This window comes from Artemia franciscana, chromosome 3, assembly GCF_032884065.1.
Source record: "Artemia franciscana chromosome 3, ASM3288406v1, whole genome shotgun sequence".
Taxonomy (NCBI): domain Eukaryota; kingdom Metazoa; phylum Arthropoda; class Branchiopoda; order Anostraca; family Artemiidae; genus Artemia; species Artemia franciscana.
In genome coordinates, this window is record NC_088865.1 from 50772919 (window position 1) to 50917097 (window position 144179).

A 144179-nucleotide genomic window follows, 5' to 3' on the forward strand; every position below is an offset into this window, starting at 1 on the left:
GGTTAAGTAGCTTAGTTGACTTGAAGCTAGTAGGCCTTCTAGAAACAAAATCCTGCTTTCTTTCCATCCCCTGTGCTTTAAAGTACCTAAAAAGGCTAGTATACATCAGCTTTCCGTTCGAACAAAGCCAACAAAAGCTAGATGGCATAGAAGATTTTTTTTTTTCAAAACTGGAGCCTGTTTCCCCTCTTCCAAGTTTTCTCCATACTCTTTGGTAAGATGGTAAAAGTCATTTCGTCTACTGCCTATACTACTAAACATGCATGTTTAAAAGTGAGAAAACTTGAAAAGTATAGTAGTCTAATGAAACAAGATGGCACTAGCCGATCTACTTCTGCGCTACAAAAATGCAGTCGCTTTTCATATTCAGTACAATACAATTTACCCAAAGCGCAAACACGGGTGTCACAGCTTTGTGTTGAGCAAGAGACTAAAAACCTTATGGGACGATAAGGCTTTCTGAACAACGCTTTGAAGAATCTTATCAGCAATGCAGGCCAAAGAGCCATCACTACCAAGGCCACATTCCACCCCTCCATGGGGAGGGGGTCTGAGCCCCCCCGCCCCCTGAAATGTTAGTGCAACTCGTAAAAACGTAACAAAAATGAAAATAAACGCATTTTTGATGCGGTTTCCGAAATTCTTTTCCCTAAAAACTTTTTATGAATTTGTGTTAAAAACTGCACTAAAAAAAAAAACCCTTTTAAGAAGTGAAAATACATGAAGCTTAGAAACTAACTTCAACTATCATAAAGAAACATCGTGAAAAAAAAAGAAAGAAAATAAGCCAATGTTTCTTGAGGCTGAAACGATCTTGTAGAGGTATGAAAACACATTCCCCAACAACTGAACCGTTTTCTTTATGTATGTATAACAGCAATAAAAACAAACAAATAACAAAGTTATAAAGAATAAATGAGCAATCAATATTACAAAATTATTTAACAGGACAAAATTTTGAGGCATATATAGAATGAGCAGAAACAACTGAAAAGATATAGAATGAGGAAAAAGAGAATGAAGAACAGGAAAAAGAGGATCAAGAGAGAAAGTAAAAGACAAGAAAAAAGAGAATGAAGTGAAGATTTAACATGGATGTCTCTTTCTATTGCCTCAAGTTCTAAAAATGAATAAATAACTGATAATTAAAACAATCATTTCAAAGTTACCTGTGTGATTAGATTAATGATATATATGTAATATACTGATACAAACATATATATATATATATATATATATATATATATATATATATATATATATATATATATATATATATATATATATATACATTCCTGTAGAGGAAGTAGATTGACTTATGGATCAACTTAAATGCCCAGTTTTTAGAAAGCTTTCTCAAGCAATATTTAGAAACATTTTCGATGTGTTAAAACTACACAACAGATACAGAGTCATCTCATAATTTACGGATACTTTAGGCTTTTACGCCGGATATAGGCTACTACTAGGTCAATTATCTTTATTGCATAAAAAAAACACGTGTAGTTTTATCCTTGTTTGGTTCTGCTTGTTCTTTTAGTTTTTTCTTTCGTATGCGCATCTAAGTAACATTAGTCTTTTTCTATAATACAGATTCTAGATATTAAAAATAGGCTATTAGGTTCGATGGAGAAACCAAACACTTCAAACAGGCAAAATATGATGCACAAAGTCGTAGAATGGTACACTAATATGTGAGGTCGCAAAAAATTTAACAAAAAATCTTCTTAGCATATTTATATGGTCAACAAAGATAAGACCATCCAAAAGACTCCAGTGGTGTAGGTAGCTTTTCCCCCGTTCCGTGGACGATGTAAGTTTTCGTACCAAAAGGGTATAAAAACCATTTATGTAGCTGTTACCCACAGATGCTGCGCCGGGGGCAAGTTTAACCCCTTTCCTTCCAACTACGCCACTGGAATGATAACTAATATTTTTAATTCTCAAAAGAGCTTTATGATATTTTCTTTGAATCTTTACACAGAATGTTATCATTTGTTAATCTGTGCAATTATGTGCCTTTCCACGGATTGCACTATAGTTTTGTACAAATTAAGTAAAGTGGATTCGTCCAAACATTAAAAATGACAAAAAGGTGAAAATTTTTAAAGTCAACAAGTTTAAGGGAAGCAAAACAACCGTGTTAAAAAAAAAAAATGGAAGCTGGCCCAAGGTGAATATTGACAAAACTACACGAGCATCTAACGTTTAAATCATCAATACCCCGCGTTAATATAAATTGAATCTTATATTAAAACTAGAGCTCTTTCTTGGCTGTTAACCAGAGCTATTAAAATTATTAATTTGCTTTCCCTAAAGTGGACAAAGCTGGGCAGTTTTACATTGGCAAAGTTCCAAGTTTAAAAGTAAATACATACTGCATCTTTTTCGATTCGTAGTTTTTCAGGGAAAAAGTAAGGAAGTAAATTTGGAGGAATCTAAGAGAACATCCCGAACACTTTTTGAAGACAGCGCAATTTGATCGAAATAGCTAAAAGACAGAAAACTTACAAGTCCCCGTAAAAATAAAATTTAAGGGACATAAAATTTGAATAATCACGAGATTTCAGAAGTGAGCCCAGTCCTTGCGCATCCTCCCTTGCGCACGTTTGTGTATGTATCCCTTCAAAGATTTCACCGTAATTTTGTATAAATTGAATAAGTGGTAGCTTTATCTCTTCAAATTCACAACTTTTTAACATCCAACTTCGCAAAAGTTTCTACTTAGTGAATTGGTCGACTTTTGAACAACTTGAACTGAAATACTGAACAACTGTGGGAAGGAAATCGTTTAGAAATAAGCAATTATTGTTGGTTGAAATTCCTCGGCCTTTTTTGCTTGATTTCCACCAAATCACAGGCACACCTACCATGAAAGCTTTAAGAAGTATGATAAGAGATAAAAATAATAATAAATAAAAAAAACAGCAAATTAGCAGTAAAAAGTTGCATGAAACTAGAAAATAAGCGGAAAAAAAAAACAAACAGAGAAACGGTTTTGTAGACAAAGATTACTCAACTCCAGGGCTCGTTTTGAGTACCTTAAGTCATGCTTCTGACGAGATCTCTGCTTTAAATACTTCTAAATCATGCGTTTAGAACATGGATGTGATATTGGAATTTTTGTTGGAATTTCTTGGTATTTGGAACTAAAAAAAGATAATGATAAAAAAAATATTCGGGGATGTTTTAGATTATGGCACCAATTCACGGAAATTATGTGCAGGGAGGGGGAATGTATTTTTCAAAATCTAGGGGTGGAGGTTTTTTTTACGAAAATGCCACGTAGTTTTTAATGAAAATATTAAGGAAGAGAATGCCCCCCCCCCCGATTGACACGATTAGTCTTGGAAGGTGAACAAAGTTAAACCTGAAACTTCAAATGTGGTAGGATTAAAGAGGAGGCTGACCTTACGCTCCTCCCATTCTATAAGGATTGTCGTCACACCAATTTTCGAAGACAAAACTCTTCTTAGGGGGCTCAAAACTCGACAAATTTTTGTGGGACAGGTAGGGAAAGACTTCGTAGTATTCGTCCGGACAAATATGTAACTCGTCTGGGACGAGTTTGTTGTAGTAATGATCTGAAACGCGACTTCATAAACGAATCTATTTATTTTCTATAATAACTATATATTAGCCATTCTAAGTCGTTCGAAGAATGTACAACACTAAGACATAACAAAATATTAAGGCAGCATATATCATAACGACTTAAATAGCTCAAATTTACATGGAGCGAGACAAAACAATAGGCATATAGTTCCGTTGGTTATCATGGAATGCATACTTGATCAATATAAAAATTCACAGCCAAACAAAGCATTTCTAATCAATCATCAAATGAAATGATTATGAATTCGACGATATTGACGAGATACTTCGCTCGGACAGGGATGTTTTTGATATGGTAGGTGATGGTGTGATGTCCAGATCAGCGGGTGTCAATAAAGGGATGGAAGAAGTAACATACGGAGCATAAAATCTGAAAAAGAAATTACAAGACTTAAATCAATTTTGCTACTGAAGGAAACACAAACAAGCGCTTTACCCATAAAACAGATGACATCAATCTCCCATACTATTTTTCTATTAAAAATCATCAAACCACTTGGAAGTAAGTGATTTTGATCAAATTTCTATCAATTAGTCCTCAAATACACAAAATTCGTGCTCAAATACACAGAACAAAATGAAAAAGTTATGACTTGTGAATTGGTTCCTTTACCAACAGCATCGAGGAAATATTTACGATTCCACTTTAGATTTTGCATTTTTTTTTTATAAATACAACACAAGGCTTTAGTAGTGCTTGAGTTCAGTCCACTGGCTCTACAACCTAAAAATCGATTAAATCCATCAAAAGAATCAAATCGACCAATTAATGACTTGATCGGAGTAAAAGGACCCAAGGATCCAAAAGGGCAGGGAGAAATTTATCTTGACTTATCAGTTCGGGTCTATTCTTTTTAGTTGGCTAAACTATCCAGTAACGTCTTCTCATACAAAATCATATAAGCATTAACGGTCACTTCATAGGGGATATCAACCTCAAGATATTCGCAGATGGCGGCATTCCTTCACTGTCCAGTACTTCTGATTTTGAAAGTGAGACAGAAAATTCAATTACGGTCTGCCCTGGACCATGGGATTCCAATAGATATTATCCTAATCGATCTATTTAAGGCCTTCGACCAAATAACCTTGCGGAAACTCATCCACTGCCTAGAAGTCTATGGAATTAAGGGACAGGTAAAAAATTGGCTCTCAGCATATTTGAATGATAGAAAAATAGCAGTCAAGGTTTCAGACACACTATCCGCATGGATAGATGCAACCAATGGCGTCCCACAAGGTAGTGTTCTCGGCCCAGTCTTGTTCGTCATGTACATAAACATTTGCATAAATACCATTTCCCAAACCGACTTCGGCCTGTTTGCAGACGATAAGAAGATCCTGGGAGAAGCTAGTGCATCATCACAAATCCAAAGCGATTTGAAAGCCCTGACAGAGAAGCTCGAAAAATGGCTGCTTTCACCAAATGCAGCAAAATGCTCTGTCGTCCATCTTGGCCGCCAAAATCCGAAGTACCCATACAAAATGAAAGGGAATTCTGAGCTTGTACCTCAAACCAGAAAAGCATATCAGCCTGGTTCTGCGAAAAGCATCAAATACTCTCTGGCTACTCACTCACTCCCTACGATACCTTGATATTCACTCAAAGATCTCAGCATGCACAAGCTACGTCAGGCCACAGCTTGAATACACCACTGTCATCTGGTCACCATATCTGAAAAAGGATATTGACAGAATAGAACGAGTCCAGAAACGCTTTGTAAAAGGACTTCAAGGATTCAGGAACCTTCCGTATGACGAAGCTCTAAGAAGGCTCATTCTCCATAAACTTGAGACATGAAGAAAGATTTTAGACTTAAAAAGCCTCTTCAAGACAGTTCACGAGAATTTTGGGACCGTAAAACACAAGCTTGTTCAAATAACTCCCCAAAGCAACACAAGATCGCACAGTCTGCAACTGGAGCCTCTGAAGATGAAGATTGCAAGATCTAATTCTTACCATCATTCGTTCATACCCCAGGTCATCAGGATCTGGAACAAACTGCAATTCCCAGTCGAAAAGATGAAATCACTGCAAGCCTTCTCCAATAAACATAAGCATACCATATTTCGAGACTTTCAACGTAGGACGACTTTAAATGGCAATCGTGCCGCATTCGATCCGCTCTTCGCCCTGCCATAACATTTTTCTTTTAATAAGATGTCAGTTATGTGGGAATTTCTTATTGAGAGGTGTGAGGAATAAAATTATTACTATTATTATTATTAGGCACCTTCAGCCCTAAATCATCTCTACGCATTCTGTATATGTTGGCTCCGGGCTTAAAGACTGATCTCAAGAGCTCTGGTTGTGGTTTAAGGGGATCTCTCCCATGCTAACGAGTATCCCAAGGTCAGTTCTCCTTGTTAGTAACTAAATACACTCAGGGTAACTAGGCAATGGCGGCCATCATTACACCCAAAAAGTTACTTAGCATTCACATTACGGTGATCAAAAGTATACACACAAATATTTCATAGTTCCCTAATAGCCAGTGCAAAAAAGAGAAAAAAAAGAGAACAATATATACATAGAAATAACGAACGAAATAATTAAAATTTCGTGAAACAAGCGAGGCAGCGCCTGGTAGGTTTTGAGCCCTCCCGCTTGAAAAAAAAATAACAACAACAAAGAATCACACAAAATACACTGGTTTTGGTTAATCAATGACAAAACAAAACCAAGTTCACTCATGATTCAGCCCCTTTCTCTCGAGTCAAATTTCGGATACAGAGCTAAAAAGAGACATGAATCCCCACTTGCTATGGGGAGGCTTATTTACTCCTTTCTCAGTTAATAAGAAAACCAAATTTCGTTTGAGACTTCCATATTTCAATAGCTTTTTCTTTATTATGTCATATCTTCTGATTATGTTCATAAGTTATTCTAAGGTCCTGAAGACAACGCCGACTTAACCATATAGTATATACATTTTCAAGAATCTGGTTCTAAATTTTAGCCTTTAAAATTTTTCCTTTCAAACATCTTCTGGGATCCATAGGTCTTAAGTTACAAGAGCCCTAAATGTGATTCCTCTCAACATGTTTGAAACCTGGGTTTCAACAGGTTTAAAAAAGTATTTTTCGGTCGAAGATTACTTTTTAGAGTGATCCACTCTCAAAGTTTTATGATTTTCGCCTAAGGATTTGTAATCAAATCTTCAACAGCCTATATAAGAATGCACCCAAGAAGTTGTTTCGTGAAGGGAGGAGGACGGAGTTTGGGGAAGAAAACATCATTAATAGCCAAGTTATGCAAAGATCTAAGATATTATAGACAGATGGATAGATTTCTTCAACTGCTCAAGAATAAATTTAACAATAAAAGCACAAATACAATTATGTATCCTATGCAAGACTCTTAAGGCCGAGAATACAGAGAAAAACGTAAAAATAACGATATTTTTGGCAACAACAACAGCTCCGAATGCCCCTCTACGCAAATGCTTGCCTATTTACAACCCCGACGATCATTTAAGACATAATAGATCTGCTTCCAATTCACTTAGCATTTAATAAACACTATATTTGATCCTGGGTTTGATGCACGCTAAATTTCCACGTTTATGTTTTGATGCAGGTTATGTTTGTATGTTTATATTTGATGCAAGATATATTTGCACGTTTTGTTTTGATGCAATTTATGTTTGCATGTTTATGTTTTGGTTCATGTTAAGTTTCTATGCTTATGTTTTGATGTATGTTATGTTTGTACGTTTATTTGTTTTGAGCACGTTATGTTTGCATGCCTATGCTTAATAAACGTCGTATTTGCATGTTTATACTTTGATGCACGCTATGTTTGTACGTTTATGTTTTGATACAAGTTATGTTTGCACGTTCATGCTTTGATGCACGCTATGTTTGCACGTTTATGTTTTGAAGCGAGTTATATTTGCACGTTTATTCACGTTATATTTGCAGGTTTATGTTTTGAGGCAAGGTATGTTTGCAGGCTTATGATGCTTTGATGCACTATGTTTGCACGTTTATGTTTTGATCCAAGTTATATTTGCACGTTCATGCTTTGATGCACGCTATGCTTGCACGTTTGTGTTTTGATGTAAGTAATGTTTGTATGTTTATATTTTGAGCGCGGTATCTTTGCATGTTCATGTTTTGATGCACGCTCTGTTTGCACGTATTTGTTTTGATGCACGTTTGATTCACGCTATACTTGATGCACGTCATGTAACTACTACTCGCTGTCTTTGGAAATAGGTTTTAAACCTCAAAAACCTAACAAATGCAGATACTAGGCCTTGGCCGAAGACAGCCGAATAGACAAGAACGTCCTTATTGAGTATTTTTAATCTCATGAAAAATACTGCCGAGTACCAGAACGCTATTCAAATTACTACTCCCGACATACCCTTTCAGTTACCCCTTTAAGTTGCTTATGCTGTCCTTGGAGTATGCTGATAGGGTATAATAGAATTTGAAAATAGAAAACCGCCTTACTGTTCCTGGTCTAGAAGCTCTGTTGCAAACTTCTCCTCCAACTTTTGTTTTCTTGGTATACAAGTTGATTTCCATTCTTTCAGTTCGGTTTGATATTGGTCATCAAGTTGACGAATTCGAGTTGTTTCATTTTCACTCAGTATCTTTCCTGTTGAAATAAGAATAAGATAATTTTTATCATAATAAATACAGTGACGCTTACTTAATTTACACTGTGTCTTTCAAGGGTTTCTGTTCTCATTTTCTTTAACTTTTTATTTAGGCAACATCGTATGGAACTAAGGATCATAAAAAATTTGGAGATGGCTCATTTGGTCAGGAATTTACCTTCATAATGGTCGTTTGACGGATCGGGTACAAACACCCATGGGAGGCTCGGCTTAGGGCCCTATATGATGAGAGGCTGAGAAGTCTCTCATCATGATGAGAGGCAAATAATAAGGCAGGAAATAAATGCTACTTTTTCCAGTTATTTTTACTTGGAAAACTTTCTTAAAACTAACAAGAGGTTGTTATTTTTATTGTTATTTTTAGTACTGTACAGGCTTATGCAATCTGTACTATTGTTCAAATAAAAAACAAAATCTATTTTTAGCAAACTTCTTTAAAAATGTATAAAAATGTGAGCGGATTAGGACATTACCAAAATTTTGGACTGATTGTCAAGACCTTACATAACGAATAGAACTTACACTTTGCTTTTGCTTTTCAATTTTATATCAAGTGCCTAAACAAAAGTTACACGAAATGCAAAAAGAAATTGACACTGCATAAAAACAAAATACATTCAACTTAAGATGTCAGTTTTTGAAATGCAAAAAAAAAAAATTCTACCAACACTATGAGGGCGAGATTTCAAAGAACTCACCCCTTTTAATCACTTCTGTTAACATCTTTTTTTTTGACGACTAGAACTCACCTCAGAATAGCCTTAGTCTTAAACAAATTATAATGGAACGTGACAATATCTTTTTTGTTCAACAAGGCTTAAATTTCGATAAAAAGACAAATGGAACCTTTGAATAATACATGCTCTGAATTATTATATTTATTGAAAATCGTCACATTTTCACAATATTAATTAATATTATAAAATCGTAACAAAAAGCCAGGAGGATAAAAACCACCATGCAGGTGAAGAAACTACTGGAATTATTCCAGGAGACATATAATATGGAGAAGTATGTGCAGCCAAACAACCCTTTGCCTTCAAGAAAAAGAGCAGGAATCACACAAAAAGCCTATGTCGTCTACTATAAATTAACACGTATATGAATACAACTAAAGACTTTCTCTTAAATAGAAATGACGTAATAGAATATAATACTTTTTGCAGCCTAATTCTAAGCAATTATTACTTATTTCCCTATTTAATAATGTAAAAAAAATTCGACATATCATAACAATGAAAAATAAAATAATCATTTTCTCACAGGTACAAAAGAAATAGCCATTCAGGGATTTCCAAACTCGCCAGTGTGTGATTCACAAAATTCATCGATTTCTAAGCGTGTGCGTTTGTATCATTTTCTTCCAAATTTCCAGCTAATTGTTACTTTTAATTGTATAGTGTTGTTAGGTTAAGCAGCAGTTTAAATTATAAAAAAATCCTTGGTGATTAAAACACCAAACGCATCCTTTTAATGACAATTTTGAAAAAATTAATGATTATGTTCATTAATAATAATCATTCATGTTAATCATTAATGATTAACATGTTAAATCATTATTAAATGTTAAATCATTATTAACATGTTAAATCGTTAAATCATTATTGTTGTATATTGAAATATAGTTAATATTGGTAAAATTAACGTAACCACTAAAATTAACGTAAAAAATTCGACTAAAAAAACGACTTTTTTTTTTACTAAAAAAAAGGCTACGGGTAGTGAGCATTTGAATTTTGCCCATAAATAATAAATATCCAATATATCACATATGTATCACATAATACGTATCACGTAAATATCACATATGTAATTAAGCTTTTCTTTCTTTTAACTTTGAACGATTTCTAAATGATACTTATAAAGGAAAAGTAGTTTGACTCAGCTTTATTTTGAAGTGTAAAAATACAGTTAAAGAAAATTTAGATCTTCTTTAACGAAGCCATATATCATATAAACTTTTTTTCTAGCATTTGGACTACGCTCAGTGAGGTATGGCGGCTTCTATATATTGAGGAATAAGGTTAATTAGTTCTTTCATTATTTTAAAGTGAAAAAATTGAAAAATTGGAGAAACATGATTTACGTATAGTATAGCGAGAAAGGTTTTCATTAAGCTGATTTTTTTTTCCAAACCAGGGGAATATGCTTGCTTTGTTTCAAATCCCCCCATCCCACTTGATAATTTTTGTATTTTGCAAAATAAATTATGTGCTTCCTCCAACGGATTTCCCTTGAGGTAGCATTCTTAGCTTTTAGCTCTTCAGACTGTCTACTGTATTTATATTTTTTCTTTTGTCATATCCTTCTCAAATTTCGCTCATGTAACTATTACTGTTACTGTTACATTCTCAAGTTTTCATTGTTGTGTCCTTTTACTTTTGTATCTTGATAAAAAGGAGGAGATTCAGAGCAACGCAATTACTAAAGCACAATGAATATGAATATTAACCACAAGGGAAGTAAATATGATTGGCTAAAAAGGAGGAAGGATTGGCCAAAAAGGGATGCTAAACAAAGTCCCCCCCCCCTAAAAAGTATCAAAACTATTTTGGTTGGAACTTCTTCCTACTAGGTAAAAATTTGACACATAACAACGTGTAAATGCAACCACACCTACAAAGCTGACATTGAATCGAATTCGTTTTATGACATAAAGTTAAGAAACAGTATAATTTTTGCTTTTTGCAAACACTATAGGTTTTTGCTTTTCAAATCTTTTTCCTTTCTTCGGAATTTAATGTCCTCTCCAAAATAAATTATATGCCTACCCCAGGCAATTCAAAAATAATTGGTGGTGGAAGGGGTTTAGGTCATTTTGTTTAAAATCTGCGAAAAATACTTACTTTTTTCATTTTGGAAATTCTCTTGATCCTTGAGAATGGCATCGTTGTTCGCTCGTAGCTCTTCCAACTGTCGTCTGTGTTTATTGTCTATCCGCATTTCTTCAGCTTTGTACCTAAAATTGGACAAAGATCGAATTAATTATAACCAATTTCTCATTAAATAGCATAAATAGTAATTAACATCAAGTTTAACCATTATAGTATATACTGCATATTCTTTATTATATCGCTAAAAAAGACAACCATACTGACTAGACATAATAAATGAAAAACAAAAAAGTTATTGTTCTCAGTTTTTTTTTGTTTTTTTGTTTTTTCGAAAACTATTGTTTGATTTTGGAAAACAAGCAGAAATCCCTGAACGGCGATGAGTCAGCCGTGGAGGCTTGTCTTCAAAAATACCCAAAAAAGGTATTTTCAAAACCAGGAAGAGAGGAATCTGACCTGACATAAAGAGGCAAAGAAGGGCCAACTTCTGTCATGACAGAAAACCCATGCCTACTGAGATAAAGAGAGGGCCGATACCAGGATCCGAAACCATTACTCCATAAAAGCAAAGAAAGAGCTGGATTTATGAGGACATAATACCCGAATTGCCAAGAGATACGAGATAGGCCGCTATGTAAAAGAGACCGGGCCCCAAAAGCCTGTGAAGCGGGTTTTCACAAGCATCACATTTTCATCACAAGCTTTGATTGGCCTACTCATATTTTAGAGTCCACATTAAAAATATCTATTTGAGATATAGAACTATCCTAGACATACGCTATGCAAATGGTTTGAATGTCATTGAAGTGCCAATTCTAGTGAACTGAGTGAATCTTTTGACGTTTAAGAGGGTTAAGGGTGCAAAATAGGTTTCAAGAGTAATTTTGAGAACACTAAATCTTTTAGACTAAAAGTGATTGAGGATGAAGATGTGAGGCCGGTAACGGAAAAATCGCTGAAGTGGATAGGTTCACTCTTACGTGAAAAATTATATTAATAAAGATGGCGCTGGTGGCGAAGATTAAAAAAAATTAATTTTTGCATCACATTTTTACTCAGGCAAAACTTCCTTATGCTTCAAATACAACTCTTTCTGTGAATTCAAATACGTAATCGTAATTTTTTTTTACTTACTTTTTACTCTGCTTAATAATAACCTAGCGTTTTCTTCTAATTTTGAATACTTTTTACTTCTTTCAATAAAATAAATTTCCATGCTTAGAAAAGTTCTACTTATGAGCCTTCCTATGCTGATTTTTTTTTCCTGTCTTAAATATCGAATATTCTATGAGAAATTTCTTATTAGCTTTTTAGAATTGTCTTATTTTATAAGTTGTTTTTATTGCTCAACTCTAGACGTGAACTCAGCTCTCATGAAGCTTGTGATATCACTTTTGTAATAAATTTTATCTTATACTAAAAGACAGGAACTTGATTTTATCCTAGAATTTTCACCTCTCAAAAATCAAAATCCTAATTTAGAAAACTGGTATAGCATTTTGTTCCACTGATTTTTTTATATTATACTCTTTTTCTCTCTCTGAAATTCTGTAAATGGAAAATTAAAGCGATCAAAGAAATTATTTACATTTTTATACATATTTTAACCCACAGATGACGCTGGTTTATGTTTCGTCAGGATCTCCATGATTTCAGTTTGAATTTATCTGTAACACAGTCAAAATCGTTTTGCGTTTAGAAATTCCTCAGAAAATTTCTCAACAACGACAAAGTATTCCATTATCAATTTCATGAATTTTGCCTAAAAATTTGTGTCCCGTTTGACCTTGCTAAACCAACAGCTCTAAAACTTAGTCAGACCATTAGAACCAACTCACCTATTACGTTCTTTCCTTTAGTAGATTACAAAAATTTTATGGGTGCTTCCATCTAGTATTTCAAAGTTGACATTTTAAAATTTCTCTTTACATTCAAATACATTTCTCAGGAATTTGTTATTTACTTAAACCGGGTCTAAACCAGATATAAGCTCAAACATTTTGTTCCTTTAGAAAGTTTCTGAGCCAATTTTTTGACAAAAATCTCCATATCAAAAATAGCATAAATTTTAAAAGATGAAAAGAACAGATTTAATAGGAGAGAAAAAAATTACCTTTTTCGTTCATTTTCCTGGAACTTTCGAAGCCGTTCTCGCTCAGTTTCTGGACTGTCAGCAGTCCCAAATACACTTATTCTCATGGATTCTCTAAAAGAAAAATAAAGAGATTCAGAATTCAGATTCGAATCAATTTAAACAAATCAGCAAACTAGCAATTCAGCCAACCTCTCAGCAGGTCCTGCTTTCCATGCAGCTTTTCTCTCAGCTTCCTGTGTAGCATGTTCCGCACACGTTGTGCAGAACAATTACTGAGAGCATGTGCGAATAAGTTGAAAGGCAAAACCTATAAGTGATGCTGAAAACAACTGAATCATTCAAAAGCCAATTTGATCATGTTTACTCCTAGAATTTTTATTCACTTGAATTTTCAGTCGGGGGTAATTTCTATATTAGTCGGAGGTAATGTCTATATTAGTCGAGGGTAATGTCTATATTAGTCGGGGGTAATGTCTTTATTAGTCGGGGATAATGTCTATATTAGTCGGGGGTAATGTCTGTTGTTTGAGGGTATCGTGAAATGAGTCATAAGGAATAAAGTCCTCAATATTGCAATTCTTAAGCAAAAGCGCAAATACAAAAATTGTAATATATTTTCATACTATGTCAGGCTATAATACTATAGAATAAATAATATATTATATAATATATTATTTTAATCCTACAATATTCTCAATTTTTTTATTTGTGAACATTTTTTTATTACCTGCTAGTATAAAACCCCAATTTACCTTTTTTTTCTTTTTCTTTCCTTTTTTTTTACAAATAAGCCTTATTAGTTAAAATATTTTGAACATACGGTTTCTCGTTTATTAGAATATAAGACCTTTTGCGTTTTGTGTAACACCGTTTTCCGTATTAAATGAATTTAATATTGTTCTTATTATTTCAAAACTAATATGGTGCTACCTCTATTTCAGACTCGTCGACGGCGTTGACCCGTCGGTTAAATATGACGGGGAAGTGCGCCAAAAATGGCGCAGGAGGAACTATTTATTATATTTTTATTCTATTACCTTTTAGGAAAACAAAATTGATAAGTGTCTATCCCAGGCCTGCAAAAAGGACAAAGAATTACTATTTTCTAATCCAACATTAACATAACCATCCTAACACATAAGGTAAGAAAAGTATATATTAGAAAAGGATATTCATTTCACTATTTTTATTTAAATTAATTTTTAGTACAAGTGAATCAATATTTCGACATAGGAATTGAAAAGACTTCTTAAATTTATCAAATGAAATTACTGTTTGCTAGATGAGCCATTCTAATCTCTGAAGATATTTTTATCTTCAAACAATTCCAGACAACCCAGAAAGTTCTTGGCCTTTTAAGTCAAACTGGGATAACCAACACGATATAAATGAAAATTAGGCACAGATGCAGGATTTATTTTCGGGGGGGGGGGGGTAGCAATGATATTTTTCAGTAGACGTTGAAGAAAACAAATTTTATTTGGTAACTTGAAAAAGTTACTCCAAGAAACTCAAAAAACTCACGATTTCAGAAGGGGTCCGGGACAGGAGGCCCAAAACGCATGCATCCCTGATTTAAACAGACATCAAACCTGCCATAAATCACACAGACTAGTTTATCCACTTTTTACTTTGTTTACTCCTATCTTACTTTTTTTTTATTACAATAGAGCCTTAGTCCTCTGACTACGTATTTATTTTTCCAAATTTTATCCACTGACCGCGTGTCCCGCGATTTACGCGTACAGTAGCTAAGAGTTTAATTCTACACAACCCGCGATTTGGACGTGTACCCAATTATTTATGTTTGTTACAATGCTATCACACGATTTTATGCTTGTAGTTGTAGACTGATATTATTTTTCAGTGTCTGGCTTTATGTCTGAATATTTTGGTGTTTAAAGCGATGTGTTTTGTTTTTCTGAATTATAAAAATTTGATGTTCCATAGTACAGGCCCTAACTCGTAAATAATATGGAGGAATCTGATGTTTTTGGATAAAATATGTCAGTTTTAGTCATTGTCCGAAAATTTTGAATAAAATGTGTCAAACTATTTTTGAAATAAATTCGGGTTTTCAAATAACTACTTAATCATTTGCAGAAAAATCGTAGAAGTCAAATATAATGTTAATTAAAAGGAATTTTGATAAATAAGTCAATACAATAATGTACTTAACAATTTACACAAATTCAAAAATACGTTTTTTACCAAATTTAAAAAAATAAATACGTGGTTTTGAAATGTAGCTGCTGCACGCTTAAATCGCGGGGTACACGGTCAGAGGGTTAAAACTGAAACACTATTTACTGGAACAACTTGAAACTTTTGTGTTCAAATAATCTGACCGCTTTCATCAATAAAAAATGTGGTTGGACTAAGCTCAATTTGATGCAAACTGATTAAGGCATTTACTGTCTAACCTAGAATAACTTTAAAAAAAGAATCTAGAATAAAAGGTGAACAAAAATAAGAAATCATAAAAAAAAAATCAAGTGAAATTAAAAAAAAGTTACCTAAACATTAATTCTCTAGCCTTCATTTCTGCTCGAATTCTCTTGGGTACTGCTCGTTTTTCAACCAGCTGTTGTTTAACTAGCTCCTCCTCCTTCCTTTGATTCATTCTTTTGATCTGATCAAGCTCTTTTTCATGACGAACTATCATCTAAATTAAAAATAAAAAAGAACTACAAATACAAAAATACACAGAACCAGAATTATCACGTATAGAAAGGCTTATGGTAAAAAAAAAAAATGATTGCTGCTTTAAAATTATACAATGAAAATCCAATGAGGTCATAGAAGACGTGGTTAATCAAATATATTCAAATCTTAAAATGGATAGAGAGATAGACAGGGATAAAGACGGGTTTATTAATATGAATAAACAAAACAAGCAAATGGCCCAAAGCAAAGCTTGTTTGGGCTTACAACCCTAATACACGCACAAATAAAAACAACACGAAAAAGGAGAAGAAAATAAAAAAGAAAAGAAAAGGAAAAGAAAAAAAGAAAAGAAAAGAAGAAGAAAAAGAATATTCAATTACACTGCATTTCGATCGATACAGGATTACCCTTCAAAAAAGACAAAAAGGACGAAACAAAAAGAAACTAAAACCACTTGACCAGTATCGCCTAAAACAAAACCAACATCTTGGCTCCACTTGAGGTTTACTCGGCTATCAAAACCATAAATATTCAGGCAAAATAGCTTTAATTCCCGCCGAAATTAACGAAAATTATCCATGTTTCTTAAAGTCGTAGGTAAACAATTCCATGCATGGGGTCATATATGCGGAACAGAAAATTGAGATCTACGGATAATAGCCAGCGGACGATGAAAATATATTAACATAAACAGGCTTCGATAAAAAGTAATAATTCCTGCTAAAGGCAAGATTTTGCAATCTATATACCTCTTTTGTACCGAGTCTTTAAAACCAACACCGCATAACACTCGAAGCGCTTATTCTGCAAAACTCTAATATGATAGAGATGAGATGGAAATTTACTACCCCGAACAGTACAACAATATAGCAAATACGGATAAATTAAGGAATAATGTAGTGTTATTTAAATATCTCTTGGGAGAATGTACTTCAACTTTATATTGGGCAACCTCTAACATTTTGGGCCGTACTAGCGGAGTGGTTGGCATATAAGACTCACAATCCTGTAAGGATTTCGGGTCCAAGGGTTGCTGATTATTTGACTTGGAACGAGGGTCTGCGGTGCGACTCTGTAAGCTCAGCCAAAGTCGACCCAGCCCCGAACGGGTACCTGGAAAAATCTAGGAGAAAGCTAAAACCAAATTCTTTTAATTCGGAGATGCAAGCAGTGTTTTCATGGAATATTAACCTAGACGAGGATTAACAAACTGCAATACAATCCCATAAAGGATATTCTTGTCATATTCTCTTACACCTAACTACTGGTCTTCAATCAAGAGCATCAGTAATTCTGAAGGACAAAAAAACGTTGTAGATCTGTAAAAATCTTAATAAAATTCACAGTTTTAAGAGGCATGTTGAACAGGCGACCCGGGTACTTTCAGGGAACCTGGGCATCCTGAGAAAACTAAGACATTATTTAATGCACCATATTCTTAGATCGTTGTATTTATCAATGATTCACCCATATATTCTTTACTGCTCTTCGATGTGGTTTGTAACATTCTCATCCAGAGAATTACATTTCAGGATAAAACGACTCGAGCACTGTATGTGAAAAGACCGACGCCAACTATATATTCAAAATTTTACCTGTCGCTGGAATTAGAGATTTTTACCCATTTTATTCATATGCCAACATCTAGAGGTCACTTGCCAAGTTGTTTTAGAAATATTTTTCAAATAAATACATATTTTCATTGTGACAACACTCGAGCGAAGAACAAGTTCCATGCTCCACTAGTGATAACGCACGAGTCTAAACATTACCGTGTCTACAGAGGTAATATTTTGCGGAATGAAGTGGAGAGTGAAGCTAACAATAATGGCGATTTGAATAAACTCAAGTATTGCTTAGAAGATAAAGTATATGATAAATATAGTTTTTAAATTGTAAAAATTTATGTTTAACGAAAATACATAAAGCAATGAACAGTTTTTCTGTAGCTTGGGAATTGGAGGGGAGGATGTTGGGGTTAAATAGTAAATATCAAACCTGTTGTCTTTTCATCAGAAATTCTTCCTTTTTCTGTCGTTTGATTAGCTGATGTCTGTCTTTCATGTGGCGTTCTTCAAGGTCCCATAATGTTGCCTCCCTTTGTCTGTAATAATATCAGATTTATGAATAGAAAACAAAAAGGAACACGCTGTTTTGTCACAATAATCCAAACATATTAAAAGATTTTTAAAGCCCATAAAGGGAGACTTAAGGACTAGAGAGATGCAGCGTTTTTTTCTTTTTAGCATACATGTACAAATGAAAAGCTAGTTTTTTTTATAGAAAAGAAGGCGTATTCTTGGCAAAATATATTAAATTCCTAGAAAATGGACACTTAACAAAAAAAAATCAATCAAGTTGTGCACTAAGTAACTCTACAAATATTACACTGGAATTCCAAAAACCGAGAAAATCTCTGAAACTAAAAGTCAGCCTAAAAACGCTTAAAATGAGCGGTAGCCCAGATAAAAAAAAAAGAAAAGCCTAATTCAAAAACTGTCACAAAAAAGGCCCGCATAATATAAATACGGCCACTTTTAGTTTGATAAAGGCTACGTTTGTCCAGCCCTTTAAACTAATTATGAGGAAAAATGAACACAATTATTTGTATGTTCAACTCGATTTAATATTTTGCTCCAATCAAAAGATACAGAAACAGAGTAAAAAAGAAGAAGGGAAAGCAAATAAAAAATACCTAAGTACTCTAGGTTTTGTTGGAGGAGGAGTCATAATTCAACAACTAGCTTATTATCTGAAAAAAGAAGTTACTCTTGCAGAACTTCAACAAACTAGCTGGGTCAAACATGGACATATTAAAACTCAAACCAAGATCAGTAACTCTGATGTAACGGACAGTTACGCTTTTCCACTTCTCCTGCAAATTTCCCGTTTAATTCCTGGTCTGACATGTTGAGAACCGAAATAAAATAATTGGATAATATCAACGCGGTTGCTCCGGAAAATGTATGGGACAACACTCCACAACACAACTGTGACCACGGCTGGAGGCTCATACGGAACCAGTTTTAGACTGATTGGAAACCAGTCTCATCTGGATTGCCCCGTGGGCGGGCCCCTACACTACCATGGTCACAAAAAAGTTGCATGCGCAATAGGTTAGCAATTCTAGTCTCAAAACAGTTGCCCCGTGGGTGCTGGGCCTAATCGAAATAATAATTGCTATCAAGGTCGTATTCGAGAATTTTTTGGGGGGAGGGGGGTACATTTTTATCATGAGGAGAAAAAATTATATATAAAATTAAGAAAAAATTGTTTATATGCCTTTTTATTTTTTCTATGATTCGGACAAAATTTCCGGGGGGGGGGGGGGTCAAACCCTGTACCCCCTAGATACAGCCCTGGTTACCATTCCTGAATCAGCTAAAAAACCAATTTTTTCTCACTAAACAGCTTTATTCACGCGTTTCGAATTATAGGTTACTCTGGGCTGTAGTTCGCTCTTTACAATATATACATATATATATATATATATATATATATATATATATATATATATATATATATATATATATATATATATATATATATATATATATATATATATATATATATATATATATATATATATATATATATATATATATATATATATATATATATATATATATATATATATATATGAAAATGAAGAGCAGACAAACGCGGTTAAAAAACATGCGACACCGAGCATGTGAGCAAGTCAAAAATGAAAATGAACAGCAAATACACACGCGGTTAGAAAAACAGCGGCAGCGTGTCAAAAATGAAAATGAAGAGCAGACAAACGCGGTTAAAAAACATGCGACACCGAGCATGTGAGCAAGTCAAAAATGAAAATGAAAAGCAAAGGCACACACGGTTAGAAGACGTGCGACATCAAACATGTGAGCGAGTTACTGAAAATTGAAATGGACAGCGAGAATCAGAACGTGTCAAAATTGGAAATAATAGAGATGATAGATGGGTTTAAGATTTTAACATGGATAAAGTCATCAAAGCCTACCATATCTTTGATCAAAAAACAAAGGTTCGGCGATATATATTTCATGATGACGAAACACAATCCGAGGTAAAACGGATTAAACGAATTAAAAATGATAGCGATGATTATCAGGTTTTGGATTTAGACATGGATAAGGTCATTAATGAGCGAGAAAGATTTATTCATTAAGCAGATATTAAATAAAAAATGGTTACTACCTCCCGTAAAAAGCAAAGCTTGTTCGAGGGGGAGATAGAGAAAACAAAATACATAAAAATAAAGAACACTGGGCCACCGACACCACTAATACCACCACACTCAACTATAAATATAGAAAAACATTATTATTTTACTTTTCCTCTGGGAACTACATATCATCCATAACTCCTACAATAAATAAAATAAACGAATGAATCAAAACTAATATTCTACAAAAAGCAGTTCCTTAGTGATTTTTCAAAATACAACCGAGTCTCCAGTACCCCTTCTTTTACTCGTCAAACTATTCCATTTCTGGGTACCTCTATATAAAACAAAAAAACATGAACGAGAAGAAATGCCTCTAGGTACACTTAAATCAACACTACCCCTTGTATCTCGTAAACGAACAAAAGACCTAACGCATAATAGATGACTAAAACAGCGTGGTTGAATATCCTGAAGTAATCCAAAAATAAACCACAATACATAAAATCCACGGAGGCCCGTAGCTGACAAAATTTTCAAGGTTGTGTAAAATTCCCGGACAGACTGACGAGGAGGAATCCCAACTAAATGCCTAAATATGTGCTTTTGTAGAACTCTTATTGGTTTAAGGACAGATAGAAAATTGGAGAGCCAAATACTTGAACAATAAAGTATATACGGGTGTATAAGAGAAAAATAAAGATGGCGGAAGGCAGATTTAGGAAAAAATGTTGGATTTTCTTCATTATAACTAGATTTCTTGTCAGAATTTTACTAGTTAAAGTTGGATGCTGCTTCAGAAATAAAGTTTCATCAATTAAAATCCCAAGGTATTTAAAAGAAACAGTTCGTTTTATCACTCCATTAGACGAATTTAATTCCTACATCCAAGGGTAAAGGTCCGGCGATCGTGATAAAATGACAAAACTAGACTTGTTTATATTTATCCTTAATTTGTTTACCCTCAGCCAGGTTACAATTTTATCAACTGATTCCCTCATTTGACTTCTCAAGCAGCTGTGCAGTCTTAGCTGTGGTAATAGCTGTTGCGTCATCAGCAAAAAGCAAAACTGTTTCATTAGTGGGGTTGACCGTTAGTTCATCTATCCTGTATCAAAATGATTTAGACAATTTGGTAAATCATTTATAAATATCAACAATAATATAGGACCAAGAACTGATCCTTGCGGAACACCTATTCCAACCAGTTTTTCTCCTGAAGAAGAATCATTTAGTTGAATATCCTGATAACAATTAATTTATTAAGAAGACGTTCATGGTTCACCATTTGAAAGCTTTTATCAGATCTAAAAAATGCAACACCTACTTTAAAACCTTTTTCTAATGCCTCATTGATAATAATGCTACGTACCTTCGAAAATCAAAAACCTGGACTAGATAATTCGTTGGAAGAAAAAAAAGCTTGTGTCCCATCACCTGAACAATTGAAAGAAACAAATGTTCAGCGATATGTCTTTCATAATGACAAAAGACTAGCCGAGGCAAAAGCTAAAAGTCCAATAAAAAAAAACACAATTTTACAAAGGCACTACTTCTAATTAAGGTCCATTTGGACATCATGACATCAAGAGAAGCTCGTCTGATTGTCCCTCTTCTTTTCCTTCATAGACCATAGACCCGTTGTCATTTCCAGATTTATTTCTTTGTTTTATACACAGTACTAGTTAGGCTATATAAGATGATCAATTGGAAAAATTACATTTTTCTGATGGAAGTAAAGGGAAAAGATGAACCTTCGCCCTTTACTTTTTGCTTTAATTTTTGCCTCGTATTTTGTAACATTTATCTGCTATATTGGTACAAATATACTGCCTCGTAATATTTTCCTAAATTTATAGAATTCGGAATAATTAGCACTTTACTGAAAACACAAAATTGACGCAGCAAAACGCGATTAGAAGCAGAAAATAAGAGTCGAGCAGAAAATAGGAGACTAATCCATAATGCTCTCAATAGACTTTCACTGGCAGCGGAATTAATTTTCAAACTTGGTACACAACTTTATACAATATTAAAACAGAAATAATTAAATTATCTAAACACAAGGAATAAATAAAATAATTTCTTAAAGACGGGATTCATTTTTGTGGCTCGCGGGATTGAGCCAGGAAACGCTTAGTCGTAAGTCTTAGTCTCATCCGCAAACGCCGTCACGAGGTATATAACAACTTGAATGTTCTAAGAGCTTGCTCACGACTTTTGCCAGAAAATAACAATGGCTTATCATATTGATTTATTGAAATTCTGAGATATTTATTGATGTATTAAACACATAAAATCGACAGAACGAAACACAATTAGGAGCAGAAAAAACAAGTACCCAGGTAAAAATAAAAGACAAATCTATAGGCCTCTTTATAGTGTTTCACCGGCAGTAGTATACGATTTTAATTCTTTCAAAGCTTCAAGTAAGATTGCTTTTTAGTAAAGCGTTAGTTTAAATAATTTTACAAATTTAAGGATATATTGCGAGTTTACAGTAAAGCGCTAGTTTTTAAGAATTCTATAGATTTCGAGAAATATTACGAGTTAGTTTAAGAATTTATATTTGTCGTGTCTTACTTGACCAGGTGTCTAAAAAAAAGACATAAGCCCGTAACTGAAAATTGTGATTTTAAAAACAAATTTAAACGAACGCATCCAAAATTTAGCCCTTGCACAGGTCAAAAAACAACTAGTTAAAGTATTGTAATATAACTTAAGAGAAACTTACCTGAGTAGAGCTTGCTTCTCAATGAGGAATCTTCGTTCTTTTTCAGCAACGTTTTTTCTATGCAATTCCGTTAATCTTGTAAGACAAGCATCATGATCCTCATGAAGACGATGAATGAATTGGTCTTCCTAAAAATTGTCCATTAAACAAGGGGTAACAAGTAGATCTAAGAGGTTTAAGGGGATTTAATACCTTAAAATCATTTTGCGAGATTCGGTGTCGGTTGACTCAGAGACAGACAGTCTAGGCAGAATAGACTAGATAAGACTACCCAAAGGCCCATTAGCGAATTCTCCCGGGGGACTAGCTAACATCGAGATACGAGCTGCTTGACAATTAAATTCGACAACAAAATTTTACGTCCTGCGTGTCGGTAAGGTTTTCAATCAAAGCGGGTAGCACTACAGGGAATTCCTACAACTGCCAAATTGATCAAACGATATTTCCTTTGAGCTGAGTTTTAGCGTTTTTGGGGTAGATATATTAGAACATTTTTAGAGATTATTTTTTTCCCGAAGTTTAAAAACAAAGCGGGTAGCACCACAGGGAATTCCTAAAACTGGCAAAGTGCTCAAACGATATTTAAAATAAAGTTCGAAATCTAAACTTAGAATTTCTTCCAATTTTTTAAAAATGACCCCTGAATCACAAAGGCCGTTTAATTAGAATAAATAGCTCTTTTGAATGTACTAAAAATACTTTAGCGTAAAGAGCAAGGTATTGACGAGGGGGAGAGCCCCTCATATACGTAATAACTTCTGTTCGTTTTAAGTTGTAATGTTGCTCCTTACTTTCAGTTGAAAAAACTTGTTCTTTTATTTAACTTCTGATCGTTGTTAAACAATGCTGGGGAAATTGGTGCACCCTTCATGGAAAATCATCTCCCACGTAACCCCCACCCTCACCAGAAAAATACTCCCTGAAAACGTCTGTAAACTTCCTAATAACCAACACTATATGAAAACAATGGACAAAGTTCATAACATGTAGCTGATCCCCCAGGGACTGTTGGGGATTGAGTCGTCCTCAGAGACATAGCTATTAGATTTTTCGACTTTGCTGAACAAAATGGCTATTTCAAAATTCGATCTGTTTACTTTGAGAAAAAATGAGCATGGAATTTGTCCTCCTTGTCCATTGCCTAGTTGTCCTCCAGTTTTTTGGGTCACTTAAAAAGGACACTAGAACTTTTATTCCCCGTTCAAATTAATTAATTTCCTCTCGCAGCATTCTAGTACTACTGGGCCAATACGATCACTCCTGATCGTATTTTTTTTTTATTGCGTCCCTTCTTTGTAGCTCCTTTTTGTATATCTACGATTAGCTTATACATAAAAAAAGCTAATGGAATCGTTTCCAAGGCTCTGATCCGTGGGTGGTATGCGCTCAAAGTTTTTTTTCAGGAGAAATACATCAAGAGATAAACTTCTTCTTGAGTTCAGAGGAGGGGGTATCAAATTACAAAAAAATATATTTTCATTTGTAATAAGAAATTATTATAAACAGATGGATATTTAGACCATGAGAGAAAGGGAGAGACAGGAGAGAGTGAGAGTGAGAGTGAGAGAGAGAGAGAGAGAGAGAGAGAGAGAGAGAGAGAGAGAGAGAGAGAGAGAGAGAGAGAGAGAGAGAGAGAGAGAGAGAGAGAGAGAGAGAGAGAGAGAGAGAGAAAGGGAGAGAGAGAGTGAGGGGGGAGGGAAACAAGGAATAGAACTTTACCCTTTCTGCATGTTCGATCTCCATCATTTCTTTCTTTTGCTGGAAAGACCTCTTTCTTTGATCCTTTGGCAGAAGTTCTGCTTCTTGTTTCGCAAGCTTAATCTCCTGCTTAATTCCTTCTCTGAACATCTTCAGCTCTTTTTCCTACAAAAAAAAGCAGAGTTAAGCCAGCTACCAAGTGGAGAATCCAAGCTGAGTTAAGGCAACTACCTCTTAATGAACATGCAAAATAAATAAAATAAGATGCAAAAGTAAATAAAAACTATTTTCTTCACCATTATTACTTCTTAACCATTGAATTTTACGAAAGGACTACCTTTTGTGGTAGTCCGAGCCGGGAACTGGTTATAATTGTGGCCGGGTACCGGTCATATTTGCAGCCTGGTACCGGTCATAATTTCGATCAAAGAAGTTCTAATAATATTGTTCCTATCAACCTCATTATCTAAAATGGATCTCACTGGCATTAATACTCCTCGTTTATTTTTTTCAACAATTTTGAACTTTAGCGAGGGTAACCCCCTTCCGGGAAGCTATGACGTTGCTAGACTCCAGGATGAGAATTTGAGAGAAACCTTCCACAAACAAACGAATGCTAAACTGGAGAGTTTAAAATTCCAAACACCAAAAACAAGAAGAAACAATAGGGAATTTAAAATTTGACAACGTAAAAGATGGAAGGCGTAATTTTAGAAAAATAATTTGTGAAGTCTCTGATGGTGTGTTAGGGATGAAAGCTAGGAACCCAGTTAGGAATATTAGTGAAAATGGTACAAGAGCTATCTGAGTGATAGACCATACGAAAATAAGAGAAATAAAAATTAAGTGGAGAAAGTATTAAAATATGAACTAAGAGTTGAGAAGTAGAGCCCCCGAGTATAATTGCCCAAGATCTGGAAGATGCAGCTAGACAGCAAATAGCAAAATATCATACTGGCATTTTAATAAACTGAGAGTCAATAAATTGAGAGTAGTGAAGCTCAACTTATACCAGTTAAAGAAAGGAACAGGGCCACAATTACTGATAGGAAAAAAGTTATAGAGGGATGGGTAGAACATTTTGAGAAAGTGTTAAGCCGGGATAGAGCTACAGGAAAAGAATTGAGGTATGAATATGATTTTTCAAACAGGGGAATTATATAGCAATCTTAACCCTAATCAAGCCTCTGTATAAGAAAGGTGAGTGTGGTAATTATAGAAGCATTAGCCTGGTTTCTGTAGGTAGCAAATTACTTAAGGAGCACAGCAAAGGTAATGGGAGAACACACAAACAAATGGGGAAGTAAAACTGCCCTGGAGTTACATTATGCTGATTTAATATTTAAGCATCCTATGTAAAAGTTTGAGAAAAATGAATGAACTTTTAGAAGTTTTACGAGTTCAGAGTGCTAGAATAAATTTGAAAATTAATGTTAAAAAAGACTAAGTCACTAAAGCTAGGAATAAGTGAAGATGAAAAGGTGACGATGTGTAACGAACAAATCGATAAAGTTGACAGCTCCACTTACCTTGGTAGTATTATTAGCAAAGAAGGTGGGAGCAGAGAAAACGTAGAATAGCCATGGTCCAGGGTGTTTTTCACAGTAAAAAAAAAGTTTGAAAGAATAGAAAGGTAACCAAGATTAGAATACTGAAAGCTACAGTGATGGCAGTGGTCAAGTATGGTTCTGAATCAAACACACTCAAAAAAACGCCGTAGGCTGTGCGAAAAGTGTGGTTCTATCCCCCTTTCTAGGCTATAATGATAGAACGGTTGATATAATGATAGAACTATGGCACGTTCTGCGAATGAAGGGTGACAAATTAACAAAGACTGTTTTTCTGGGCAACATTTTAGGGCAACAGGGCTAAATGAAAAGCAGAATGTCCTCGTTGGGTTGTGAGGATGTCGTAAAAAAATATTTAAGGGAAATGGGAACTTCCTGGGAGGGTGTAAAGAGGGAGACTTTGAGTAGATTATGATGAAGGAAGAGTGTGAGCTGCTGTGTTGGTCTTAGGCGGTTTGGTGCTGGAGTGAGTTGTTAGTAGTAGTATATCTTCAATATAACTTCGCCGAAATGATAATCTCACTTTTTACAATGAAATCCATACCTGATTAATCCTAATTTGCTTTGACTGAGCCTTGAGACTGGCTTCGTGAAGTTGTTCCTCTCTTTCCATCTGGGCCTTCTGAGCTTTCAACATGATATCCAACTCCAGGTCATAGTGCCGCAGAATTTGGTTTTTCTCTTGCTCAAACTTCTTTTCCTAAAATAGATTGATACTTAGTAAAATATGATAGCATAAAAACAAATTTATTAAAAGAGACTTAAATATGTTTTCATTGTTTCTTAAAATATCAATTAAAAAACTTTTCCAAAAAAAAATTTTTTCAAAAGAAATATAAAGAGCTAGTAGAATAATTTCATTGAAAATAATTATTTTCATATAATGGCAAAACAAAAGCGGAGCTTGCGAGGATGTGCTAAAACATAAAAAATAATAAAAAATAAAAAAAGAGTATTTTACTTTTTACCATTTGCCAAAACCAAGATAAAAATAAACAACAAAACACTACAATATAAAATATAAAACCCCAAAACAACACACACAAAAATACAGAAAAATTACCCACTGAAAATATAGTTAATCTGTTTCGAAAGCTCACCTACCAAGCAACTCCGCACGTAAATCAGATTTAAACTGGTTAAAATTACAATTTTCCTTAATATCCTCACCAAGTTTGTTCCAAAGCTTGTAAGCTCTATAAACATGAGAAAAAGAAGAGTATAATAAAACAAAGAAGAGCAGAAACCATTTGACCCAGGACGAACAAAAATAAGTATGAACAATCAGGTTAAAACTAAAGCAAACATAAATTGCCATAAAGAGGAGTAGGGGTAACACCCCTTCAAAAATAAGCGCATACGAATAAACGGTTAATATACACATTTACTTTAGCCTTCACAATATTATGTTAAATGTGCATCAACTATTATGCAAAGGAGGATCGTAATGTAGGTGGTGACCCTGCCTAAAGCACCAGGAATGCGTTTTAGGCCAAAATCTTGAAGCAAAAATTTGGTGTTTGTTCACAAATAATAGTCGATCTAAGTGAATCTCGATCAGTCAAACTATGCAAATTTCAATTTGCATAAAAGAACTACCTTTCTGGTTGTATATTCCAATTAGTGCTTAAACAAATATGTATCAATAGAATTCAATTTATATGCTATCCCGATGACAAGATAATTTTTGAATTTTTCAAAATAGGAAGAAGGACAGGATTCAGTTTATTGATTAGGATAATGCTTTTGATTTTTTTTTTTTTTTATAATAAGGGGCGTGGCGTCAATAAAGAAAGAGTTCAGTCTGCTAGGTGGGCAAATGATCACATAAATTTTCCCTTTTCTTTTCTTTTTTTTTTCAAAATAATGAAAAGGAGGATTCAGTTTATTGGCTTGGCAAATGATCACATAAATTTTACCATTTCTTTTTTTTTTCAAAATAAGGGCAACATTAAGAAGAAACAATGTTCAGTTTATTGGCTAGGGCAATGATTTGCCCTAGAGACAGAGACAGAGACAGAGAGAGAGAGGAGAGAGAGAGAGAGAGAGAGAGAGAGAGAGAGAGAGAGAGAGGAGAGAGAGAGAGAGAGAGAGAGAGAGAGAGAGAGGAGAGAGAGAGAGGAGAGAGAGAGAGAGAGAGAGAGAGAGAGAGAGAGAGAGCCTCTCTCTAAATTTTCCCCTTTTTGAATCCATTCGCTTGCTGAAAGACGAAGATGCAAATCAGCGCACTCTTTAGCTCTCTCTTCGAATACACTAATTCTTCATCCTTACAAATGGATTAATTCTCCTTCTCCCTAATGGAGCCGGATATGCGATCCAAGGGCTCCTATTGGAGCCCTTTCTTATGCGAAAAATTTTGCTGATTGTTTTTTTTCCCAAGTTGGCTCTATTTGGCATTATGAACCAGCTGATAATGAAAAAAAGAACAAATCTATTAAATCAGTAACATTTAGCATACAGCCTAGAGGTACATGCAGCCCAAATAGACAGCAGCGGGTGGGGCTATAACGTATTCACGAGGTTAGCGATATTTGGAGAGCCAGGAAAACATTTACGAGAGGGGGAGGCTAGGGTAGATAAAGCAGAGTTGAAGTTATAATCTGTAGAAGAAAACGTCTTCAATCTCCACTATACTTTTTGATTTCTTCAAACATAGGATTGTTAAAGTCTAGAAGCAAATATAAAATAAATTACATGACAGGATATACCCCCTAGACATTTAAGGAAAAGAGCCCCAGATACGTATAACTGTCAAAAAGCTCAACATAATTTTTCTATTTTACTTTCAATTTAGAGAATACATTTGCGATGACGTTATATAAACTAATTCCATTTCTTATTTGGCATTACTTATCAGTTTTAAGCTAACAATGAAATAATAATAATGCTAGCTGGCTTCATAGAGGACCGAAGAGGGCCCAAGGGAGAAGGGGCTTAACAGGTCTGAAACTTTTCCCACTGAAGTATTTTTCAAACTATTATACTGTTTCAAGATGCTCCTGCTATTGGGAAATCAACAGCATCTGAAATAATTCTGTATATTGACAGCATTATAAGTTGTGAAATGCCAAATATATTAACAAGTCAACCATGCACAAACTACTATCAAATGCACCGTAGCACAGTGCTACGGTGCTACGTCGTAGCACCGTCGCAGTAAATACACTCGAGAAAGTACAATAGAAAATGAGGAAGATGGGTCACATAGTGTAAATTTGGCTTCCCTTGTCATAGGCAGCACAATAGCGCTGCCTAAGTAAAGAACAATGTTGGCGCAAAGCGTTATTCATCTATTTATTTATTTTTTAGGATCAGGGCACTTCCTATAGAAGGAGTTGTCGAAAAGGGCTAAAAACCTTCGAAAGGGCTCATTCAATAGGAAATTGAAAGTTCGAATGCCCTTTTTAATAGTCAAAAGTGATTGAAGGACAGCCAACAACCCCCCCCCCCCCCCACGCTCGTCATTTCCCCAAACATATCCAATTAAAATTTTGAGATAGTGATTTTGTTAGGCAGTGTTGAAAAGTTCAGTAAATATGTCTTTGAGGATGACAACACCTCCCCCCCCCCACACAGGCATCGAGAAAAGATCTTTAACTTATACTATTTGCACATTATTAAGTCACCCATTATCAGGGCCAGTATTGTACTATTTACAAAGTTTTGGATACTATATAACTATCAGTTGAGCGGCTTTTCTATCACTATGGGCTCCTTTACGTGTATTACGGTATTATATACTATGTAGAATATGTATGCATTTACATGCACTGGAGTTAATTTATTTAATTATTAGAAAGCAAAGGCAAATGATAGAATAATAAAATAGTGTTATTCTATAACACTTTATTCAACAGTGTTATTCAACAGTTATTCAACACATTTTTTTAACAGTGTTATTCTATTATTCTATAATAGAATAGTACATTCTATTATTTGAAAGTAATATTTGGTTGAAATAACGTGCTTATTCTGCTGCTGTAAAATGAATGGGGTCACCTTTAGAATGGCGCAGTCCAAATAGAAAATCACCGTAATGGTTCCAAACTTCTACTATTTGAGATTGCCGAAAATTTTAATAGAAATAGATGTATATCTCTTGACAGGTTCCATACGTTACCAACCATCTCCATCAAATAACATTTTACTCTGATCTACTTGGATTCTAAGAGGCCCTTTCAGTTAAACACTATTACAGAATATTTGTACAATTCAATTGGTAACAAACTTACTTGCTGCGCCCTTAGAATTAGGGAGTGGGCTTCAAGGTCCTGCATTTGCTTTTGTTCGATTTTCTGTAGCATTTTAAACTCACGCAATTCCTGCTTTCTAAGAAAAAGCTCGTCGTGGACTTTTGTTCCAGCTTCGTCGGTATATATAACCTGGAATGAAAGGAAAACTTGTCACTAATCAATAAGTTATTACATAGTTATTATACAGGCATCATAGTTACTATAGACAATATTAATATATGCTAGCTACAGATTTCCAACGAAAAACAGATTTTCCCATAACACCGCGTCACTAGTCTAATGCAGCTCTTCCTTGATTTGCACCGCTCTACCCCACCACACATAATACAAGTTTTATTCCATGAACAACCCCAAGAGCTTTGCATACAACTAAGACTGCCTTCAACAAGCGAAAACACATGCTACAACTCTCAACTACTACTCCAAGTATCCTTACCATTCAACCCCACGTTTCCAAATTAAAAACTTTTAATGTATCTGGTCCATGTTTTAGCATCTAAATTTTTTATAGGCAAATTTTAATTTTAACTAGACCTACGTTGCTTGAGCAACGTGAAGTGTTGCGGCAACCTTTCTCCAGCTTCACCGAATAAAGTGTTGCGAGAGCAACACTTTGGTTTTGTTTCTTTGCTATCGGTTAAACCCTGAAGTTGTCACCCTATCGAAGCTTTTAAAACGTTATGTTCAAAGAAGAACGCGATCAGCAATCATATGATCCAAGGCTATTCCTCAGCGTTGAAAAAACAACAATAACAAAAGAATATCGAAAGAAGGGACTAAATTGACTTTGCAGCCAGTTTAACTTTATCCTTTTCAATCGTAGACATCGTGACGGATGAAAACTTGGAACAATATCTTATATAATCTAGTTGGTATTATAAAGCTATCCGTAACTTTTCAGGATTAAAATACCATAGGTGACACTAATTATTACAAACTACCTTATTGTTTTACGTTATCGTTTGTACCCGTTGCGTAAACACTTAATTCTAGGTTACAGTGAGTATGGGCAGGCTACACCAACTAGCAAAAGTTACAAACCCTCTTAACTGAAGATGATTGTAGCCTAACAACCGATTATTACTTACAAGTCCCCTGCATGTCTTACCCCTGGAACCAAATTGGTTTTACCATCAAATACACCGGAAACAAATAATAAGTACACCAACTAGCCAAAGTTGCAAACCCCTTATTGTCGAAGATAAATATGGTCTAACAGGCGCCTACTGCTTACAAGTCCCCTACATGTCTTAGCACTGGAACCAACTCGGTCTTAACATCAAATATACAGGAAACAAATAATAGGTACACCAAATACCAAAATTGGCAAACCCCTCACTGCCGAAGAGGATTATGAGCTAACAGCCGACCTTTCCTTACAAGTCCCCTCAAGTCTCACAAATGGTATCGGCTTATTTTTGGTTTTAGTGTGTACCCTACTACTGAAGTTGTTAACCCCTTGAAACTTTCAAACTAGTATATATCATGAAGGAATTTTTGTACCAAAAAATGGATGACATATACTTTGATCAGCTCATCAAAAGCTATCGATTGCCGTTGAAAAAAAAAATGCTATCTGTCTTAGTTCAAAAGTTGATTTTTTTTTTTTGCCGTAGACCAACTTTCTAACGTCACCACTTAGAAAGGAGCAAAGGATATGCTCCATTTTTTTAGCAATGACAGAACTTTTAAAGTTTAAGAGGTACATCTGATAACACTTCTCTACCTCAATCCCGAGTCCGAAAAAATAAATGATAAACCCAGCCAAAATCACGGCAGCACTTTCGGACCCGTGGGAAAATGCCGCTTTTTTGCGTCCGTAAATTTTTCTATTTATTACTCAAAGATGATATATTGGCTGTGGAGCCGAGTAACTGCCGCATATTTAGATTTTAGTCCATCTTCAATTTGAAAGTGGTGCCTGCCTGCTTGCCTGCTAGAACGGAGCTTTCCACTCGAAAGCAGAAACATGGTTTGATGAAACGAAAGCTTGGCTGCACAACTTCAGATACTCCTCTCTGACACAGGCTATATAACTCCACTTTACTTCGCACACCATAGGCTCTGGCTCGTGGACAAGCAAAAACCATCTTTTTTGGCCCCAGGCAAGAATTCTGCAGAGCTTTCCAAAATGTAATGCCATATTCATCAATCCGGCCTGAGGTCCACACTTTCCGTAAAAACCGCACAGGTTAGACCCTTACCAGTTTCCAGGAATAAGCCAACATCGGCGGCATAGGAAGAAAAAAAAAAAAAAAAAAAAAAAAAAAAAAAAAAACCGGGAAAAAACCAAAGTGTTGCTCTCGCAATCACAATTCTGAGTAGGGGACTAGGAGTTACCCAAAACCCTCAAATGCCTCGGCTTGTCTTTTTTTTTATAAGGAAATACATATCATCAAAACTTCGTTTCTCTTAATTTTTCAAATGGTGGGACAAAAAGTTTTTTTTATTCCAACGATTTATCATTTATAACACTTGTAGCTTTTGGTTTTGGGGGTGTTGTTTCTCTTGGTCTTATCACGTTTCATAGTTCAGGTGGTGGTTCCAAAGAATCATTTGACGGTCCAGGTTGTTGATCTTCACCCATTGTGAATTCATTTTGTTTGGCTTACTCTCTCGGTCTTATCACATTTGATAGTTAACATTGGCTGGCTTGTAATCGCGTGTCTTTGCTCATTTTCATGAAAATTACGATGCTGCTGTTCTTCTTACCACGTGTGTCTTAGGTCTTCATTTTCATTTTTACTCGCTCACATGCCTGGTGTCGCATGTCTAACTGCGACTGTCTTTGCTCTTCATTTTCATTTTTGACACGCTCTAATTTTTGTTTTCGCATATCTTCTACTCGCACGCGTCTTTGCTCTTCATTTTCATTTTTGAGACGTTTTGCTACTCACTGTTGCATATCTTTCAACTGTATTTGCCTTTCTTCTTCATTTGGGATTTTGATTACTCAAGACAATTTAGCAATACCTTTTGCTTTAGCTGCCCGTATTGGTGTTGTCGCAATTTATGGTCCATGTTGTCGATTTTCACCAATTGTGAATTTAATTTGTTCGGGCCGTTTTCTCAATCTTATCATATTGGATCGTTCAGGTATTTATCACTTAAAGGTCACTTTCAGAATCATCATTTAAAGTAACTAAAACTGCAAATTTTTGTTTTTTGGGCCTTCCTACAGACATTATATTATATAAATAGCTAACAATAAAAAAAAACAAGAGCTAAGAGCTCATATGGCACTTGTGACGAGGCCGGAAGAGCCAAGAGCTAATGAGGTATGAGCACTGACAAAATTGAAACTCAATCATGAGTTTCAATCATTGAAACTCTCTCATTGCTTTTGATACTCAACGATCTTACTTATGCTATGAGTGATATGACATAAAGAAAGGCTATAGATGATATCGTATTAGGAAACTTTTGTAAATACAAGCCGTCAGTGCAATAGAAGGAAACTTTTATGTTAGTACATGACGTCATTTGCAAAAACCGAAATTAAGGCTCTTGTTTTCAAACTTTTGACCTATCTAGATCGTTTTTTAGACGAGAATATCCCCAGAATAGCAATTTCCCCGAAAAAAACATGGAGCCGTTTTCGAGAAAAAATAAATACATAAATGTACAATATACAATTATTGCTTGTTTATAAAAATAGTAAGTTTTTTTTTCGGGTCACATTGGATTATAATTTAACAACAACTAATATCACAAACCTGAGATGTGGTAGTAGTCACAGCTACGCCATCTATTACAAATTTGCGTGTCCTCCGTCGAGTTTTTCTCAGTCGTCGCTTTTCTTCTTCGGCAGCTTGAGATGCATCGGATCCCTTTCTAACTGGAGGCTACAAACATAAAAAATTTTTTAAAGTCCAGTTTTAAATTAGGAGAGGAATAAAAAAAAAAGCAATGAAACACTATAGTGAGTTACTCTAAAAAAATAATAGGAAACTATTTTTCGACTTCCAACTACATATCAGATGTAAAGAGTACCTTGGGAGATAGAAAACTAAAGTTGAATATGATTAATTTTGTGTTTTAAAGCATTTGTTATGCGTAAGCTGTTTTGGTAAAAAAAAAAATTTAATACAAAATTTGTCGTTAGTTTTGACTATTTTTAGGAAATCACCAAAATTACAATTCTTTGGAAAAGCGTATCCTAGAAAAAAGTTTTTCAAAGAGCAGTAGTTTTCAGCTATATAAATTTTGTTCAGGCTGTCATTATAAGAGAAAGAAGAGAATAAAATTCGTGAGATTCAGAAATAATCTTTAGCTTTTCCAATTTTAAGTGGCCTCATTACTAAATGAAAACAAAATGAAATGCCATCGAAGAGCCATTTTTTGCTTAGAAAACCAAGTTTTTATTTTTAAAGTTTCTTAGTTTTAACGATTTTGGGACAGAAAAATACATTTTTAAAATACAGACATAATTACTAGTTTTTACACATTAAAATCTACCACCAAATCTAACAAACTGACTGAAAAATCTCCTGACTTCGGCTACACCACTTGCAAACTGACAGCTTATAAAATCTACAAAACGTTTAACAAACATCGAACGTAAAATCAGTTTGACCGTTCAAAATTTTTCAGCAGCCAACCAAACATCGAATTTAAAAATCGATTTGGTCAAGCCGTTTGACCTTTCTTTCTCTATATATTTGGCTTGTAAAATCTACAAACCTTTTAAAATTTTCCAGAAGCCAACCAAACATCAAATGTACAAATCAGTTTGGTCGAGCGATTTGACTTTTCTTTCTCGATATATTTGGCTTATAAATTCTACAAACTGTTTAAAATTTTTCAGCAGCCAACCAAACATCGAATGTAAAAATCGGTTTGGTCGTGCAGTTTGACTTTTCTTTCTCAATATATTTGGCTTATAAAATCTACAAACCGTTTAAAATTTTCCAGAAGCCAACCAAACATCGAATGTAAAAATCAGCTTGGTCGAGCGATTTGACTTTTCTTTCTCGATATATTTGGCTTATAAATTCTACAAACTATTTAAAACTTTCCAGCAGCCAACCAAACATCGAATGTAAAAATCGGTTTGGTCGTGCAGTTTGACTTTTCTTTCTCAATTTATTTGGCTTATAAAATCTACAAACCGTTTAAAATTTTCCAGAAGCCAACCAAACATTGAATGTAAAAAACAGTTTGGTCGAGCGATTTGACTTTTCTTTCTCGATATATTTGGCTTATAAATTCTAAAATCTGTTTAAAATTTTCCAGCAGCCAACCAAACATTGAATGTAAAAATCAGTTTGCTCGTGCAGTTTGACTTTTCTTTCTCGATATATTTGGCTTATCAATTCTACAAACTGTTTAAAATTTTCCAGCAGCCAACCAAACATTGAATGTAAAAATCAGTTTGGTCGTGCAGTTTGACTTTTCTTTCTCGATATATTTGGCTTATAAATTCTACGAACTGTTTAAAATTTTCCAGCAGCCAACCAAACATCGAATTTAAAAATCGATTTGGTCAAGCCGTTTGACCTTTCTTTCTCTATATATTTAGCTTGTAAAATCTACAAATCGTTTAAAATTTTCCAGAAGCCAACCAAACATCAAATGTAAAAATCAGTTTGGTCGAGCGATTTGACTTTTCTTTCTCGATATATTTGGCTTATAAATTCTACAAACTGTTTAAAATTTTTCAGCAGCCAACCAAACATCGAATATAAAAATCGGTTTGGTCGTGCAGTTTGACTTTTCTTTCTCAATATATTTGGCTTATAAAATCTACAAACCGTTTAAAATTTTCCAGAAGCCAACCAAACATCGAATGTAAAAATCAGTTTGGTCGAGCGATTTGACTTTTCTTTCTCGATATATTTGGCTTATAAATTCTACAAACTATTTAAAACTTTCCAGCAGCCAACCAAACATCGAATGTAAAAATCGGTTTGGTCGTGAAGTTTGACTTTTCTTTCTCAATTTACTTGGCTTATAAAATCTACAAACCGTTTAAAATTTTCCAGAAGCCAACCAAACATTGAATGTAAAAAACAGTTTGGTCGAGCGATTTGACTTTTCTTTCTCGATATATTTGGCTTATAAATTCTACAAACTGTTTAAAATTTTCCAGCAGCCAACCAAACATTGAATGTAAAAATCAGTTTGGTCGTGCAGTTTGACTTTTCTTTCTCGATATATTTGGCTTATCAATTCTACAAACTGTTTAAAATTTTCCAGCAGCCAACCAAACATTAAATGTAAAAATCAGTTTGGTCGTGCAGTTTGACTTTTCTTTCTCGATATATTTGGCTTATCAATTCTACAAACTGTTTAAAATTTTCCAGCAGCCAACCAAACATTGAATGTAAAAATCAGTTTGGTCGTGCAGTTTGACTTTTCTTTCTCGATATATTTGGCTTATCAATTCTACAAACTGTTTAAAATTTTCCAGCAGCCAACTAAATATCGAATGTAAAAATCGGTTTGGTCGTGCAGTTTAACTTTTCTTTCTCAATATATTTGGCTTATAAAATCTACAAACCGTAAAAAAATATTCCAGAAGCCAACCAAACATCGAATGTAAAAATCAGTTTGGTCGACCAGTTTGACTTTTCTTTCTCGATACATTTGGCGACCAATGGGCTTAATGAAATAACGTACTGGACGATATATATACATATACTAATAAGAAGTAGCGATAATGAACCGGTTTATAAACTGTTTCGTACAAAAATTAGCCTTCAACCTCAAAAGAGGAGGAACAGATCTCATTTTGCAAGCTACTTGGACAGAAGATTTCAATTGAAAACTTAAGACCTTTCTTCTACAAATTCAAAAGGCGATTCTTATAATTTATACTCTGGCTCAGTGATAAATTGAATATTCCAATTTAGCAAATATATCCATGACGGCATAAGGCATAACTCTTATCCTTAAATGCCAAAATCGTCTCTATTTATGATAGGCGCATGAGTCAGAAACGTTCTTTTGAAGGAAAATGTTTTTTAATGCTTCCCATTCCATTATTTTAGTATTTATACCACTAAGGTATAAAGATATATTCATATTACTAATGAAAAAAATTCAAGGAAAAGAAAGAAAGAAAAATAACAATAGCCTCGGGCGATCTAAAATTGGGAAACCATTTGAGGGGTTGCCCTGCAACTGCATTTTTTTTTCTGCAAAAAAGATAATAATTTTGTTTTTTCATAGTACAATTTTTTAGTTAGATATTGTTTTACCTCCAAGTCATTGAAATTCGCTTTTACATTCAACCCAATTATGAACTCACAACTTAAAGAAAATAAAAAATAAAAGAATGAAAACAAAAGAAAAAATTAGAATAAATATACAAAAAATTAAAAAAAAAAAACAGAAAAAAGAGTAAAACCATATGAGAGAAAGATGGGTTTATTAATATAAATAACACAACAAAACAAGCAAATGGCCCGAAGCAAAGCTTGTTTGGGCTTACAACCCCAATACACATACATAAAATAAAATAAAAGAATATACTTGTCGTTGTTCTGGTGTAAAAAGAGAGTCCTTACTCCGGAGTACAACATTTTCGTCTTCCCCTTGGTGCAAAGACAGTCGACTAGAGTCACTTCCCGCAGACAAACATGAGCTTATTTCGCCATCAGATCTTAAAATAAAAATGTTGATAGTCATTAACATGGAATCTTGAAATCACAAGACTTGAAATCCTTTGTCCGTGAGGACAGAGGTTCAAGTCCTAGTGTCACTGGTCATTTGGTTTGGAACGGGGTGAGAAGTGTGACTCTGTGAACTCAGCCAGAGTCAACCTTTCTCTAAATAGGAGGCTAAACAGGAAGGGTGTGCGAAAGTACAGAATGGCTGGCCCCCATTATACTTCCTGGCTGAAGGGCCATGAAACGGAGATCAGAACTGCCAGTAGAGACTGTAAAGACTAGAGTCGTTTTCTTCACCTTCTTTACCTTTCGAAGGGGTTTGATTGCTCTGAAATTTTTACACTGAAAATTTATCAAAGATAATTCTTTTTACGATAATAATCAAACATAGAAATTACATTAACACTTACTTAAAAATAACGAAAATTAACTATAGCAATATACTACTAAATAGACACAATTGCTATGAAGGACTCATAAATAAAGCAAATCAATTCTTCTTCTTTTTTCTTTTTTTTTGCGTAAAACATTCAATGATTACGCTGTTATTATCCATACGAACATAAGACGGTTTTGCAATAGATTAAAAAAGAAAAAGAAAATAAGAGAAAACAAGAGCTAAGAGCTCATATGGCACTTGTGACGAGGTCGGAAGAGCCGAGAGCTCATATGGTACGAGGTCGGAAGAGCCAAGAGCTCATTTGGACGAGGTCGGAAGAGCCGAGAGCTCATATGGTACGAGGTCGGAAGAGCCAAGAGCCAAGAGCTCATTTGGCACTTGTGAGAAGGTCAGAACCTAAAGTTAAACTTTATAGTACAAGATCCTTCTAAATATCAAATTTCATTAAGATCTGGTCACCCTTTCGTAAGTTACAAATACCTCAATTTTCAAAATTACCTCCCCCCTCCCAATTCCACCAAAGAGAGCAGATCCGGTCCAGTTATGTCAGTCACGTATCTTAGACAGGTTTCTATTCTTCCCATCCAGTTTCATCCTGATCTCACCGCTTTAAGTATTTTCTAAGACTTCCGGCCCCCCCAACTACCCCCCCCCCCCCCAATTACGTTTGATCCGGTTGAGATTTAAAATAAGATATCAGAGTTACGAGGTCCTTCTAAATATGAAGTTTCATGAAGATCCGATCACTCCTTCGTAAGTTAAAATACGTTATTTTTCTTATTTTTCAGAATTACCCCCCCCCCCCCGCAATTGAGCGGATCCGTTCCAATTATGTAAATTACGTATGCAAGACTTTTGCTTATTTTTCCAACCAAATTTCATCCCAATCCTTCCAATCTAAGCGTTTCCCATCATTTTAGGTCTCCCCACCCCAAACTTCCCCCAATGTCACCAGATCCGGTCAGGATTTAAAATAAGAGCTTTGAGCCACGATATCCTTCTAAAAATCAAATTTCATGAAGATCCAATCACCTGTTCGTAAGTTAAAAATACCTCATTTTTTCTAATTTTTCAGAATTAACCCCCCCCCCCAACTACCCAAAAGAGAGCGGATCCGTTCCGTTTATGTCAATCATCTATCTAGGACTTGTGTTTATTTTTCCCACCATGTTTCATCCCGATCCCTCCACTCTAAGTGTTTTCCAAGTTTTAGGTTTCCCCCTCCCAACTCCCCGCCCCCCATCACCAGATCCGGTCGGGATTTAAAATAAGAGCTCTAAGACACGCTATCCTTCTAAACATCAAATTCCATTGAGATCCGATCACCCGTTCGTAAGTTGAAAATACCTCATTTTTCTAATTTTTAAGACTTACTCCCCCCCCTCCCAACTACCCCAAAGAGGGCAAATAAGTTCCGATTATGTCAATCATGTATCTGGGACTTGCGCTTATTTTTCCCATCAAGTTTCATCCCGATCCCTCTACTCTAAGTGTTTTCCAAGATTTTAGGTTTCCCCCCTCCAACTCCCCCCAATGTCATCAGACCCAGTCGGGATTTAAAATAAGAGCTCTGAGACACAATATCATTCCAAACATCAAATTTCATTAAGATCAAATCACCCGCGCATAAGTTAAAAATACTTCATTTTTTCTATTTTTCCGAATTAACCGGCCCCTTCTCCCCCCCCCCCCGGATGGTCAAATCGGGAAAACGACTATTTCTAATTTAATCTGGTCCGGTCCCTGATACGCTTGCCAAATTTCATCGTCCTAGCTTACCTGGAAGTGCCTAAAGTAGCAAAACCGGGACTTTGGGTTTTCCCCCTCCAACTCCCCCCAATGTCATCAGATCCGGTCGGGATTAAAAATAAGAGCTCTAAGACACAATATCATTCCAAACATCAAATTTCATTAAGATCCAAATACCCACTGATAAGTTAAAAATACTTCATTTTTTCTATTTTTTGCGAATTAACCGGGCCCCCACTCCCCCCCAGATGGTCAAATCGGGAAAACGACTATTTCTAATTTAATTTGGTGCGGTCACTGATACGCTTGCCAAATTTCATCGTCCTAGCTTACCTGGAAGTGCCTAAAGTAGCAAAACCGGGACCGACAGACAGACCGACAGACCGACAGACAGACCGACAGAATTGGCGACTGCTATATGTCACTTGGATAATACCAAGTGCCATAAAAAACGTACATACAACAAAACAAATAAAACATATACTAGCCCTCAATCATTGCCAGGTAAAATAGGATTTAGAAATTGATCTGGGCGATCAAAAAATCATACACAATGCTGACATCCAGTCATCCAGCTGCTGCAAGTTTCAGCTAAAGCAGGGGGTTAAACCGAACCTTAAGTGGCGACCAGCTACGTATTACCTGACCATAAGGGGATTTCTAAGATATATTTTGCATACCTAAAATACTTAGACCAGATACCTTTTTTCGTCAGGTAACGTCAAGATGTTTTGAAAGAGCGAAGAGCACCGAATGCAGAAGAGCGAATAAGTTGTAGACTCTCGCTAGTATAGGCCTGTTGCATAGCGCTCTGAAGCAATTTTTCACAGCTTTTCACTAAGATGTGTAAACAACAGGCAACGTGGTGTTGACACTGGTACCAAATAGAACGCCAAATAATTAATATTTTCAGACGGGTATACAGTATACACATTGGACTAACCCACGCCACCCAAAAAAAGAGAGAAAATTCAAATTAAGTAAACTTAATACTTAATACACGTTTTGGGCGGCCTTTTTTAAGCATGTAATTTCCGCTAATGAGCTTCGTATTCACGAGCTTGCCGTCTAGTCTCACATTTAGTTTTCCGGGTATTATGCCAGTTACCATATATCTGAATGACATAGGGTTTGCACAAGGTAACACATCACAGGAAAACCCCATGACTCATAGATGACCCTTTTTAAATGCACCGCAAGTGCGGCTGCTTAAATCAGCTTATTTAGAAGCTTTTAGAGATGAGTCTTCAAGTTCATAGCCAAGCTAGGCAAGGAAAATTTTACAAGATTGTAGAGAGTGGAGAAATATGAAATAATGGATTAAGTATGGATAACAAGGGGGCAGAGATGATAGGAAATATTTTAAAGATCAACAAGTACATGTTTGGCAGCATGAAAGACGCCTTCTTGGTTCCCTGAAACTCTAGAGGGTGGAAAAAGACACGGAGTGAGGGGGCGTTCTTTTAAAGTAAGTTTAATACAGGATGAGTTAAAGTACATTACTTAATTGAGAGCGAATAGTTTACCGCTTGGGACAAGAACAAAATACTTAGGTATGAGGCAAGGGCGGGATGATCCTTACCTTACTAACCTATAAGTAGAGATAGAGATGGGACAATGGGTCATGATGACATAATGGGTGAATGTGAAAAATTGCGTGAGTTGAGAAAGGAAGTGTATGGAGAACGTAAACTTGATAAAATATGGCTGGCGAGCATGGTGAGGGATAAAAATTTTACAAATGTTGAATGATAAGGATGATTTCTCAGACTAGCAATGGACCTTAGGAATAGATTTTTGTAATCTGAATAATGTTTTGTTTACATAATTTGATCTAATTAGAATTGAATCTTCATTTTGCTGTGCTATGTTCCAGGGGTTTTCAGAGATATAAATTTTTGTTATTATTATTATATGCGATTATATATATATATATATATATATATATATATATATATATATATATATATATATATATATATATATATATAAACAGTAAAAAAAAACAAGAAAAGAAAACACTTACTTTGTAGATGTCCTTCTCACAAGACTTGATCGTGGCTTATTTTTATCACTGTCGAAAGAATCACTTCGAGAAGATGAAGACGGAATGTCCTGTCGACACTCATCCTTTGCAACACCGTTAACATTCTAGAAAAGGAGAGAAAATATTAATATAATTACACTCAAGTCCTTTATTTTTCCAAAGAATAAACACAAGATAAACAAAAACTGAAAAACTGGGTTGCGTCCACTCTTCTCTAAACTTGAAAAGATTTTTTTTTTTCTTTAGCCAAAGTTTCTTTTTTCCATGATTGAACTCCTTTTTTGCGATTAAAAAGATAAATGCCGATTAAAGATAAAAAGATAACAGTAAAATGCCGTTTCAAATTAAGGTGCTCGGTTGGTTTTTCATAGCATCAGAAACCTGAGCAACGCATCGCTTTTTTTCTCTTGCCAAAAAGCTTCCTATTTCCAGGAAAAGCAATTCCCAGTTACTTTTTAAGATTTAATCAAGGACACATCAAACCCCGCTCCCTTCAAAAGCAGATTGCTACCCATACCATGCTACCCTTTACCTTGTTTAGCCCTCCTCCACTTTGCACCAAAATGATGCCATTGCTACTACCCTATTTACTGTTAATGTCATTCAAAATATATCAACAAAATGTCCGTTGGGGTGCTCAGTTGATCTCTGAGAGCAATTAAAATTTAACAGTCATTTCGATTTGTTGATGGCTATGTTCTATAATCGAATGTCCATTTCAGATTGACTATTTAATTTTGACGATTTTAATTTTCTTAGAATTTTAGAAATTCTTTAAAATAAATCTTCAGAATCTTACATATTTTTGGGAGAGACATTATATGCTTGAACTTGCATGTTGTTAATAAAATTGTTATATGTACATATATATACAACTTTTCTGACCACTAATCACAGTAATCACGTATATTCCTGATCACATATTACGATCAATTCTTATTCATTTGAATCATTTATACAGTTGAGCCAGCTTCTAAACATGAAATAAGAAATATTTACTGGTATTAAAGTACAACTCAGTGACTTGGGAATTTGTCCATCAAATATTGTCATTGACCCTACATTTGCCCTTCATAAAATTTACATAGAATAAAAAAATTCTATGTAAGTTCTATTCTAAAATTCTCTTAAAAAAGAATTCTATGTACAAATTAGTGCTCTGGCCAAGAGAAGTGTTCAGGAGATGGGAATGTGGGACTCTAATGTCCCTCTCCAGAGGCATACAATATTGCAAACGAGTGTCTTGAATGCTACAAAAAAGGCTTTCATTTTGCAAATTTCACTAGTCTCTTTTGAATTGTGACTAATCAAATCTTCAGAAACTGATATTTACAATTTTGAAATGAATATTTGTGTTTTTATAATTTTGGTTCTTTTCTTTACTCAATTAGTTCGTATAAATTTAAGTGACAACTGCACCAAAATAGATATGCACCACCAAACAACGATGCAACACCCAAAATAATATGTTTAAGGTCAGATCTCCCCCCAAACCCCCAAATTTCGAGATTCACTCCTCAAAACTGTATTAATACGTTTTACTAAGCTTTTTGTTTAGTTGCAATACACTGTATTAAGACATCTCAGTCTGCAGGAATCTTAATCCAGTAAAAACCAGGCACCCATACATTTTTGAATCATGAACACATTTATTAGTCAACCAGGTTTTTCTGTGGGATTTAGAAAGTTTTATTAATAACAAGCTTTAATTTCCCACACACACACCCCCCCCCCTTCACCATGGGTTAGCCCCAATTCCGATCTTAACCATCAATGTGAACGGAATTTTTATACAATCCCACTCAAATCCAGGATATCTTACTAAACTCAGTAGTTCTAATTTACCTAGAACTCAATATAAATGAATCTAATCCAGGGGAATTTCCCTCAATTTATCGAGGGTAGAACTAGCTACAACTTTTATCTGTTTCGGTGCGAATAACAATAATAAAAAAAATATATAATATTAAAATAAATATTAAATGAAAATTATATAATAAAAAGAAACGGTCAATAACAACGTTTTAAACCTAACCGTTCTCGCCCAAAACGGTGTCCGTAAGGGCAGGGGTTCGAGTCCAGGTGTCACCGATTATTTTGTTTGGCCCAGTTCGAAATGGGTACTTGGAGAAATCTGAGGAAAAAACACATAAAGCCTCGGATGATTCGCATCCTTCCAGGTATTGCACTTTCGGCGGAAGGAATAGAATCAGGAGATCAATGCCTGCACTGTATAGACCAAAGGTCAGATTCAATTTTTTTTTTTTTTTTTATTGACTCAGGGTGCGCTCTAGAAGTCGACTATAATTATTGATAATTAATTATTCATTATTATTACATGTTAAAAAGTAATTTAATTTATAAACAATATGTATACATATAAGTTCGGAATGGGCTACAATGTCACCTCATTTTAAGTATTATAGGAACTTTAGCGGCTAAATTTGTTTGCATCTACTATTTTAGGCTGGACATAGTAACAAATTAATATCGATTCATTAATGTTACTGGAACACGCTCTCAGCGTATTGTAATGGCAGTACTAACATTATACTCTCCAACTAAAACTTGAAATCCCCTAAAAATAAAAACTCTTAATCGAAAAACTCAACCGAGGCTAGTTTTAAGTAAAGGAATTATAGTCTTAAATGATCAATTATCATAGACTATAATTATTCATGACAACAGAAAATTATCTAAGGTCATTTTAAAACCAATTTTGACAAGTGATCTCTATTTTTCACTGATGCCAAAAATTTCTCTTGAATTTTCCAAAAGATTTTGGAAAATTTCAAAGTTCCAACTGCATATAACTTTTTGCAACTCTTTAAAAGTGTGGGGTGTAAGGAAGTGATCAGAAAGCCGTCTTTCACTTTGAATTTTTTTCAAAATCCATGACGTAGCCTTGGGAATTTTAAAAGGTGCCTTGTAACCAATTAGACGAACTTCCATAAAAAAGGGCACCAATTAATGTCTATATCTTCGAAAAACGTCTCTCAAAATCAAGACGAAGTCATAAAAAAACAGCGCAAACCGGAAATATAGACCAAGCAAATGATTCACCAAACTTGAAATGAAGTGACAATTATATATCACATGACTAAAAGCCCCCGTGCGTAGTATTTCAGCCCCTTGTTCCCCAGTCTTAAGGGACAATAACCCCTCTTTTCTTCTATTATTATCTTGTACTTGAGTTGTTTTTGACAGTATTTGACTTGTTTCAATAGAAACCAAAAAAGGTGTTATTTCAGACAAATGACAAAAATAGTAATGTTGTAACAATTTTTTTTTTCAGAGATAGGATAAATCAACGGTTTGATTAAGAAAACTTTCTTTTATAAAACTCTTATGAGCTCGTTAAGCCAATTCAATTCCTTGACAACTCGATATAGGAAGATACGGCTCATTCTTGACGCGTACAGACAAATTTGAAAGAAAGGATAACATTTAAATACAACGGACAATAAACACTATCCAATCACCGCAACTATTCCGTATCATGTCCGTGTATGCAGTTCAGTTGCCGTACCTGTAAGTCAACCCAAGCTACTTTAAGCATACCCAGTTTACTTATACCCTTTTACGAGATGAAGGAACAACATGAAAACATACGAGACAAAACAGGATTACAACATACTAAGGGCAAACTTTTCGAAAGTCGTTTTAATCGCAAAATATATTGGTTAATGACACTTAATTTAGGCATAGGCAAAGGGTTAGGCTAGGCAAAGTTATTCGAGTTAGGCGGATTAACCCACATGAGACATAATGTCTGCATAATTAGAATGTTTAAACCTTTACATTACGTTTCGTATTAAATGATAGGGGTATGTTTCAGGAGAAAAGGACTATACACCTGTCCGAATCAAATTATTTATCATACGTTTAGTGCAAAAGAACATACTTTTTTATAGCAACTTTTGTAATTTTCCGAAAATAAATTTGTGATTTTCCGAATATAATTAAGAAGGTTCCGATACATTTAGCACTACGGCTAACAAGACAACGGTAAGGTACAGTGAACAGTGCAAAGTACAGTACAGTACAGCTAAAAATAGAGCCAAAAGTCTAAAGTTTTTTGCTACATTTTAGTACTGTATTTTCGGCACATTTATTTTTTATTAGAAAAAGTCTGTATGATTTAGCTTTGAAGATAACACTATTTAGTAACACTTTCAAACTTAGATTCTAACATCAGTCTCAGATATCCAAGGAATTTCAAATAATTTCTCAGATCACGCTGCCTTCGTCGTTAACAAATAAAATATTGAAAAACGAATAATTTTTTTTTAAGGAGTGGATAAACAAATAAAAAAAATTTTTAATTGAAATAAAGGCCCGAAAATCTCGGCTTCACGTCTGGAAGCCTTTATCAACGAAAAAAAACCAACTAAACTAGGTTAAACAGAACAAAGAAAAAGGAAAAAAAAGAAAAAAAACTCACATCTTAATAATGTCCAACTATTCACCAATACAAATAGTTTTTACACTGAAAAAAAATAAATAAGAGGGAAATAATAATGTGGATTTTGGGCTATCGTTATTTTCTCTTCCATTTCATCTTCAAAGTTAATGGAGTCTGAACAAATCAGTTAGTTTTTGAAACTGTTATAACTGGTGATATTGATGATAATTTTGATATCTCAGAAAATCATTAAAATATTTTAGATAAGTAAAGTAAAAAACAAAAAAAAATAAAAACAAAAAGAAGTATTTTTGGAACTACAGGGGCTGTAGGACTTCATAGGAAGTAATTAATAGTTTTCTATTAAATTCACCTATGGACAATTTAGGTTTATGCGAATCTTTTTGGACGATATTCTAAATACTAATCTTATCGATTCTATAATTGTTTGGTTTTTTCGGAAAATTGACAGACAAACATTTCTTTTTATTTCTAAGATTTCACTGTCTAAAACTATAATTCAGAATTTTTGAAAGTATTATTTTATAGGAATGTTAGTCAGGTGGCAACCCTGTTTAAACCCCGACTAACGGTGGGTAATGCAGTATATAAGCATCCAAACATTTAGCAATAAAGCGTCCTTCACCTCCATGCCATTTATAAGCACCGTATTCCCACTGATGATTACAACCACCTCATTTGAATCCCTTTCGGATAGAGAATGCCCAGAGTTTTTCTGTTCCAACTCCTTTTTTGTTCCAACAGACACGGTGGCGTTATCCTCAGTGACAACAGACACGGTGGCATTATTGGTGGGAACTTCATTATGTAGCTTATCCTCATTTTTATTTTCCCTGGTTTCTTCATGAATGTGCTGCACAGCATCTGTATCTGTTGCTTCAACAGTTGAGTCAGCCAAAGTTACTACTGTAACTTCATTTTCTATCCTTGCTTCCTCAATTTTGCTATCTGAAAAATGAAAAGTCCTTGATAATTTAGAAAAAAAATTAAAGAAGAGTGAATTAATAGAATTTCATTAATATAAATTAATCCAAAATAGCAGCTGAGACATAGAGTCCTACTAAGGTCTGTGGTAAAGGGCACAATATGTAAAAAAAGAGAAATAAAAGAGCAGCACAAAAATAGTTACAAAGATAGAAGAAGAAAGCATAGCTAATCGAAGGTACAAACAACAAAACTTTTGAGGAATATCAGGAAATCTTCCCAAATCATGAACGATTGAAGCACGTTTTATAACCATCACTATGATTAAACTAAATTGTGACAAAAATCAAAGCAAATATTCGTCAGTGATTCGTCAGCAAGATTTAGTTTCTTTTTCTTCTTCTTCTTCTTCAACTGAGTGAATATAAGGTTCATTTCTGTTTTAAATCGAAGTTCAAAAATTCGCTTTTCGGTAGGCAAAAAACAGAGTTGAAAATATAAATGAAAGCTTCCACAAAGTCAAGTTAATTTTTTTTTATTCTCGAAAAAAAAAAACTAATGAAATTTCCTAGGAAGACTTGGGAAAATTTCACGTTCACTTAACTAAACTTAACCTCTTCAATAGAAACTGAAGTTTATTCATTTAACAAATTTTCTAATGAATGGGCTCACAGATTATTTTTCATCGGCGAGAATTTTCCTCTAGACGCTTGTTTAGTTCTCCGATATGAAGGAAATAATAGCTTAACAACATAAAACGGCCTGAAATTCGAGCTCACGCCAATTTATGGATATTTCGGAGCATACATCCCCCCCCCCAAGAAAAAAACAAGGGTAAAATACATTTTAAAAATCGTTAGCTTAGAGTAAACTACCACCACGCATCAGTACGGGATCATGTTTTGAGCATAGATCAAGTTAACAATATACTTTACAATAAGTTACTTTATATAGACATATCATCTGCTGAGAACGATTTGCCGAATCTGTTCTTCCAAAACTCGAACTCGTTTTTCTCAAAGTTTTGGAAAAACAGATTCGGCAAATTACTCTCAGCAGACGATATGTCTAAATAAAGTAAGCCAGCAGAGGCTACGAATATGTCCAAAAACTTATTTGTCACATCTCGAAACAAGATTCAGACGTGAGGAAGCTGTCGACTTGTTAGGTGTCACGTCTGTTCACAACAGACCAAAAACGTGTTCAAGTAAACAATTTCAACGTCAAAAATTTGGATAAAAAATTCTGTTTCGCCAAAACAAGGCGCCGTCTCACAACTCAGTGGTTCCCATGACGAAGATTCACGAATTACGGTTTGAACTGCGTGACCACCCTTACTCCTCAGCTCTAGCTGTTTTATAATATGGCAGCTAATGAAGCAGTTTTGCTGCATGTAGATTACTGCATGCAAATTTGATTATTCAGTCTCGGTAATTAAAACCAATAGTAGACTAGAGTCTGCTGTGTTTCAAGGACAGAAGGATATTTCGATCAAAGGTCACAGGGATAATGGCAACGTTTGCACTGAAAGCATTTCCCTGTCAAACGAAAGATGCTTCAGCTAACTTTTGTGCATTCGTGTTAACAACGAGTACGATGGATTACAGAGCTTTTGAGAACAGCGGGTATGAATGCTATATTTATAGACCAAACAACCCAGAATCAACCCATTGAATGTTGTGGAGAAGAGACGTTGCAATAGTTTTGGAGCTAATAACGGAATCCAAATAATACAGTGGAATTTTTAATGGAACAGCTTATGAGTCACATAAACAGCTTAGCTTAGTTCTTTGCTATAACTATGAAAGCTTAAGACCTAAGGATTTTACTGTGTTTGTAAACATCCATCACGGTATATTTGAAAAATTATATTTTAGACTAAGAGCCTACCGTTTATTAGGCAGTTGAAAAATAGTTGTTGAAAAGTGTGGTGAAAATGTTACACACTTGTTAAATGAAGGAGCTCTGAGTCTGCTCGACTGTATAGGGACTGGCGGATATGCAGTGATGATATTGACTAACTGGGGGAGTTGCTGAAATAAAAAATAAAAAAAACGGCGAATGCGTCACGATTTCCCAGATTTGATTTTATTTTTATTGGTTCTATTGAAGCGTAATTAAAATCATAAATAGTTTTTGCGTTCTTTATTGGTTTGGCTAACAGAAACTACGCTTTAACTGAAGTTTCGAAAGATCAGCTTGTGAGGATATGCAAGACGAGGTGGTTTCTGAGGATGTTTGTGCCCCACTTTCTTAAAATCATTTGAGGCTATTGAATTCAGCAATAATTGAAATGAATCTGTCACCGTTCCAAAGGCAAAGACCCTACTTACTGCGCTATGATATATGGAATTTTTGGTATCCCTGTTGTGTCTCCTATTGCCTCTCTGTAGACTATTTCAGAAGGAGACTTTGGGACTTGGTGGGGCAGGCGCCCACGTTGGTGGTCTTCTTGATGCTCGGTAAAAACAACATGAGTAGTTCCACGTGGAGGTCAACGTGATATTTAAAAGAATTAAATAGATTACATATCAGTGATCAGCTTGGTAGTTGAAGTTCCAAGGATTATCCAAAAATAAATGCGCAGAAATCAGTCATCCTTCTCTTCTCGCAAACGACAGTTTTGAAAACAGCAGCTCCAGGAAGCTTGACTTGATTTTTAGATAGATGTGCTGTGTGTAAATTGTGTAATGTGCTCCGTATCATTGTATTAACATTCCAAACATTGTGGTTTCGACAGCAATATCGCATGTTAGTGAATGTCTTTCATTTGTATCATGGTGCGAACGCAGAATTCAACACATCTGCAGAAGGAACCACTCTCTCTCTCCACCCCTCTTCCTCTGTTAAATTCCCTTGAAGCTCTCCCAAATATTGTGTAAAAAAAAATTATTTTAGTGGCTCTATCAAATTTTAGTTTCGTTGGACGAATATTAGAGAGATCTCCAAATGCTATATTATTAACTTGATCTATGCTCCAAACATGATCCCGTATTGATACGTGCTGGCAGTTTACTCTAAGCTGACGATTTTTAAAATGTGTTTTACCCCTTTTTTGGGGAATGGGGGAATTTATGCTCCAAAATATCTATAAGTTAACATGAGCTCGAAGTTCAAGCCGTTTTTTGCGGTTAATGTAGTGTTTCCTTCATATCGGAGAACAAATTAACACACTCGACACAGCACTAAGAAGCGCTTTCATTTAAAGTTCATCTAGTTTCATTTAATGAACAATAAGGATCTTATCTTCAGTGGTTGCAGTTTTCAAATAACCTGATCGTTCGCTGTCTATTAAGCTGGAGATGCCATATTTGAATTCAAATGCCAAAAATCTAACAATGGCAAATGATGGCGAAGAGTCCCCGTACACAGCACACAACTCACCATTGATTTTTGTACCTGTAATGTCTTTCAAGAACAAATATTTGACGAAAGTTCGATACTCGACCTCATCCACTTTCTAAACAACTCTTAAATAAATTTACCCAGACGATCATCAGGCAGCGACTCTAGCGAAATCACTGAACTTCTGGTGGTAGCTGTCAACAATTGTGCAACCGCATTGCATAACCTTTATTGATAGGTTGTGCCATCTTCAGGTTGGAAACTTTTCAGAAAGCCTTATAGTCTGTTACCACGAACTGTAAGGCTTTCATAGAATTTGGAATATAGATAGAATTTCCACAAACCCTTCTCTTCTTCATTCTTTTTATTTGTCTTAATTTCTCTTTGGCTGTTCAATTTTACATTGGCTGCTGAACTTTTCATGGAGAATTGTTGAGGGGGAATTTTCCGCGGTCAGTTTGGGGGAGGAGTAAGAATCACAGCCAAGAACGATTCTGGACTCCATCTGTTTTTCCACAATCTGCACAGATAAGCAGAGTTACTAGGCACCCAATAAACTACAATCCGTTTAGTGCCGTTCGAAGAAATTTACAAACTCCTTTTTGCCGTATTTTGCAAGTGTACTTAACAAGTGACTCTTTTCTGATTTCCTATTTCTATTGTGATTGTAAAAGTAACGTAATTTTTTAGTGCTACGATAGCAATTTAAACAAACGAGCACGAATATGAAACAAACTAGAAAGATACAAGTTTTCCAAAACGAAGGTAAAGAGCGATGGTAAAACTTTACATGACCAGATATTATACTAAGCGTGAAGGAGGCTACCGTTCCTCTCATCCACCTTCTCTTTACGCTTAAGCTTAAACTATGCTTCTATTAAAAAATATTAGGATGCAAGCTGTTAGTTGGTAAATGTAAATTTTTTCTTTATCAATCTTCCATCATAATGTACATAACTAAAAATGCTATGGTGTTAAACAAATATAATTAGGTATATTGGTATATTAATGACAAGGGACATGTCATTTGCAAAATTGTCAAAAAAGTTTATTTTTAGCGTCAAGAGCAGAGGATTGAGTAACCAGTAGCATCCTCAATATTTGGGAAAATTTTTGTCTGTTTTAACTTTTAGCGTTGTTCTTCACTTTAAATTCGAAAACTTTTTTTCTTATATCTTGTATTGTCATAAGGCAACAAAAAAACGAAAATGTTTAGATGGCTCTTTTCATAAAGGGACAACAATAATAAAAAATGTTCTTAATCAAGCATATATGGAGGAATTTTTTTCTTATGAAATAAATTTGACTTTCGCAATTGTTTTTGTTTGTTTTTTTTTTTCAATTTTGAAAAGTAGGGCATGACTCGAAAATGTGACCCGTTGACATAAGAAGACAAAAATAATAACAAAATTTTAACGAGGAAGGATAAAAAATCGGGTACAGCAGATATAACTGTTATCATAAAGGATAAACGTCATCCTACTTTCAAGAGAAATGACTCTGATATCCGCTAAACTCCAAAAATATCTGCCCAAGACATCCGTTGTGGCACTTAAGTCGATCTTCCTACTTTATTTGATGGGAAAATATCAATTAATACCAAAACTAAAAAAAGGTTGCTTGGCCACGGGCTACCCTATCCAGAGGAACCCAACCCTCGCGGGATTTAGTCGGTTTTAATTTTAAATCAGGATATTTATGAGCGTTGGGAGGTATTCAAAAAGTAAAGACTCTGTTTCAACTACTTTAAGCAGTTCTCTTCTTAAATGGATCTGATGTATCAGAATAATGTGTATCTGCTTAAATGGATCTGTTTAAATGGATCAGGGTAATGCGGATATCTTATACGAGGGTAAGAGCCAAATGGATCTCATATCTGCTAAACTCCAATAATACATGTCCAAGATACCCTTTGTGGCACTCAAGTGGCACTGTGGCACAAATTTGTGACCACTGGAAGATATTCAAAAAGTGAGGACTCTGGTTCAACTACTTTAAGCAGTTTTCTGCTTAAATGGATCTGCTCATGTAATGCTGTATCTTCTTAAATGGATCAGGGTAATGTGGATATCTTATATGAGGGTAAGAGTCAAATGGATCTCAAATCTGCTACACTCCAATAATACATGTCCAAGATGCCCTTTGTGGCATTCAAGTGGCACTGTGGCACAAATTTGTAACTGTTGGAAGATGTTCAAAAAGTGAGGACCCAGGCACAGCTACTTTAAGCAGTGTTCTGCTTAAATGGATCCGCTCATGTAATGATGTATCTTCTTAAATGGATCAGGGTAATGTGGATATCTTATACGAGGGTAATATTGAATTGAATTTCATATCTGCTACACTCAACTTTAATTATAAATATATTAGGAACTTTCATTATATCCACTAGGCAGCTTATAATTGTTTCTTTGAAATAAAAACTAAGAAAATGCCATGGTCTTCTCGCGAGGGTAAATGGCCAGTTTGATAAGAGAACCCTTGGTCGGCAATATAATACGTTTCTTGCACTGGATGTGTTGTTTTGTTACACCCTTTTGGAAATTTTTCTCTGCATCTGATAAAAAGCAAATTCTATCACTATTCTTTAGATTCTGCAAGTATTTTCTTAGTGTCCCCATTTGAAATCGTAATAGTTATATTTTACAACGGTACGGTATTTTTGAGATTTGTCAAAATATGGACAAGCTGTCATGTAAATTTACATGACAGCTATAAATATTTGCAGAACAATGGCATGTATAAATACATGACAGCTGAAAATTTGCATGACAGCTATGAATATTTGCAGAACAATGTCATGTATAAATACATGACAGCTGTAAATTTGCATGAATTATCGATTTTCCACTGACTTACCTTCTGTCAGGTGCCTAGCGTCACTAGTTGTGAAATCTTATAATACCTGGCCCATGTACTAAGCCATGAAGAAGACATTAAAAAAAGGGTTGATTCAGTAATATTCATGGAATTTGCAGAAGAGAGCGGGAGTGAGTGGGAAGAGCCGTATAGGTACTGGCCAGCCTATAGGCCTTGAACTTTTGGGGACAGGCAGCTCAAGTACCCGCACTTCCCACAACACACCATTAAGTTTAAGTAATTTCATGAGGAGAACCCATTGTTAGTTGATTGGGGGATATTTTATGTCTATCTGAAGGTACTTTTGTGGAGTCAAAAAGGAGAATGGACTAACTAGGTAGTCCATATACCCTTACTAAAATTCTGGAAACGGAATCTGATGCTGAATGAGTGTTTAAAAGTTAAAGTTGTCAATATTTGTGCGTGATTTTTGTCTGTGCCCTTTTTGTTTTTCTTTTCATTTTATTATACTCCTCTTTAGTGCATTTTATTGTGCACAGATGGTAATAATAAATTATTATTTTTATTATTATTAAGTCAATATTCCTTTTTTTATATGGTGAAAAATGTTCATTGATATGAAAACTGAAAAAAACAGAAATGCCCAAAAAAGAAACTTAGCCAGGGACCGTTCTGTTCAAAGGAAACCAACAGTTAGGGAGGTTGAAAATTGGAAAAAAAACGGGAATACCCTAAAAGAATACTTAGCCAGGGACCGTTCTGTTCAAAGGAAACCAACAGTAAGGGAGGTTGAAAACTGGAAAAAAAAAAACGAGAATACCCAAAAAGGATACTTAGCCAGTGACTGTTCTGTTCAAAGAAAACCAACAGTCAGGGAGGTTGAAAACTGAAAAAAAGGGAATACCTAAAAAGGATATTTAACCAGGGACTGCTCTGTTCAAATGAAACGAACAATTAGAGAGGTTTAGTCAGTTTTCATTTTATAGAAAATTTATGAGCCTTTGAAGAAGTTTGAAAAGTAAGGACTTTGTTTCAATAAGTTTAAGCCGTTTTTTCGTGGTAATATTGATATCTGATATATTGCCGGTTACGAGCATGTAAAAAGATGGAGAAGGTAGTCAACAGTAAAGTGAAAGAACTTTGCCCTGCGTTTTCACCAGCCTATAATGGAACAACCTATGTACGCTGTTACCTGGTGTAACAGTGCATATGGATTCCAAATTATTCTTTAGAGGCAATTCCCATAAACTCTTTGATACATCTATGAACCCTGAAAATAAGTAGAGAAGGACTGACCTGCAGCACTCCCAACACTTTCCCTTTCACAGCTAATATTTGAGAAATTGGATATGTCACTCCTTGTTTCAATGCCATTTATTTTGTCATCATCATCTACAGTATTAACAGCAATCACAGATATTTGAGCATTGTCTATGTCATTGCCACAGTCTTTCACACTATTGCTCAAAATTTCGACTTGCGAATCAGCAAGATTAACAATTTCCGGATTGATTTCTATCGTTGTAGAAATAAAATCATTTTTTTCATGAGGTTTGTTAGTACTGTCTATGGATATAACTTTAATAATGGTACTATTCTCAGTTTTACGGTCATAGTCAATAAAGTCATCAGTGGAAGATTCACTAGGTTCATAGCCAAGCATAACTTCAGTTGGTAACGCGTCTAGTCCGACGCGGTCAATTACAGTCAAAACTGTACTACCATCCGGTAAATCACTTTGGCCTAGACTATCATCTTTCACTATTAGTTTTATTGCACTTGTTTCTTTAGCCTCATCAATTACATCAGCTACCGCATACACTATATCACTTTCGCCAATTTTGTTATTAATTTTGGCTTCTTCATTAATTAAATCATTTTTAGCATCAGCATTGGTATTATCTTGAATATTATTATTTTCACCGGTTAGTTTGGCCTCAACAGAGACTATTGGCTCGGATTTGTCAACACCTGATTCGTCACGGGTGACGTCTAAATTGATATTTGGCACAATTGGTGGCATATTCTGTTCATTTGAAACGCTTTCGTCAACTATGTTCTTCTGTGGAGTCTCAGTAATTACATCTTTGCTGGGAGTTTTTTGCAAGACTGGAGGGAGGGGAGCAGGTCCTTTTTTTCTTTCGCTTTCGTGATAGGATTTAGGTCTTCCAGTAGGCTATAAAAGGAAAACGAGTTAATGCTTAGTTCATATGAATTCAAATATCAATACTGAGAGAATAGAATCATCATAATTAAAATCTCAGCATTTATTTTTGTCACAAGTTCCTCAGAAAATCCGTCTTTTTCTTCTGGTAAAAATCCAGCATTTCTATTCTGTATTACTTTTGCTTTCAGATAAGATTTGGGTCTTATAGCAATGTAAAAACAAAACAAAACCTACATTCATAAATCTTTAAAAAAATGTTTAAAAATATACCTGTTTTTGTTCCTAGAAATCCCTGAGAAATATATTCATTTTCATAGAAAAATTTACTTCACTTCATTTTCTTTTTCATTTTCATTTCATTTTCTTTACTTCATTTCCCTTTCTTGACTGCACTCAATTCTTCAAGTAGTCAGCAAAATCAAAGGAGAACTAGTAAACACTTAATTTTTAGGACCTCCTTTGTTAAAACTGATGATATTTTACAGAATGTTCCCAATTTTTTAACGAAGAACCTCAACCGTATTTCTACATATCCCTAAAAAATAAATTTTCCATCTCTCAAATTCCCTTCCCCCCCCCCCGCCAAAAGAAAACTTTTTTTGCACAGGTGAGTTTCTATGGGTAAAATTCGTAAATTAGTTCAGTTGATAAATAGATGACAACCACATGTTCAAATCTTAAGCCCATTCTTTTTATTTAAAAAAAAATAAAAACGGATTAAATGTAGAAATTAGCAATAATAATGCGATACATAAAAATAAAATAATAAATACGAAAAAATCAACCTTAAAAAAGTACTGTTTCTATATTTATAGCAAAATTAAATAATTTTCAATTGGTATTCCAGCATTAGTTGTGTTAGAATTTGTTATTTTTAGCATTAATTTTTATCAAGTGGCCATTGAACTTTGTCTTTTGAAATAGGACAGCTTCCCAACATTGTTATAAAGTACATATTCTAAAAAACGCTGCATTTAAAATTACCCATGTATTAACACTTCCTTTTTTTCTATGGTCAATTAAATAAAAACTTTTTTCCAAAAAAATAAGTTTTTCAAAGAAAATCAAAGAGCTACATTAAGCACAAGATGAGCAGAAATAAATTCAACCGATAATTCAAGCGTAAAACAAACATAAATCACAATCAATAGCTAAATGAAATCGAGAGCAAACAGAGAATACAACAATAATCGAACTAAATTAAAGTTAAATTGAGAACGAATAGAAACTACCACAAATGGGAGTAGAAAGCTAACGCTCTCCAAAGACCAAGAGGTCATTTACATTTTACTGAAAACCGCATTTATTTCCGACAATGTCTTTTCATTTGACATAATATCAACAATATACAAAGAAAGAAAATCACCAGAGTAAAAGAATAACCAGGATAACTGAAAAGAACTAATGAATGTAGATTGACAACTTAATACATGAAGATATTCATTCACGGAAATCTCAGCAATTTCAGATTTATTAACGCTACACAAGTGAAAATGTTTAAAATGTATTTCGGTTTTAGGCATAGACCATTTTCTGGTGTGAAAATAGGATCTAGATAGGTCTCGACTTTGGGAAAATTCGTTTCAGCCTCCCAGAGCCCTTAATACAAGTGTCTGTAGACTGAGATTAGACACCACTGAAGGTTGAAAGCCTTGAGTAGAAGTTTCAAATCGTAATTTTTTTATTGACAAATCAGACGCTTTCAAGTTTTTGGAGAAAACATTCCCGTTTCTTAGCTGTAAAGTGAGTTTCGGATTCTCAAGGGCTTTGCACAAATATACATACATATAAAATATATATATATATATATATATATATATATATATATATATATATATATATATATATATATATATATGTTATAGAAAAAAAAACATAAATTAAAACAAACCTCTCCAGCTGATGGTCTTCTATCTCCAACTATCTCAGAGCTTCTTTTGTTTTTATTTAATTCTTCTGTAGGTGGTGAGGGAACCGGTATTTCAACTAAAAAGTACATATAAATTACTTTTTTCAACACACTATCACTAATCCAACTTCTTTAGATTATCAATAAACATTTCGTCACATTCAAAGTATTTAAGTGGCACTGGGACAATATCAAGCCGACATATAGCAATTTGCTTGTATATTTATTATTAGGTTCTTATTCATTAGTGTTCCGTAAATTATTCGGTACCTGTATCTTTAAGGGGGAAGGGCATATTTACACAGCCTACGCAGCTCAAATACTGTATCTAATTACTAGAGGATCGCAACGAAATATGAAACTTGTCTTCTTGGTTACAAGGGGCTTTCTTTCACTTAAGTTGAACAGAAATACTTAAACAAATATTTTCTTTTAAATTCATCTACGTTTTATTAAATTTGATTTCAATATATTTTTATTTGTTTATAATTCTGAAACGTAACATATAATTTAAGCTTATATAACATATAACTATCATATATCTATATATGACTTATTGATAGCTATATCAATAACATATTAAACATAAAACATATGAAACTTAAACATATCTTTACTATTCAATTGATTCTACGGCGAAGATGCAATCATGCTTACACAGTGTGGCAAATTAATGACACATCCAATTTTGAGAGGGCCACCATTTGTCACCCTTTAGCCGTTAAATTTTTTTATATAGTTAAAATTATATAGCACTAATAAACATAAATATAATAGTGCATTAACTTATTTATATAGTATATATAAATTATATTAACTTATTGTACATACAATAATATATAACTAACAAAAAGTATAATAAATTATATTAACATTTGACGATTTGCCACCCTATTGACAAGATAATAGGACGTTGTTTTAGCAGTTATAAATTTTGTCCTTTGTGATTTTGAGGACAGGTTTAAGTACGTACACGACCTGTCAGTTCTCCTGAAATATTTCATTGAAAACTCAGACAATTCCCCAATTCAGTGATGCAATAATGGGCAACTTTGAAGACCAATGTACTATCAACAGCCTTCAAATCAACGAAGGAAAAACCAAAATCCCTCGCCTTTATCTTCTTAACAGGGACTTTGTCAGTCCTCCTCCACCGTACCCTAGTGTATGTTCGGCTGTAATTCTCGGTGTCACATTTAGCGCTGAGTGCTCGTTTAGTACTCATGTTGATACAATCACTAAACAGGCAAATAGTGCGATACGTACCCTTATCTTACTACGTCTTTTTGGTTTCTCTGTGTCCCAACTTAAGACGGCTTGTCTGACATACATCCGACAAATTCTCGATTATGTTTGTCCTGTATGGGGCCCTCAAGTCAACAACACAAGTTACCTAAACGACCAACTTGAGTCACTACAAAAAAGAGCCTTTAAATTTATTCTTTCCGGCGCGTATGTAAGTTTATGAATCGGCATTATCTGTCCTACAACTACCGTCCCTTCACGAATGTTGTTTGGGTTTAATCGGCAAATTTTGCCAATTTCTTCTTAGCAGTGAAAAACATAGAAATTATACGACCAGTTATGAGGAATAAAATAAACACAAGGTCAGCTAACAGAGTGAGACTGCGATTGCCTACTCCAAGAACAAAGCGTTTCGCTAATTCGTTCGTTACTTTTTACAGCAAATCTTAAACAGATTTGCTAAGCAATTTCAATGGAGGTGTCTTAACTGAAGGATTTTGCCATGCCACGACATCGTCTACAGTACTATCTTCAGAAATTATTGACTAGTGTTTTCTAAAATCCCTTCTAAAATTCCGCTTATCTGAGACTCAATTTTTTTTTTTATAGAACCTTTTAAATGAGCCGTTCATGGGTTAAGTAACTTAAAATAGCTTTTCCCTCTTTCCTCCTTTTTAGTTTTAGTTCCTTTTTAGCTTTGCCTTTCCCTCTAACCTCCTTTAAATCTTATTTATAACTTCTTCTCACCCTATTAGGGGACAAAACACTTAATGATGTGTCATCTGCAAAGCCATAATTTCCGCAGGGGGCACCAATCTTCACGGTTACCCTGTTGCCGCGAAGACAAGGTTTCTCTTCCGAGTATAGGGATTGAGGAAGGAGCCTACGACCAAAGTGGAGACCCTAAACCATATGACAACATCAGAACAAATCCAACCTGTTATAGACTATCCTCGTTGGAGCATTTGCTGGGGTTACTGTAATCCCATTGGGACAAGCTTATAATAACTTGTTCATATTAAAACCAAATTAGCAACGGGTTTTTTCAAACAAAGTTACAGAGAAGACATGATAAATGTCTTCTCTGTAGCTTTGTTTGAAAATCTTAACTTGCGTTAATCTTGATTTTGCAAACACACGTTAGCAACTAAATTCATTATAAAAACCTAATTAATATAATAATAATTAATTCCCAATAAATAATAATAATGATAAATAACGGCAAAATATAATAAAAAACAACAAATATTGATAGCCAGTAGTAAACAAATAACAAATAAGTAATTAGCATTAAGCTAATAATTACATGTTTTTTTTAATATATTATTGAATAAATTCTACCTACCTTCACTCGGCTCGCTACGAACAGATAATGTGTCATCGTCTACATGCTCAGACGTTCGACGGTCCTAAACACAAAAAACAAATAGACAACATTCAAATTATATAAAAAAATATTTCTAATGAAGCAAATAAATAATATTATAAAACTTTGATCCAAACGCAACAAATAAAATTCCCACAGAAGAGCAGCGTAGTTTTAGGAAGGGAAGAGGATACATTGATCAAATTTACTTAATTATATTATTTAAAAATTATAGTCTTATATTATTTAATTATATAAATTAAATTATTTAATAAAATTAATATGATTTTATTTCAATTTAATTAATTTAATAATATTATTTGTATATTGAAGCGTAGATTTAAGAGAATAAAACCACAGCTTTAAGCTTTAGATATAAAAATTTAAAGAGCGAAATGAATTAAACTAACACTTTCAATATAAAAATAAAAATAAAACAAAGATAAATATAAATAATTCAATATACATAAAAATAAATAAAAATTTGTTTGTTTTTTTTCAGTCAGGAAGTCCTGAATGATGCACCAAAAGCGAGTTCTTTCACCTCTTTAATAATCTGGCGGCAACACTCGTTCCCCCTTAGGGTCAATCCACTAGGGCGAATTTGCCAACACAGACAGTAAACAATAATACAATAATTAATTCTAAAAAAATCAGAATAAATCAGATTAATAATATTCTTCAGTTTTAATTAAATTATATTGTTAAATTGGTAAGAAACACAATTTTATAATGATTCAATTACATTTGTATTGATTAAATAATAATCAGAAAAACTAGAATAAATTAGGGAAATCTAAAAAATTAAAAACTATCGTAGTGAGGAAGCCATGATTTCAAAATTGCATTTAATGTTTCAATAATTTATGACCAGAGCATTTAAGTTGATATTTGTGGTTAATTTCAAAACAATTATCAAAATTTCAGATTCAATTTTGGCAATGGAAGATATTTCTTTTCCTTTTGTCACATGCATAGATTTGATCTTCAAATTACTCTAACTAAATATTTACAATTGATTTAAATTCTAATTAATTTGCATTCATTTTATCTTTGGATTGTTTGATCTTTAAATAGAAAGAATTTCCTCTGGCAACCTTTTTTTTTTCGGCAAAATGAAATAGGTGGCTATAAAAACAGACTTGCACAAGGTTATTTGATATCTGAGGCAAAAAATGATAATTCAAAAACTCAAATCTAGACATTAGACTAATTCTAATAGAACATAGCAAGAGAACTTAAACTGAAGAACATATAAAGCAAGAAAAGAGAACAGAGGAATAGATACTGAAAGTTTTTTAAAAATTACCTGTTCATCTTCAAGAATTTCTTCTACTATTTCTGCTTTATATTCTGCAATCAATTCTCTAATAGGTTTTGAATCTAAAGTACATGAAATAAAGGGGTGCTTCTGCAGTTCAGCAGCAGTCCATCGATGAGTGGGATCTTTGACCAAACACTTAGCTAAATAAAGACAGATATATCTAAAGTACATGAAATAAAGGGGTGCTTCTGCAGTTCAGCAGCAGTCCATCGATGAGTGGGATCTTTGACCAAACACTTGGCTAAATAAAGACAGATATATCTAAAGTACATGAAATAAAGGGGTGCTTCTGCAGTTCAGCAGCAGTCCATCGATGAGTGGGATCTTTGACCAAACACTTAGCTAAGTAAAGACAGATATATCTAAAGTACATGAAATAAAGGGGTGCTTCTGCAGTTCAGCAGCAGTCCATCGATGAGTGGGATCTTTGACCAAACACTTAGCTAAATAAAGACAGATATATCTAATGTACATGAAATAAAGGGGTGCTTCTGCAGTTCAGCAGCAGTCCATCGATGAGTGGGATCTTTGACCAAACACTTAGCTAAATAAAGACAGATATATCTAAAGTACATGAAATAAAGGGGTGCTTCTGCAGTTCAGCAGCAGTCCATCGATGAGTGGGATCTTTGACCAAACACTTAGCTAAATAAAGACAGATATATCTAAAGTACATGAAATAAAGGGGTGCTTCTGCAGTTCAGCAGCAGTCCATCGATGAGTGGGATCTTTGACCAAACACTTAGCTAAATAAAGACAGATATATCCTTGATCGATTAGTTATCATAACAAATTAAGCATAAACTTTCTTTTTTTTTTACAGGAAAGAAAAGGATAAATTAGAACGCACTACACCCTGTTGTAGCACAGTTGATTGATGCTCAGTTTGGTAATATAAGGCCCGGGCTTCGATCCCCACCGCAAAAATGTTGGTTGACAAGCTTGCTACTTGTCCCTGTAAAAAAAGACCCAGCAACTGAAACGTCAATTCGAAGCCCTAGGTGCCAGCAATGGCTCTGGAGGGTCTTTATCCTTTTTTTTTAATTTCTTTATTCCTTTTTTTTACGTTTTACGGGTGAACGATGACAGATTGCTAAAAAATTCACTTTTTGGTCAAACATCTGGAACCAAACGAAAACTAGGTCACAAGAATTGACATCTGTCAAAAATCACGAAGGAAAATCGTACTGATAATGGACACTATAGAGCCCTCTTTGATAACTTTATCAATTGTGACAAGTTTAGCAATATGTTTGACAAGTTAAAATGGAAAAAAAGTAGTAGACAGAAGTGGTTAAAATAATGGGAGTAGAGAAAAACAAAAAAGCACAACAGCAAATAACCTTTGTGAGAAAAAAAGGGCAGTTTGGGTTAATGAAATTCAGAAGGAATTCGCATGCTTGTAAACTGCTTGACTGAAAAAAAGGATAATTTCTAAGGTATTGAAACAGCTGGTATGTTGAAAATTGGACCCTCGTGGGGGAGGAGGTAAGGATTTAAAGAAAATTGAACCCTCACGGGGGAGGAGGTAAGGAATGCAGCTTTGAGAAAGTTGGGGTGGAGGAATAACGAGCGCAATTAAATTTGCCTCATTTGGCTTGTTACTGCAATGAGTTGTTAGTAGTAGTAACAGCAGTTTTATAGATTTACGCAATTAGACTCATTTCAATTCGATTCTAGAGCCATCCTGGTGCTGAGCTTTGGCAAAAATATTATTTTCGCTAAAAAAAAAAACTACTGCAAAAAGGAATTGTTTCTAATTAATAAATCGAACTTCTATATCAAATAAATAACTTAAATTCATTCATTATCAAAACTGAATGTAAAAACTTCACAAGTATTTACAAAACGAACCATCGAATACTGATTTTAAAATTTTGGCCAAAAACTAAATGCGAGTTCAACACCAGGGCGGCGCTGAGACTACGTTGAAATACACTATTTAGACACAACGTAATTATTACTGCATAGCTCGATAAAAAAAAAACTTTCTAATAAGAAATCACAAAACTGAAGGGTTTAAATAATTTGATATGAGGAAAATATTATTCAAGGGTGTAGTAAAACAGAAATAATTAAAACAACAAGTAAACAGATTATAAACAGACAATAAGTAATTACAGATAAGTAAAACGTTATAAGTTATCACGTAATAATTCTAAGGGAAAAAAAGACAATATTGAGTTGCTTTCGATTTAACAGAATTTAGTTAACTAAAATGTCTACCTTTTTCACTTAGGCTTATTTGCCAGAAAATGAATTAAGAACGGAAAGCGGAAAGGCAGAAAGCCAAATAGAGCGGAAAGCTTGGCAGAAAATTTAAATTGCTATAACGTGAGACGTACAAGATATTAGGAACAGAGAATCAGGTATAGGAAGGGGAGGCCTGAAACAGTCAAAATAACAATTACGCCGAAATAATCTTGGCTAACAAGAAATCAACCTTTTTCTGAAAATTTTAGACCTCTTGTTTTTTTTACAAGAAGAAAAGTAAACCCCAGTACTATAAATACAACCGCTGAGTGAGTGCCTCTAATAAACAGCTGCATCATTCAATCTGGAAAATCCAAAATAAATCATCAAATTTTGCAAGAGCCAAGCCTTTACCATAGAGGCCATGAGGGCCTCTATGGTATTAATTAGATATAAGAAGCAACTTTCATACTTTTTGTATATTCAATCGAGTATTACCTGACATTCTAAATAATAGCCAACAGTGAATACAAAGGAACCAGAGGGATAAGGAGCTTCACTCTCTAAGTTTCGTCTTGGACTTTTAAAAATAAACTGTTGCAGCCCCTCAAAAACTAGATATTAATCTGAGTAGTTTAGATAGTAGTTGGATGAGATATTAAACTGAGTAATTACTATACTAACTTTTACTTCCTAGAAGTCAGTCCAAGATCGGTTAACCTCTTATGGCATATATGCGAATTAGGCTATTACGTAAAACCTCATTCCCACCCCCTACTTGTGATTCAGGTCCCACCCAGAATTGTTGCAGCCTACTCCTCGATCATGCTTTGTGTACATAAAAAATTTGCAAAATTTAACAATAATAGAATTTACAAAATACTGCTGGTCTAAAACAGCAGCAAAGCTCATCACTAAAAGGGTGCAAAATATTATCCCAATTAGTCATCATCCACCCATATAGGAAGTTATAGGAACCACCCATATAGGAACGAGTATATTATCTCGTTTTCCGTTTTCATATTTTATGTTTTCCGTTTTCATATTTAATACTGGCTGACAAAATCCTCGTTTTCTCATCTATTTGATTTTATTTTTCATTTATTATATCTTTTCCTTTCTTAGTTTCAACCGTCATGTATAGTCAGTGTGGTCTTAGAATGTATCTATGGCAACCAATTTCCACTTCTGTTGGTCGATATATATCATATTATACATTAATGGTAGTTGTAAATTAAATACTTGATATTATTCATGAGAGGAATTAAAATACATGGAAATTTGGTTGAGGTGAGCTGAATTACGATCATTTTCAGTTATAATGATTTCTGACAGCTTTTATTAGTATTTGAATCAAATGATATTTATCCCATGCAAAGCCGTATCCAGGGGGAGGGTACCAGAGGGCACCAAAAATATGCAAGTGTCGCAGTTGACGTTTGCAGAAATTCTTTGCAGATGTCTAATAACTAAGAATTCTCAACCGTAGTTTCATAGTCAACTTTCCAGTTAACTAAGAATCCCTTCGTGCGAAAAAACGTTCAAAGTTAACTAAGAATTGTAAAATACGGCAAAACCTACTTATTAGTTAACTAATGAAGTAAATCGAACGAGGCTTTGTTTGTTCATGATGAGTGCATAGGATTGTTAATGCTTTATTTGTTAGCTGTGCACATTATTGTCAACAATACAGTTATTCAATCTTTGGATTTGAAATGTAAAACACTGTATCTCAAATTTTCTTAACTTTACACAAAAGCCTTGACAATTTCGTACGGAAGTCAGATTTTCCGCACTTCGAAAAAAATAAATAAATGAATCATTTTTCCCAATCAATTTTTCCTCCTGATTTCAGTAGGGCCATTTATTCTGTATATATATTATCTCTAACCTGCAATTTAGGAAGTTTGGTGGAGACACGCTGTTTCATGTCATCAAAAATACGACAGGAAACGTCGGCCTCCCCATTTTCTTTTTCACACAATTCTTATTTACGAAGTCAATAAACTGAAACATCAACCACTTTAGCAAGGTCTGAACTCAAGTCTTACTCAGGTATTTCTAGCCAAAACTACTTTAAAAAGTTCCCAGACTACTTTAAACAATTATGTCAAAGGTAAACACGGATGTTGCGACACCGCAGGTGATGAAAATGGTGAAAATCTGAGCTCGAGACTAGTCTATTGGATAAACAGTTTTTGTTTATTTAGGGGCATTTTGATCGGTTCATCAGATACACTGTTTGGGATTTGGAAATTCAGGTGAACAGCAGATATACTGACAAGTGGAAATGCCAGTCAACGCAACCAAATAAGACAGAACAACTACAAATAGACCAATCGGGTCAGGGCCAGGATTAACGTAAAAAGACATATATGTAACGCAAAAGAGAGAAAAGGTAAAGATGCATTGTTTTGGGATATGACACCAAGTTGCTTGAATAGTAGCTCTTCAAATTCAGGTAGGCCTCCGTAAATTTTACACACAGCCCCTTTGTCGGCTTCCAGAAATAATACAATCGTACGGTAAAAATAATACTTAGATGGAGCGATATGAAAACGCGTAAATTCAATCATCCTAATATAAAGCAATATAAAGATCCACCCATACAGGCTTATGAATTATTACAAGGAACTTCTGCGAAGGCATAAACTACAGAATATAAGAGACAGATAAGAGGAAAACCAGGTACCACTGCCCTCTAACGTTGCCCAGTAAAAACAACAGTTACTCATTTTTCACTTTATTTATGAAAAAATGGATTGCCGTAAATACAGGGAGGTTCCCAAAGAAAGAAAAAAGAAGAAAGAAAAGGGAAGAACACACGCTAAAACAAAATGTTTGACATCTCACCAACTCCTCATTACCAGCTGCAAACCAAGCCAGAGTGAGGTGCCATTCGCAATAAACATTATGAGTAGACATTAATTATAAAAACATAACTATACGAATTTGTTAACCTCTTTTTAGGTTTGCTTTACTTTAGCCCAGAAATAACAGAAAAAGAAAATATTTTTGCCAAAACAGGACAATAGATGTAATGTTATACGTACTAACATAGCATTAACTATTACACAGTCAATTAACCATAGTTTAGAAATAAAAGAATCTCATTATTTTCAGGATATTTTTGATTTAAAGAAAACTAAAAAAAAAAAAAAAAAAAAAAAAACAATTAGCCTTGGGTTTCGGCATACTAATTTCAATTGTATATAATTAAGCAGCTTCAAAATTTTTTGGTTCTGCTTTTTGTTTAGGTTGCTCTGTCAGTGGTGCTGCTAATAGCTTTAAGCAGCTTCAAAATTTTTTGGTTCTGCTTTTTGGTTAGGTTGTTCTGTCAGTGGTGCTGCTAATAGCTTTAAGCAGCTTCAAAATTTTTTGGTTCTGCTTTTTGGTTAGGTTGTTCTGTCAGTGGTGCTGCTAATAGCTTTAAGCAGCTTCAAAATTTTTTGGTTCTGCTTTTTGGTTAGGTTGCTCTGTCAGTGGTGATGCTAATAGCTTTAAGCAGCTTCAAAATTTTTTGGTTCTGCTTTTTGGTTAGGTTGCTCTGTCAGTGGTGCTGCTAATAGCTTTAAGCAGCTTCAAAATTTTTTGGTTCTGCTTTTTGGTTAGGTTGTTCTGTCAGTGGTGCTGCTAATAGCTTTAAGCAGCTTCAAAATTTTTTGGTTCTGCTTTTTGGTTAGGTTGCTCTGTCAGTGGTGCTGCTAATAGCTTTAAGCAGCTTCAAAATTTTTTGGTTCTGCTTTTTGGTTAGGTTGCTCTGTCAGTGGTGCTGCTAATAGCTTTAAGCAGCTTCAAAATTTTTTGGTTCTGCTTTTTGGTTAGGTTGCTCTGTCAGTGGTGCTGCTAATAGCTTTAAGCAGCTTCAAAATTTTTTGGTTCTGCTTGGTTAGGTTGCTCTATCAGTGGTGCTGCTAATAGCTTTAAACAGCTTCAAAATTTTTTGGTTCTGCTTGGTTATGTTGCTCTGTCAGTGGTGCTAATAGCTTTTAGTTCCTATTAATCTCATGTTAAAGCGATAAAGTTATCTATCTTATCAATTCCCGTATTCTAAGGTAGTAACAGTCAGATACTACTAAGTGTCTGAACTACAATTGCTCCAGAAACGTTTTAACAGGTTAATATAAAACATACAAATCGTTCAGAAGTAAACCTAAAAAAATGTATAAAAAAAGCGAAAAAAGTTGCAACAGAAGATTTAATCTTGATTCTTAGTTTAGCGAACGAAATAAGTTTTGTGAAAAATATTCCTCATTTTCATATTAAATACAAAACAAAATGTTTTGTATTTGCTTATATGTTTGACAATGGAAAATGTAGTTAGGTACATCTTAAAGTGGAATTGAATAAATTGGCTGTGAAAAAAATAATTACTGTTCGATGGGATAAAACAAAACTTCTTGTCATTATTGAGCATTAATCAGCGAATGACGTTTATTAAATTATTAAATCATTAAACTATTTATTAAATGATTTTTAAATTATTGTTAAGTCATTTATTAAATTATTTTAAATAATTTACTAAATCGTATTATTTTAAATTATTTCCTTTATTTTAATCATTTTCTTTTTTAATTTTTTTTCTTTATTAAATTATTTTCAGCGAGTGGCCTTATTACTTAAAAAAAATTCAACAGTCAATCAATCGTTTTAATAACAAAATCTCAAAAGCTAAAAAAATGGATTTTTCAATGACCAAATTCCTGGGATCAGGCTGCTCAAAACTTACAGCCTGATATATCAATAATCAATCATTTCCCTAGGTTAGTTCCCAAGTTAGTTCCAAAGATTTGTGTCTGTTTAAACTTCTGGATTAGTCAAACTGGCCTCAGAAAGACTTTTAGAGATTACACGAATAACTATATACGAATACAAATAATCGATATAAATAAACTAATCGAACATAGTAAATCAAAAATAAGAATGCAAATAAATAAATAACGAATAAAAAATATATAAATAATATTCGGATTAGGAATACATTAAAGATAAAATATTTAAAGCTTAGCAGCTTTTCAACAATTTTTGATGGGAAGCGCTAAATACTGATTATTTAGTACATAGTACTTTATATAGCATATAGAATAGTTATAGTGCATATATAGTTATCTAGGCTTTTAAGGTAATATACTGAATTTTTTCCCGTTAAATCGGGTTTGACTTGTACATTCGCCTAGCAAATGCCGTCACCTTAACGCCAAAAGGTCTTATACAAAATTGTTAAACTTCTCAGATTTCTCAAAACCAGTTGATAAGCATCAAAATCAATAGGATCAAAATGTGACTGAACATCGATCAGTTCACCTGATCTTCCCTTTAATAAATAAAAAAAAATTAGTTTTTATAACTGAAAGTAAGGAGCGACATTAAAACTTAAAACGAACAGAAATTACTCCGTGTATGAAAGGGGCTGTTCCCTTCTCAACACCCCGCTCTTTACGCTAAAGTTTGACTCTTTCTCTCAATTCTACTTTATTAAATAGTGAAAAACCTTAACGCCAAAAGGTCTTATACAAAATTGTTAAACTTCTCAGATTTCTCAAAACCAGTTGATAAGCATCAAAATCAATAGGATCAAAATGTGACTGAACATCGATCAGTTCACCTGATCTTCCCTTTAATAAATAAAAAAAAAATAGTTTTTTTAACTGAAAGTAAGGAGCGACATTAAAACTTAAAACGAACAGAAATTACTCCGTGTATGAAAGGGGCTGTTCCCTTCTCAACGCCCCGCTCTTTACGCTAAAGTTTGACTCTTTCTCTCAATTCTACTTTATTAAATAGTGAAAAACTTTAGCGTAAAGAGCGGGGCGTTGAGAAGGGAACAGCCCCTTTCATACACGGAGTAATTTCTGTTCGTTTTAAGTTTTAATGTCGCTCCTTACTTTCAGTTAAAAAAAAACTAGTTTTTTTTTATTCAATTTCTGAACGGTTTTGAATTAATGCATGTTTGATTTTGACTCTCCGCGCATAAATTATTAAAACTAAATTTGCATATTTATTCTTTTTTTGGCTAAATGGCTTTCTCTTAGTTTTGATCAGACGATTTGGAGAAAAAAGGAGTGGGGGAGGAGACCTAGTTGTCCTCCAATTTTTTGGTTACTTGAAAAGGCAACTAGAACTTTTAATTTTTAACGAACGTTTTTATTAGTAAAAAATATACGTAACTTAAAAATTAACTTACGTAACGAACTTTTATATTCTTATATTTTATTATGTATATGAGGGGGTTTGTCCCCTCGTTAATACCTCACTCTTTACACTAAAGCTTAAATTTTGTCCTAACTCTTTAAGAATGACCCCTGAATCAGAAAGGCCGTACAATAAATAGTTGAAATTACTAAAAATACCTTAGCGTAAAGAGCGAGGTATTTAGGAGGAGATGAACCGCTCATATGCGTAAAAATCTCTGTTCGTTTTAAGTTTTAATGCTGCTCCTTACTTTCAGTTGAAAAAACTTTATCATGTTTATGATTTCATTGTTTTTTTTTATAATAATACTAGAGAATCCTGCACCCCCTTCATTGAATTTCTCTTCCCCCATGACATATTCCTCCAAGGAAAGATCCTCCCACATAGCCCCCTCCCCTCAACCCCCCCCCAACCAAAATAATCCCCCTGAAAAACGTCTGTACACTTCCCAATAACCATTATTGTATGTAAACACTGGTCAAAGTTTGTAACTTGTAGCCCCTCCCCCGGGGACTGTGGGGGAGTAAGTCATCCCAAAGACATAGTTATTATGGTTTTTGACAATGCTGAACAAAATTGTTATCTCAAAATTTTGATCCGTTGACTTTGGGAAGAAAATGAGCGTGGGAGGGGGCCTAAGTGCCCTCCAATTTTTTTGGTCACTTAAAAAGGACACTAGAACTTTGCATTTCCGTCAGAATGAGCCCTCTTGCGACATTCTAGGACCACTCGGTCGATACGATGACCCCTTGGAAAAAAAACAAAACAAATAAACACGCACCCGTGATTGGTCTTCTGGCAAAAAATACGAAGTTCCACATTTTTGTAGATAGGAGCTTGAAACTTTTACACTAAGGTTCTCTAATACGCTGAATGCGATGGTGTAATTTTCATTACGATTCTATGACTTTTAGAGGGTGTTTCCCCCTATTTTCGAAAATGAGGCAAATTTTCTCAGGCTCGTAACTTTTGATGACAAAGACTAAATTTGATGAAACTCATATATTTAAAATCAGCATAAAAATCCGATTCTTTTTATGTATCTTTTAGTATCGAAATTCCGTTTTTTAGAGTTTCGTTTAGTATTGAGCCGGGTCGCTCCTTACTACAGTTCGTTACCACGAACTGTTCGAAACAGCTGATCAAATGGTCTTTCACAATTACGTCAAATCTGTCACAATACTCAATAAGGCCTTTGAGCGTGAATGTGATAATAGTTTTTTTTGACAAGACACGACTGTAAAATTCGAAATTGATCGTAAGTTATTTCAAGGGAAAAGGGCTTACCTATAAAATCATTAAAATCTTTGGACCACTTTTTCGGATTATCAAGAGTGGACGGTTCTGACTTTTGAATCTTCAATAATACCCTCATTGGAGTGAAGTTGTGATAAGGGGGCTCAGTCTGAGCTAACTCAATCAATGTTATACCCAGTGACCAGATGTCTACCTATAGGACCAAAATTAAAAAGGTTAGCGAGAAGCATAAACAATGTCTATTTTCTGTTATAAGAGCTAAATAACAGTTTTGAATAGGCTAGGTCAATCCCTGATCCGTACACCAAGTAAATAAAGGTAATAGAAATAACAATAAAATAAAAACATAAATAGTGCCAATGAAAAATTTATGAGAAATAAAGTGCATCTTATAATAAAATAAAAAATAATAACATTAAGAAAAGAAAACAATAACCAACAAAAATAATGAAAAAAAAGTGTCCATATGGAATTCTTCATAAAGAAGAGTAATTTTATTACAGAGAGGAGTCCCTATTAAAAAGGTGCTTGATGGGGCAGGATTTTCGTATTTATAGAATGATTGTACGGGTCAAAGAGATAACATAACAGGCCCGTTGAGAATGGTTAGAGTAAGACTAGAAGAGCAAGGAATCGAGAAATGGTGGTATGAACCAAGTTCAAAGAGCAAACCCAAAAGAGTTCAAACAAGTTAAACCTAGATATAAAATAAAGTTTATTTTATGTTGAATATTCCGGTTAGCTTTGTAAGGTTACGGATTCAGTTGAGAGCAAGCTCGGTGTCAGAGCAAATAAACTTTCAAATGGGGATAAGCCCGCTTATTTAGACAATGAAAACAGGTACTAAAGTCTACATATTTCAATCACATATACAGCGATCGTCATAAGTAGATTATTACTAGATTTGTCGTCATCAGTAGTATTTCTACTGATGACAATCGCTGTATATGTCTATACTTTTGTATAGACTTTATCTATATCTAGACTTTTTTTTACCTGTTTTCACTATCTAAATAAATGGACTTATCCCCGTTTGAACGTTAAGGTACTCTGTTGAAAATGCTGTCTGCCAGTGGGGGGGGGGCAACTTTTGTGAATTTAGGGAAAGTACTGAAACAAAGAAAAATTGCCCACTCTGTGATGTTGATGAGAATAGATTTTTTCTCGAGGTGCCGCGAGCTATCCCGAATTAGGGTAAATTGGCTGGAGGGAAATTCTGTTGAGCTGCTTACCTTACCATTTTTGTTTATTAATGAAGCCTCTTTCTAGCATTAATCATACATTTTCTGTTACCCAATTCTCTTATCGTCCAATTTCCAATAAAGGCGTTTTCGAGTTAGGATCTTGGATTACTAATGAAAACTGGCCAGCTCTTAAGGGGAATAATGACATTAATGTTAAAGTGTCTTCCTTCCAAGATCTGATTATAACCAAATACTTAGAGCCCTTCCCTGAGAAAAAAGTAAAATCGTGTTCTAATGACAAACCTTACATTACTAGTCAGTTAAAAACGCTAATTAGGCTTAAAATTAATCTTTTACAGGATGGTAAAACATCTGAAGCTAACTCACTGCGTAAACATGTAAAAAAAAGAATACGTAAACCTGCGTCTGTGTATTACAAATGTAACGTCAAGGATTTGTTTTCTTCTAAGCCAAAACAATGGCACAAGTGTAAAAAAAGATTGTGGGAAAAAAACACACAATAATATAGATTTCCATTTACAAGAAGAGTCCCTTGTTACAGCCAATGACCTGAATAAATTTCTTTCCTCCATAGTTCAAAGCCCCCTCCCCTCTCTATTAATACTGCTTACGATCTACACTCTCCCAATTTCCCTATTATTTGCTTTCAGGTGTTGAGGCAAAAATTAAAAATATTAAAAAGTGCAGTACCTGTCCACTAGACATCCCAATTGTACTAATTAAAGCCTTTGCAGACATTCTTTTAGAACCATTGTCCGTACTTTTTAATGAAATTACCTCTACTTGTAAGTTCCCTGATTATTGAAAATTAGGTTTTATTGCTCCCATGATAAAGAAGGGTAGCAAATAAGATTTTGCTGGTGTCTGGGCCATTACTCTTACTCCGGTTTTTTCAAAGTTATATGAAAGCTTTTTAGTTGATTGGTTGAAAGGATTAAATTATCCAAATGTTGGTTAAAATTTAGATTAAAATTAATCCAAAATGTTGACCAAAAACAATTCAGAAATGTGTGCTCTACAACACACTATCTTGTTCACATTTGGACACTATATGTAATAAACTTGAAAAACCCAATACCTGGCTCAATCTTATCGCAGTTGACTTACAAAAACCTTTGGTTTAAATTACCATAATACATTAGTAAAAAAAGCAGCTAACTAACGACTTTCTAGTTGACCCCTAATTAATAAGACTAATTTCGTCCTTCTTTCTAATAGAACACAAGTCGTCAAATACCTGAATGTATATTCTGATCCCCTCCTTATAATGGTGTGCCCCAGGGAACCCTCTTAGGCCCAATCCTATTTCTTACCATGATAAACAGTCTTGGTGTCGATTTCCCGGATAGATGGAAATTCAATTGACGATTCAACTGTCTTAAAACATGTTTCAAAAATCTAAAAAGTAACCCAATGGATATCTTGGAATCAATATCAGATGAACCAGTTGCTAGTGATAGGAGAGTCAACCCTTCAAAGTCAACAGTTTTAACAATTAGTTTCCTTAAAACTCCCCCTTCTTTCTCCGTTTCAATCCCCCCTGAAATATCTGTTAATACTATGAAATTACTGGGTGTTACCATCTCAAGCGACTTAAAATCGGAGTGCCACGTTATTGATTTCTTAAAACGTACAAATACTGGATTTTCTCTCCTCGAACTCCCTAATAAATTTAAATGTCCCAAATCGCATTGTTTGAGGATTTTTCTCTCTTTTGTAGGTCCTATCCTCGAATACACTTGTCCTGTTTGGCATCCTGGCATTTCCAATGAATTATCGGACAGAATAGAGGCAGTTCAAAAAAGGTACCTAAGAATTATCTTCAATGAGGGTAAAGTACCTTACATTTCCCTTCTTCGGCGAGCAAATCTAGTCACCCTTAAGGAAAGGAGAGCAGAGATTTCCTTACGTTTTGCCCACAACGCAGCGCATAACCCTCGTACTACTTCTCTTTTCCCTAGTGAACATTTACCCCTTCCCGAACTCGCCTCCCACGTTCTGTTTCAAGAAAAATCCCCCTTCTTGTCCCAATAAGAGTTTCCATTGAAAGATATAGAAGAACGTTCATCTCTCAAATAGTTGAAATTTTAAATCAAAAGCCCCCCCCCTTCTCACTCCACTCTTATCTTATAATTTTAGTGTTTATTTTGCAATTGCGATTTTGTAATTCTTGCTAGCTTGACTTTTGTTTAAATTTGTTTTCCTTTTTTAATTTTACCAGTTTTTACCTTTTGACTTTTTATTGTTTCCACTGAAAGATATATCTTTCAGTTTCCACTGAAAGATATAGAAGAACGCTCATCTCTCAAATAGTTGAAATTTTAAATCAATAGCCCCCCCCCCCTTCTCACTCCACTCTTATCTTATACTTTTAGTGTTTATTTTGCAATTGTGATTTTGTAATTCTTCCTAGCTTGACTTTTGTTTAAATTTGTTTTCCTGTTTTAATTTTACCAGTTTTTACCGTTTGACTTTTTATTGTTTCCACTGAAAGATATAGAAGAACGCTCATCTCTCAAATAGTTGAAATTTTAAATCAATAGCCCCCCCCCCCCTTCTCACTCCACTCTTATCTTATAATTTTAGTGTTTATTTTGCAATTGCGATTTTATAATTCTTGCTAGCTTGACTTTTGTTTAAATTTGTTTTCCTGTTTTAATTTTACCAGTTTTTACCGTTTGACTTTTTATTGATTGCAATTTTAGGATTTTGTACTGACACTAAAGTGCGAATTCGGACCTTTAGGGCTTGTGATAGCCACTTTGTTGCAATAAATCTTATCTTAAGTGTCGCAAATAGAAGTACATAGAGTTTGGTTTCGATTTTAATACTTTTGTAGTTACATGTATGTAATCACGACTTTTGTATATTACCCTCGGGTAAAGCAATACAAATTATTATATTATTATATGCGTAATAATGCTGATGCTTGTGAATACTTGAAATGAAACTTTTCCCTAAAACGACTTTAATTTACTTAATGCAGATCAACTAGTTATTTTATTTTATTTCTGTTTGATTTAACTTTATTACTAATTTTAAGTTACGTTTGGTTATGTTGTTTAAGTTATGTTGCTAATTTTAATTTTTGGTTTTCCTTTATTCCTTAATTGCTAAGTTCTGTTCGTTTCAAGATGTACTTATTATATAACCTGTTCTACTCTTTTTTTTCAGGTTAAATATTATTCTCGACTTTTGTTTAAAAGCTGTTCGAGGAAAACCTATTTTATTAAATTTAATTCTTGTTTGATTTAATTGCCATACTTTCATCATGTGCTATTTGTAGGAACACTTGGATTTTTTTTTTTTTTTTTTTTTTTTTTTTTTTTTTTTTTTTTTTTTTTTTTTTTTTTTTTTTTTTTTTTTTAGCCTAAACACTAGAATGTTGCATTGCATCGTAAATTTTACGCAAATTTCAATTTGCGTGATCAGATTTTACAATCAATTTCTTCAGGATTAGGGTCAGGATTAGGGTTTCAACTCAAGCTTAAAAATTTAATTTTTACTCAAGTTTGACAATATCGTTGGTTATAAATTCGAATACAAATGTGAAAAACTTGGGACACTCGAATTTGTTTCATAATAAAACTATTTGCATCAGCAAAAAAATAATTTGTTGGAAAATAAATTACTAAGAAAGGGAACTAACAGGATATTTGATGTATGAAATGACTTTCCAAACATCTTTCTTTAAAAACTGTTCCAGGAAAACCTTTTTTTTTAAACTTACTTTTTGTCCGTTTTAATTGCCAAACACTCAGTATGTTCTATTTGTAGAAATACTTGTTTTTTTCAGCCTCAGTACTAAAATGTCAGACTGTAGTCTAAATTTTACGCGAAATTTCAAAATGCGCATTTGGATTTTAAAATCGATTTCTAACAGTCAGGCTTAGGGTTTAAACTCGAGCTTGAAAACTTAATTTTTACTCAAGTTTATCAATATGGTTGGTTACAAATTTGATTTTGAATTCGAAAAACTCGGACAATCGAATTTCTTTCAAAGCATGAGTAAAAAAAAAAAAAAAAAAAAAAAAAAAAAAAAAAAAAAAAAAAAAAAAAAAAAAAAAAAAAAAAAACAAGATTTCAAAGCTACATAGCACCGGTATGCAGCAGGACAATAGAAACATGAATGATAAATAGTGTTAACTGGAAAGTCCATAATAAAACTGAAGAAAGATGACAACTCACCTTATAGTCATATGGATTGTCCCGGAATGTTTCGCACATAACAAGTTCTGGGGCCATCCAATATGGCGTACCAATAAAGGTATCTCGTTTCTGAAGTGTGGACTTGTTCTTTGCAGACACACCAAAATCCGCTTAAAATAAATAACAAATAAGTATTGATCATTATTTCCCCAGCCCAATTTTCTTTGTTATAAAGGAAAATTTCCATCCTTATTACAATAGTGATTATTTTCCCACGTTTTTGTCATTGAAAGTTGACTGAAAATGACCCAGCAATATCATTTTAAGCACCAAGGACACTGAAAATGAAATCTGATCTTTTAAATTAGTTAAGTGGAAACTTATACAACCATATACGTCTTAAAAATCTTACGCCCTGTCACAGTTGTCCTCCTATAGAGGATCCTCCCACGATGGTGCTCTGCGTCACCATGCAATTTAACCCATTACTGGGAGAAGGTTTGTAACTGATGGGACGTGTAAACATGCTGGTGGGCCCTGTTGAGGGGCCTTCTTCCTAATGGTAAATAATAACATAAAATTTTCCTTTTTTAAATATATCACCTGCAACCTCCGAATTTCCACAGCTGCTTACGGAGGTCTTTTTCATTAAAAATTCAACCTCGTTTTTTTTCTAATATTTAAAGATTTATACACAGTAATTGTGTGACTTTCTACTTTACTGATTCAAAAACCAAATTTCATTTTCACTGGCCTTAGTACTTTATAAGTCAGATATCTTTTAAATTATATCTTTTAAAATCTGATCTTTTAAATTAGTTAAGTGGAAACTTATACAACCACATACGTCTTAAAAAATCCGGAACAATTATAAACTCAATTTTTAGTGATTTACCTCCATAAAATGTCGCTTTAATTGCTTAATTCTTAGATATTCCAACTAGCCTATATTCAAAACCCTCTTAGAACATAACGGTTGAACCAATATATTGATTCTTGTATTGCTTGATGATCAGCTGCAGATAAATTGGGCGTTACACTATTTGGTTGGGCTTTTTTATGAACAGAAAATTTTCTGCTTAATTTTTACATATTCCCACTAGCCTATTCAAAACCCTGACAGAACATAACCAAAACATGAATCAATATGTACCAACATATTGACTGCTGTATTGCAAAGTTTCTGCTTGTTTCTTTTCACGATTCGCTGTGGCAACAATAGAGATAATTTATGCAACGATAAAATCTTAATAGTTGCATAACAACCAAAGGAAAAATTGTACAAAATTTTTTGTACCCTCCCCCTCAAATATTTTTGTAGGACCAATAAAGAAATAGCATGGATGCAATCAAACTTATTTTTGCTGTTTTATAAAAAAAATCGTAAACCCCAACACCCAACAAAAATCCCCCCCCGCTCCACCTCTGAACAAAAATCCTAGATAAGGATATTAGCCTGGAGTTTGAAATTTGTTTTATTACCGTTATTTAGCAACCGATCTTAGCAAGCGAAGCAAGTGAAGGGAGATAACGTAAGGCTATATTTGCGACATCAAAATTGGTTGAAGAAAAAATCAAATTTGGAAATAACTATTAATCTGGGGTTTCCTTTATTTACGTCAGTTGTTTTAATAAACACACTAATGCATTCTGGACAAATATCTACGGACAGGATAGCAATAGAAAAAATCTATAAAAAAAAAATGCGGAGAGGTTGACAACCAGACAAACTCAATTGCTTATCTTCAGATAAAAATGGAAAGTATTTAAATAAACTCTTTTGAATAAAAATTTAAATAAATTTAATTTAAATAAAGAGGATTTATTGGAAGTTTCATCTGAATAAATTATTTTACTAAAACAAAAGTCATTTCCTGTTCAAACATTATAACTTGAGAACATAATTGTCTTACTGCTCAAAAACTAATTCCAAGGAAAAGTGCAATTACAGATTTTGACCCTTTTCATTTTTGACATCATGAGGAGTCTTAAATACTGAAAACAGTGAATCTACATCTCTACATGACAACCTAATATGGAACGTAAAAAAATGTGTTTTCTAAAAAAAAAAAATACAAAAAAGTGGAGGATAATTTCGTTCTCAAGTTCATCTCAAGCAAATAACTGAATAGGATAAGTTGGCAGAACGTAAAATTCATTTTTGATGTCTTTTTAGCTTAATTGCATGTTTTCAGCTAATTAAATAAGTATTAAGGATAAGAACAAGAGCTAAGAGCTCATATGGCACTTTTGACGAGGCGAGAAGAGCTAAGAGCCAAGAGATCATATGGTATGAGCTCTAACAAAATTCTATGAATCAATAGATTGATTTAAAAAGGAAAATAAGAGGCTTAATGCCGGTCAGGATTTAAAATAAGAGCTCTGAGTCACGATGTCCTTCTAAATATCAAAATTCATTAAGATCCGATCACCCACTCGTAAGTTATAAATACCTAATTTTTTCTAATTTTTCCTCTCCCTTTAGCCCCCCAGATGGTCGAATCTGGGAAAACGACTTTATCAAGTCAAATTGTGCAGCTCCCTGACACGCCTATCAATTTTCATCGTCCTAGCATGTCCAGAAGTACCAAACTCGCCAAATCACTGAACCCCTCCCCCCAACTCCCCCAAAGAGAGCGAATCCAGTACGATTCTGTCAATCAAGTATCAAGGACATTTGTTTATTCTATCCACCAAGCTTCATCCCGATTCCTCCACTCCAAGTGTTTTTCCAAGATTTCCCCATCCAGCTCCCCCCAATGTCAAACGATCTGGTCGGGATTTGAAATAAGAGCTCTGAGACATGAATTCTTTCTAAAAATCAAATTTCATTAAGATCCGATCATCTATTCGTAAGATAAAAATACCCCAATTTTCACGTTTTCCAAGAATTCTAGTTTCCCCCTCCAACTCCCCCCAACGTCACAGGATCTGGTCGGAATTTAAAATAAGAACTTTAAAGCACAAGATCCTTCTAAATATCAAATTTCATTAAGATCTGGTCACCCTTTCGTAAGTTACAAATACCTCAATTTTCAAAATTACCCCCCCCCCTCCAATTCCACAAAAGAGAGCAGATCCGGTCCAGTTATGTCAGTCACGTATCTTAGACGGGTTTTTATTATTCCCATCCAGTTTCATCCTGATCTCACCGCTTCAAGTATTTTCTAAGATTTCCGGTCCCCCCCCCCCCAATTACGCTTGATCTGGTTGAGATTTAAAATAAGAGATCTGAGTTACGAGGTCCTTCTAAATATGAAGTTTCATGAAGATCCGATCACTCTTTCGTAAGTTAAAAATACGTCATTTTTTCTGATTTTTCAGAATTAACCCCCCCCCTCCAATAGATCAGATCCGTTCCAATTATTTAAATCACATATGTAAGACTTCTGCTTATTTTTCCCACCAAGTTTCATCCCGATCCCTCCAATCTAAGCGTTTTCCATGATTTTAGGTTCCCCCACCCCAAACTTCCCCCAACGTCACCAGATCAGGTCAGGATTTAAAATAAGAGCTTTGAGACACGATATCCTTCTAAATATCAAATTTCATTGAGATCCGATAACCCGTTCGTAAGTTAAAAATACCTCATTTTTTCTAATTTTTCAGAATTAACCCCTCCCCCAACTACCCCAAAGAGAGCGGATCCGTTCCGGTTATGTCAATCATGTATCTAGGACTCGTGATTATTTTTTCCACCAAGTTTCATCCCGATCCCTCCACTCTAAGTGTTTTTCAAGTTTTAGGTTTCCCCCTCCCAACTCCCCCCCCCCAATGTCACCAGATCTGGTCGGGTTTAAAATAAGAGCTCTGAGCCACGATATCCTTCTAAATATCAAATTTCATTGAGATCCGATCACCTGTTCGTAAGTTAAAAATACCTCATTTTTTCTAATTTTTCAGAAATAACCCCCCCCCCCAGCTATCTCAAAGAGAGCGGATCCGTTCCGTTTATGTCAATCATGTATCTAGCACTTGTGTTTATTTTTCCCACCAAGTTTCATCCCGATCCCTCCACTCTAAGTGTTTTCCAAGTTTTAGGTTTCCCCCTCCCAACTCCCCCCCCCCCCCAATGTCACCAGATCCGGCCAGGATTTGAAATAAGAGCTCTAAGACACGATATCCTTCTAAACATCAAATTTCATTGAGATCCGATCACCCGTTTGTAAGTTAAAAATACCTCATTTTTTCTAATTTTTCATAATTACCCCCCCCCCCCCAACTACCCCAAAGAGAGCAGATCCGTTCCGATTATGCCAATCATGTATCTGGGACTTGTGCTTATTTTTCCCATCAAGTTTCATCCCGATCCCTCCACTCAAAGTGTTTTCCAAGATTTTAGGTTTCCCCCCCCCCTCCAACTCCCCCCCCCCCCCCCCAATGTCATCAGATCCAGTCGGGATTTAAAATAAGAGCTCTGAGACACAATATCATTCCAAACATCAAATTTAATTAAGATCCCATCACCCATTCATAAGTTAAAAATACTTCATTTTTTCTATTTTTTCCGAATTAACCGACCCTCCACTCCTCCCCCCCCCCCCAGATGGTCAAATTGGGAAAACAACTATTTCTAATTTAAGCTGGTCCTGTCCCTGATACGCCTGCCAAATTTAATCGTCCTAGCTTACCTGGAAGTGCCTAAAGTAGCAAAACCGGGACCGACAGACAGACAGTACGACAGACAGACCGACCGACAGACAGACAGACCGACAGACAGACCGACAGAATTGGCGATTGCTATATGTCACTTGGTTAATACCAAGTGCCACAAAAACGGTAACAAAGGAGAGCGTTATTCCAAGAAGGCTTGACTTAAATCATCAAGTTTGTTGATAATTGTTTTGTCCATTGATTGAATTGTTTATTACCAAGCAACAAAGGGTTGTACCGAATCTCCACGTAGACCATTGGAAGAGCAGAGAAATTATATTAGATGGTAATCCTATCTCCAGGATTTTGTTTTTAACAGGACGGAACAATTCCGCTTTCAGCTCTGGATATGTCCAAACAACAGAAGCGAGATTTCAATGGTTACAAACTTAGTGAAAAGATTAGTTTTTCTTTTTTGAAGGCAGTAACTGTAACTTTGTAAAATATTGAGCAAAAAAAGAGTTTCTTTGACTAAAAGGAGCAGCATCAAAACTTGAAACGTACAAGTCTAAAGTAAAGTCTAAAGGAAAGTGTAAAGTCTTCAATAGAATTTTCATTCAAATTCAATACGAGGGATGAGGAAGGGGCAGCCCCCCTTCATATACGGCATAGTTTCTAAGTTTTAATGCTGCTACTTACTTTCAGTCAACAAAACTTGCTTATCTATTTAGTTTCTGGCTGTTTTCAAATCACATCCAGGAAATCCCTCCCCTATGTAAAACTTTCCCTGGAAAGTTCAACCCCGAAGACTCTGCTCCCCATGGGAAATTCTACCCGTAAAAATCTCTCCTTCTCACCAAGAATCACCCCCCCAAGAAAATCCGTATATTTCGCAAAAACAAACAATGGGTAAATTAAAAAACTTACATCCCTTTCCCCCGGTGCTGTGGGAGGTTATGTCATCCCCAGAGGCATAGTTATTGGACCTTTCAGCTGTGCTAAACCAAATGGCTATCTCAAAATTTTGATCAAACGCCTTTATGGGACAAAGGGGCATTAAAGAGGGGCTAGTTGCCCTCCAATTTTCTCGGTCACTTAAAAAGGACATTAGAACTCTTGATTACTATTCAAATGAGCATTCTCCCGATCTTTTAGGACCATTGGTTTGATACGATCACACCAATAAAAAAAATGAATAAAATACACATCCGTAATCTTTCTTCTGGTAAAAATACTAATCACCGCATTTTCATAGATGGGAAGATGGAACCTCTACACTAGTGTTTTCTGACATATTGAATCCGATAGCGTGATTTTGAATAGGATCCCTTGACTTTTTGTGGACATTTTCCTCCTTTTTCGAAAATTCAGCAAATTTTATCAAAAACTATTATACAGGATGGGACAAAAGTCACTGACCAATTTCAATTTTCAAATAACTTTTTTTATTGTAACAGTTATATGCATAGAATTTTAGTATCTTTAAGTCAAGGCGATGGAAATTGATTTTCTATCACATACGTATAACGTACGTGGCACGTATACCGTATCACGTTATATAACGTACGTTGTACGGTACTGAATTTATCCATAATTAATTTTCAGGATCTGAAAAAAATAAAAATATTAAGAAAACAAAAAATATTAAGAAAAAAAATATATTGAAAAATAAAAAGGGTCAGTGACTTTTGGTCCTCCCTGTAGCCTACAATCAAACCTTCACACAGAATGGGGGAGTAGAATATCCCGATGATTGGGTTGAAGGGCCTTCCTCTTAGGCTAACTGGAGAAGGGTGCCATGTTGGTTTTTCAGGAATTTTTGGAAACTTACCTAATTTAACTCCTCCGTCTGTAGTCAGTAGAACATTTCCAGCTTTCAAATCTCGGTGAATAACCATAGACTTGTGCAAATATTCTAACCCCTTGCAAATATTTCCACAGACATATGCAATCTGAGGCTCTGTTAAACCTTTTCCAAGATCAACCATAATTGAATCTAATGCACCCCCATCACAATATTCAATTAACATCTGAAAAGAAAAATACAAAGGATAGGTATATAAAACAAGAGCTAAGAGCTCATATGGCACTTGTGACGAGGCAGGAAGAGCTAAGAGCCAAGAGCTCATATGGTATGAGCTCTAACACAATTCTAAGAATCAATAGATTGATTTAAAAGGAAAATCAGAGGCTTAATGCCGGTCAGGATTTAAAATAAGAGCTCTGAGTCACGATGCCCTTCTAAATATCAAAATTTATTCAGATCCGATCACCCACTCATAAGTTATAAATACCTCATTTTTTCTAATTTTTCCTCTCCCTTTAGCCCCCCAGATGGTCAAATCTGGGAAAACGACTTTATCAAGTCAATTTATGCAGCTCCCTGACACGCCTACCAATTTTCATCGTCCTAGCACGTCCAGAAGCACCAAACTCCCGCCAAATCACTGAAGCCCTTTCCCCAACTCCCCCAAAGAGAGCGAATCCAGTACAGTTACGTCAATCACGTATCAAGGACATTTGCTTATTCTATCTACCAAGCTTCATCCCGATTCCTCCACTCCAAGTGTTTTCCAAGATTTCCCCCTCCAACTCCCCCCAATGTCAAAAGATCTAGTCGGGATTTGAAATAAGAGCTCTGAGACATGAATTCCTTCTAAATACCAAATTTCATTAAGATCCAATCACCATTTCGTACGATAAAAATACCCCAATTTTCACATTTTCCAAGAATTCTGGTTTCCCCCTCCAACTCCCCCAATGTCATAGGATCTGGTCGGAATTTAAAATTACAGCTTTAAAGCACAAGATCCTTCTAAATATCAAATGTCATTAAGATCTGGTCACCCTTTCGTAAGTTACAAATACTTCAATTTTCAAAATTAACCCCCCCCCCAAATCCACCAAAGAGAGCAGATCCAGTCCGGTTATGTCAGTCACGTATCTTAGACAGGTTTTTAATCTTCCCATCCAGTTTCATCCTGATCTCTCCTCTTTAAGTATTTTCTAAGATTTCCGGTCCCCCCAACTGCCCTCTCCCCCAATGACGCTGGATCCGGTTGAGATTTAAAATAAGAGATCTGATTTACGAGGTCCTTCTAAATATGAAGTTTCATGAAGATCCGATCACTCCTTCGTAAGTTAAAAATACGTCATTTTTTCTAACTTTTCAGGATTAACCCCCCCCCCCCCCAATAGAGCGGATCCGTTCCAATTATGTAAATCACGTGTCTAAGACTTCTGCTTATTTTTCCCACCAAGTTTCATCCCGATCCCTCCAATCTAAGCGTTTTCCATGATTTTAGGTTCCCCCACCCCAAACTCCGCCCAATGTCAACAGATCCGGTCAGGATTTAAAATAAGAGCTTTGAGACACGATATCTTTCTAAATATCAAGTTTCACTGAGATCCGATCACCCGTTCGTAAGTTAAAAATACCTCATTTTTTCTAATAGCCCCCCCCCCCAAACTACCCCAAAGAGAGCGGATCCGTTCCAGTTATGTCAATCATGCATCTAGAACTTGTGCTTACTTTTCCCACCAAGTTTCATCCCGATCCCTCCACTCTAAATGTTTTCCAAGATTTTAGGTTCCCCCTCCCAACTCCTCCCCCCCCCAATGTCACCAGATCCGGTCGGGATTTAAAATAAGAGCTCTGAAACACGATATCCTTCTAAATATCAAATTTCATTGAGATCAGATCACCCGTTCGTAAGTTAAAAATACCTCATTTTTTTCTAATTTTTCAGAATAACCCCCCCCCCCCCCAACTACCCCGAAGAGAGCAGATCCGTTCCGATTATGTCAATCATGTATCTAGGACTTGTGCTTATTTTTCCCACCAAGTTTCATCCCGATCCCTCCACTCTAAGTGTTTTCCAAGATTTTAGGTTTCCCCCTCCCAACTCCCCCCCCCAATGTCACCAGATCCGGTCGGGATTTAAAATAACAGCTCTGAGACACGATATCCATCCAAACATAAAATTTTATTAAGATCTGATAAACCGTTCGTTCGTAAGTTAAAAATACGGTCCCTGATAATTTAAGACTGATGACTATTTCTAATTTAATTTGGTCCGGTCCCCTGATACGCCTGCCAAATTTCATCGTCCTAGCTTACCTGGAAGTGCCTAAAGTGGCAAAACCGGGACCGACAGACAGACCGACAGAATTTGCGATTGCTATATGTCACTTGGTTAATACCAAGTGCCATAAAAATATAAAAAATAAATAAAGGAAAAGATAGGGATACAAAAAGAATTAAGTTGTAAGGCACCGTATGATGGTTTAAAAGAAGATGGCATGTTCTGACTGAGGTTTTCAAACATACTCGCAATAAATCAGGCAAAAGTGGGGTAAATAATAAGCCTAAAAATTTTGGGGGATACATTTAAGAATGTTTCTTTTGATTTCCTAACATTAGTAGGTGTTTAGCTATTTTTGCGAGATTTTCAAAGAATTTTCTAGCCTTATTGTGATTGCCTGCAACACACACTTCTTTAGTTTCTTTTTTGTCTCCAAATTGCATCAAGACCGGAGACCGGTTTCTAAGTAATAGTAATCAATCAAAAACTTAATATTTGAAATTTAATATTAGCTTGAAATTTATTAGTTTAATAAACTTTATTATTTAATAAATTAATAAATTTAATATAATTAATTTAATGAATTTAGGTTAATTTTATATCAATTCAAGGTAAATTGAAGTAAGAATTTTCTAGTCTTATTGTTATTGCGCGCAACACACACTTCTTTAGTTTCTTTTCTGTCTCCAAATTACATCAGGAACCGCTACATGGAGACCTTTAATGCCAAGGCCTAAAGCAATTGACGGTTTCTAAACTTGCGGTTTCTAAGTATATTAATTAATTAAAAATTTACGATTTAATATTTGAAATTTATTATTAATTTGAAATTTATTAGCTTAATAAACTTTATACTTTAATAAATTAACAAGTTTAATATAATTAATTTAGTAAATTGAGGTTAATTTTATATTAATTCAAGGTTTATTGAAGTAAGAATTTTCAAGTCTTATTGTTATTGCGCGCAACACACACTTCTTTAGTTTCTTTTCTGTCTCCAAATTGCATCAGGAACCGCTGCATGGAGACCTTTAATGCCAAGGCCTAAAGCAATAGACGGTTTCTAAACTTGCGGTTTCTAAGTAATAGTAATTAATTAAAAATTTAATATTTAATATTTGAAATTTAATATTGGCTTGAAATTTATTAGTTAAATAAACTTTACAATTTAATAATTTAATAAATTTAATATAATTAATTTAATAAATTGAGGTTAATTTTATATTAATTCAAGGTTAATTGAAGTAAGAATTTTCTAGTATTATTGTTATTGCGCGCAATACACACTTCTTTAGTTTCTTTTCTTCTCCAACTTGCATCAGGAACCGCTGCATTGACACCTTTAATGCCAAGACCTAAAACAATTGACGGTTTCTAAACTTGCGGTTTCTAAGTAATAGTAATTAATGAAAAATTTACAATTTAATACTTGAAATTTATTAGTTTAATAAACTTTATAATTTAATAAATTAATAAATTTAATATAATTAATTTAATAAATTGAGGTCAATTTTATATTAATTCAAGGTCAATTGAAGTAAGAATTTTCTAGTCTTATCGTTATTGCGCGCAACACACACTTCTTTAGTTTCTTTTTTGTCTCCAAATTGCATCAAGAACCACTGCACGGAGACCTTTAATGCCAAGGCCTAAAGCAATTGACGGTTTCTAAACTTGCGGTTTCTAAGTAATAGTAATTAATCAAAAATTTAATATTTAATATTTGAAATTTAATATTAGCTTGAAATTTATTAGTTTAATAAACTTTATTATTTAATAAGTTAATAAATTTAATATAATTAATTTAATGAATTGAGGTTAATTTTACATCAATTCAAGGTTAATTGAAGTAAGAATTTTCTAGTCTTATTGTTATTGCGCGCAACACACACTTCTTTAGTTTCTTTTCTGTCTCCAAATTGCATCAGGAACCGCTACATGGAGACCTTTAATGCCAAGGCCTAAAGCAATTGACGGTTTCTAAACTTGCGGTTTCTAAGTATATTAATTAATTAAAAATTTACGCTTTAATATTTGAAATTTAATATTAATTTGAAATTTATTAGCTTAATAAACTTTATACTTTAATAAATTAATAAGTTTAATATAATTAATTTAGTAAATTGAGGTTAATTTTATATTAATTCAAGGTTTATTGAAGTAAGAATTTTCTAGTCTTATTGTTATTGCGCGCAACACACTTCTTTAGTTTCTTTTTTTTCTGAAATTGCATCAAGAACCACTGCACGGAGACCTTTAATGCCAAGGCCTAAATCAATTGACGGTTTCTAAACTTGCGGTTTCTAAGTAATAGTAATTAATCAAAAATTTAATATTTGAAATTTAATATTAGCTTGAAATTTATTAGTTTAATAAACTTTATTATTTAATAAATTAATAAATTTAATATAATTAATTTAATGAATTTAGGTTAATTTTATATCAATTCAAGGTTAATTGAAGTAAGAATTTTCTAGTCTTATTGTTATTGCGCGCAACACACACTTCTTTAGTTTCTTTTCTGTCTCCAAATTACATCAGGAACCGCTACATGGAGACCTTTAATGCCAAGGCCTAAAGCAATTGACGGTTTCTAAACTTGCGGTTTCTAAGTATATTAATTAATTAAAAATTTACGATTTAATATTTGAAATTTAATATTAATTTGAAATTTATTAGCTTAATAAACTTTATACTTTAATAAATTAACAAGTTTAATATAATTAATTTAGTAAATTGAGGTTAATTTTATATTAATTCATGGTTTATTGAAGTAAGAATTTTCTAGTCTTATTGTTATTGCGCGCAACACACACTTCTTTAGTTTCTTTTCTGTCTCCAAATTGCATCAGGAACCGCTACATGGAGACCTTTAATGCCAAGGCCTAAAGCAATTGACGGTTTCTAAACTTGCGGTTTCTAAGTATATTAATTAATTAAAAATTTACGATTTAATATTTGAAATTTAATATTAATTTAAATTTATTAGCTTAATAAACTTTATACTTTAATAAATTAATAAGTTTAATATAATGAATTTAGTAAATTGAGGTGAATTTTATATTAATTCAAGGTTTATTGAAGTAAGAATTTTCTAGTCTTATTGTTATTGCGGGCAAAACACACTTCTTTAGTTTCTTTTCTGTCTCCAAATTGCATCAGGAACCGCTACATGGAGACCTTTAATGCCAAGGCCTAAAGCAATAGACGGTTTCTAAACTTGCGGTTTCTAAGTAATAGTAATTAATTAAAAATTTAATATTTGAAATTTAATATTGGCTTGAAATTTATTAGTTAAATAAACTTTACAATTTAATAATTCAATAAATTTAATATAATTAATTTAATAAATTGAGGTTAATTTTATATTAATTCAAGGTTAATTGAAGTAAGAATTTTCTAGTATTATTGTTATTGCGCGCAATACACACTTCTTTAGTTTCTTTTCTGTCTCCAAATTGCATCAGGAACCGCTGCATTGAGACCTTTAATGCCAAGACCTAAAACAATTGACGGTTTCTAAACTTGCGGTTTCTAAGTAATAGTAATTAATGAAAAATTTACAATTTAATACTTGAAAATTATTAGTTTAACAAACTTTATAATTTAATAAATTAATAAATTTAATATAATTAATTTAATAAATTGAGGTCAATTTTATATTAATTCAAGGTCAATTGAAGTAAGAATTTTCTAGTCTTATCGTTATTGCGCGCAACACACACTTCTTTAGTTTCTTTCCTGTCTCCAAATAGCATCAGGAACCGTTACATGGAGACCTTTAATGCCAAGGCCTATAGCAATTGACGGTTTCTAAACTTGCGGTTTCTAAGTAATAGTAATTAATTAAAAATTTACAATTTAATATTTGAAATTTAATATTAATTTGAAATTTATTAGTTTAATAAACTTTGTGATTTGACAATTTAATAAATTAATAAATTTAATATAATTAATTTAATAAATTGAGGTTAATTTTATATTAATTCAAGGCTAACTGAAGTAAGAATTTTCTATTCTTATTGTTATTGCACGAAATACACACTTCTTCAGTTTCTTTTCTGTCTCCAAATTGCATCAGGAACCGCTACATGGAGACCTTTAATGCCAAGTCCTAAAGCAATTGACGGTTTCTAAACTTGCAGTTTCTAAGTAATAGTAATTAATTAAATATTTACAATTTGAATAATTTGAAATTTATTAGTTTAATAAACTTTATATTTTAATAAATTAATTAATTTAATATAATTAATTTAATAAATTGAGGTTAATTTTATATTAATTCAAGGTTAATTGAAGTAAGAATTTTCTAGTCTTATTGTTATTGCGCGCAAAACACACTTATTTAGTTTCTTTTCTGTCTCCAAATTGCATCAGGAACCTCTACTTGAAGACCTTTATTGCCAAGGCCTAAAGCAATAGACGGTTTCTAAACTTGCGGTTTCTAAGTAATAGTAATTAATTAAAAATTTACAATTTAACATTTGAAATTTAATATTAATTTGAAATTTATTAGTTTAATAAACTTTATAATTTCATAAATTAATAAATTCAATGTAATTAATTTAATAAATTGAGGTTAATTGAAGTAAGAATTATCTAGTCTTATCGTTATTGCACGCAATACACACTTCTTTAGTTTCTTTTCTATCTCCAAATTGCATCAGGAACCTCTACATGGAGACCTTTAATGTCAAGGACTAAAGCAATTGACGGTTTCTAAACTTGTGGCTTCTAAGTAATAGTAATTAATTAAAAATTTACAATTTAATACTTGAAATTTAATATTAATTTGAAATCTATCAGTTTAATAAGCTTAATAATTTAATAAATTAATAAATTGAATATAATTAATTTAATAAATTGAGGTCAATTTTATATTAACTCAAGGTTAATTGAAGTAAGAATTTTCTAGTCTTATCGTTATTGCACGCAATACACACTTCTTTAGTTTCTTTTCTTTCTCCAAATTGCATCAGGAACCGTTACATGGAGACCTTTATAGCCAAGGCCCAAATCAACTGACGGTTTCTAAGTAATAGTAACTAATTAAAAATGATATCAGATAAAAGTAAAAGAAGATGGATAATTATTTATACTTTTAGTATTAAATTTGAGAGCGATGTCAGATCTTGTTTTCTCCTGTTGAGAAGGAGATTTAAGTTTTGTTTTAGTGTCTTTAATTAAATTGTTTGGAGGCAATCTGAGGTCATACTGGCTTGCAAATGGAGGATCGCTACTATGTGATGTAATAAACAGTGTTATTTAGCGTTTCCTCAACGGGATTGTCCTAGAGGGCCAAGTTAATATAGATTATGGGCCAGAATTTATCTTAAAATGTATTTGTGAGTGAAAGGTAATTTAAATTTAATGTGTTATTAAAAAAGATCTGAACTGAACTAGAGGATCCTGTTTCGTAAATGACAATACACCAAGAAAATCCACATAAAAACATTTTTTGCCCACTGGACCCATCTTAGATCTATTCAGAGCTGAAAATCCCGACTTTATAAGATTTTCTTTTGGTTGTTTTAAAATTATTGTTGTCACGTTAAACCTTGAAGATAAATAAAAAAAACAGTCTACTAAATTTGACAACGTTTCTTGTCCTTAAAAATTTTAAACATCAACAATCAGTTGAATTCGAAAGCCAATTTTCTCAAGCCTTGTATTTTGGTGCCATGTGTTTTGTGCTGATTTTTAATCCACGTTTCTTTCTTTTTTTGCCACTACCAAAAATTGCATAATTGCATATAGAGGAGCTTTTACATTAAAAATTAATTTTTTATTAATTAATTCCCTAATTTCTAATGCATACATGATGGTGTGAGTTTCCGCTTAGTCAATTCAAATATCCAGATTTCATTAGCACTGTCTTTGGTACTTAAGAATGTAAGTATCAATTGAACTTAAAACAGCTTAATTATTTCACAGAATTTAGGGTTTAAGAATGTAAAGTAGGTACTTAAGGGGACTTAAGAATGTAAGTATCAATTGAACTTAAAACAGCTTAATTATTTCACAGAATTTAGGGTTTAAGAATGTAAAGTAGGTACTTAAGGGGACTTAAGAATGTAAGTATCAATTGAACTTAAAACAGCTTAATTATTTCACAGAATTTAGGGTTTAAGAATGTAAAGTAGGTACTTAAGGGGACTTAAGAATGTAAGTATCAATTGAACTTAAAACAGCTTAATTATTTCAAAGAATTTAGGGTTTTAATGGAAGAGGTCTCCAGGATCATAAGTTCTGTGATATTTTCAAAGACTTAAAGGAAGACTTTTTTAATCACGACATGCCTCAACAAACTCGGCATAACTTTACCTATAGGACACAGTAGACAATTTCACTGATTGGATTAAGAAAAAAACTGCAAATCTTTTGTAGATTTTTGAGAGGTGGCGAAAGCAGATGCTTTAAGCAGGGTGGGGTGAACAGAGTGTTTGCCACTATGTCAGCCTCGGATGACTTAACACTGCTTCGAGTTTGCAATGCTAGTAGAAAGATGAGGGGAAGAATTTTCAGCAGTCAAATAAACAGCATTTTGAAATTTTGACAAAACAACATTTTACCATAATTTTCAGTTACCAGTTGCTTTTTCTCTGCCTTTAGCTCTGAAAATGAAATTCTTGTTATTTGAGTAGAATTCTGAGCCATATCAATGCTTTTTTTTAATTTAGGAAATGTATTTGCAAATCTTTAAAACCTTATAAATTGGTTTTGTCAAAATTTCAAAATGCTCTTTATTTGACTGCTGAAAATTCTTCCCCTCATCTTTCTACTATCATTGCAAACTCGAAGCAGTGTTAGGTCATCCGAGGGTGACATAGTGGCAAACACTCTGTTCACCCCACCAGAATTTTGTTTTTGTCAAATAACAGGAATTTCATTTTCAGTTTGACATAGTTTGCCACTATGTCAGCCTTGGATGACTTAACACTGTGACGAATTTGCAACAATAGTAGAAAGATACAGTCAAATAAACGGCCAGAGTACATTTTTTAACCCTGTTTATATACAAAAGGGATAGGGCCTAAAAAACGAATCGACAGAGCTCAGTTATCACAATTAAGAATTTAAATAGTTGTAATCAGTTTTAAATGGTTTAGTTTTTAACCACTTTGACATGCAAGAGCCAAGGGCTTTTATTTTTTGATATTCTGGGAATTACTGAAGACCTCAATTTCCTTGATTTTTTAGGCACTTCTCTTTCAAATTATCACATTTCTTTTATATTATCACCCACCCCATTTTTTTATTACTCCCCTCCAGCGACACAATTCGTTCGTCCGTATCTGCCGCCAGATACGTCCAGCAGCTGGAGAGAGTGTAAGAGAAGCTCTCTGAAAGGGGTCCTGCAGTCATCAATCGCAACAACGCCATTCTTTTCAAAACAATGCGCGGTCACATATAGCAATAGTGACTAAAAAATTTTCCGATCTTAGAGGGATGGGGCTAGTCCCCGGAGCTGCACCTCAGGTGCAGCCTTAAATAGATAATTTTAACTAAAATATATAAAAGTATCCATTGTATAGGGATACAATTGTCAAAAAAAGAACGCAGAAAACACTGTAAATATACAGATTCAGTAGCCAATTGATCATCGAAATAACGAAGCCTTTGTTCTTTTCAATTGTCTTCCTGTTCGCTTGTTACATTACTTTGGAATTGTTTGTTATTGTTTGTTTTTCAAATCGCAAACTTGGCAGATACAGAGGCTTTGACTTTAATGGCATCAATAAACTTATCTTATCTAAATGCAAAGTCACTGAACCATTGATGTCATACTTAGGTCCAAAAATAAAATAAATACAACAAATATTTGTAATTGCTTGAATTGTTCCGGTAAGATTGTTCCTTTTTTTGGCACGTTTTAAAGTTTTGAAAGTATTACAGTAGTTTTTTTTTTATTATTATTATTAGTTGGTTGGCTGCTAGAAGATTCAAACAGATAGGTTAATCGGAGCTGTCCTGTTTCTTCAACTTATAGACATAAGAAGTGTTAGGACAAAGGACAGGGTCGTCGCAAGGATTTTGAATGGATGAGGGGGTCCAGTTATGAATGTCTTTTTTTGGCTTTTCAAAATGACAAAAATCCGAATTCCAACACAATTTTTCTCATTTTAGGAGTGGGCTCAAACTCATTATTTTCCTTCCTCCCGTGTATGACCAAGGGAAAGGGAATATGATCCTATAAAACCGTTACTAGAAGGCTTCCAAACAGGGCGTTTTTCATAAAGTTTAGACGTGAAATTTTTCTTGATAGTTTTTTTTTCTAAATTTTTTTCAGTCGAAATTTTTCCTTTGAATTCTTTTCTTTAAATTTTTGAAATTCTTGCTTGAACTTTCTGTTTCATTATTATCCCTTTTGCTTTTTTATCTTTCTGGATTTTTTTCCTTTAATTTTCTTCCTTAATTTGTTTGATTCCGAATCGAAAGTCTTAACTTTTGGCCAAAACAACCAAGAACCAAGATATAAATTCACCAAAACCTGAATCAAATCAGACGAAATACATTTTTATTTCCCAACAGACAGAACAAGTAACAGCAATGGATTTTTCTTTCTAGTCAAACCCACAAATAATTAAAACAAAAAGATCAATTACGAATATTGTAATAAAAAAAGGATAAAAAAACATGGAATTCGCCAAATGTTGTGTTTGCAAAAAAAAATGAGCCATCAGTACAAAAGATTACAAGCACGTACAAGCGCTATGCATCCAAAATGCAATAAAAAGTTCTTTAAATGAACTTTACAAAAAAGCACAAGTTTACAAAAAAAAATCGAACAGACTACTTTAGGAGTTAATTTGCGCCAAAGAATTAATACGAGAGTCAAAAGATCATTGTGGCTTCAACAAAGTGAAAATACTTATTATACGATATTTGCAATGAATATACGCCAGAAGTGACCTACCCATGGCCCGTCTTGAACAATTTGGCGGCCCGTGAGATTCACCACAATTTTACAAGTATATAGTCAATAGAGCTAAAACCAAGGTATAAAGAAAAACAGTATGACATTCACATACTCAAAAACAAAAATAAAATTTGACTTTAAACTCAATTCTGTAACATAAGCGTATCTTTTATTCATCGGAAACAAAAATACTTTTAATTCCTTTAGAATACAAAAAAATTGTGTAATTTGAGAAAGCCTGGCACGAAAAGTTATGAGCAATATTGGTTTATCTGTAAATTTGCGAACCTTTTTTTTTAATGACTTACTAAACACAAAAAAAAACGTTCAAACAAAACGAAACCTAACCTGCAACACTAATTACGATGTGCAAATATTCAAGTTGGGAACGATTTGAAAAAGCTAAGTGAAAAAGTATAGAAACAAAGACCAAGCTAGAAAAATAAACATTTTAATTATTTTACTTCGTATATTTCATTTTTAGTGCTATTAATTTCTCTAAAATATGTTCGGTATCATTATTACTCTATTTTTCATGTTTATTGGATTACCTGGAATTGTCTTTACCATGTGTTTATTGAGTCTAAATCATTATTTTTATTGAGTCTAAATTTAAAACAAATTAAAAAACTTAACACGCCTCTAAGTTACTGGCAAAATTTTACAGAATATTTTGAGAATATTAGGCGACACAGAAAAAACACAGAGAAAGACACAGAAAAAGAATATGTGTTTCCCCTAAAGTTAAAATACATTTCCGAAATGGCCGAATAAATCACTTGGATTGACCGCCCCTGGTATATACCATTTTAATTTTACTTTATAAGCTGGTATACAAAAAAGAACTAAAATAGGTTGGCTTTAAAAAAAGCTCCACATCCTCTCTTGTAGACCTTATATAATTAGCAGAGATTTTTAAGCTGGGTTAGACAAATAAGGAACTAAAACAGTCACAGCTTTAAAAAACCTCCCCTCCTCTCTGAGAGAGGAGCTATAAGAACCTCTCTATATTTCTACATGAGGACCAATGATTTTCTAGTTGTTAAAAAGATTGGACTAAAAACCTCCCCTCCTCTCTGAGAGAGGAGCTATGAGAACCTCTCTATATTTCTACATGAGGACCAATGATTTTCTAGTTGTTAAAAAGATTGGACTAAAAACCTCCCCTCCTCTCTGAGAGAGGAGCTATGAGAACTCTATATTTCTACATGAGGACCAATGATTTTCTAGTTGTTAAAAAGATTGGACTAAAAACCTCCCCTCCTCTCTGAGAGAGGAGCTATGAGAACCTCTCTATATTTCTACATGAGGACCAATGATTTTCTAGTTGTTAAAAAGATTGGACTAAAAACCTCCCCTCCTCTCTGAGAGAGGAGCTATAAGAACTTCTCTATATTTCTACATGAGGACCAATGATTTTCTAGTTGTTAAAAAGATTGGACTTTTTATGAAGATGAGCCTCCAAGTCTCATCTGTAATCTTGCATCAAATGTAAATTGCCAATTAAGAAACCACAAAGTCTCGGGGATAGGCCTGGTCTAACCCTTAGGCCTGTCACAGCTTTTAAGCAGTATTTTTGTTCAGCCAATGACAAGAAATGTACAGATCTACTCCTCAAGGCTTATTAGCTAAATAAGAAAAAAGTTTATTTCCTATAGGGATTTACCACAAGTTAAACAAATGAAAATATAGAAAAAAAAACAGTATAACATTTTAAATTAGATAGGAAAAAAAACAAGAAACACACTTTTAGCAATAAGAAAGGACCGAATATTTTGACTTTACGTCCAGAAGCCTTTTATCCACGGTGAAAGAATTATTTTAAAAAATTAAAATAAATTAAACAGAAAATATAAATAAAAGGCAAAAAAAGACAAAAACAAAAAAAAACATATTAGTAATATCCAAGTTTTTGTTTTTCTTCTCTACTTTTGTTTGTTTTCTTTGCCTTTTATATATATGTTCTGTTAGATCAGTTTTTTCTTATAATTTTTTTTCCATTGATAAAGGCATTCATGACGTGAAGTTAAAATATTCGGACCTTTTTTATTAATAAAAGTTTGTTTGCTGTTTCATTTTCACTCTCTTATTTTTAATTCATAATATCATTTTTTTTTCTATATTTTCCTTTTTCAATTTGTAAATGGAAAGATGGCGTGGTTTCAAAAAATATTTACGATTTCCCGGTGGAGAATTAGTTTCTGATGAAGCCAATAGAGAGAACTGTTCTTACCCAAAGATCATTCTCATAGAAATAAGCTTCATAAAGTCCAACTACGTTTGGGTGCTTGCACTCTGTTAATATATCAATTTCAACCATAAAATCATTCAGTTCATTATCGCTTTCCAGCTTGCAAATCTTGGCTGCAGCTAGTGCTTTTGTCTCGCGATGCTGGGCCTAAAATACCAATCAAGTTAATTAATTATTTCCTTCAACATCCCCGAGCATAAAAGATAAAGCTGCAAAATAACTTCATGTAAATAATAAAGTAATATTAAAGCTCGTGTATAATAAAAAATAATAAAAATAAAATAATAATAAAATTAATAATAAAAGTAATAATAGAATTCATGTAAATAATAATAACAAAACAACTTCATGTAAATAATAAAGTAATATTAAAGCTCATGTATAATAAAAATAATAAAAATAAAATAATAATAAAATTAATAATAAAAGTAATAATAAAATTCATGTAAATAATAACAAAACAACTTCATGTAAATAATAAAGTAATATTAAAGCTCATGTATAATAAAAAATAATAAAAATAAAATAATAATAAAATTATTAATAAAAGTAATAATAAAATTCATGCAAATAATAATAACAAAATAACTTCATGTAAATGAAAATAACTTCAGCCAACGAATACAATCAACAAGAGGGATAGTGAAGTTATTACAGTGAAGGGGAGTTGCAGTAGTACAGTTGTAGGGAAGAAACTCACATTTATCTATATTAAGTGAAAGGCCAATATCAGAGAAAGTATCAGAAACTATAGAGACCATTTGGGAAAGACCCTTTTTGGAACGGCTAATCAGAAGCAAGTCGTCAGCATACGCAAGATAAGAAACATCCGCAAGACCAGAAAGGTAAGTACCTGAAATCTTAGCCAGCACACTAGAAATACAAATCTTAAAAAGCGTAGGGGACAGAACACCACCCTGCCTAACTCCTCTTTGTATTCTTATAATAGTGTCTGGTGCAGATCTTAATTGAAGAAAAGAGTTTGAATACCAAAACCTAAGAAGCATTATAACAGAGAGATTGACCCCAGAATTATACAAGGAAAAAAGGAGCTGACTATGGACCACACTATCAAACGCTTTCGAAAGATCCAAAGCAAAATATAAAGACCATTTCCCTTGGAAGAATTATCAGCCAGTAGAAAAGACAGAATCTTATGCGCATGCTGACAACCCACCCCATATCGAAAACCAAATTGGTTCTCACCCTCAATAATATTTTTAGTCAAAAAAGGTAGAAGGATATACTCAAAAACCTTACTAATATTACAAGATACAGTAATAGGTCGATAGCTGGAACAATCAGTCGGTGACTTTCCCCTTTTTAAAATTGACGAAACAGTGCCACACAGAAAACTCTCAGGTACGTATGAAGTACATAGACACATTTGAAAAAGAAGCTGAAAGTGAGATATAAGGGGGATGCATTCAATCGGCATATGCATCTTAGAAATACCATCCTTATCTATTGAATCAGATTTTAAACTTTTCACAGAATCAATTACGGAAGAAAAAGATCTGGGCACTATATGGCGTTGCGAAAGCGTTGTACTAAAGAGGGGGGTAAGAAGGCGAGTATATACAGAATGCACTGAATAATTAATCACTGAAAAAATCGAAGAATAATGTTTATACCAAGCTGAAGGTGGAAGACAATTACTTGTCATAGTTTCATCATTTAACTTGTCAGAATTGATCACTTTTCGCCAATCCTTCCTACTCACAGGGAAGTCCATACCGCGGTAACGTGCCGACCTCAGATAACGTTTATATTTGGTTTTAGTTTTACGTTTGAGATCAGCGACACACCCAGAACTTGGCCGACCACATTTATTCCATATCTGAAGCCATAGTTTCGCTTTATTTTTATCAACTTTAAACAAGGGTCCATTGACCAGATAGGTTTTTGTGTTCCTTTACGAATACGTTGCCGAGGTACGGCAGCTTCTTCTGCCCTTTTCATACACATCACAAGTTGGTTATAATAACAGTCAATATAGGCTTTACCATTCGTAGGTACCTGGCGCTGAAGAAGATGATATGGAACACATATGGTAGAAAGAAGGGTTGTCAAGGTAGAGATGTAGTGCGGCATATTGGCTTTGCTCCAATTACTTTTTTCAAACCACTTCGATTTTTCTCGCGAGCAATTGGTTTCCGATAGATCAATATCCATTGTAAATGTCGCTGAAATTGGCATGTGGTCAGTATCTTGCTCGTTAACATGAACAGAAGCAGAAGAAGAGATAATATCAGGCGAGCAAATAATATGGTCAATATCACTTGTGCTTCCAGAATGATGAACATATGAAAAATTGTGGAATTTGGGCACAACGCGGTACGACGGAAGACACTCAAAAGGCGAATCACTTCTCACAGAAGATCGACTAATATGAGTATTTAGGTCCCCAATTATTATATATTGTAGAGAATTTGACAGTACCTGATTCACAAGATTCTTCAGCAGACCACAAGCCTTTGAGAATTTAGTTAAGGATCTGATCAGGTATCCTTCATATGGGAGATAAGAGTTTATAAATACAATACTGCTCACACGCACAGCCAAAAAAAAATCGTCGGAGTAGAAGAGTACTGGGGAGGGTAGATGAATGTCCCGTTTAAAGACACAGGCTAGTCCACCGGAAGGGCGACCGCCAGTAGCTTTTGATGGACTCAGGAACGCAGTATGATGCTGACTTCGACGCAAAAACTTCAAAATTGAAGCAGTGAGAAGATGCTCCTAGAGACATACTAAATCGTAGGAAGCGTACAATTCATCCATAACAAAATCCTTATCTTTAGCACCATTTATATTGAACGAAATAACTGAGACTGGTGCACTCATGGGTGAAAGGTGGAGTTGCACTTTATCCGATTCTTAATAACAGGGCAGGGAAAGCTATAGGAAGGGTATTTTTGGCTGCAGTTTGCGCAGTTGGGATCGGCAATGCACGGCTCATCTTTTGTTGATATGTGTTGCCCAGCACATTTCGGGAGAACGCTGGGACAGGAGTTCTGTAGATGGTCTAGTGATCGGCATTTAAATCAGCATTTGGGTAGGTCTTTAAACTCGTAAACAGGAAACTTTCATAGCCCACCCTGAGGCCATGCTTGAAAAATGTAGATTGAGCAAAAGAATCCAAAAATTCGAGTTTCAGATTTAGATAGGCCCAGTCTTTTAGCATCTTTGATACCGTGTTGGCTTCCGAGTACCGTAATGTCAACATCGGTAGGAATATTACGTGATATACAAAAAACCGCTTGGAAACCACTTTTGTTGTAGTACCGGAGATTATATTGTGGATTGACAAGCAGAAGTCCTCCGTAGCTGACTTGTCCATATTGATATACCACTTGTCATTGATGGGCTTTACACTACGTACTAGTTCATGTCCAGTAATTTGGTTTATAGCAGCTTTTCGCTTAAGAGGGTCAGATAAGGCGTCCAGCACCTTTGAGACGATAACGGTTGCATGTGAATATAGCACTGAAGCCGGCTTGGGTAATTGTGGGAAGCTCAATTCGTAATTGTCAAGTTTTGAAGACATTCCGAAAACAACTTGATGGAGCTCATTAAATTTTGAGAATAGAGAGGTGTAGGCAGTGGCAGGGTACTTCCATAGGACGCTTTATGACGAATGTCGGAACAGCAGTGTCAGTCTCGTCAAGAGATTTCAATAGAGTAATTATGTCGCTGAAATGGCTAACCAGTGCATTATTTCCCTTCCGAATAGGGCAATCTTCATGACCCGGACAAAGCTGCCACAATAACGTCTTTGCCACCTTGAACGAATTAGACTCAAAAAACTCCACTCCGTGCCTTTTAATCACGTCATCCTCTGCTCCAATTAACAAATTGCTCTGTACAAAATTCAGTACCGGCAAATAAACAATCGTCACTACTGGTAACAGGCATCAAGCCTGAAACACGCCAAATTTATATACCAACTACCAAGGGAAGTGTAGGTTTCTGCTACCTATTCCCCGCAGTTTAAGGGAGACACCACTCCCAGTAGGTACTACGGCCCTTGCGACAGAAACCTCCCCTCTTCTGCTCGCTTACTGGTAAGATAAAATGATTCTCGCTTACTGGTTCAAATAGTTCAATAACAATAACTCAATAAATTTTTTTTCTACAATTCATGCACAAATAGTTCTTTTGATAATCCTCTTATGTAGGTCAAGGTTACACATCACTTTATCCTTAACCAGTTATTGCGAAACCTTGAATTATAATGAATTAGTTTTCATTCGATGAAAGCTTATAGCCGAGTGTTGAAATTCTTGAGTTAAAAAGGGCTTACTGAATTAATAAGTTCATAAAATATCCAATTCTATCCAGGTGTGTTCACTTTGAACTAAGAATCAATACTGTAAAATATACTGTAATATAAAAGAATCAAATATGTAAAATAGATCATGAAATGACAAACAATCATAAGAATTGTCACCAATGACTACAGTACAATGATGACACTTTCAGATAACATAATATCCAGTCAAACAGTTCAGCATATCTAGACAATAAGCTTTGGGAAAACCTTTTCATAAAATGTTGCTGCCAATGTTTGAAGTGAGCTGTGACAATTTCTTTTACTGTCCTGTCAGTTTGGATACTCCCCAATAGTTTGCTGCTCCCCAATCTACTTTTTCAATTCATGGAAGAATTTTTTAGTCCATTGTGGCAGGTGATGCTTGTGTTCTCATTACCAAATTATCATAGACATAAAAACATCATGAGACTTGGGTAAAACATTTCCAAAATAGTACAATGGATGAACACAAATTCCCACACCAAACCAAACAAACTCAAACAAAAATTTGATAATTGCAAGGTTATGGCAATTTTATTTTTGAACTAAAAAGGTGTATTGTTTGTAGATTTGTCAGGTGTGTTGTCTATAGAGTTTATGCAGCTATTAATAAAATATAACCCGGATTTTTTAAGTGAAACCTTGCAACACATACACACAACTATTCAAAAGAAGAGGCATATTGAATGTTGAAACTTTTCTGACTCTTTGCAATGCCTGTCTTCACAGTGTTTATGCAATGCAATAGCTCTCTGAGCAATTTAAATGGGACATGTTTGAACACACGTAATTTAGTCTCACCAAGTGACTTCCTTCTCTTTCCTGGATTGAAGAAGCAGCTGTGGGTGCAGCAGCTTCAAATTTCCAAAATGGTAGGCTGCTGGAAGGTGCTTGTAATTTAGTAAAAAGTCCTAAAATCAACCTTTGTTTTAGGAAAAGCATGAAGTCATCTTCTGATGACGACTTGGATGTTCCAAGTAAAACTTTTAAGGTATCTCTCTGGGTATCCTACCGGAAAAAAGGAATCACAAAAAGTATCAGGTACAACTTCTGCTAAGTGTCTAGACATGTTCGAACAAACATCACATAGTCTCAAATTGCCACCAAGTGACTTCCATCTCTTCCCTGGATTGAAGAAGCAGCTGTGGATGCAGCAGCTTCAAATTTCCAAAATGGTAGGCTGCTGGAAGGTGCTTGTAATTTTGTAAAAAATCCTAAAATCAACCTTTGGTTTAGGAAAAGCATGAAAAAAAGAAATCACAAAAAGTATCAGGTACAACTTCTGCTAAGTGTCTAGACATGTTCGAACAAACATCACTTAGTCTCAAATTGCCACTAAGTGACTTCCATCTCTTCCCTGGATTGAAGAAGCAGCTGTGGATGCAGCAGCTTCAAATTTCTAAAATGGTAGGCTGCTGGAAGGTGCTTGTAATTTTGTAAAAAATTCTAAAACCAACCTTTGTTTTAGGAAAAGCATGAAGTCATCTTCTGATGACGACTTGGATGTTCTAAGTAAAACTTTTAAGCTATCTCTCTGGGTATCCTACCGGAAAAGAGGAATCCCAAAAAGTATCAGGTGCAACTTCTGCTAAGTGTCTAGACATGTTTCAACACACATCACATAGTCTCAAATTGCCACCAAGTGACTTCCATCTCTTCCCTGGATTGAAGAAGCAGCTTTGGGTGCAATAGCTTCAAACTGATGAGAATCTCAGACAAACCATCAAAACCCACGTCAAATCATTGGCAGCAATATTTTATGAAGATTATTACAAAGTTTCTTCTCAGGTAGGCCTATGGAATTGGACTGATAGTCGAAAATATTATATACAGGTAACCTTGATTGTACATTACTTCCAACAATAAGATCTTTTTTTTTCTATTAGCCTGTCTTTCCTTTATAGCCAATCAAATGTTGAAAAGAGCACTTGTAGTTAGGAGCCAATATACATTTTACTGCAAATTTTACTTGTTCTTTACCTTCTTCTTGTCAGCATCATTATAGGGAGACTTTTGCAAAACCTCATTGTTTGGTATAGATTTCTTACACCGAAGGGAAATACGCTTAAGACCTCCAAATATTCCTAGGTTAATGATGTTAGCACAAGAATACATGTCTAAAATATTAAAAGATAAAGGGCTAAGCTAGCAGGACATGGCATTTTTGACAACAAGGCATGAAAAATACAAATGCATTAATAAACACAGAGTCTGCAGCAGGGGACTTTAGAAACTTTGTTTACATGCTGAACAATGGTCTGCATTGCACAGTCACTAATCTCCTGATTCATTGCCATTGACCAGGAGTCCAATGCAAGGTTGGGGGCAAATCATCTGATGTTTCCCGTGTTTTTACCCCAGATTTCCCCAGATATCCATTTAAAGCTGGATGGACTCTGGCTGAGGTTACAGAGTCACACCATTGACCCCTATTCCAAACTAAATAACCAGCAACACCAGTACTCGTACCCCTGTTCTCACGTAACAGAAAAGATAGAGGTAATATAATGAATAAACAAAATGTAGAATATATTACCTTGTAAACTTTTCCAAAAGCGCCATCACCTAGTTCACCAATTTTCTCCCAGATTTCATCTGGATTTACTGTTGAATTCACATTATTGTATACTTTTTTCCTCTTCACTTCATTCCCTACTCCAAAATTAAAAACCTGCTTAACTTTCCTTGAGAAAAATGACATCTGAAAGAGGACAGTATAAAAAAAGCAATTAGACTAAATGATTTATACTTAGAAATCAGTGCACAAAGCCAAATTAGTTTAAATTTTATTTTACATTTTATGTACTAGAGAGATATGATAATATTTATTTTTAATAGACTATCGCAAGCTCTATAGAGTCAAATTCGCTTTATATGTCAGTAAAAGTTAAGAAAAAAAACTTCAAATCAGTAGCTTAAACATGGATAGTGAAACATTTGTTTGTTTAACAATGTTGGAAACATGTTTGTTCCACTTAAGATCATTAGAAATTGTGACACCAAGGAGCTTAACATGTTTCACTAGCATTTCGTGTAGGATCAGGTCGCAAAAACAGGAGTAGATTTCAAGAAGTTGATCGTCATTATCTGTGATTTAGTGGGATTTACTGTCATATTTAGATTCTTAGATTCATCCTAACATTGGGTTAGGATTTCAACTTTTAATATTCACTTTTAATATTCCTATGACATAATCTAAGGATCAACAAGTCATCCACATATTCCCATCTTTGGGGGAATTTCTTGCCGATTTTGTTAATCATGACAAGAAATAAGAGTGGCCCCAATAAGGTTCCTTGAGGTATTCCACAGTACCTAGGGAGGGGGTTAGAGTAAGTATTTTTGTATTTTACAACTTGTGATCTGTTTGAAAGGAACAATATAACAATATTTACATTTTAAGATAGAACAATAAGAAAATAAGATAGAAAAATTTTCTATCTTATTTTTCGTTGATTTTTCACCTACATTTATTTTCTTTTAATTTTGCGCCCACAACCACCAAAAACCATTCTAATGTGTATGGGCAAAAAAATGAACTCCTGATTGCGTTGCAAGAGCAACGCTTTTTTTCTAGCACCCCAGAAGTGGTAGGGGCCTAACCTCTGAAGTTTCACAGAAGGAGTGGACCTTAGGCCGGATTGATGAATATGACTTTGCATTTTGGAAAGCTTGGTGGAACTCTTGCCTGGGGCCAAAAATCTATTGTTTCTATTTCATTTCTGCTCGTGATTTCAGCTGAGTTTATCATTTGCTTTTTTGCACTTGGGATTGCAGTAGAGAAATGGTATCAGATGTGCCTCTTAAACTTTAAACGTTCTCTCATTGCTAAAGAAATTAGAGTTTATCCTTTGCTCCTTTCTAAGTGATAACGTTAGAAACTTGGCCTACGGCAAAAAAGTCAACTTTTGAAGACAGATAGATTTTTTTCTCGACGACAGTCGATAGCTCTTGATGAGCTGATCAAAGTATATGTCAATCATTTTTTGGTAGAATAACTCTGTCATGAGATGTATCAGTTTGAAAGTTTAAAGGGGTTGACAACTTCAGTAGTAAGGTACAAACTGAAACCAAAAATAGGCTGATACAGAAATGGTATCAGATTTGCCTCTTAAACTTTAATATTTCTCTCATTGCTAAACAAATTAGAGGTTATCCTTTGCTCCTTTCTATATGATGATGCTAGAAACTGGGCCTACAGCAAAAAAGTCAACTTTTGAACTAAGACAGATATATTTTTTTTTCGACAGCAGTTGATAGCTCTTGATGAGCTGATCAAAGTATATGTCATCCATTTTTGGGTAGAAAAATTCCTTCATGAGATATACCAGTTTGAAAGTTTAAAGGGGTTGACAGTTTCAGTGGTAAGGTACACGCTGAAACCAAAAATAGGCCAATACCAACTGTGAGACATATAGGGGAATTTTAAGCAACAGTCGGATGTTAGCTCAGAATCATCTTCGGCAATGAGGGATTCAAAACTCTTGCTAGTTGGTGTACCTATTATTTGTTTCTGGTGTATTTGATGGTAAGACCAATTTGGTTCCAATGGTAAGGCATGTATTTATTTTAAGATCCTTACAGATTAGCAACTTCAGCATTTAACCGAAGCGAGGAAACAAAACTAAAGTGTTGCTCTTGCAACACTGTACTCAGCAAAGCCGAACAAAGGTCGCCACAATACCTCACGGTGCCCATGTAACGTAAATCTAGTTTTTCTTAATTTTAAAAATATATATGGTTGTGTAAATTTTCACTTAACAAATTAACGATCTCGCTCATACTTTTGATTCATCCATTCATGAGCATATTCTGCTCAAGGCAACAAAAAGAGGTGTCCCAGTATGTGATATAAAGCCCTTTGACTCAATGTATAGTTCTCTTTAAGTTAGAATAAAGTGCCCAAATTTAAATTTTGATGGACTAGTTGAGTCTTATATATCAGTAAAGAAGGGTATAAGGCAAGGGGCTGCGAACTTGCCATATTTGTTCAATAACTCTGTTATTGAAGCACAATAGCTAAGCAGGTGATATTTCAAATATTAGTAGAACTTTTCAAGGAATAAAAAATGTTTTAACAGATGAGCATTCTCATATCAGCCACTCGTTTAACCCAACAAAAGCGGAACTGCTGTTTTTTAGCTATAATGTGCCAACCAATGATGAATCTATCATTCTAGAAGGTACAGAGGTCAAACCAGTTCAATCTATTATTTATCTTGGAGTCCAAATTGGTACATCACTCAAGGCTACGTGTGAACTTGCTATTTTAGAAACGTTCATAGTGCATATGAAAGGCTTGTTCTGAATAAGACAAGATTTAATCATCATATTCTAACCTGGTTATATAATCTATTTGTTCTACCACATTTTGTATACATATCTCCGTTTTCGAAATGTTTCACTTAGTCAGATAAGAAAAAGCTGCATATGATTTATTTTAGGTATGCTAAGTATTTTCTTGGGCTACCACCATGGACTGGTATCTAGTATTTGATTAACAGATTTGGTCTGATAGATCCAGATGTTCCTGTCCCTATGAGAGGAAATGATTTTTAAAATCCAGACTCTAGATCACCATTGGATGACTCTTCAGAGGACGTGTTTAAATTTGAAATCATATTTAATTAGTTAAATGTTGAGAGCATTCAATAGGTTGTATATATTTGTGTTATACTGTATTTTGCTACCCTTTTCTTCTTTTTTTATTTGTACTCTGCCCCCTATTGTATTTGTACAGTTTTGGCAGGCAATGAATCTATATCATATCATATCATTCACTGAAAACATGTAAAACACATAGAGTGCCAATTAAAGCAGATAAAATACAACAATATTCATTTGAAAGATCTTCAAGAACTAAAGCATGGTCAATTAATTCATGTCCAAGCCCAAGGAAAATCCTGGGAACCAGCCATTGTAATGGGTAAACAATTGTAGATATTTAAGACTTTTCTCAGAAGACACAGACTTAGAGTAATCTCAATATTGAGGGAAAAAGTGATTATGAAAAATTTGCTGTTTTAAATTTTACTTTCTCATGAGAAGGGATATTAATATATTCTGGTATCTGCATGAGCTGTATCATGAATGTTGCTTATACTTTGCTTATAGTTTTATTGTATTGCAGGTTTTTGCAACCTCAGGTTCAATTATCATGATCATCATTTATTCATGAACATCAACAATTTCATCTAGGAAGCTTCATCAGCATAATCTAAGTCTAAGAGACTTTTACATCCCCAATTGGTTCTGTGTCACACCCCCTCCCTAATATTACCTTTGCTGTGCTCCTGAGGACAAAGTCCATCAAAATTATCCACATAAATAATGTGGACTTTTCCAAATTTGGAAAGAGTTCAGCCAACCAAAATGCAGTATAGTAAATCAGATGAAGATCCAAATCTTTTATAATTAGAAATTTAGCCCTCTGTATGGGATATTATTTCAATTGAAATAAGAAACTCGAGTCATCTGGCATCCTTCAAGGCTGGAGTTTATAGATTTTTCCTTCCAAAAGAATAGTAAAAGAATAGTTTTTTTTTCTTTCTTCAAAATCATTTGAAGAAATGATTTAGCAGATTCATGGTGGTTAGAATTTTTGTCTTAAGAGTGGCCGTTAATTTTAAATTCTTTGTTTAATTTATATGTTTTGGATGAAAATAAAAAATGTCTATGTCTACGTCTAGTATGTATATGAATGTAGTACTATGTAGAGTAGAGAAGACTACCACCTGCTGTCAACAAACCCTTTGGGGTTTTCTTAGCAAGTGCTGCAAAGTGTTTTGTATACATTTTTAAAATAAAATTTATCTTTCTTATCTAAATCTACTGTGAAAAATAATTTTCTGCTCAGCAGCTCCTTCTACTAACACTAGCTCAGCAAAGGATATTCTACAGTGGTCAACCCATTAAATAGCTTAGTTCTTTGTCCCAGATACCAATTTGAAAAAAAAATTACAGAGAGCAGTTTAAACATTTTTTGTCACAGAGATTGCCCACTGATTTTATTGTTTTCCTCCCTGACATTGAGAGTGTTTTAAGCAACTATAGTAGAATGCTTCTTGCAGGATAGATAAGGTTAGGGCTATGCATTCAAAGATTGGAGGAATCCAGCTTAAATACCCTCTCACTATTTTAATGCAGGGAGCTATTCCATCATTTTTCTGCATTGGTGACTTGACACCTATTCCCAAGAAAGGACAGTCGACAACTCAGTGTTCTTCATTCCACCTGATAACAATGTCTACTATCCTCTGTAAGCTTTTGTTTATCAACAAGTTGAAACACTTGTTATGCCCCACCAAATTTGTTTTGTCTTCAGCAATGCTTAGGGTGTTCTGGTATTCTTACAGCAGTGGCAAATGTTTTAGCCGATGTAGATGATAGAGGTGAAATGCTTGTTTTGGCTGGACATGATATTCTTTGAGTTTTTGACTCACTGATACATGCCACCATGCTTTTGTTTGCAGCAAAATGAGGAGTGAATACATCTGTCATTAGTGCTTTGCAATATCATGTATTGGAGGCCGAAAATTTGCCTTAAGCTGCCTCCTAACAACAGATACGGTCAGACAGGGAGCTATTCCTTCCCCAACTTGACTTAATTCTCCTGCCAAAATGCTTCCGGCTTCGAGAGTGATGCCACATGGCACCTCCATTTAAACCAGTCTCTTGCAAGGATGTGGACATCCTCCTGAATATTTGCCATGGCTAATAAGGCACCTGCTGTGTCCTTTCATCTGGTTGGGGGACAACCTCTTGGGTGTTTCCTGCCATGCAACACAGGATCAAAGTGAAAAATCATTCATGCGGGAGTGTCAGGGGCCATGCAAAGGAGATGTCCATACCAACATAGTGTTCACTGGGTGAGTTGGACCGAGAAGGGCGTTTGAGCAGTTAACGCCAGGAGGTTCTCGTTGCTAACAAAATTGTGCCAGCATAGTCCTTCAATGCAGCAAAGATGTTTTGTTTGGGCTATTTTTACAGTGCTAAGCACAGATAATTTTATGCTATTAATTTCTTTATATTTACTTCCCCAACACTCTTCAATAATTATATCCTAGATCCTCAAGCACAGTTTCCCTAATCTTGTGTTCTGCTTGGTCTGGACCTTTTTCTTGTTTCTCATGCTGATGATACTCTGAGTATCAGCCATTTCTTACAGAGGATTTCCAATATTTTTGAAATCTTAAGCCAAAGGTAAACTAACATAGGTCTTGATTTTAACCCTAAAAGGTTAGAAATAGTGTTTTTTAACTGTAAAAACTCACCCCAACCCTCTTCAATCTGTCTAGGAATCTCTGAAGTCAAACATGTCAAGCACATAATACACCTTGGACTCCTTATTGAGTGATCTCTTAAACATACTTGTAAGCAGCTAGTATCCTGTATTCAGCACTGCATTTAAATTGCATATGCTTCATTCATTAGAGTAAAGTTTTGTTTTAATAGAGCAACATTTGCAATTCTGATGGCTTCCACCATGGACAAGTAACTGTATTGTGACAAGTCAGTATGGGATTATCGACCCTAATGAAGCGATCATAGCCCAGATATGATATTGTTACTCATCCTTGGGCAATTATTTTGAGGCAATAGGTTTTTTTTTTGTAGTTAGATATCCATTTGTTCTTTATTTTTCTTGTGTTTGTGTATTCTTTTGTAGTGTGTTTTTTGCTTTTTTATCTTATACTCCATCTGTTTCTTTTGATGGGAAACAAAAATATATAGCCTACATACATACATACATACTAGGTCAAATTATTTCGAATTTACCAAATACCTACTTTGCCCTCCCCTATGGACTCAAAATACAAAACTGAATAAATATTACATCATCACAGAACCATTTGCAGCAGTTGAGAAGAAAATTTGAAATCATAATCCAAGAGTTTATAACCAACAGTGACACATTTTATGTCTACAATAATTAGGTGATGTGTTTTATTAGCTGTACTGTTTATATATTTGTATATACATAGCACTAATCACTTTAAAATATTCATCTGATAAACCGAACAAAGATAGAACCTTTGCCAAAGATCGTTTATTGGCTGAATCAAATGCTTGCTCATAAACTATAAAACTAAGGACAAAAAGAGTTCCAGAGCCCCATGACTCACTTTGAGAAGAAGTTACTCTGTAATCTGGTATTGGTTTGTTAGCAGTACAGCTTCATGGTTTGTTCTCTAGTTCTAGTTGACTGGTCAAGTTCAAGCCTATTTTGTAACAAGGACTGAGTGTGCAGCATTTTATATGCTGTGATGACATCCCCATACTTCCATTGATAAGAGAGGGTAGGAATCTGTAACTTCTCCAGGTGAGATGGGTAGTCTAGGCTTTTACAACCTACTCTTGATTTAATTACTCACCTTTGACACCCTCTAGCTTTTTCTTGTTGCCTTTATTTAATGGGGTTGTCATACACATATCAAATTCCAGTTTGCTTGAACAAGTCCTTTTTATAGCTTTGACATCAGCTTTGTTGACCTACTGCAGAACATTCTTTTTAAAATTCCTAGGGTATGGAGTGCTTTCAAGGCAATTCACTTGAGCATGTTGGTCAAACTTTAATTCATAATCCACAGGTATACCCAGGTCTCTTTCAGCATGGGATGAACCAATCATTTGCCCAACACCATCTATTCCATACATGTGACACTGACTCATCACAATCTTTCTGCCAAAATGAATTTGTCCTGCATTTCTTAACATTAAATTCTAATCTCCAGAGTTTGTCTAGGTCTGCTTGTAATAACGCTTGCTCTTCAGCTGTTTTTGTAGGGCTGATGATTTTTGAATCATTGACATACAGGCTCATTTTTTTTCATTTTTGACAGATTGTGGGGCATTGTTGATATAGATGTTAAACAATGTTAGACCAAGGATTGTTCCCTGTGGGACTCCACTTTCTGCTTTAGTTCTATCTGAGTAAAATACCTGACCATTTTGTCCATGCACCTTTATGCTCTGCCTTCTATCTTCCAAGAATGCCATCATCCACTCAATAGCCTCCTGGTTCACCCTGATTGCAATTAACTTTGCCTATAGTCAACAAAGACATACTTTGTCAAATGCTTCAGCAAAATCTAGGAGAATGAGATCTACTGGCATTCCTCTATCTAGAAGCTTGGTGACAAAATTCTAAGCATCAATCGGAATTGTACCAATTGATTGTCCTGATCTAAATCCATGCTGACTCTGTGTAATAAGATTGTTGCAGGTGAGGTGTCTGACAATGGCAGTATTTACTATTCCTTCCAGAATTTTCCCAACAATGGATGTAATGCTAATAGGGTGGTAATTTTTTTAGTCTAATTGGCTGCCATCTATATGGATAGGGGTGATATCAGCATTCCACCAGTCCTGAGGCACTGTATTTTTATCCAAGGACTTTTGGAAAAGTGCTGCAAGAGGTAAGGCCAATTTTGCATGATGGAAACACACATTCTATCCAAGGCCAATTCTATCATGGAAAACATATTCAAATATTATAGCTTCAAAGTTGTCCAGATCTCTGGGTGTGCTTTGCTGAGTTAAAACCTAGTATCCCAGAAAATTCTCTGATTGCTTTATTTTGCTATTTTCTACCCATACATTTGTTATGGTTGCTCTGTATGGGCTAGTAGTTTTGTGTCCTGTAATAGAAAAATCCAAAATAAGGCTGTTAAGCTTTTAAACTAAACTGTTAAGCTTTTAAACTTTTTAAGGCTGTTAGCTTTTAAACTTTTTAAGGCTGTTAAACTTTATTTACACGTAATATTTATGAACTTCACACTAAGAATCAACTTTTTGATATTTCAAAAACAAGAGATTACCAAGTTAGTATTTTCATATATAAATTTATTAATAGTATTCTTCCCTCTTCTTTTACAAATTTTTTCTCCATTAATATTGATCTCCATAGGCATGATACATGAGGGGCATCAAATTTGGTAAAACCATTTAGAAATATGGTCAGAGCTTCTTTTGTAATTATAAATTTTACCCCCTCTGTATGGGCCATTATTCTAATTGAAATTAGAAATTCGACTCGTCTGACATCCTTCAAGGCTCCAGTTAAGATATTTTTCCTTGCAAAAGAATAGTATGTTTGTATGTATCTGTATGTAGTTTATATGTTTGTATATAGTACTATGTTGAGTAGAGAAGACTGCCACCTGCTGCCAACAAACCCTTTGGGGCTTTCTTAACAGGTGCTGTGTAGTGTTTTGTATACATTTTTAAAATACATTTTATCTTATCTAATAAAATAAACTGTGTGTAAACAATGAACAAATTTCCTATTTTACAGCCCTTGTCCTGAGGACTGTGGGGAGGTTGAAATCCCCAAAGACACAACTACTGGGCCTTTCAACAAGGCGGAACAAAATAGATTTCTTAAAATTTTGATTGGACATGTTTTCAAAAATGATAGGCTTGGGAGGGGGGGGGCTTATTACCCTTCATTAATTATTGACTCTTAAAAAGGGCACTAACACTTTGAACTTCTAATCAAATGAGCTCCATCTAATCTAAGACTTATACAAGCACCCCCTCCTTAAAAAACTTACATGCCCTGGGACTGTGAGGCATAACTTACAATTCTTGCCCATGGGCTATGGACAGAACTTACAATCCTTGTCCATGGGCTATGGGCATAACTTACAATCCTTGCCCATGGGCTCTTGGGATTGTGTCCGCCCTAAAGACACTATTATATGATTTTTGGACAATTGGTGATAAAATATCTATCTTATGATTTCAATTGAATGCATTTTAGGAAAAGAGGATGTCAGGGAGGGGTTTAGTTGCTCTCCATTGTGTTTGACTCTTAAAATGGAACTAGGACTATACATTTAAAGTTACCACCCCATAGGCCTTATTATATGATCTTCCAATGATTTTTTTTTTTAATAAATGGCTATCTCAAAATTTTCATTGTCTACATTTGTGGAAAATACAATGTAAAGGGGGACAACTCCCCACTTTGACCCTCAAAAAAGGAATTAGAGCATATGATTTCCAATCCAATGAGCTCCCTCTGGAGATTATACAACCATCCTTTCCATAAAAACCTTATATGTCCTTAAGGGCATAACTTACAACCCTTACACCAAGAGCTCTGGGGGGTATTATTCTCAAAGACACAATTTTCAGACCTTTCAACAATGCTGAACAAAATGGCTATTTCAAAATTTTGATTAGATTTGTTTTCAATCGAATGAGCCCTTTTTGAAGTTTCTACAACAACAAATGGCCATCTCGAAAATTTCTATCAGATGCATTTCAGAAAAATACAAGACATTGGGGGGGGGTGTATTCACCTTCTGATCACTGAATCTTAAAAGAGGCACTAGAACTTCTTATTACTAATTCAGTGAGCCCACTCTGAAGTGTATATGATCATCCTTTCTATACAAACCTTATATGCCCTTAGGGTATAACTTACAACCCTTGCCCAGGGGGCTGTTGGGAGTTTTTCATGCTCAAATACAAAATTTCTGGACCATTCAACTACAAAAGGCTAAAAAGCTATCTCAAAATTTTGATTGGATTTGTGGACATGAGAGAATTTGTTGGTTGCCCTCCAATCACTTTCAGCTATTAAAAAGAGTGCAACCCACTTCAATTTCAAATTGAATGAGCCCTTTTTGAAGTTTCTATGACATGTTCTTTGATGCAAAGTGCCCTGGTTTAAGACTGAAAAAAATACATTGTACCCACATTGCTCTATACTTAGGCAGCACTATTCCACTGCCTACAAAACCTTATATGCACCCAGGGCACAACTTACAGCCCTTGCCGTGAGAGCTGTGGGGGAAAGAGGTGTTGTGATCCTGAAAATATCATTTCTGGACCTTTCAAATGTTGAACAAAATGGTTATTTCAAAGTTCTAATTGATTTTTTTGGGGAAATGGGATGGGTATTAGTTGCCCTCTAATCACTGTCAACTGTTAAAAAGAGTACTAGCCATTTCAATTTCCAATTGAATAAGCTCTTTTCAATGTTTCTACAACAACAAATGGCCATCTTAAAATTTCTATCAGATGCCTATCAGGAAAATATGAGGTGTGGGGGGAGATATCCACCCACTGATCACTCTCAATCTTAGAAAGGGCAATAGAACTTATTATCACCAATCCAATGAGCCCCCTCTGAAGTTTATATGATCACCCTTTCTATATATACCTTATATGCCCCCAGGGCATAACTTAAAACCCTTGCCCTGAGGGTTGTCATTCTCAAAGACATAATTTCTGGACCTTTCAATTATGTTGAACAAAATGGCTCTCTGAAAATTTTTATTGTATGAGTTTGGGAAATGATGGGCATGGGAGGAGGGGTTAGTTGGCCTCATCACTTTTGAGTAAGTATCAAAAAGGGCATTATTGCTTTCAATTTCCAATCAAATGAGCTCTTTTGAAGTTTCTACAACAACAATTGGCCATCTCAAAATTTCTATCAGATGCATATTGGAAAAATATGAAGTGTAGGAGGGAGGGGGGAATTCACCCTCCAATCACTCTGAATCTTGAAAAGGGCAATAGAACTTCTGATTACTAATTCAATAAGCCTCTCTATATGATAATCCTTTCTATATACATACCTTACAAACCCCCAGGGCATAACTTACAATCCTTGCCCTGAGGGCTCTGGGGGGAGGGGGGTGTCACCCTCAAATGCATACTTTCCAGATCTTTCAACTAAATTAAACAAAATGGCTATCTCAAAATTTTGATTGGATGTGTTTGGGGAAATAGTGGGCATGGGGGGGCTAGTTGCCCTCAAACTACTTTTGACTATTAAAATGGGCACTAGCCCTTTCAATTTCCTTTCAAATGAGCCTTTTTTTGACGTTTCTATGACAACAAATAGCCATGTCAAAATTTATATCAGATGCATTTTTAGGAAAATACAAGGTGTGTGTTTGAGGGGGGGGGTATCCATCCTCTAATCAACTTCTTATTAACAAATAGTGGGTGTGGGAGGTGTGTTAATTGCCCTCTAATCACTTTAAACACTTTGCTGACTAACTTGGGTACTTAGGAGTTTGCAAAACTATATACAGGTGGGTTTTAGTAAATCTTGCTTGTTCAATATCCTTCCCTTGTGGTGGCATCACTGCTGGATTCAAAAAGTTTGTTGACATGATCTTGTTGCCTCACATGACTATACCATTCTCTCTATTGTTGTGTCTCCTGTGCAGCTCAGCATATAACTTTTGCCTCACTTCCTAATCAGCTTTTAAGACATCATTTCTGAATTGCTTAGTCCTTTTTCTTTCAAGGCTTTTGAAAGATGGCCTTTTTAGTTTGAAAATTTAGGAATGAAAACATGAGGGTATTGAGAGTTAACCAAATGGGTTGATGTAGGGTTAGCAAACCAGCAGATGTTCAAGACATTGACATTCCTTATTCCATATTTAATAGCCAAGTCAGGTACTGTTACACATACTGAGCATCCCAGGACATAATTTAGTCTCTGGACTTTTTCCTAAAAGTTATATTTTCCTAACCAAACCCCTTTCCAAGACAGCCAAAAGTAGCTAAATCAGAATTTTACCCCATTATGTACAAAAGTTTCCTATATTCAATTTAGTTGGTCAAATTCATAATATTGTCAAGATTCTATGCATACTTGAAATACACAGAGCAGTTGATCATCCATAACAATTCAATTATGTTGTCTAGTGGTGTATTGACAGATAAATACTGGAGACACTTTGTGCTTCATTTAAGCAGAAGATCTATTTTGCAAGGTTTCACTTTTATACTACACAGGATTTAAAGGTCATTGCCCTCTAGAGCAAGGAGGTAGGCCTACTTCAAATTGCCTTCATAGGACATAGGCCTACTTTACTCTGTAGATCTATCCTTGAAAGTCACATTTTCCTAACTTAACCCCTTTCCAAGACAGGGAAAATGGTAAATATTTTGCAGTTCATATAGCCTAATTGACTTACCAATAAAGTGAAAATACCAGTCAATACCTTTTTTTTATGTTCTTTACAATATTATAATTGCTTCTACCTCAAATTCAAATTTAAGCATTTTATGAGCTCTTAAAATAGGCAAATTTTCCATTAAAGTATGAATTATTGGAAGTTTTTGACAAAATAATGCTACATTTTCTCATTGCTGTTTTCTTGGTCATTTTCAAGCAAAAGTAGGACATTTATTAAGAATCTAGATACAGGTGTGAAGCCTTTTGTTTTTGGATTTTACAGCCTGCAATTATCCAGTCAAGTCATTGCCCAATTATTAACTTGATTTCTGTCTAACTTTTTACCCTCTTTGAAGTAATTAGCAATTGTACTTTTATTTTTTTTTTTTTGTAAAGAGAGTTTGCTTTCCACAGCAAATTAGAATTATCCTTGATATTAGGGTGTTTATCCCCCCCCCCTTTTCAGGATAAAGTACAGCTTTCAATGGATCAATTTTGGAAACTATCTCAATGTTTTCACAATAGAAGAACTACCCCCCCCCCAGCACCCATATTGCATTGTTAACCCTAAAATTTCTATTTCAGTGGGATAAAATAGATTAATCACTGGTTCTAAATTGCTATGAACATAACCTGAGCCTAAAAGTACTTTTGAGGCTTCAGTCTTCTTCCCCCTCATCTGCTATAATACTACAGATTAAGGTTAATCTGTATTTTCTGATGTACATGCTTTTTGCCTTTGTTTAGCTACTAAATAAAAAAAGTACTACTTTATATCTTATAAAATATTTATATCTTTATAAAACTATCATTTTTCATTAAAATCAATGTTTTCACAATAGAAGAACTACCCCCCCCCCCCAGCACCCATATTGCACTGTTAACCCTAAAATTTCCATTTCAGTGGGATAAAATAGATTAATCACTGGTTCTAAATTGCTATGAACATAACCTGAGCCTAAAAGTACTTTTGATACTTCAGTCTTCTCCCCCCCCCCTCATCTGCTATAATACTACAGATTAAAGTTAATCTGTATTTTCTGATGTACATGCTTTTTGCCTTTATTTAGCTACTAAATAAAAAAAAGTGCTACTTTATATCTGTTGTTTTGAAGGTTTTGGGCCCCTCCCCCTGAAAAAAATTCCTGTATACTTGCCTGTATAGACCTATCATGTAGGCAAATTTCAGGGCCCTCTAGAGGGAGAAGGAGTTGAGGTAGGTACTTCAAAATACCTTCCTGAGATAAACCTTAACCTTTAGACCCATCCCTGAAAGTTTTGTTTTCCTAACCTAACCCCTTTCCAACTCCAAGATAGTCAAAAGTCACTAAACTAGAATTTTACCATATTTTGTCTAGTACTTTCCAGGCTATAGGCCAATTAGGCTTACAAGTAAAAATTTTGGGTAAAATTCTAGTTAATTGACTTCTTGCTATCTCAGAGAGGGTTTATGTTAGGAAAATGAAACTTTCAGGGATGAATCTACAGACTAAGGTATGTCCCAGGAAGGTATTTTGAAGCAAATACCTAAACTCCTTCTCCCTCTAGAGTGCCCTGACCTTTGATGACCTTTAAAAATATGTGTCTTATAAAAGTGAAACCCTGCAAAATAGATCTTCTGCTTAACTGAAGTACAACAAAATTGTTTTCAGCTTCATAACTTGGCTCAATTCCATTTTATAAGGTTTTAAAGATATGCTAATACATTTCCTAAATTTTGAAAAAAACATTGATATGGCTCAAAATTCTACTCAAATAATGGGAATTGCATTTTCAGAACTAAAGGCAGAGAAAAAGCAACTAGTAACTGAAAATTAAGGTAAAATGTTGTATTGTCAAAATTTCAATAGATATAGATTTGTCATGTAGGCAAATTTCAGGGCCCTCTAGGGGGAGAAGGAGTAGAGGTGGGTACTTCAAAATACCTTCTTGGACCATACTTAAGTCTGTAGATTTATCCCTGAAAGTTTCATTTTTCCTAACCTAAACCCTTTCTGAGATAGCAAGAAGTCAATTAACTAGAATTTTACCAGAATTGCATTTTCAGAGCTAAAGGCAGAGAAAAAGCAACTGGTAACTGAAAATTAAGGTAAAATGTTGTTTTGTCAAAATTTCAATAGGTATTGACCTGACCTGTAAGAAAATTTAAGAGATCTCTAGAGGAAGAAGGAGTAGAGGTGGGTACTTTAAAACACCTTCCTGGGATATAGGCTAGGCTACTTTAACCTGTAAACCCATCCCTAAAACTTTCATTTTCCTAACCTAACCCCTTTCTGAGATAGCAAGAAGTCAACAAACTAGAATTTTACCACCATTAGGCCTATATCTGGAAAGTGTTGAATGTGGAATACAATTGTACAACTCTTTTGTTATAGCCTAATGTAGGCTAAAAGGCAGGTGTTCCTTTCTCACATGTATGATCAATGAAGGATATTGAAGGTACTTACTGGATGGTAATCATTTGCACCAGTGATACAGCCAGGCAAATATTCAACCTAGGGTTAAGAGATAAGCTTGGCTGGCATATTAACAAAGTAGACTAGGCCTATGACTAGCTTGGTCTTAGCCTAAACATAAATAACTAAAAAAAAATATTCACCTTGTTCAGGCATTTAATAAGCCAAACATAAATAACAGAATGCCATGAGATAAAACAAACCCAAGCATGAAATTTTTATTCCTAAAACATTAATCTGGAAAATTGTTTGTTTAATAAATGCTGATAAATGTAAGGAGTATGTTTTTTGCTTTAACTAATTCTACCAGAATAGATAGCAGTAAAAACAAAAGCTCAGTCAAATCTTTTTTGCCTTTCGTTTTACGTATTTTGTTTTTTACATCGTACTCAAGAGGCAAAACAAACTACTTCAGCAAGTACTACTTTGGAAGTAGTACAAAAATTAAAAAAAGACGTTCGAAAATGTTTCAATGATTATATTGATTCTGGTTCAACTAGAAATTTGAAATTTTTGTCCGAGTTTTCATCTCAAAAAAGAATAGTTATCCATATTGTCGCTAGACAGCTTAAATTACATACCAAGTTTATTGTTTCAGAAAACAACAAAGGGCTTATAGTGAGTCGTACAGTCAAATCTTTGGCCCCTAAGTCCCTCGTTGATGTTGTGGATTTTTAGAAAACGTCAGGGTGTGTGCATGATCTTAAGATTCTGGTAATCCCTCCTATGTCAGATATGTCATTGTGTTTTTTTTCCATTGAATAGGTCGCTGATTTCTATAATGATTTTTCAAATAAAAAGACGCTTTTCTTTCCAGTTTAATAAATTCATCAGTTATTTTTTTTCTCTACTGAAATTTGCCTGTTTGGAGTTGCCTGTTTTGGCATTAAGCTGGTAACACTATTTAGTGTATTTTGTTTGACTGTGCATCTTCTGCAGGGGATTCCAGTATTCTAAGAAAAAAAATCCAATATTTTAACCATTGATTACCCATCAGACGGAATCGTATTCTTTACATTTTAAAGGAGAAAATAAACTATTAGCCCCAGTTTGACCATAATAGACACAATAACTGCTCTAAAGACCATCTTTAAGATGGGAAAGAGTCTTCATGTTGTTCCACATACCTCACTAAGTAGGATTGAACAAAGTAATATTGACGTAAAAGTATTTGGCTAAAATACAACAGAAATATTAGAGAAACATTCGAAAAATTAAAATTAGTGGTTAAAACAGCAAAGTAAATAAAAATACTAGCACAAAACCAACATCGGGTGTCCATCATATTAGAAATTTGATGTTTTTTTCTTCAATTTTAGGGCTATGGGCTTTTCAGTGACAATTATTAAGCCTTATTCTTAATTTTCCATCTTTTCCGAAAATTTGAAAGATTTTTTTGTGGATGAAAGTAAAGAGGGAGATTGAATCTTAAAACAAAATATAATTATTTCTCTGCAGACTAAGCAAAGGCCGCAAAGAAATAACACCTCTTTGCAGCTTAACCCTTCTATCTAACTAGCAATTCTCAGAAACGTATTGCTTAGGTGGGTTGCCCAAAAGATTTCAAGCTCGGGAAACTAACGCGACAGAATATCTTCTTTTCTACGACGTTAGATAAATCTTCTTGGAGAAGGAATATCTTCCGTTTTTTCGGATACATCCGTAAAGACGGAGAATATATCCGTCTTTTCTATGACGTTAGATAAATCTTCTTGGATTAGTTGCTTGAGGCTGTGTTCGAAATGGTATTTTTCAAGATATTCTTGTTGTTTAGTAGAAGCTAAATGTGACGAAGTGCATTCAAAAAAAATGCATTGAATGGATTTATTGCTGCTTGGCAGTTTGGCAAGGATGCAAGATCCATCTTCCATTCTATATCCTTAGTGAACATTGCTTAGAAATTAACCCTGTGGTGTATTACACATTCTGCCTTCTTTGTAAACAGGGGTTGAACTGGCTTTTCAGGTTTGGGGATTGGTCTCAGGCTGTCTCTTAGTATGAAGTTTTTGGCAGGAGGATCTGGTTGGCTGGGTTACCTTTGTAACTGATGCATCAGCCAGATCACTCCTTCTCATTTCTTGGCAGCCAAGAATATGTTGAAACTGAACTATCTTTTCTTGCTGTTAAATCCTCAGAAAGCTCCATCGAAGAAGAGCCAAACCGTTGTCAAGGACCATCGAATGGATTTGTTGGATTATATCTAGGGCAGATCTTGAATCTGTTCTTGAATCTGTTAAAATAACATTATTATTATTTACGGGTTGGCCTGCACAATCGTTTTTAAAGTTTCATTGATGACTATTACCTTAGCAGCAAGAATCAAAGAGCCATATGGCTGCTATCTCAGCTCTGTCATTTCTAACAGAGTCATCTTGATTTCAACAGAGCGTCAAGGTTTCAAGGTTGTTTGAAAATCCTTTGCATTTCGGACTGGAACGATGATTTCTTGTCTTCTAAAAGCAGTAGGAATATTGGGAAAGGGATCATTTCTCATGGTGGTATTTTCTGCTTACTCACATTATCAGTTTATGAAATCTGGATTAAAATTATCCAAAAATTTCCTCCAGTAATGCATCAGCTTGCTCTTGAGAAAAAACAGGGAAAAAACAAACAAAAAAACAACAAAATCAATGAACTTTTGGACTTTACCCGTTGATAAGTCCAAGCATTAGGCAGAGGATGGGGTATCTAGGATGCATTTTTTCTGGCGAAATCTTGTAAATAATAATTTTCTCATTGGAACGAACTAAGAACTTTGTTATTACAGAGTTTAGTTAGAAAAGAATCGTATAATAAAATCACCAAAAGTAAAAGAATCATTATAGTAATAAACTTCTATAATCTTTCTTTTTGGCTTGCAAAAAGTCTGTAAAGCGACCAGCTTGTCTCTTGAATGTCTACCGTCCCTTCCAACCATAAAAGTTAGCAAAACCTTTAGGTGCAAATGGGGCGAAAATTTAAAATAGAAATTACAATCAAGTTAAAAACAGCCCAACTCGAAAATAAAAAAAACAGAATTAAAAAGAGATGACTACAACATTTTGAGAATGTGCTAAACCGAGATAGGGTTGCAGGAAAAGATATAAAAGAAAATGAAAAAGCTTGTGATACCTTGAATGAGAAGGAAGATTTGTTTTGTAAGGAAGAATTGGCGACAATACTATAAGGATTAGAAAATAATAAGGTCCCAGTTGCTGATAGTGTGGTAAATTAATTCCCTAAACATGGCAGCTCTAAGGTTAAAAACAAGCTACTGAAGATTACGAATATTATTTTTGAAAAAGGAGAAGTATCTAGCGATTTTAGGAAAACCCTAATTAAACCACTGTATAACAAAGGTAATTGACTGAGTGTGATAATTATTGAGACATTAGCCTGGTCTCTGTAGGTAGCAAATTACTAAGCAATATGAGACTTTTTAGAATGAGAGGTGCTGTAGACAAAGTGACAAGAGAAGAACAGTGTGGTTATAGAAAGGGTAGAGAATATGTCGACCAAATTTTTCCATCTTAGGTTAATGATTGAAAAGTACGTGAGTTATTTAACATCTTTAGTTCTCAGTCTTATAGATTTCGAGCAAGCATTCGATTCTGTTGATAGATGAGCTTTAGCGAAGATCTTATCCTTGTATGGTATGCCAGACAAGTACGTCAAAGTGATTAGTGCTATGTACGAGAATAACACGGTTCAGGTAGGAAATGAATTTAGCAGCCGGTTTCCTATTAAACCAGGAACTAAGAAGGGTTGTATTCTATTCCCCATTATATGGATCATTTTGATGGACTTTGTCTCAAGGAGCCCAGGAAAGGCAATAGGAGAACACGGAATCAAATGGGGAGAAGAAACTTTCCTGGAATTAGATTATGCTGAAGGTTTAAGCATCCTAGATGAAAGGGGGAGCAAAATGAATGGACTTTTAGAGGTTTTACGAGTTCAGAGTGCTAGAATAGGTTTGAGAGTTAATGTTAAGAAGACTAAGTCACTAAGGTTAGGAATAAGTGAAAATGAAAAGATGACGTTGGGTAACGAAAAGATTGATCAGGCGGACAGCTTCACTTACCTTGGTAACATTATTAGTAAAGGCGGTGGGAGCAATGAAGATATTAAAAGCAGAATAGCGAAGGTTCAGGGTGTTTTTTTTTTTCTCAGTCGAAAAAAGTTTGGAAGAATAGAAAGATAAGTCTGCCAGCCAAGATTAGCATATTCGAAGCTAGTGATGACAGCGGTCAAATATGGTTCTGAAGCAAGGGCGCTCCGAAAAGCGGATGAAGATTTACTAGATGTTTTCCAGAGAAATTGCCTACGGATTGTTCTGGGTATCCAGCTGACTGACTGTGTTTGCTGGATGTGCGAAAAGTGCGGTTCAATTCCGCTTTCTAGGGCAATAATGAGATAAATGAGCTCCAAAAAGCGGATGAAGATTTACTAGATGTTTTTCAGAGAAATTGCCTACGGATTGTTCTGGGTATCCAGCTGACTGACTGTGTTTGCTGGATGTGCGAAAAGTGCGGTTCAATTCCGCTTTCTAGGGCAATAATGAGATAAAGGCTGAGATGGCTTGGGCACGTTCTGCGGATGAAGGATGATAGATTGCCGAAGATTGCCCTTTTTGGTCAATCATCTAGGGCTAAACAGACAGCAGGACGTCCGCGGTTGGTGTGGGAGGATGTCATAAAGAAAGATTTAAGGGAAATGGGACCTTCCTGGGATGGTGTAAAGAGGGAGGCTTTTAATGGATAGGGATGGAGCAGGGGCGTGCGTAGCTGTGTTGGCCTCAGGTGGCTTGATGCTACGGTGAGTTGTTAGTAGTAGTACTAGTTTCTATCGCTACGGGATAAAAGGGGACATATTATTGTTATCTATGCAAAAATTTGCATCTGCTGTTCCAGATGGCGCTGTAGGTCTGTAACGATGGCGGTTCCAGTCATGTACCTTTTCTTGACTTGATGTCACGCCATGTTTAACGACCTTAACACTCTTTCCGGAATTGCCAAGTTTTTGTTCCATAACCGAACATTATTATTCTGTGGAATCCGTGTAATACTAATTATTTCTGAAATAGCATTTATTGATTTATTGAGAAATGTTTGAAACCTGTCTGAATTTGCGAACAGATGTTCGAGGAATTTGGTTAAAACGTAATATATAAGGTTTTCGTTCAAAAGCCTTCACAAACGTTAATAAAGCAAACTTTCTGTTTTGCAATAGTTATTTTAAGACGCTAGGGGGTTATTTTAATTATAGCAGTTACACCTGTTGAAATCTAGAAAATTCTGTAATTTTCTCTAATAGATTTTGATTCTATATCCATTTGTTCAATTTCAAACAACAGTGACAGACTCAGATTGAACACAAATTGAAATGAAGTTATTATAAGTATAGGTGAAGTTACTAGACTCTGTTATTTGCCTCATTTTATTCGCCTCAAATCTCCTCAAATTTCAGGTTGATCGTTTTCTTTACAGCAGAGGGGAGAACCATTTTTTCCACATCTTTTCTCGTTGGGAAAGATAAAAGCAGCGATTGGAAAGCAGCGATTGGCTTACAAAATGTAAAATATTTATATTTTCAAAATGTATGCGTACTTGAAACGACACCCAAGCAATTACTTGATCAAATCAAACACTACTTTTACTTATGCTTTTATTATTGTGTCTAAATGAGGTGTTGATTCTCTCTTTTTTTGTAGTAAAAGATTATCGAGAGAAAAAGCAGCAAAATATTGTTTGGATTAGACCAGGAGGGGAAACAAAACCAGCCTTTGACCAAGCATATTCCAGCAATCATTAAGGCTAAACGACGATACACACTAAAATTTTGGACGATTATAATCCGTCAAATTATGAAGTACTTGCCTAATCAGCGGACCGAAGAATATTTTTATCAGTTTCTCTATTCAATGACTTAACAGAGTTGTTCTCCAGTCAAACAATCACATCGTTTCAACAATTTACTATTGGGAACACCCTTGTAATCGTCCTTGTGACCATCATGTTATAACGTTTATGCTTAGATGAAAATAGATTCTTATTACCATGAGTGAATACCATGAACACACAACAATGAGAGCTTAGTATTTTATCTTACAGTGTACAGTCGACAACACAGAATTCATGGGCAGTTCTAGGATAAAATTTACTTTTCACTCTAGCTAGTAATTCTTTCTATTTCATGCCTTCTAACCGGCAAGTGACCAGACTCTGCTTCTCTTTTTGTTAAAAGCTCAAATAATGTTAAAATCAAGAAATATTAGCATTTTCGTTGGTACTGTATTTGAAGCCTTTGGCCAAATTTAGAGGCTTTGTACATAGCCTCCATTTTGAAGGTCTAAGTTATATTTGTTGTCCAGTTGTAAGCCAGCTAAAGCCCTTTTTGTCGACATGAGAAGCAGTTATTAGTGGCTAACCTGTATTGGTGGGGCCTATTACTTTTGTTGAGGGGATAACAATTTGAATGATTTACATAATATGAAATTGGTGGGATAGACTACGCAGAAAGACAATTATCGTGTTGACTTTTGAATGACGGTATGAGATGTTTCAATATCAGCTTTTTGGAAGTTCCACTCATCTCCAAGGATTAGGAAAGTAGAAGTTTTAATTTAAAATTAAGGATGGGGTAAATGGCCGGAGATTATGGTCCATGATGAGTAAGGAAGCTTCCAATTCTAATTTAGGTTGAGAAAGTGTTAATAACAGAATTGGAGTTGCACATTTTGTGACCAAAAAGTGCAAGGTATCAGTCATACTGGCATATGGCCCTGTGGAATGACTAGGCTAATAGAAGTATCCTAGAATATCATAGAAGGATAGCATAGAAGACATCCAAGGTCAGGGAAATTTGATATAGAGAAGAAAAATATGAACGGTAATAGACTGCTGCAGTTTTGTAGGTATAATATCCTAGTTACAACCCATGCGATCTTTGGTAAGTAAATGGCCCATAAATTAACGTGGTACTCACATGGTGGTAAGATGGCTAACCTTCTAATTATTTTGTTATAAATCAAAGACTGGCAGGATCGATAAGAAGATATGACATAAAAGATATGAATATAATTTTATTAATCTATATTCTTACATTATAACCTCAAGCCAAGGAGCATTTAAATAAGCATTTAAATTAATAAATAAATAAAAGCAATTTAATTTTTAAATTAATAAAAGCAATTTAAATAAGCATTTAAATTATTAGCTGATCTCTAAGAAAAGAAGACAAAAAAAAAGCAATAAACATCAGTAACAAATGTCGGTGAAATGGATACATTTCATGTATCCATAAATGAGGTTATTAAAAAGGCTATTTGAATAAATACAACACATGAAAATATACTATTTTTATTTTTAACACTCCGGATGGGGAGTCTTCTAAATAAGATAAGTGAGAATTGATTGGTTTCCTGTACTATGAGTATATAAAAAAAAAAAGCAAACTTGGATGGAATCTCTTTTTCGAATGGCCGACTTTACTTGGAAATCTACTCACATGAAAATCAATTAGTTGATGAACCAATCACCCTGAAATGAATTCAGGGTGCAAAAATTGTTGCAAAAGTTAATTCAAATTCGTTTAAGTCGGGATTAAATAAGGATGAAGAGGTGATGTTAGGTACCGCAAAAATTGACCAAAAGCATAGCTTTGTTTACTTAAGCAGCCCAGCCGTATTAGATGGGGAGCTGCATGCAGTGAAGATGTACAATCGCCAAAACAAAGGGAGTTTTTTTTTGCAGTGAAAAACAGTTTGATAGAAAAGGTGTAAGAAATGAGAATAGAATGCTAGAAACCATAAAAATAACAGCTGTCAAGTGAAACCGATACTTGTTTGAACTTTATACATTAAGAATTAAGCTTTACGAAAAATATACCTCGATCCCACTATATAGGCCTGTAATGAAGGACAGTTAGGAGGGATGGGTCACACGTTACGGATGATAGGTTGCCAGATCGTCTTTCTTTGGCAAATTATCCTGGAGCAAAAAAAGGATGTCCTTGAATGGGGTGGGAGGAGCTCATAAATATATTTTTAAAGGAGTACGTACTTCATATCAGGGTAAAGAGCGAAGCTCTGAAAAGGGTGGAATTGAGGATGGGCGTATGCAATTTTACTACCCTAGGGTAGTTAGCTCCTTAAATGAGTTGTGAAACGTCCTAGTTTGCATCATTACCGGGCAATATAGTAAAGCCATTTACGCTTTAAAATTTTCTGTTTTACCAGTAGCAGCAGCCAGCATTACCAACGTTGCCAATAGGGTTATTTATAATTGGCATTTATACTTTTTTAAATTTGCTGGGTAACACCATACTTTTTTTGGCACTTCATGCACGTTTGAGACCTGTAATTTTAATGCGTCTCAGGGCTGCTTTATTAAAACGGCATAAAAATTACAGTTCTAATAAAGCAGAAAAATAATTGTATAACACTAGTTCCTTTTTCTGCTTTACATGTCTTAATTTTGGACAGCATCATGACAAATTAAATCAGAAAATTTATTTCTTCCCTAAAATAGCAAAGCATCTTGGAGACATAGCAGGGTCAAATACTTGAACTATAGAAGCAGTTATGTCTTGTTCCAACAGAAATAATAATCGATCCAGTAGTATAACAGTTTCCACAACGGGAGCAAGGCAGTTTCTTAGATAATAGAACTTGAAAAAGTTAGTCTTATCATTTGAAAATCTTTTCATGTATAGTTCACAGTCTTCCTCTGTAACCTGCAAAATAATAGCTGATCAGTAACTTTTTTGGGGCATGGAGAGAGGGCCAGGGGTCAGCTTCCATGATTTTTGGAATAAAACTTTGTTACTATTTTTTTTCGGGGGAGGGGGGGGGTCATGCTATGGAGGGTCTGTTTCGCAATTGTTTCAAATAATAGTGCTTTTTTCCCATCATTTGCTCCAAGAGGTCTTATCCTGACTATGTTGAGAGTTAAGAAAAATAGAAAAAAGATTACATGCTAGAAGTTCCGTGTTAAAAGTGTGCTTTAATTAAGTGGGTTTATTTTTGTGACATCAATCTTCACATTCTTTCTGATAAAATTATATTATTTCTTAGGCGTATGTAAGAAAAGTAGCCTAACTAAACCGTTTCTTTTCATCCGGTGTAGGATTTACTTGTTGTTGCTATGTCAAATCTTTGAGCTAGTAAAAATACCTTAAAACGTGATTGGTTTTTCTGTATGACATTTAAGCAGATAATAAGAATGGAGAGTCTCGACTAGATGAACAAGGTCTGTTTCCACCATCCTCAAATAAAAAATAACAACTATGTTTTTGTGAGAAATTTTTTAACAATAATCGCTAATGGATATTGTTGAATATCCTTCAACAATGTGAAATATTGTTAACAAAAGTTGTTGATAGGAGCTTCGGCCCGTAATTCAAGATGTCCGAGAAATTAAAATAACAATTTTAAGTTCTAATTTAAAATTTTTGTCTTACAATTGCTTACGAAATTGTAGAATATACCTGTATTTGATTTTGAAATACTGTTTCCAAGCTCTATTTATACATGAAGATCAATTTTTTTTTACCTAATTCATATATTTCTACGAATTGTTACTGGCACCATTTGGGAAGGCGAGGGGGGGGGGGGTAAGTACATTTTATATGATACCCTTTTTATAACCCTTCATGCCTTCTTCGAAGCCGCAGAACTGCTTGGGATTCTGAAGACCCTTTCCGACGTAACAATTTAAGAAGTTGATCAAAAGAATGTCAAATACTCAAACATTTGAATAATGCCTTCATTCTGCACTGCTTGAAATTTCAGTTTGTATTATGTGGTAAATTTCAACAAGAATGTTCAAGGTCAAGAGCTCTTCCTTGAGATGAAAACGAAAAAGTTTCTTAAAAATACTTCTAATTCAAATTTTACGGCCCTTGTGTTTGAAGCAGTCTTTCTTAAAGGATTAAGACAAAAAGTCAAAGTTTGGCGTAAAGAGCAAGGGCTGAGAAAAGTGAAGCCCCCCTCATATGAGGAATAGTTTCTGTTCATTTTAAGTTTTAATCTTTCTCCTTACTTTCGGAGGGAACAACTTTTTTAAATTTAATTTCTGACCGTTTTTCGAACCATGCGGGGAATCCCCCCCCCCCCCGTAAAAATTTCCGCCAAAAATGCCACCCCGGAAACCCGCGAAATATTCCATCCCACCAAGTGGAAAATCCAATTCCGCAGCAAATTCCCCGCAAAGATTTCCGTATATTACTCAATAGCAAATACTATTTGCGTTCAATAAGAAAAATGCGCAACTTACCGCCCTTTTTAAAGGCACTATGGGAGGTGGTTGTAATATTCCCCCGGTCAATTCAAAGCCGTAATTATTGGGTCTTTCGATTATACTGAGTCAATAGCTATTACAACATTTTGATCAGATGAATTTGGGGAAAAAGAGGGTTGGGAATAGGGCTAGTTGCTCTCCAACCTTTTTGGTCACTTGAAAAGAGAACTAGAACTTTTGATTTCCATTTGCAAATAAAGCCCTCTCGCACTCTTCTAAGACCATTGGTTCGATACAATCACCTCTGAAAAAAAACACACATCTATGATCTTTGTTCTGGCAAAAAAAAAAAAAAAAATCTCCTATTTTATCCAATTCCGCAAATTCCAATTCGTGAAGATTTATTTTGGATAAAAATATGATAGATTTGAAATATTAGAAAATACGAATTGAACCAAGGCTGACCTAAAAGTTGAAATAGGGCATTTTTCAGACACTCTACCAGCAAGTACTTGAAGGAATCACGAGAGTAATACATTTTTTACAGAAGAAACAGTATTTCTGCTAAAAATTAAAATTCCAAGTGAACAAAAACAAAAAATACAAACAAAAAAGCCACCATGTCTTCTTTGTTAACTTTGTTTTGTTTTTGTTTTTCTCGCATTAACTTTGTTTTTCTCGCAGTATCGACCCGTTGAAAAGATTTCCCCTAGGAGATCTTAATACAAAACTTGGACAAAAATTGTACTAGCAATTATTCAAAAATGTGGATAACAATACAAGGGAACAAGATAATCGGATTCATATTAACACGCAGCAAATATAGCGTAAGAATTTCTTTGTTTTAGCGTTATCTTTTTTTTTCACACACTCAAGGGCTATATCTTGGATCATCAGGGGGGAGGAGTGGCGGGAAGCATTACCAGAAAACCAATCATGACATTTGGAAAGAACATAAACTAAGGAATCTAATGGTATTACTTTTATTTTATTAACATGTTTCCTTTAGATGTGGTCGACCACAGTAAATTCACATCCCATTCAACCTAACCTGTTGCAAGGATTGCAAAAAGGTTCGCAAAAAGGTTCGATTGAACGTATGTTGAAGCAAATGGGTTTGAATTGTACAGGGCTGGGTTGAATGGGGATTGAGTTTAAAGTGGGTTGAGTTAAATAGATCGAGTGAAACAGGGATATTAAGGCACATGGGAACTGAGTTTAGTTGCACTGAATCTAAACATTGTAGTACTATTCGCGCATATTAGCACTGTATTTGCAACTATTTACCACCTACATTGAGAAACGACTTATGTGTCGTTTTCACAATGGTAGGCTTTTAGATAAAAACAAAACAAATGTAACTTTTTATGTAACATTTTGTCCAAATTAATACTTAATTATTTATTTATTTATTTACTAGCTGACCCCTGCCACGCATTGCTGAGGCGTTGCGCGCCCCAGCAACACGTCGAGTATAAGCTAGTCAGTCGGCACGCGGACTGACCCCTGCCACACGTTGCTGAGGCGCTGCGAGCCCCAGAAACACGTATGCGAGGTGCTAATTTTTAACTGTGTATGTTTTTTTTGCCAATTTTTCTTTTCTTTTTTTAGTTTTCTGTTTTCTTTTTTTTAGCTTTTTTTTAAGTTTTTTTTTTTAGTTTTTCGGGTTGTTTTTTTAAGTTTGTTTTTTTTAGTTTTTATTTTGTTTAATCATAATACTAATCTAAAGTAAACTGGCAACGACAAACTAAACAACAAAAACTTCTAAATGAAACGAAACTACACAACAAAAGCGACTAAATAAAAAGGCGTATTTACTAATGCACTCCTAAAAATTCGAACACTCTCTGCCTCGACAGCCTCCAAAGGCAAAAGTCCGGCAACTCTAATAACGAAAGATGATTGACCGATTTTTTCAAGCGGTTTTGAGGGGTATAATTTGTAATCACGCTGACGAGTAGAGTGATAATGGCTAAATTTGAAAAATAAATTTGGATCAACATCATCCACTCCTTTAAGTATACGAAACACATTTATAAGGTCACTACGATCAACAGCTTATGATTATTTCGCGGTATTGGAATAGCCTATATCTTTAATACTTACCTTAACATCAGGGATTCTACTGCTAGCTCTTCTGGCGTAATCAAAAAAGTTTGACACTTTCTTTACACGTCCAACCTTGAAGTGGGAATGGGGATCTTCTTCTTTCAACCATCCTGCTTTTTCGCAAAGCATCACTTCCAAAATAGCTCGATAAAAAATAGTGTCTGAACATTCCTAAAATAGAAATAAGTAATCAAAATCTCTTTCAACCCCCTTTGTCACTAATTACTACTTTTACTACCAATAACTCGAAGTGACTACTAACAAAATCCTTATTTAATGCTCTTCTTAACGTCATCGTCACTTTTTGGACACACATAATCCCTCTAGACACACACAATCCCGATGGATCTACACTCACAAAAATGACTGCTCAACAGACACTTTTCTGCTCCCTACAAAAGTTTTCCAGATCTATTAGATAACGGACAGTTTTTAGATACGACTACTACTACTATAAACTATGACAGATCTCTCATTGTATGTTCTTTTCAAACATTATGGTCACTTTTCTAACACAATGCATAACATGGTAATGAACAAAATCATTTTTACAACTTCTCAAAGATAATTTCTTATGGAATATGGAATATGGAATTATGTTATTGGAATATGGATATTCCAAAGGAGCAGTATTCAACTTGTTAAACTAGCGGCGACAACCTGCTAAACTTAACCTGTCAACTAGCAGCAACAAAAAAAAAGAAGAAAAAAGGAGACAAATCACTGCATTCCATGCAAAAATGTGAGCTTCCCTATTCCTCAAGATGGAGGACTGTAATTCTCATAAATGGCATTTTCTGCTCTGGAAATCCCAATGGAGCAACTTTCATTTTGATCCAGAACCGTCTTTGCGGGATTTCAGGCTATTTTTCTAAATTCACCATAATTTATTTCACAAAAAAAAATTAACTGTTACGAATAATCGAAATCATAGTTAACTTTATTGAACCAAAATCAAATGGTGAAATGGTGACAGATTTTTTTTTTCTTTTTTTAATAACGCGTTGTTAAATTTTCAATGACTATGGGCTAGACTTCATTGTTTATTAGGTTGCAGGGCATGCCGCAACCAAGACATAGCAATATAGCAATAGCTACATGCTAGTAACGAAAGATAAACAGCCCATAGAAACCAAAAACATACGTTTAGAAAAAACCTGCTATAGGGAAAAATTCCCATTTATGATTGTTCTACGATTGGTAACTTTTAGTTCGACTAGTCTTGATAGTAACATTTTATTTTGAAAATAAATTTATGGGAATATTAAAAAACACTTTGAAGTTCCTCAGAAATGGCATTGGATTGAAACGAAAAGTAAACCATTGGAATCGCCGTTGCCAAACTCCATACGGGAAATAAAAACAAGAGTCTAATACTTACCTCTTTAGTCAACCGATGAACCGACTGCGACGCCATCATACGGGCATTTCTTCCTACACTAAACTTCTTATTTTCTAAAAATTGACTTAACGGAAATCCAAAGGAAGAAGTCAGGATTTTTCTATTTCGATCCTGAGGGACTGAAAGGATGAAAAATAAAACTTTTTGAAATTTAACAGGCTACTAATTAACTTTACTAATTAATTGTATGAAAATTAAGGACACAACAGTACAAAATGACAGTAACACAAAATACAGTGGCGTCAATTGGGTGGGATCTGCGTCTCCCATAGTTTATTTTTACCCCACCTCTTGACTTCGAAAAAAAAATCAGGGTTTTTTCATTAGAAACGCCTTTTTTTGCATTTTCATTGAAAAGAACGACGAAATTAAGATAATACAAAAAAAGAAGAAACGCGAGAATGATGTCTTACAAGTTCAATGAAGATACTGAATGAAACGAAACGGATATTTCAGGATTACGGCTAGATTTTGAAAAAAAACAAAAAACAATCGGGTATTTTCATTGAAAAATGCCTTTTTTGGTATTTTCATTGGAAAAAAAACGACAAACTTACAGAAAATATAAAACAAAAAAGATGAAAAGCGAGAATGGGACCTTATAATGGGACCTTATAAGTCCAGTAAAAATAATGGATGAAACAAAACGGATATTTCGGGAGGACAGCTGCTTCCCTTCTTTGGCAATATTAGAGAAAGTCTCAAAGAATCAAGATCACATTTTCTGAGCGAAAATCCGACCGATAAAGACCAGATAAAATCAAAAAGACACAAACAACGTGGAAATTAAAAGGAAACAGGTACCTAACTAAGAGAAATTAAAAAGCTAACAAAGCGTAAGAAAAAAACAGGTAAAATCAGTACTAAACAAATTTAAGAAAACGAAAAAAAAAACAGTCACACACTAACAATAAGTTCTCATTTAGAAGCTAGACAAGCGACAAGTTAGACAGTTCTTACTAAGAACTTATAGTGAGTCGTTCGATCTTGGGTAAGTGGTTGGCTTTTTTTAAGCTTTTTTTGGATTCATTTAAGTTTGATGTTCAATGTTATTATCTTCCACGTTGTTAGCTTTTTAATGTGCCTAAGTCATCAGACTTCTTTAGTCCTTAGCTTTATAGATTATGAGCAAGTGTTTGAATCAGTCGATAAAAGAGCTTTAGCGAAGGTACCATCCTCATATGGTATACCAGATAAATATGTTAAAGTGATTAACGCTATGTAAGAGAATAGTACATCCTGTCGGGGAATTTCGGGGATAGCAGAATCGCTAAGCAAGCTTTTCGTACATAATATATTTTCTACCATTTCAGATTTCTGCAATTGGGAGATACCAAGGGGGGTATCAGAGATACTTTATCTCCGATACGCCCATAAGGTATCCACACACGAGGTATCTACGTGGCGTCTAACGACGCAACTAGGGATACCCTATGTTCAAGATTAAGAAACAGTTATAATAATAATAGGTAGGAACTGTATCAAGATATAAACTAAATTGACACAGACAGGACATTAACTCACCAATTTTGGCGTTTTTCTAGCTGAATGTCATATCGAAAACAGCCATTCTAGGAGCCCTTTTGCCGCTAACGCAGACAAGTCAACATACCTCCTACATTCTCGCTATCCCTAACCATAGGAACATCTTTGTTACTTAATGGCTTTCAACAATAAACCATGTAACAGCTATCAGCGGGTAAAAATGAAGTCATGACATTGAATGAAGATGTGACTTAGTTTGATTGAACATCTACAAAATATCGTCATCTATCGTCTAAATATCGTCACCACTCAAAGGCTTTCACCAATAGACAATGTAGCAGCTATCAGCAGGTAAAAATGAAGTCATGACATTGAATGAAGATGTGACTTAGTTTGATTGAACATCTACAAAATATCGTCATCTATCGTCTAAATATCGTCACCACTCAAAGGCTTTCACCAATAGACAATGTAGCAGCTATCAGCAGGTAAAAATGAAGTCATGACATTAAATGAAGATGTGACTTAGTTTGATTGAATATTTACTAAATATCGTCATCTATCGTCTAAATATCGTCACCACTCAAAGGCTTTCATCAATAGACAATGTAGCAGCTATCAGCAGGTAAAAATGAAGTCATAACATTAAATAAAGATGTGACTTAGTTTGATTGAACATTTACTAAATATCAAAAATTCCATGATGGCATAAGTTGAACTCACTGAAGATTTTAACAATCCAATACTTCTGCCTAAATAATAATTTTTTTCTATTCTTGTTAAATTTTTATAAAAATTACATTTTTCTATTAAATTTAATAAATTTAGTTTTAATTCATTTTAAATTTAATTAGCTATTAAATTTTACTTTGACAAAAATAGACTTTCCTATTAAACCACCCATTGGCTCCTCTACAAACTGCTGAGAACTTTGCGGTCATTTAAGAAGTACTAAGAAAAACACTTTTGGTGGTAGGTAGTAAGCTAATAAGATAGTCTCAAGAAAAAAAATGCCATCTCGCAACGTGATTCGACAAGGGCTAATTTAAGCCAATTACATTTTCTGTTGAATTTTCTGACTTGCGGGAAAATTCTGATTGGCCCAAATTAGCGCTAGCTAAATCTAAGTTTTAGTAGAATAGGCTATTATTGTGAATAGGTATTTAGCATATCAGTAACAGGTACATTACATTAAACAATATAATAATAAAACCAAGCACAATTTACGTTTAAGTGTTCAGTCTAAAAACAGTCACGAAAGCTAGTTAAACATTCTATTATGGCCGATTAAATAAGCTAGCAAACACTACTGTTGTATTTAAGTAGTTAAGCGCTATATACTATGAAATATCATGAGGGAATGCGAGTTCCTTTTTAATCTTTAAAAAAAACGCGCGAAAAGTAATAAGTTTAGTTTAAAAAATCCCATTTTCGGAAATTCAGGCTCCTCTTCTGTCGTACAAATCTTCTGTGGTAAAAGCAGATATATAGTCACATAATAATTCAAATTTAAACGAGCATAACGTATTAAGATTGAATAAATGAAATCTAAACGAATAGTAACTAAAACCAATAATCAAGACAAACTTAAAATGAACAGAAATTACCGCAAATAAGAGTGAGGTTACCGTCCTCTCAAACCCCCAAAGACTAAAGGGTTATTTGCTCTTAACTGAAAACTATGTATATTTTTAGTGTATTTTCTTTTTTTTGCCAGTACTATTCCTTCTGATTAAATTTGATTAAAAAATATTGAATATTTACGCTTAAATAAAATCTTTAGAAGCTCAATTGGTAATTTAGAACCAATCTGCTCAGTACAGTTTTCTGAAACACTATTTTGAAACAGTTGAATGAGTAACTAATTTACCAATTGAAATCCTATGCATTTGAACAGAAAATTTTTAAAAGGAAGAAGATAATCGATGAAGATTTAATATGTTACCGTGAATATCCAAAACCATCCAGTGTGATATAATAGATTAATCACTGGTTCTAAATCGCTATGAATATAACCTGAGCCTAAAACATACTTTTGAGGCTTCAGTCTTCTTCCCCCCCCCCCCATCCGCTCCAATGCTACAGATTAAAGTTAATCCGTATTTTCCGATATACGTGCTTTTTGCATTTATTTAGTTACTAAATAAAAAAGATGCTACTTTATATCTGCTGTTTCAAGGTTTTGCCCCCCCCCGAAAAATTCCTGTGTACGTGCCTGATGCTAGGGATGTTTTTAAAAAACATTATTAGTTTAAATCCTCACATTTTAATTTAAGTTTATATATATATATATATATATATATATATATATATATATATATATATATATATATATATATATATATATATATATATATATATATATACATATATATATATATATATATATATATATATATATATATATATATACATATATATATATATATATATATATATATATATATATATATATATATATATATATATATATATATATATATATATATATATATATATATATATATATATATATATATATATATATATATATATATATATATATATATATATATATATATATATATATATACTAGCTGTTGGGGTGGCGCTTCGCGCCACCCCAACACCTAGTTGGTGGGGGCGCTTCGCGCCCCCCCCCCAAGCCCCCCCGCGCGCGTAAGTCGTTACGCGCCATAATAGTTACGCGCCATTGTAGTTGTGTCCCTATGTCCCACCTGTGAATATAGATATATATATATATATATATATGGTTTTAACTACGTAAAACTTGCGAATATACAACATTCTTTGCTGTCCCATTGTCTTTGCATATAAATAGATTGTCAGGTTTACCGACTCTTGAACATGCAACATATAATGGTCCATGGGAAAACAATCTGTATTCAGATCTATACCTCATGATTCTAATGATTGCCCTTGAGCTTTGTTGATGGTGATTGCTAATCGACCATTCCCTGTCCCGGTGTCCCGGTCGTCATTTACATCCCCCTGTTTCCCCCGGTGTCCCCGTTGTAGTTGTGTCCCTGTGTCCCGGTCGTCATTTATATTCCCTGTGTCCCGGGTCCCGGTCATCATTTGTATCCCGGTGTCCCGGTCTGTATATACATTCGTTTTTTAGTTTTGTTTTTCTCCTTTATTTTTTTCCTTTTTTTTTCTTTTTTAGCTTATTTAGATTTTTAGATTTTTTAGTTTTTTTTATTAGTTTTTAGTTTTTATTTCTTTTTAGTTTTTTTGTCCCGGTCGTCATTTATATCCCCCTGTTTCCCCCGGTGTCCCCGTTGTAGTTGTGTCCCTGTGTCCCGGTCGTTATTTATATTCCCTGTGTCCCGGTCGTCATTTGTATCCCGGTGTACCGGTCTGTATATACATTCGTTTTTTAGTTTTGTTTTTCTCCTTTATTTTTTTCCTTTTTTTTTCTTTTTTAGTTTATTTAGATTTTTAGATTTTTTAGTTTTTTTATTAGTTTTTAGTTTTTTTTTTTCTTTTTAGTTTTTTTTTAGTTTTTACCTTCTTTTTAGTTTTGTTAATTTTTTTTTTACTTGTGTCCTGGTCGTCATTTATACTCCCTGTGTCCCGGTGCTTTGTTGATTGCTAATCGAACATTCCTTTTGTCCTGGTCGCTTTCTCTTTGAGTGTCGTCATTTATTTTTTTCTTTTTTAGTTCTTTTAGTTTTTACCTTTTTTAGTTTTTTTTTAGTTTTTAGTTTTTTTAGTTTTTTACCTTTTTTTAGTTTTTTTAGTTTTTTTAGTTTTTTAGCTTTTTTATTTTTTTTATTAGTTTTTAGTTTTTTTGTAGTTTTTGCCTTTTTTTTAGTTTTTTTAGTTTTTTAGCTTTTTTATTAGTTTTTAGTTTTTTTTTGTAGTTTTTGCCTTTTTTTAGTTTTTTTAGTTTTTTAGCTTTTTTATTTTTTTTATTAGTCTTTAGTTTTTTTTGTAGTTTTTGCCTTTTTTTAGTTTTTTCAGTTTTGACGTCACCTGATCCAGTTTTTTCAGGTGACGTCACCTGATCCACGATCCACAGATCCACAGACAACTTATTTTTATATATATAGATAGTTTTTTTTTTTTTACTTATGTCCTGGTCGTCATTTATACTCCCTGTGTCCCGGTGCTTTGTTGATTGCTAATCGAACATTCCTTTTGTCCTGGTCGCTTTCTCTTTGAGTGTCGTCATTTATTAGTTTTTTCCTTTTTTTTTAGTTTTTTATTGGTTTTTACCTTTATTTTAGCTTATTTTTCAGTTTTTTCCTTTTTTTTAGTTTTTTTTATTTTTTATTTTTTTTAGTTTTTTACCTTTTTTTAGTTTTTTTAGTTTTTTTAGTTTTTTAGCTTTTTTACTTTTTTTATTAGTTTTTAGTTTTTTTTTGTAGTTTTTGCCTTTTTTTAGTTTTTTCAGTTTTTTTTTTTAGTTTTTTATTGGTTTTTACCTTTATAGTTTTTTTAGTTTTTTAGCTTTTTTATTTTTTTTATTAGTTTTTAGTTTTTTTTGTAGTTTTTGCCTTTTTTTAGTTTTTTCAGTTTTGACGTCACCTAATCCAGTTTTTTCAGGTGACGTCACCTGACACATCCATCCATCCATCCACAGACAGACAACTTATTTTTATATATATAGAAGATAAATAAGTTGTTTGTGGGTTATGTCTGTCTGTCTGTCGAGTGACGTCGTGTTTGTCCGCATATGACGTCTGAATTATTTCACACTAATACAAAAGAAGAAAAAAAACTAAAAAAGCTAAAAAACTAAAAAAAAAACTAAAAAAAGGTAAAAAACTAAAAACTAAAAAAAACTGAAAAAACTAAAAAAAGGCAAAAACTACAAAAAAAACTAAAAACTAATAAAAAAACTAAAAAAGCTAGAAAACTAAAAAAACTAAAAAACTAAAAAAAGGTAAAAAACTAAAAAAAAACTAAAAACTAAAGAAGAAAAAAACTAAAAAAAAAGGAAAAAACTGAAAAATAAAAGAGAAAAAGAAAACTAAAAAAATATGAATAAAAAACGAATAAATTCAAGCCGATGTAGCTGAGTTGATAAGGCGTTATGTTCCAGGTTCTAGGTTCAAGAGGTTCCAGGTTCGAACTTTGGCTTTAGCATTAATATAAAAGAAGCAAAAATCTAAAGAAGGTAAAAACTACAAAAAAACTAAAAAGAAAAAAAAATCTAAAAAAGCTTAAAAACTAAAAAAAAACTAAAAAAAAGGTAAAAAACTAAAAAAAAACTAAAAAAAGGAAAAACCATAAAATAAACTAAAAGCTAATAAAAAAACTAAAAAAAGCTAAAAAACTAAAAAAACTAAAAAAAACTAAAAAAGGTAAAAACTAAAAGAACTAAAAAAGAAAAAAAAACTAAAAAAGGAAAAAAACTGAAAAATAAAGGAGAAAAAGAAAACTAAAAAAATATAAATAAAAATAAAAAAACTAAAAAGATAAAAACTTCAAAAAAAACTAAAAAGAAAAAAGAAAAAAACTAAAAAACCTAAAAAAAGGTAACGACCGGGACACAGGGAGTATAAATGACGACCAGGACATAAGTAAAAAAAAAAAAAAACTAAAAAAACTAAAAAAAGGTAAAAACTACAAAAAAAACTAAAAAGAAAAAAAAACTAAAAACTAATAAAAAAACTAAAAAATCTAAATAAACTAAAAAAGAAAAAAAAGAAAAAAGGAAAAAAATAAAGGAGAAAAACAAAACTAAAAAACGAATGTATATACAGACCGGGACACCGGGACACAAATGACGACCGGGACACAGGGAATATAAATGACGACCGGGACACAGGGACACAACTACAATGGGGACGCCGGGGGGGCACAGGGGGATATAAATGACGACCGGGACACCGGGACACAAGGAATATAAATGACGCCCGGGACACTCAAAGAGAAATCACAGACTGGGACACCGGGACACAAATGACGACCGGGACACAGGGAATATAAATGACGACCGGGACACAGGAACAAAACTACAAAGGGGACGCCGGGGGGCACAGGGGGATATATAAATGACGATGGCGACACAGGGAATGGTCGATTAGCAATCACCATCAACAAAGCTCAAGGGCAATCATTAGAATCATGAGGTATAGATCTGAATACGGATTGTTTTCCCATGGACCATTATATGTTGCATGTTCAAGAGTCGGTAAACCTGACAATCTATTTATATGCACAGACAATGGGACAGCAAAGAATGTTGTATATTCGCAAGTTTCACGTAGTTAAAAACATATATATATATATATATATATATATATATATGTATATATATATATATATATATATATATATATATATATATATATATATATATATATATATATATATATATATATATATATATATATATATATATATATATATATATATATATATATATTCACAGGTGGGACATAGGGACACAACTACAATGGCGCGTAACTAATATGGCGCGTAACGACTTACGCGCGCGGGGGGGCTTGGGGGGGCGAAGCGCCCCCACCAACTAGGTGTTGGGGTGGCGCGAAGCGCCACCCCAACAGCTAGTATATATATATATATATATATATATATATATATATATATATATATATATATATATGGCCCTATGTCCAAGTGCCGTCTTCAGCACAACACGAAATATATATATATATATATATATATATATATATATATATATATATATATATATATATATATATATATATATATATATATATATATATATATATATATATATATATATATACATATATATATATATATATATATATATATATATATATATATATATATATATATATATATATATATATATATATATATATATATATATATATATATATATATATATATATATATATTTCGTGTTGTGCTGAAGACGGCACTTGGACATAGGGCCGAAATATCCATTAAATTGAATTTCAGTGTCTTGAAAAGAATTTCCCTATTGTTTCTACTATGTGTTTGTTTGAAAACGATATATCTATATATAAAAATCACAATCAATCGTATAAAGATAATCACACTTAGCTCTGAAAATTCCGCGGTCATTGTGAAACTTTTCGACACAAGATAATAGCTATTGCATGCTACAAAACGATTTTCCAACTTTAACCACAGCTGGACTGCGAAATCCATAATTTCTCTTTTTTTTTATAAACGCCCCATTAAAATTGTAAGTGCTTCGCATTGTTTGCCAGCAGATTATCATCATATTCAGCAAGAACCAAGGATAACCTTCCTAGCTAAGATACGGTGAAGGTAAGTAACTATTGCACTTCAAGAAGGGGGATAAAATGTGCTATAATCTTACCAATAGGACCACTCGCAAAAGGGTTTGAAGCAAATTTTTCTTCTAGCAGGTGATAGCAACAGGCCACACTGCAAACATGTGTGAGAAAAGGGTTTGAAGAAAACAGCTTCAACGAAGTGCTAGCCAAGTTTCCACAGGTGTGTAGGCCAGTTACTCCAGTCTTTGATTCGTTTCTAGGATTTTTGGATTTCAAAATCTCTTGTAAATCCATATCCTCAGTTATGTAGCAACTCTGGTGACGAAATGAACCTGCTTTTTGAGGCACATCGATATTTTTAGGAATAACTCTCTGAAAAATGGAAGGAAAAGCTTTAAAAAATAGAGCACCAAAAACAAAATAAAAAACTGAAAATATTCTTCCATGTGATCTTTCTTTGATGGTTGAGACTAAATGGAGATAAATACTACTTTAGTAGCTGAGGGGAGCTCCTTTATACGAGGGGTGTTTTTTAAGTAAGGTCCGTTTGAACATAAATACACAACGAAAGATCATTTCAAAAAAGTAAATTTACTTTTCAGAAATTACATACTTTACTCTATTTTTCTGCATAGTTGCCAAGTTTTTTCAAACAATTAAAATACCTCTTAACTTATTTTAAAGCAACTTACTCATAAAACTTGCTGTCTGCTCCGATAACCAAGAGTTCACTACCGTTTTTACGTCGTTGTCATCATTGTAACGGTTGCCACTGAGGTGGCGAACGGTTGAACTGGAGACGAAATATGTGTTTCGCATTGTTTTGTGTTTCGCATAAACCGAGACAACAGAGCGTGGAATGGAAACACACACTCACTTGTAATGTTCACAGCTTAGATACCAATACTGTTATGAAAACTCAATTTACTTTTGGGACACAGTGCGCGGTAGCGATGCTAGCGGCTGGAGACAGGAAACTGGCAGCACAGCACAGATAACCAATATTGGTATCTAAGCTGTGTATGCTACAAAACAAAATTGCGTTCCCGCCTATGGTGTTGTAGTACGATCTACGCGTCGGAGCGCGGGCTTGGAGGAGGCGCAAAGTTCAGAGCTCTGTACCAAAAACTTCTCATGGGCAAGATAGGAGTTTTCATAACTGTATATTGGTATCTAAGCCGTGGTAATGTTGACGGCCAAACAGACTCTCTCCCAGCGCAAAATCATGGTTTCGGCATTTTGGAATAGGCATAGTGTTTTGTTGATCGACTTCATACAACGAGAAACCACTATCAACTCAGAAACATACTGCCAAACCCTCGAAAAGCTCCACAGAGCTTTCTGTGAAAAAAAAAAAAATTAACACGACATACGTTCTTCTTCACGAAACTTTAAGAACTCGCACTGCAGGCCAGACCCGCAGTTTTGCTGGATAGTTTTGCCTGTGAAGTTTTAGACCATCCACCCTACAGTCGTGATCTAGCGCCGAGCGATTACCATCCGTTTCTCGACCTCAAGCAACACCTCATTTGCAACTGTTACAATAATGACGACGGCGTAAAAACGATAGTGAATTCTTTGATATCGGAGTAGGCGGCAAGTTTTTATGAAGAGGTTGCTTTAAAATTAGCCGAGAAGTATGATAAGTGTTTGAACAAACTTGGCAACTATGCCATTAAATAAAGGAAAAGATGTTCTTTCTGAAAATAAATTTACTTTTTTGAAATAATCTTTCGTTGTGTACTTATCTTTAAACGGACCTTACTTAAAAAACACACCTCACACAATGGTATTAGTTATAACGTTATGATGTTCCTCCTCCTTAACAACACTTACGAAAAATTAAGCAAAGAGAAAATGGGTTTTAATTTCGACAAAGCAGTGAACAGAAAATAAAATATAAAAACAAAACTACACTTTAACTAAAAAAACTTCAATTGTAAAAACTAATTCCTCTCCCAAATTATTCAAATATTCCAGAAAACCTTCAATTTGTGATTCCTCGTAATTCCATATACCAGATAATTCCATACCAGATAATCCCCATAATTCCATAAACGGATAATAAGTTACCGTTTCTGGATATTTGGATCCATAGAAATAATAATGAACTAGCTTTTTCAATTTACCCTAAACCGACTAACAACAACCGTTATTTGTCTTTTGCATCATATCACCCGATCCAAGTAAAAAGGGGGTAGTTTATTTCTTTAATTGAAATAGTATTAAAATTAGCTTCACCAGAATACATGAGTAGTGAATTAATTTTTCATTAAGTTTAACCTTACCCATCAAAGATTGCGAGCCTCAGAAAAAATTGTCTGATTTTTGAAAAAAAAGGAGGAAATCCCCTAAAAGTCACAGAATCTTAATGAAAATCACATCATCAGGTTCAGCGTATTAGAGAACCCTACTACAGAGGTAATAAGCTCCTATCTGAAAAAATGTGGAATTTTGTATTTTTTGCCTGAAGAAGATCACGAACGCGTGTACATTTTTTTTCCCCAGGGGCGATGGTATCGACCCAGTGGTCCTAAAATATCTTAATAGGGCTCATTCGAACGGAAATAAAAAGTTCTAGTACTTTTCTTAAGTGACTAAAAAAATTAGAAGGCAACTAGGCCCCCTCCACACCCCTCTTTTTCTCAAAATAGTCCAGTCAAAATTTTTAGACATCCATTTTGTTCAGCATAGTTGAAAGGTCGAATAATGAACCCCCTGATATAAAATGCCCCCCATAGCCCCAGGGCAAAGTTCTTTAAGTTATAAAATTCGCCCATTGTTTAGGTATAGTATTTGTTATAGGGAAGTATGTATAGTTTTTCGGGTGGGACGAGACGAATTTTCTGCTAGGGGTACGACAAACTTTTCCATGGGGTTGGAAGTTTCCGGGGGTGAGCTTTTCAGGGAAAATAGTAGCCTACACTGGGGGAATTTGCCGAAAAACTTACGCACAATCCTTTTATGTCTTGCTTTCTCTTTTCCGTCTCAATTTTACGCGTGGTTTCTTTTCGTCTCAATTTGAGACAGCCATTTCGTTCTGCATAGTTGAAAGGCCGAACAATGAACCTCCTGATATAAAATGACTCCCCACTGCCCCAGGGGAAAGGTCTTTAAGTTATAAAACTTGTCCATTATTTACAAATAGTATTTGTTATTGGGAAGTACGTATAGATTTCGGGTGGGACGTGACTAATTTTCTGCTGGGGGTTTCTCCACGGAGGAATTTCCATGGGTTGGAAAGTTTCCGGGAGGTCAGCTTGCCAGGGAAAATTGTACACAGGGGGAATTTGCCAAAAAACCTACACAAAATCCTTATTATAATAATTAATAATAATTTATTTGTTACACGCTTGTTTTGACAATTTAAGCTGAGTAAAAAGATTAAGGAATAAAAACAGAGGATGGTAAGGGCCCAAGCGTTGACAGACCTCAGCACCTAATCTAGCATAGAGTTTTTTATAAACAAAAATAATATCAGTGGCACAAAACTTTCTGATAATCTTCTGGTTTCTATAAGAACGCGGCAGATACAATAGATATTTACAATAACGAAAATACAGAACTCTTATACCTTGCAAGTCTTGGTTATTAAAAAAAACGAGCGCAAACCGG

General features: G+C 34.3%; 2 protein-coding genes across 7 annotated transcripts in view; both read right to left on the bottom strand.

Moving 5' to 3' along the window:
- Nucleotides 1-3596: 3596 nt before the first annotated feature.
- On the bottom strand, nucleotides 3597-118423 carry LOC136025379 (serine/threonine-protein kinase 10-like). Of its 2 annotated transcripts, none has more exons than XM_065701361.1 (24): nucleotides 118284-118423; nucleotides 103292-103456; nucleotides 96426-96590; nucleotides 83019-83217; nucleotides 76634-76764; nucleotides 71271-71433; nucleotides 61584-61738; nucleotides 60254-60317; nucleotides 57646-57740; nucleotides 54884-55763; nucleotides 47172-47446; nucleotides 42052-42176; nucleotides 37740-37869; nucleotides 33980-34108; nucleotides 30243-30392; nucleotides 26555-26710; nucleotides 24464-24607; nucleotides 22745-22872; nucleotides 17841-17946; nucleotides 15692-15840; nucleotides 13194-13286; nucleotides 11093-11205; nucleotides 8077-8224; nucleotides 3597-3985 (listed from the first exon to the last, which is right to left on the bottom strand). In XM_065701361.1, the coding sequence occupies exons 2-24, from the start codon at nucleotides 103454-103456 to the stop codon at nucleotides 3853-3855; spliced, it is 3996 nt and encodes a 1331-aa protein (XP_065557433.1). In that variant the 5' UTR covers nucleotides 118284-118423; the 3' UTR covers nucleotides 3597-3852. The 2 variants fall into 2 exon arrangements, with proteins under 2 accessions (XP_065557433.1, XP_065557431.1); XM_065701359.1 differs by having other exon boundaries at nucleotides 47124-47446.
- An 8190-nt stretch (nucleotides 118424-126613) lies between these two features.
- LOC136025380 (probable methyltransferase-like protein 25) overlaps nucleotides 126614-144179 on the bottom strand; it is an 88290-nt gene continuing 70724 nt past the window's right edge. For all 5 annotated transcript variants that reach the window (XM_065701366.1, XM_065701362.1, XM_065701365.1 and 2 more), the window contains exons 3-6: nucleotides 140648-140936; nucleotides 131848-131987; nucleotides 130464-130637; nucleotides 126614-126852 (exon numbers count right to left, since the gene is read on the bottom strand). In XM_065701366.1, the coding sequence (XP_065557438.1) occupies nucleotides 126628-126852; nucleotides 130464-130637; nucleotides 131848-131987; nucleotides 140648-140936 (828 nt within the window). In that variant the 3' untranslated portion in view covers nucleotides 126614-126627. The remainder of the gene's footprint in view (nucleotides 126853-130463; nucleotides 130638-131847; nucleotides 131988-140647; nucleotides 140937-144179) is intronic.

What these genes read in the sequence shown, in the direction of transcription:
- LOC136025379 (XM_065701359.1), bottom strand. Translation starts at nt 103,456, where the DNA reads ATGTCATTTTTCTCAAGGAAAGTTAAGCAGGTTTTTAATTTTGGAGTA. An exon ending in AGACGGAGGAGTTAAATTAG is followed by an intron (nt 76,765 to 83,018) that starts GTAAGTTTCCAA and finishes ATTTATTTTAAG; the next exon opens with CGGATTTTGGTGTGTCTGCA. An exon ending in AGATTTTAATGATTTTATAG is followed by an intron (nt 61,739 to 71,270) that starts GTAAGCCCTTTT and finishes GTCTTTATTTAG; the next exon opens with CTAAGTGTTTGGTCAAAGAT.